This window comes from Acipenser ruthenus, chromosome 49, assembly GCF_902713425.1.
Source record: "Acipenser ruthenus chromosome 49, fAciRut3.2 maternal haplotype, whole genome shotgun sequence".
NCBI lineage: Eukaryota > Metazoa > Chordata > Actinopteri > Acipenseriformes > Acipenseridae > Acipenser > Acipenser ruthenus.
The window spans coordinates 4,121,178-4,254,127 of record NC_081237.1 but is presented as its reverse complement, the minus strand read 5'-3'; the positions used below and the strand labels follow the sequence as shown (position 1 = coordinate 4,254,127).

The following is a 132,950-nucleotide window of genomic DNA, read 5'->3' as shown; positions in this document are numbered from 1 at the left end:
TCAGTTTTTAATGTTGTGTTGTTTGAGATCGCTGTGTTCCAGCTTCTGTCTGCCAGAACAAAAATACATCTTGGAAAAGGCCGAGCAGTTAGTGCTAGGTACCGTATCAAATGCCAGAGCGAGATAAGGCAGACGCTTCCACCTAGACAATGCTAAACTCCAGACAATGAGTCTATTGTTTTCAAAGGGAAATCGAGGGGCAAACACTGTGCGCCTACCAGGAGTGTTGGCACTAGAGGGAATTATTATTATTTATTTTTTAGCAGACGCTCTTATCCAGGGCAACTTACAATTGTTACAAGACTTCACATTATTTTTACATACAATTACATTATTTTTTTACACATTATTTTTACATACAGTTATCCATGTATACAGCTGGGTTTTTTACTGGAGCAATCTAGGTAAAGTACCTTGCTCAAGGGTACAGCAGCAGTGTCCCCTACCAGGGATTGAACCTACAACCCTCCGGTCAAGAGTCCAGAGCCCTAACCACTACTCCACACTGAAGAAAACTAAACATTACTGTGTCTCCGAGCTAGCTCCTGCTGCTGCCCATCCTGGATTCATTTCACAGGGGGTCTGTCACCATTGTAATGTCTATGTTCACAGATGTGCCTCTGAATCAGGCGCAGAACGCAGAGCACCACCTAAACTACTGTGCTTGGATGTTACCGAGTGACCACTCCATGGTGTACTGCTGGTTTAACTGGTTTCATAAACAGATCAGACAGATCCGCTGTGTCCCTGATGTTCATTTCTGAACGCAGCCATCGCGATCAGATTTTGTGACGGCGTTTAAACTTCCCGAGGTGTCTTTGGAACCCCCCGGCGCCTGGCGGTTCTCATCTCTGAACCACGGCGGATTACAGCAGGTTTGAAGCGGCTCTCGAGGAGGACCGTGCGTCCTGGATCCGCCAACCAGCTGCTCACAGTCCAGGCTCCTCAGCCCTGGCTAACTTCGGAGCGCTATCCTGCGATGCAGCGACTCTCGTTAGTCTCAGTCTCAAGCTAGTCTTTGTTGAGAACCGAAAGCCGGCTCCCGCCTCACAGCAGGGATAGCTGCAGTGTTGAGAGATTTCACTTCACAGTTATGTTCATTTCACACACATCTCCGTGTGGCTTGCTTCTGATGTACCTATGCATTAGCCTTGGGTAAGGGCGTCTTAGGCTTCCGCAACGTCCCGCCCTTCTGTGCCATGCTTCCCTGTGCTGTTCTGGACTGCAGGCACCGTACTGCCCAACCCAGATGTGTAACAGCTTTAAATAGAGCAGGGCTGGTGCTGCTCGCATGAATTCAGGATCGGATGCAGACTGTCTGGTGTATTTCACCACCTGTTGCTTTAATCCATTCTGGACACACAGCGTGAAAATGAACTGGCGTAGATTGGTAAGGAGGTCCTCCGTAGCACGGAGGGGTGCGCGCTTCATGGACAAGATGCACCAACGGCTTTGGAGTTTATCTTTAGAAGTACCAAAATAAACTACAATTCAAATTGATAGTCTTATATATGCTTCGTGTTTGCCGATGTCCTGGTTGCAAAGGATCATGGGAGTCACGGCATCACAAAAGGCTTTGGAACACAGTTCCAACGGCTGTGTCTCCTAAGAATCATATGATTTGATGAGCTTCCATGACTGCTTGTGTGTGTGTGTATGACGGCTCACAAATTAAGCCACCTACTCATTAATCGAGCAAACAACCCCTCTCCAACCGCTAGACAGTATTATTCTCCTGCTTGTGATCAATCCATTGATTAACCCCTGTTAGAGGTGCGAGACTAGCCTCAACCCCTGAGCAGGAGGAAGGGCGCGCATTTTCACACCTCCCCCGTCACTCCAATTCAAGGTGTGCAGCTTACCACTCGTAACCCGATACTGTCCAGCTACGCATCTACACAATACAGACAACCTTCTATTAAACCTTCATATTAAGAATGTCAGGAAATATACAAAGTGCGGTTTTACCAAAACTCGTCAAAAACTTTTTTGGTATGTTTTTAAATGACATATATATGTATTATCTAAAATTATTTAAATCATTTTAAAATAGAAATACAAAAAATGCGTTTACAAGCCTATACAGCACTTGGAATTATTGCATTAGTTAATTGATTATGATTATGATGATGATGATGATGATAATTATTATGATGAGGATGAGGATGAGGATTATTATTATTTATTTCTTAGCAGACGCCCTTATCCAGGGCGACTTACAATCGCAAGCAAATACAAATACATTCAAGTGTTACAATATAAGTCATACAATAACAACAAGAAATACAATAATTCTCAAGTGTGACAAACCACAATTCAATAATACAGCAGATAATAGTGAAAGTTACATCAGGATATGATTAAATAGTGATAGTTACATCAGGATATGATTAAGTACAAAATACTACAGATTAAACACTTGGCAGATTACAATATTCTGAGGTACAGGATTAAATGCAGTAAAATAGGGGGCAGATAAGAGCAAAATAAAGCATATTTAAATGAAGGGTGATAGTGTCCCAGGATACAACAGAGGTTGTACAGGTGCTGTTTGAAGAGGTGAGTCTTAAGGAGGCGCCAGAATGTGGTCAGGGACTGGGCAGTCCTGACATCTGTAGGAAGGTCGTTCCACCACTGCGGAGCAAGGGTGGAGAAGGAGCGGGCTCGGGAGGCAGGGGAGCGTAGCGGAGGTAGAGCCAGTCTTCTAGTGCAGGCGGAGCGGAGAGGTCGAGTGGGGGTGTAGGGAGAGATGAGGGTCTGGAGGTAGCTGGGTGCAGTCTGATCAAGGCATCTGTAGGCTAGAACAAGAGTCTTGAACTGGATGCGAGCGGTGATCGGGAGCCAGTGGAGCGATGATGAAGATGATGATGATGGTGTATTCTGGGCTGTGCGTTGCTGAATTGCTATTTGAGGATATCTGTGTTCTTTGCTTCGATACAGTGTTGCTCACAGATGCAGACCCGTGCACTAAATGATACAGAGCTGACAACATAAAGCCTCAAAGTGCAGTCAACATACATTCTACCGATCTGCTGCCTTTAAAATACTTTAACCATTTAAAAGCTGTCACCGTCACCACTCCTTTAAAAACAAAAATGATAGCAACCACAGTGCATTGCAGAGATAACACCCACAAGCACACATCAAATTATATATCACAGCTCTCGAAATAGGTCTACTGTATGCGTTTGCCGTTCTTTCCTAAATTTTAAATACATTCTAAACATAACCGTAATGCGGTTATGATTCTTCGTGCAATGATTTTAAAATGTGTGTGCGTGTTTCTTTTTCCATTTATGGCTAAACGTCTAAATGAGCCCTGCAATGCCCGAGCATTTTTCTAAATGAGAACAGCTACTTTATTTATGTAGCTGCATTCCGCATGTGACAAATTCAGACCTGCGAGGCTGGTTTTAAAAAAAAAAAAAAACGTCTTCAATTCTAAATACAGTCTCGACCTGACATCTGCACGTACGTGTGGTATTTCAAAGCAAACAGACCACAAACACAAATACATCTTCGTATGAAAGATGCTCCGAGTCCTAGTACTATAAATATTTCTTCCTATGTTAATGCATGTACTTCTATATGGTGAATCTACATAACAACAGGCTGCTGGAAAATCCTAATATGAAATTAATTGATACACAATTGTATGTCGACCTTAAAATTCGCAGCTTTTTTAATAAGACACACGCAAATATACTATTATAATTGATCTGCAGATTCGAAATTATATTTGCAGAATCAACAGCGAAAACCAGAAGCACTCCCAGGTTAAATAGAATAAAAACGCATGCAGCGTATTTTCCATTAAATGCATCCCTGCTTTCAAACAGCATGTGTTTTTAATGGAACAGGAAAAGGGTCTGGGTTTTAAATTTCCTTCAAATATATGTAGGTCATCAGGAAGCGACGTCTGGAGCCGTCTTCGTTCACTGATATATAGCAGCCAAGAAATTCTGTGAGCAGGACTTGTCGTTGTTTTTAAAAAGAAAAACATGTTTTTTTGAAACCCGTCCAGGGTTTAGGCAAGCGAAGCTGGCGTGACGTCAGGCGCAGGCAGGAGAGAGTGAGAAAGGGGAGGGATGACCGGAGCTACTCCTTGTAACCTTTTTCTCCTTTCCCCAAAAATGTTACGAAACAAATGACATTGCGACTGAAATAGCTTGGAGACAAAATGCGCAAAGGACCGAGACAGGCTCGGATCGCAAACTAAAAGGCACCTGGGTTATTTTCTGAGATTTCCAGTTTGTTTTTGGTGTTGTTGTCGTTCCATAGTAGTACTGAAACAATCCAATTAAACAGGTAGCTCACCTCGAATCCGGAAGAACTCGCCTTGCAGGTTGTTGATAGCACAGCTTTCTCTAACTTCTCTAAGCAGTCTGCTGCATTCAGTTGTTTTTGTTTTTTACGCTTGTTTATAGTCCGAGGAGGGGGAAAGGGGATCAGAACCGTAGACGGATTAAGAGAAAACATGATGGAAAAAAGAAAGATCTTTGTTTTGGTGGACTTTGCGTGTGTCCTAGCGGGTAAGTGATCTGACAAATGTTTCTGTTAATTAGTGAACTCTGGTCCCCGAGCGCTGCAGTAGCGTTGTAAAGGGAACCAGAAAGCTTGAGATGTTGTGAGTGTTAAAATAAATAAATAAATAACATCTTTTTTTTTTTACATATATTTTACTGTACTGAATTTTTTACTATGCAGAGGCGAGTCTGTGCTGGAAACGTTGCATAATAATAATAATAGTAATAATAATAATAATAATAATAATAATCATAATCATAATCATCTCTGTCAATGTAGTATTTTCTATTAAGTTGTATAATTGCATCTTATTTATTTATTTTTATTTTGAACAATAAATGCACTTTTTTTTTTAAATAATCCTCATTTTTTTCTATTAGGCATTTTTCTCGTATTGTAAGCTGTCTGTGTAATCACATATATTAAATGTTCAAACGTGCGTAGTACACAGTATTCTCCTAGTTATTTTCTATAGAGCTAATTTATACCCATTTTTGCAGATGGAAGTGAAATTGAAATCCTGACTAAGTGGATTGCTTGGAGACCGCTGAGCTGGAGTTTAGCATTTCGTTTTTCTCCAGTACAGTAGTGTCCTTCCTCGAGTGTCTGGTTTCTGCAGGGGTGCTGTACGGATTACAGTAGTTAAGCAGCCCCGTGTTTGCATGGTGAAACGCTGCCTTTAGTAAAATATAGCCTTTAATTGTTTCTCATGGATTGCAGCCTGACTGGTTATGCTGTTATTGTACGATATGCGACCGAAAAGCGAGCTGAGCTCGACAGTGTATGTAGATGTTATTTGTAATAAACGCATCGGTGTTAAGCATTTCTGTGTGTTTTCATAGTTAGCCCAGGTGCGTTTGACAACCCAAATGTGGTGTGGTTTTTATAGAACAGCTCTTTCTTTCTTTTTTTCTTTCTTTCTTTCGGTACAGTGTCCCATATGGCTTTTATTATTCATTTATTTATTTTTCTTACACGTTTCAAGACTATTTAAAACATTAGCTTTGTAACTATTTCGTTTTTTATCTTGTAAAATATTCTCGGTATACAAAAGCAGGCAGGGCAGCAGTGTGGAGTAGTGGTTAGGGCTCTGGACTCTTGACCGGAGGGTCGTGGGTTCAATCCCAGGTGGGGGACACTGCTGCTGCACCCTTAAGCAAGGTACTTTACCTAGATTGCTCCAGTAAAAACCCAACTGTATAAATGGGTAATTGTATGTAAAAATAATGTGATATCTTGTAACAATTGTAAATCGCCCTGGATAAGGGCGTCTATGAAGAAATAAATAATAATGATGATGATGGTCCTGACTGGCTGCTTGCATGATGCATAAGAAGATAAAATGGTCCATAGTTGGTATGTAGTCATACCAGCTATAAAACACCCGAGCCTTATCCTTCATTCAGTGTTGTGGTCTTGGCCTTGTATCACGATACACGCGATAGGATATAGCGTGTAAAGAAAGTATCGCGATTCACGAGGAGTCCTTCCGCCCCTGCTGTTAAATCCTGAAGTGGTTTAAGTGCACGGTTTTTCAAATATGTCAAGAGACACTAAGCCTGTTGTCGTGTTTCTGTTAATCATTAAGAGAAAAACAGTCTGCCAACGCTTTTTACGCATTGTTTTTCTAAATCTTATTAGCCATGTAAAAAAAAAAAAAGGCCTCTGATAACCCAGACTGCCTTTCCCCTTTCAAATCTCTTTTCACATCTCCACGAGTTCTGTTCTTGCTGTACTCGGCTGACGGTTTTTTTGTTGTTTTTTGTTCTGTCTCTTTCCAGGATAAAGGTGTGTGTTTGAAACGCGGACCCTGAAAAGGTTGCAGTGTGCTCGCACTTTCCTGACGTGATGTGTGCTTATTGTTTTTTTCTTTCTTTGCCAGCAGCAGCAAATTCCTTTTACTATAAGCACTTCATTTGAATATTGTTTAGTGGACTAAAATCCCTGTCGCAACATGCTGCGGGCAGTTTTCTTAAAAAAACAAAACAAAACTACATATTGTTTCTGCAGGTTTAGAATGAATTATTCAAGCCACTTTGTGTGTAGAACAGAAATAAGCATGGGCTTGTTACCTATACACACTGTGGCTAATCAAGCACATAGTAAAACCTGGAATGGGTGAAGCTGCTGTGCAATAGGAGTCTTATTTCCACACCTGTATTATATTAAAGGTATTATTTCATTAGCTTAGAAGACATTTTTGTCATTAAAATGCTGTGCTGTGGCTGGCTTACTTGTTGACCTCCATTGTAATGCAGGGATGGAAATAAGACTCCTATTGCATAGCAGGTTCACCCATTCCACGTTTTAATAGGAGCTTGATTAGTCCCAGTTTATAAGTAACAAGCTCAGGTGTGTCTGATTAAACTCATAGTAAAACCAGGAACGGATCAAACTGCTATGTAATGAGAGTCTTATTTCCATCCCTGGGGTATCAGGATCCATTAGGGGACAGTGCTGTGTGTGCTCTGTCATGGAACGTGCCAGTGGGATGGTATAATGGGGTGAGTGGGAGCCTTGTGGTCTATAGGGCCACCTAATAAGATAGCTTTAAAGTACACAGCGATCCCTGTATTTTAAAAGCCATTATGTTTAAAAGTGCAGTAGAGTTAGGGTCTTGCTCAATCATGCAGCCTGTGTTTTAAGCTAAGAAGGGCAGTAATTACACAACGCTGGCTCTGGCACTAATGTGGGTTGGGTTTATGATAGGTACCATGTGCCGAGGGAGGCTAGGTTGTTTGTGGTCACTTTGTAGTTTTCCGATAGCCCTTCATTTATTACTCAGCAGCAGCACAAATCTACCTGAACCGTGTAAAGAGCTCACGGCACTGACACTACACAGACAGAAGGAACCGTTAGCTATCAGTATCAAAGCGTTGGATAGCGATGTTCCTCATGTTAATAAAAGTCGACCGTCGATGGACTGAATGTCTCAATCTCAACGTGCGTTTCTTACCTTCTCCAGTTCATTGTCGTGCTGCATGTGCTGCGGTTGTAGGGCTTGGAGATCCACTTCCTCGTGATATTTAAAACCTTGTTTTGTTTTGTTATGTCGTGCCACTGTGAAGGAAAATAACAGGCAGATGTTCTGAGTTTTCAGCAAAATTTGTATATTTACATTAACATACATGTGGAAACAGGCATTTGAACAACTTTTTAGAGTACACTGCTAAAGACAGGGAGACATGCCGAGGATGGAAATAAGACTCCTATTGCACAGCAGTTTCACCCATTCCAGGTTTGTAGGTAACAAGCTCAGGTGTGTCTTATTAAGCTCCTAGTAAAACCAGGAATGGATGAAACTGCTATGCAATGGGAGTCTTCTTTCCATCCCTGGTTGCTTTTTGCAAATGCTGTCTGTCGCAGACAGGACATCTGGTCATGTTTATAACGGCATTACGGATGGACCGATTTTCTTTTGAATGTGGCTGCAGAGTCGATACTTGGTTAAATACTTGGTAAGCTGAAGTCTTTCCTCAGTACTGAGTCTCGCAGCGGTTCAGCTGTCTGCTAGGGACCCCTGTTGTGTCTGCAGAGCAAGACTCTTCAGCTGGCAGCCAAGTGGCCCGCCAACAGTCAGCGAAAATGATCAAAATTAACTAAAATAAATATGGAAAAGAAAAAACAAAAACAGCAACATCGTAAATCAATTTGTGATTAAGACGTGTTTTATTTCTGTATCCGGTAAAGCAGCGTGCGCATCACACAGCCCTGTTTTCTTTAAAGGTACATTTTTAATTTTAGAGGATTTTTTTAAGTTTTTTTTTTTCTGTCATGAAACATTTTGTTCCCTAATATTTATTCATAATGTGCAAGTCCTTCCTTTAGTAAGATGGTGGATGCCCGTTGGCAGCTGCGACGCTGATTTCTATAGAATTTCTCCAGACATTAGATTTACTTTGACTGCCACAGTATAAGATCACTTCCTGTGCAGCAAGTATTAGGACCCCCAGGCCCACAAAGTCTGTGCTGCATAGAATTCGAGTGAGAGGCACAGGTGGGGGCTTAATACTTGTTGCACAGGAAATAAATGTAGTTGAAAGAGCCGTGTTTAAGTGTTGGGCCAGTCAGTGAATATATATTCTGGAAAATGAAGAAAAAACTGCATTTACAGGTTTTTATTTCTCTTTACAGTGTAGCCATGGTGCGCCAATATGATATTACTGTAGGTTTAAGAATTATACAAGTACTGACAATGAATTGCATACATGACAATTGCAGATTCCTCTTAACTTAAAAACGAAAAGTGAACACATTACCTATGAAAATGCACATGCAGTAGATTCCTGTGAAATGCATATCCCGTGTGCCTAACACTTTTATACATTTAACCAGAATAAGGAACATACATTTTCAAAAGAAATGTGCTTCACAATTGTATGCAATTATCAGGCAAACAATTAAATATTACACTGTACCAATAATTGCATAAGCTGGTAACGACAGAAACATGTCTCTCTCTCTGCTCTAGCTAGTAACAAGAGAAAACGATGGTGAAAATCTTAGATTGGACCAATTCTTGTTTATTTTACCAACTGTACCGAAAGCAAAGCCAGTTTATGTATTGTGCAATGAATGTGTGTCAGTAGTACAATGTGAAAAGGCATTTTGAAACCAAACACAGAGCTTTTATGTATCCAGAGGGCTCTGCAGTTAGAGGCTCAGAGGTAGAGACGCTGTTCTCTTCCTCCAAGGTGCTTGTGCAGCTGGGCGATCTTGCACTCATCGATTGTTTTTTGAGATTCATTAGACAGTATACCATACAAAGGAGAGTAACAGTCGGGTTAGAAACAGCAAATTATTTGGGAAGTTAACCAAAACATAGAAACACGATTCCGACCCTTTCCATGGGACTGATCTGTTTTGTTTTTAACGTAGTTTTCATTGTTGTGTCAGAGATGGAACAGAAACAGACACAAGTTCATTTGTTTCAAGTGGCACTCTCACATGTTGAAAGTTTTTTGTGTCGCATCTTCACCTTACTTACAACCACACTGTGGCACAGTTCTCGCTCTCAGACTGTATATAATAGTGTATATCATAGTATAACTGTTATACTGTTACTATGTCACGTGCATTTTAAAATGTCATTCTCACAGGTCTTTGGCTACAGAAATAAATTGCAAAAGATTAAACAAAGGAAAAGGGAAATAAATCAACTGGAGACAGTCGAGATCAAGGGTTTTACAGACCTTTGTACTGCCTGGATCCGGGATGGGGAGAGACACTTATGTTGCTACGTTACCTGTTTGTCTTCCATGGGAGAGGCGGGGGCGGGAGGGGGAGGGGGAGGGGGAGGGGGCAATTGGAGAAACACGGCAGCATTTGTGAAGTTTTTTAGGGTGAAGGATTGTGAGCTTTGGGAATGGGATGAGAAACCCACACATGCCGCTCTCCCAGGGTGGTTCAAATCAGGTCGCCCGGTCGACGTGCAACCTTCAATTTGAATATGGCCGGTAGATTTGGCGACTAAGCATTTACAGTAAATACAACCGAACTTCAGTTCTGTAATAAAGGCTTTCTGCTTAACTGTCAGGATCTGCACCGCCCTGCTGATCTCGCAGAGCCAGTCCTTTCGTGGAACCAGCCCCCCCTTTCTTGTTTCCCTAGTAAACAACTTTAAAAGGAAGTAGGTTCCCCTCACCCCAAGAACAACAAGGAAAGAAAGGAGTGTTGAGGTGTCTGTGCTGCCTTACCGCACAGACAGGGGGGGGGGTTAGAATAACTGCACGGCTTTTAAAAGATTCTCCGTGTTGCCGGAGGACTGCAGTGCTACAGGCCGTTGGGTTTCCCCCGACTCGCTCGGCTGATCAGCTTAGACTGCACGGGAAATTTAAAAAAAAAAACTTTTTACTTCTTACTTACCCAAAATAAAATGTCAAAGAAACTGAAGCAACAGTCAAATCTGTTTGCATTTGGATTTGGAAAATCCACATCTGGCCAACTCCATGACAATGCGAATGTAACACGATGAGAGGGCGTTATCAGAGTGCCAGTATTCTAGCCAGCTTGTCCTTGACAGTAACTGCAAAATAAAGAAATGTGTTCACTTCCCTGGGATTTTTATATAGTTATCTTCCCTGGCATTTGATTCATATAGTTCTGTTTCCTGGAATTTTAATGTATCTAGTTCCCTGGCATTGTATGGAGTTAGTTCTCTGGCACATCAATTCTATATAGTTCCCCTCCCACAATATAAAGACAATTAAAAAAAACGCCCATTACATGAAAACAAAGCATGCAAATGCAATGAGTGTGCAGCATATACACGTCTCCTCATATTGAAAATGTGGGCCACCAGAAAAGTTCACTTGGCCACCAGGTTTTGAAAGCTAGAGACCAAATGGCCACCAGGAAGGGTGTAGTGCTGGGGGGTCAGGGGGGAGTGCCGCCCCCCCACTTCTCTTGGGCAGGGAGAGCACTGCTTCTGTGCTTCACATGTAGAATATTGAACCGTTTTGCTCCTGTTGTTAATATATGGAGATATCCATGTGTATAACCCATACAAATAAGCAAAGAATACAATAACCACAAGAAACCCTTAAGAGATAGAGAATGAAACAGTTTGAATATAGCGTGCCTGGTCTGGAAGAGAGTAAGAGAGGTGAAGGGAGCCTGTATCAATGCTGTGCTGAGGTCTCAGCGGTTTACAATTAGATGTAATAATTCAAACAGTTCTTATTTTTAGACCCATATATAAGAAATAATGTAGATAAAATAAGCTAAACATTTATTTAAAAGATAAAACTCAATCGCAACAAACAAATAAAGGGTACCTGTGGCCTTACACATCTTTTTTTGCAAACGGATGCACTTCTGTTTCAAAACTTCAGTCTCGTTCGCTCTTAAGTGGCTGCAATAGGACAGTGAGACGAGCTGATTCTGGACCAAACCATTCAATATACGAGGAGGGGGGAGGGGGGAGAGGGGGGAGAGGGGGGGGGGTTACGCATAGGATTAATAATAATAATGACTGCTTTTTAATCATGTGTGTATTAGTGTATGAAACTGGTTGAGAAAATGTGTACAGTATTTATTAATTAATTTATTTATTTATCTTTACTATAAATAGCTATTAGTCGCTATTAATAGTTATTAGTAGTTGCATTACAATAATACCTCAATACGTGATTGTCTGAATTTGTAATCAATTGGTACACTTGTTAGCCGTTTCCAAAACTTAAACTGTGGTTCTGTTGAGTGTATGAGGAAAGAGGGACTTCAGGCACGTGGTAGGGTTGAGAGAGCGGTGTGGGGAATAGATAATAGCGACCCCTCACTTATAAATATAGCACTACACCCTGCCCTCTCAGTAACCAAACTGCAGTGGGACCACTGGGGAATAAAGCTGGATAGCAGTATTATTTGTTTATTTAGCAGACGCCTTTATCCAAGGCGACTTACAGAGACTAGGGTGTGTGAACTATGCATCAGCTGCAGAGTCACTTACAACTACGTCTCACCCGAAAGACGGAGCACAAGGAGGTTAAGTGACTTGCTCAGGGTCACACAATGAGTCAGTAGCTGAGGTGGGATTTGAACCAGGGACCTCCTGGTTACAAGCCCGTTTCTTTAACCACTGGACCACACAGCCTCCTCCAGTACATATGGCCAGCTCTAATCTAAAATCAAAAAGCAAATGGTATGTGTGTGGGTGTGTCAAGTGAGGGTCATTGAACTGTGAATGAGGTGTGTGTTCAAGGTGGGGGAGGGAGTGGTAGAAGCAGTTTTAAGGTGGATTGTCTTGTTTCTCAGTGTTTGCTGTGGATCCTTCCTCCCCCCCCCCCTGCTCAGGAGCCCCCAAACAAACCAAACAAGCTGAGGTTGGTCATTGTTTCCCAGAAACTCCTGGGATTTCCTTGTTAACAAGATGTTTTTTATCAAGCTGTTCCAGCGGGCTGGATTCTCAAAGCATTTCTTTCTCTGTCGTTAGTGCAATGTTTGGAGAGGAAAAAACCCCAGTTCTAAAATGATGAAGAAACAACTCCAGACTATGCACAGCCCTTCAATGAAACGGCACGTTTCAGCTGTTGATTTCTAGTTCGGTAACTTCCAGGTGTTTTTTAAAAAAAAAATTAACAATAATAATCTGAAATGTGCTAATGACGATTTGGAGTAAAGATCTTGGAGAATCTAATCCAGTGAGTTTTCACTGCGGTCTGGCTCATCCCCGTGTTTCTCGCTCTGATCTTGCTCTGTAAAGTTCAGTATGATTCAGTTTCCGGAGTTGTGCTGCTGTGTTGGTACATGCCCCATGCTGTGTTGGTACGTGCTCCATGCTATGTTGGTACATGCTCCATGCTGTATTGCAACACCTGTGTGTTCTGGAGAATGCTGATTTAGGTCCTTGTGCGCTTGCTTCCTCTGAGTACTGCCTGTAAGCAGAGAGAAAGGCTCTTTCACTGGGATCTTGCATTGATTGTTTCATTTTTATTTTTTAATATTTATAATATTTCTATACATTGTAAACCACTGTAATTGAGCCGGCTGTGAAAATCAATCTAATTTATTAATAGATACCGAAGTATAATATGAAAATGTGACCTTTTAAATATTAAATCAAATCTACTTTTTTTTATTGGAAATGTGTTTGATAAACACAATTTTATAAGCGACGTTTTAATCTGTGTAACGGTTTGCCGCTTTAGCAGAAAGTGAAACTGGTTGATCTAAGTGGAATGTCAGTAGCTTCATATTACACTGAAATCAGGGATGGGACTCCTACTGTGTAGCAGTTTCACCCATTCCAGGTTTTACCACAAGCTTGATTAGCTGCAGTGTTTATGTAACAAGCTCAGGTGTGTCTTATAATGAAACCAGGAATGGATCAAACTGCTATGCAAAGGGAATCTTCTTGCCATACTTGGGTATTACATCTGGATAATGAGGATGATGAAGATGATGATACTTAAACCACATGTGACGGAGAACAGGGGTTCAGGGGGGTGTGTCGTGTGTGTACATGCGTGCATGCGTGCAGTGACCCACAGTGTCCCACAGTAAAAGCACAGCAAGGTGTAATAAAGCATAGGTAAGCATTGTAAAGACCAGTGAGGTATGGTAAAGCATGTTATTACAAATGGCAAACCACGTTGAACTTTGGTAAATGCGTAGTCTAACAATGGGAAAAGCATGGGAAAGCTGCAAAAATACAATGCAAAAATAAACTTTTATAAGAGAACTCACACTGCCATGTGGTTCTGAAAAGGTGGTCAAAGTGACAATTGTACGGACCTTTGATCTCATTCTTCCCATGTGGGGAATGGCCTTCACCAATAACGTTATCATTGTAAAGGATTTATGTGTGTAACTTGGTTCACTTAGAGCTGGACTGACCCAATTCACTAGAACTAGAACAAAACTTAATTTTACAAACTAAGTAGTTTTCTATTTTATCTTATGTTCCGTATTCCTTCAAGATTAGACATAAACAGGAAGATGTTTATTAAATGAGTCATAACCAGAGAAGGCAAGTTCCAACAACTGTCCCGGGTCCTCTTCTCACACTGAACAGAAATGAATCTTCCTCTATTGCACACTGAAAACCCAGCCCTTCCTGTAAAACAGAGGTTCTAACCATGTTGATTGTATTAGGGAGAGAGTGTGAAAGTGTTCACAGTGTGGATGGGTATCCCATTGCACAAGTGATCTACATTTTCCATTAGCTCCTACTGGCTGAGCTAATAAAGTCTATGAGCAATAATGCCCGAAGCTTCTTTACACCAAATTAGCATAATTATTTTCATAAAGGAGCAATGCACGCAATAAAGTTACCAAACCAGAAACCTCAAGGCTCTCGATTCAACTTTTAATAGGGTTTATTACAATTATAACCTCCCCCCCCTTTTTTTTAAGCGGGTGCTTGTAATGATTCGGAGTTCAAAGCTCAGCTGATCTCTGAGATATTCAGAACGGCTGCCCCCAAAAATGTGATGAAAACACCAATCCTCATAAAGGGAATGTAGGTCAGGGCTGCAGAGCTTGCATATTGGGAACAGCTTGCTTGAATTTAACTGAACTTTGCGTGCACACTCATGAACACTCATACTCTCCTAACAGCCTCCCTGCTCTGTGCTGGTGGAGAAGGAGAAAGAGAGGCTCTTCTACTCTCTCAACAGCCTCCCTCTGTGCTGGTGGAGAAAGAGAAAGGGAGGTTATTATACTCTCTGAACAGCCTCCCACTGCTCTGTGCTGGTGGAATAGAGAAAGAGAAAGGGAGGCTCTTCTACTCTCTCAACAGCCTCCCTCTGCTGGTGGAGAAAGAGAAAGGGAGGCTCTTCTACTCTCTCAACAGCCTCCCTCTGCTGATGGAGAAAGAGAAAGGGAGGCTCTTCTACTCTCTCAACAGCCTCCCTCTGCTGGTGGAGAAAGAGAAAGGGAGGCTCTTCTACTCTCTCAACAGCCTCCCTCTGCTGATGGAGAAAGAGAAAGAGAGGCTCTTCTACTCTCTCAACAGCCTCCCTCTGCTGATGGAGAAAGAGAGGCTCTTCTACTCTCTCAACAGCCTCCCTCTGCTGATGGAGAAAGAGAAAGAGAGGCTCTTCTACTCTCTCAACAGCCTCCCTCTGCTGGTGGAGAAAGAGAAAGAGAGGCTCTTCTACTCTCTCAACAGCCTCCCTCTGCTGATGGAGAAAGAGAAAGAGAGGCTCTTCTACTCTCTCAACAGCCTCCCTCTGCTGATGGAGAAAGAGAAAGAGAGGCTCTTCTACTCTCTCAACAGCCTCCCTCTGCTGGTGGAGAAAGAGAAAGGGAGGCTCTTCTACTCTCTCAACAGCCTCCCTCTGCTGATGGAGAAAGAGAAAGGGAGGCTCTTCTACTCTCTCAACAGCCTCCCTCTGCTGGTGGAGAAAGAGAAAGGGAGGCTCTTCTACTCTCTCAACAGCCTCCCTCTGCTGATGGAGAAAGAGAAAGAGAGGCTCTTCTACTCTCTCAACAGCCTCCCTCTGCTGATGGAGAAAGAGAGGCTCTTCTACTCTCTCAACAGCCTCCCTCTGCTGATGGAGAAAGAGAAAGAGAGGCTCTTCTACTCTCTCAACAGCCTCCCTCTGCTGGTGGAGAAAGAGAAAGAGAGGCTCTTCTACTCTCTCAACAGCCTCCCTCTGCTGATGGAGAAAGAGAGGCTCTTCTACTCTCTCAACAGCCTCCCTCTGCTGGTGGAGAAAGAGAAAGGGAGGCTCTTCTACTCTCTCAACAGCCTCCCTCTGCTGATGGAGAAAGAGAGGCTCTTCTACTCTCTCAACAGCCTCCCTCTGCTGATGGAGAAAGAGAGGCTCTTCTACTCTCTCAACAGCCTCCCTCTGCTGGTGGAGAAAGAGAAAGGGAGGCTGCTTTGCTTTCTCAACAGCTTTCATTTCTCTGGGGAGTGAGAAAGTTAGAAAAGTAAATTAAGGTAGGTCAGCCACATAGTTTTTAATTTGATTTCCATTCCTTAGAATTCAAAGCTTTACAAACACCACCCCCTCTTCCAAACACACACACACAAGTACTGCTAAAATAACCTCTTCAAGGAATTGAACTTTTTTTATTTTTTGGCAGACTCTGTTCTTTAACACACTGGGTATGGAAGTGGGATGCATTCCTGTATGCTGAGTAATATTCCCCGTTTCCCAATATATTCTATTCGCAGTTATACATGCTTAAAATATGGAGTGCGACTGGCTACAACACAGGGTCAAGCCAGAAAGAAAGAGCACTGTGAAGCTCCTAAGAGAAGCCAAGGCGAGTAGAAGTAATTAGCCCAGTAGTCCTCCAGTAATACAGCATGTTTTAACAGCTATCTTCCACCTTGATGGAATCTCTAATGCATGCAGAAGTGTGGCGCAGTATTAAGTTAGATGAAAACGTTTTCTAAATGTATTACTGAAGAGCAGATTTCAGATTTAAAAACATGATTTCTATGCCAACAACACTGCATAAGATTCCCCCCAAACACAGCACTTGTCTTTATCACAATTGTTTTTTTATTAGTCATTTTGTAAGTTCCGCTGTAAGCAGGATGGCGCCGTGATAGAAAAATAAAACAAATCTCTCTGGTAACGGCCAGGCTGAATCGAACCCGGGGTCAAGCAGCTTCCTGTTGGGAAGGGTCTGGACTCCCGAGCAGGGGCCCCCAGCAATCTGGATAGGATAGATTGGAGGGGCCACGCCGGGAGCCACCCTGTGTCCAGTTTCAAGTCCCTTCGGTCAGTCTTTGTTCTCGTGGAGATCCTGTTTCCTGAGCCAGCGCTGGCTGCCTCTGCCCCCAGACCAGGCCTGCTTTCCGGGCTGCTTTGTACTCGGCAGGGCTGGGCTGCCGACAGCTCTGACAGAAAGAAAAATAAATAAGACGACTGTGGGAGAGAATAATGCAGGGCTTCCGTGTGACTAGGCAATGCGTAAATATAGAAAAAAGAAAATCTCCCAGCCACTGCCCTGTCACGTGGCTGTCGGGAGTCTTGCTTCCTTGGGATCCACTCACTGGAACACAGGCTGATCCCCTCCTGGCTGGGTAAATCCCTCTTGAGGAAAAAGGCCAGCCCTGCAGGTGTCTGCTGCAGCTCTCCAGGCCAGTAGGGGTGCTCTTATCTGGTAGTCTCTGGCCCCAATACATTGCTCTCAGCATGATCATAAGCCAAGATAAGCAACTTGGCATTGCCAGGATGCGAACTTGGGCTCCCCCGACTGCATGACTCGCACGCTTGTGACTTTACCGGTGGATCCCTTTCTTTCTAAAAAAAATAAATTGATAGAAAATGATCAATGCTAGAAGGCTTGTAACCCCTTTTCTTCTCCCCTGCCACGGTGAATATCGGACGCAGTCACGTACAGCCCTAGATGAGATCATGTAATGGCACGCGTCTCAAACGCTCCAAAACAGCAAGACTCTTTTGGGAGCAACGGGGAAGCGCTTTCCAGCTGGAAGCACCTCAGCCAGCTTTCTAAACTGAGACTTCCATGCAGTGTTAATCACAGCGGGACCCCACTGACCAGCTCAAAGAGAAAGGCCTGGAAGTGGATTCACCCTGAGAGTCCAGATACTTCCAGCGCCAACTTTCCTGCCTTTGAGACCTGCCGCTGATTCTCCTGGGCTGAGCGTGATGTAGAGAGCAATCCTGGTGCCAAAAACACACGGCTCTTCACTGTATCTGAAAAAACTTAGTCGCTCTTGAAAAAGCCTCCCGATGAGGCTCCAATGTGAATCAGGCGGGCGGGGGGGGGGCGGGGTCGGTCGGAGGGCTGTGAGTGAATTCCAACCGTCAGGAAGGTAATGAATGGCAATTATAGGAAAAGTGATCCATAGCATCCACCTTTGCGTAACTTTAGAACTTTATCAGAAATATGCTTGTGACATGTCGGCCTTAGTGTTTATGCAGTAATGACTATACTACAGTGTAAGGTTATTTATGAAATATTCAGCACTTATTCAAAGTCACATCAGTTTTATACACAGTAATATTGCAGTCATTTATTTGAAATTTGGAGGGGGGTGGGGATTTGTGTTCTGGGTTGAGTGATGATTACCAGCATTGCTGAAATGTTTAAATGCATAAATCTTTAAACCTTAAAGTTAAATAGAAACGCCTGCCGATGCCCACCCATTCCCAGAGGACTGGTGCAGCTGATGGGAAGCTGCCTAGCCCGGAGTTTACAGCTACCCATTGTAATTGCAGATCAGGAGCTAAAAATGGAAAGGCTGTCTTCGGCTTTCTGTTTTTAGTGTAGCTTTTTCAGTCGCTTAAAGGCTACTGTATTTGTGTGACTGACTGGCTACTCCAGCAGCCATCCTTAGAAAAAAATTAAAATAATCTTAACAAAACGAGCGTGGTGTGAGTGGTTCTGCTGCTCGCTGCTGAGCTCGAAATACCAGCAGCGGACTGGGCACTGTTGGCGTGTGTTTTTTCTAGTTTGACAATTTACTGTAATTAGTTCTTCAAGGATTTTAATTTAATAGCGGTGCCAGGCGTCTGAGTAATAGGTAGCTCCAGTCCATTTATTTTTAAGATGTGTTATAATTTACTACGCTGACTGCAAAACAGAAACCCTGTGTTGGACTGTGTGTCGGTTTCTGTACCGGGACAGTATTCTCTTGAGGATTTTGTTAATCTGGAAAAAGTTTTGAATCCCTGAAAGCTGCTAAGCCCAGTAGAAATGCTCTTACAACTAAAGCCAGCTTTGTGTCATGTATACAAACTAGGCTGTCAACCTGTCCTGCTTCTCAGTACACACAAAGTCATTGTTAGCAGCCTTTACTCGCAGTGAGTGACTCTTATTGGCCGGATAACAGGATTGCCACACCCACTTATATTCAGTGGTTAAACTGGGATTTTAAAAGAGGTGAAACTGGGATTTTAAGAGGCGGAACTCCCTTCCGAACCGTTCCGCCCCAATTTAACCCCTGCTTATATTGTGGTCAGCATGTATTGGTTCTTCATTTGTGTCACAGGAAGTGATCAGGTTCCAGGAAGCAGAATCAACTTCTCCTGTGTTGTCTTTCTACGTTCTCCAAATTGAAGAAAAAAAAAAAAACAAAATAAAAAAAGTCAAGCAAAACACCCTAAAAGGGGACAGGTGCAAACGGACTCCATTCACGAAGCTTCGACTCGAGAGCTACTGAAATTATTTTTTTGAACCCTGTTTTTAGGAATACAATGTTTTGATATTTCTGAAACTGTTCTGGATCATTGATGGTTTCATAACTGTCTAACTTTCATTTCTTTATAAAACGTAAATATTCTTTAAACAAGTCGTGAGTGAAAAAGCTTTGATAACCATTAACTTTGCCCTCTTCTGGTGATTTACTGACTTGTAACATGTTTCCATGTGTTTGGTGGCTGCCTCTAATCAAGTTGACAAACAGAGCCTGATTCAAACTCTAACCCCAAACCATAATAATTCCACACTCCTTTCATCCATAGCTATAACACAGTGGGGACTTCAGAAACACTGAAAGAAACTTTGTAAATGCAACGACAAAAGTCTCTCGGTGTCTTCAGTCAAGACGAAACGTTTGGCGTTGAATTTACTAAACTCTGCAAACCAGAGAACAACGGCACTGTAAATATTGTTCATTTGTGACAGATTTTTAGCCCTGGCCGACATTTTAGAAGATACATGTAATATAAAGGGATGAAAAGCAAACCTTTTTCAGGGTGTCTCTTGGCCAGAGAGGTGCTCATTGCAGCACCGTGTTCAGCTGAGTTTTGCTGGAGGATTTCATATGCCTGGAAAGGGATGCATACAGCTATCCCCTTACTAAAGATTCCTATAGTAAAAGCATAGTAATCAGTAAACCAGACCTTGACCTCCAAGGTCAACAAAGTGTTTGAAGATCATATTTACTTGCTGTTCACCTATAAAAGTTTCCCCACAGTAAAAGTGTAACAGAGCACAGTGAAAGCATGGTCGGCATTGTAAAGCACAGAGAGACGTGGTAAAGCATATTAAAAACACAGCAAATTACTATAGCAAACTGTAGAGACAGCCAAGTTCTTGCAATGTAATGTGAGCATGCTGTATGATTTTTGGCTTGTCCATATTCCCGTAGTGAAGTTTCCGTGCCGCGCTGGTCCTGTCCCCTAAGCTCAGTCTCTGGTTCCTTGGTCTGAAACCCAGTTCTGACTCACACTTTCCTCTGCTAACTGGAAGCTGTAATTACTTAAAGCAGCAGAGTCACACACGCCAATCTAAAACATCATTCGATCCTTCTTCACCAAGCTGCTCGACTCCGAGGAAATGCACAGCCCCACACTAGGCTTAGTAGATGGTGTGATCGCATGCATTGAATTTTACATTCCACAATTTTTCTTTTGCTAGGCAGCGTGCATTCGTAACGGCAGAGTTAGGGTTTATTCATCACGCAGTTTAGTTTCCTTCATTGAAATGCAGACCCCTGTGTCCAGATAGTGTCTGTCCGCCTGCCTGTCGGTCACACACTACTGAAAACGAGAACTACCTTGAATCTTCTCCAGACTTTTATCATAGACGTCTAGAGCCTTGTTGCATTGCAGTTGAGTAGAATCAGATACAAGATATTTACCTGTCATGGATTTGAGGTTGTAAGGAACCCCACAGTATGGACCGGTTTGTTTTTTTAATGCAGCACTCCAGCCCCCCAGTGCTTTGAGGAGGTCATGGCAGATCTGCTCAGGCAGGTCCTGTGTTTGGTTTCGTGGTCGCTCGCTGCACACCAGGGCTCTGCTTCCAGATCTGGGGTTGGAATGAGTCCAGGACCTGCCCTGGAGGGATTCTATTAGGCTGGAATGTGTCGGCTGCTGTTTAATCATTTAAAGGGTGCTTAAGGATCTTTTTATTTTATTACACGTTCCCATGTGTTGCTACAACTGTTTACATAAGGTGTGTGTATTGTTTTAATTGTTTATTTATTTATTTTTTTTACATTTGACCACTTTTTTAAACCTTTAAATTGCATTCTCTGCCTCAAGATGGCTTTCCATGTACCCGCATGGACCTCTCAGAACTACATTTCCCATCATCCTCCTGCTTACATATGTAACTGAGATGGATTTACCAGTGAGCAGGAGGATGATGGGAAATGCCCCTGCCTGTCTGCCATTCAGTCCCGGGCCTCTCTCAAGCAGAGACTGACGCAAGTAGTGGTCTTGTATTTAATATATATTTACATGTGCAGTACATCGGTATATTAATAACAGGTCTTAATAGGTTCCAATGGGGGTGTGACTTATAATATTAAACATATGTCCAGCAATTTCATATACGAGGTTCCTCCACATGGGACATGTTTGTTTAGTCGAGTCTGAGGGCACGTAGGCTCTGTAAATTGATCCTAATTTGCTCAGCAGGAGCCCTGTAACAGCAGCAGCAGCGGTGGTGGTGTTGGTGGTGAAGGGGATTGAGTTGGGACGCCCTCTAGAGGCCAGGCTGTGTCAGTGCAGCGCAGTCCGGTATGTGTTGGTGGTTCTGTCTTCTCTTCACTGTTTTTGTGTCCAAACTGATCAAGATAAGAAGACGCTACTTGCAAAGCTGGAACTTAACTAAGCTGATTAATACCCAGCTTGATATTCATTCTAGAACGTTCCAGACTGCTCTGTTCCGGTTTACAGAGACCAGCTGGAAACACTGTGCTAGGTATGTCTTTCCATGTAACTAGTGTGTTCCCTGTTTTAAATAAATAAATGCAGCGTTATTATTTCTGTATTCTTAAACTCAAAAACTCAAACAGGTCATGTGAACGGGGCCCTATGTCTGTGTTCTACTAGAAGAGACATCGGTTCAACACACAGCCTTGTAGCTTCTGTTATACATGCTGGTTTGCACCTGCTTTAGCTGCTGTCACACCCAGGGCTTGGCTATCTCTGTCGAGGGTCAAAGTGCAGTCTGTCTTACAGTTGGGAATCCCTAGGGTTAAAGTCCTTTTCCTCCTGCAATAAATCTCTAAGTTCAATTTCCACACCCCTGGGAGTAGTCTGCATAACAGGAGCTGTTTAAAAAATGTGCAGAGAGGGGCCGAGCTACAATGGAAAACTAACTGATAAAAATATCTGAGCAGCATTATCCCCCCCACCCCTCCCCTTCGCCCTCACGTCTACTGAACCGGAGAAGCAGCCTTTTCATTAGCTGGGTTGATGCGGGTTACTGTATGAGTTTGACAGACCAGTGTTGACTGATTCATACAAAGCTGTAAGGTCCACATTCACAATGCTTCATGTCAAGGACTGTTTTTAAGAAATGTTTAGTTAAAAACCCATTTTGATTCATTCAATCCAGTGTGCAGTTCACAAAACCCCTGTCAGCTGTTTTTAAAGTGATCGAAGTTTATTGGCAGTTTTCGACGCACTGTTAAACCCAACAGGAAAAAAAAACATTCCTTAAAGCAGTCCTTAAGGGTTTTTATTTGGTTGGTCCTTTGACTTTTCCTTTGGGTGAGATTCTATTGCAGTAAACGGTGCTCAGTATATCAGGATTGCGGGACAGGGGTTGAAATAAGACTCCTATTACATAGCAGTTTCATCCCCTGGCTTTACCACGAGCTCGATTAGCCACAGTGTATATGAAACAATCAGGCGTGTCTTGTTAAACTCGCAGTAAAAACAGGAACGGATCAAACCGCTATGCAATGGGAGTCCACCCATTTCCACCCCTGTGGGACAGGGCATCTATAAGAAGTGGTGGGGTTTCCTGCAGTGTCTGGAAATGAAGGCAGGTACGTGGGGTCCTGGTGCTTGGGCAGTGAACAGTGCCAGGCAGGGCTCCCCAGACACACAGCAGACAGGGAGCGGGTGATCAGCAGCTCTGGTGCAGACTGATAGGAGGCACGACCGCGTAGATAGCGTCCGGGGCGAAGGCCACACCCTTTCACTGCTGCTGGGTCTCTTTTTAATTGAACTACGTTTCCAAAAGTTCCAAACCTTTCAAGTTGGAAAATGAGAAATAACACCCTAAGTGCTTCCCCATAGTAAAAGCAACGTGTAATAAAGCATGGTGAAGCACAGGTAAGCATGGTAAAGACTAGCGGTAAAGCAATTTAATAGACATGGCAAACCAGGGTACACTGTGCTAATTTCGATGAAACAGCGCATGATGTTTGTTAGGGTGCACTAACGCAGAGGAAGGCGGTAGTCCACCTGGTTTGGTATTGTTTGACCTCGTTTTGACTCCTGGGTGAATGGCACCATGCGGGTGGGCGTGCATGACTTCTTTTTTCCAAGTTGATATCCCTGATGGGGGTGTAGTATTACCTTGCTTTGTTGATTCTGAAATCAGCAGAAAAAAAGTAGGTGTTGGCTACAAAGCCCAACAAAGAAATTCATTGTCTCCTCCGGGCTACTGAAATGTGTACAGCTGGATAGGGCTGAGAAGTCAGTACTGTTGAATAGTAGAGGACAATAGTGGCCCACAAGGATCATCGCAGTGCTATTGTTGTTCTGTGCTTTAGTGCTGCCATCAGGTGTCTTACCCAGGCGGCTAATTCACCAGCCTCTGCGAGACAGACTCGGCTCCTGTGAAAACCTGTGAAGCTTCATACTGTGCAGAGCTAGGCAATGGGGGATCTTCCCCTTTCATCCCAGCCCAGCAGATAGCTCTACTGCACCCTCTGGTGGTTCAATAGAAACATGACAAGGATTAACAAAAGCTAAAAAAAAAAAAAAAAAATCGGAAATTGGCATTCCTTCAAAGAACACTCCAGTCCTTTTCTGAAGCCAGTTTTCCTCTCTAATCCTTTATTTCCAATACCTAGAGCCATCACGCAACATCTGTTTCTAATACTGTACCCAGGTCCTTTTATAAACACAGGAACTAAAATCTACATTGCACAACAAACCCTTGTAGCTTATAAAAAAAAACAGTGGAAAGTGCAATACAAGTCAACTGTTGCTGTTGTCTTTGTCGGCATTGTTACCCTCCTTAATGAAATAGTTTGTAGTGGAAGAAGCTCCTAATGTGTTCCTGCTTGACAACACCTCTGCTTCTCACTGCTGGGGTCGAAATCGCCAGCGTTTCTTAAGGAATAAACGCAGTGAAACCCTGTTTAGATAGACAGGCATCAGGGCGGACACCCCAACTCCCCAGGACGTGGTCCTCCGGAGCTGGCATGAGCCTCACACAGTTCTGCATGGTTGTTGTTCGCAGTCTCCCTGCCCTTCGTGATCATGACCCTGCTCCACAAGCCGTACCAGCGCGGGTTCTACTGCGACGACGAGAGCATCCGCTACCCCTACCGGGGGGAGACCATCTCCCACGGCATGATGGCAGGGGTCACCATCACCTGCAGCGTCCTCATCGTGAGTACAGGGGCTCCAGGGGGGTAGTGGTGAGCAGTGGGTGAACTCGCCTCTTTGGTGATCCAGGCTTGGCAGTGTCATGGGAGGCAGTAAAGCTGTACAGAGATGCTCTTAGCAGATCATGTCAGTTGTGGGTTATAGGTTAAGAGAGCCTGCCCAGCATTATATGCACTGCAGTCGCTTTTTATATAGTGAATTGGAACATGCCTCCGCTTGATTTAGCTACGATTTGCTTATCACTGGAGAGTAGGAGCGAGTAAACGCCTTATTCCTTAAAGGGTACATAAGGCCCTTTTTATTTTATTGTGTTACATGTTCCCATGTGTTGCTACAACTGTTTACGTAAGGTGTGTGTATTGTTTTATTTATTTATTTATTTAACATTTTGACCACTTTTTTAAATGCTTAAATTGCATTCCCTGCCTCAAGATGGCTTCCCATGTACCTGCATGGACCTCTCAGAACTACATTTCCCATCATCCTCCTGCTCACTGGTAAATCCATCTCAGTTACATATGTGAGCAGGAGGATGATGGGAAATGTAGTTCTGAGAGGTCCATGTGGGTACATGGGAAGCCATCTTTGAGGCAGGGAATGCAATTTAAAAGTTTTAAAAAGTGGTCAAAATGTAAAAATTAAAAATTAAAACAATACACACACCTTACGTAAACAGTTGTAGCAACACATGGGAACATGTAACATGTAACATAACATAAAATAAAAAGGTCCTTATGTGCCCTTTAAATGAGAAGCGGGTAACTCCATTTTTCCCCAAATGAGAAGTGAGTAAACTCTGCGTTTTACCCTCGGCTGCACTGCAGAGAGACACACTGCTTCCACATGTGGGCTTTACAGACCTTCCCCAACTATAAAACACTCAACAGTTTAAAAACGCTCAATTCAAACCTTTGTCATTGAATTTCTTCAGTTTCCTTTAGCACCTTTTTATAAAAAGATTATTATAGCCAAAGCAGAGCTTAGAGGGATGGTAAAGCCTATTAAAACATAATAAACAATGGTTAATACCTAGTCTAACCATGGGAAAAGAATTGCAAAATTGCTGTGCACATTTTTCAATGGAAACCACCCTGGCACCAGTTTATAGAGATCCATTTCCGTTCTAACAAGCAAGTCTATCTAAAAACTGCTGTGCTTTTCATTTTCTTTTTATAAAGGTCTTGCATTGATTTGTAAATGCTGTGCATAAAGAAACTGTTATTAAAAAGAATGCTTGATTGTGTGTTCAGATCCAGCCCCAGACTGCTGGCACCATGTGCTGGTATGAGTTAGAGCCTGATCACTTCATTCCAACATAATGTGAACTCACAGCAGAGTCTCGCTAAAACCCAACTATAATCTACACCAGCCCGCTAATGAAACGCAGGCTTCGCCTGTCATGTGATGAGCGCAAAACATGAACAGATTATTATTATTATTATTTATTTCTTAGCAGACGCCCTTATCCAGGGCGACTTACAATTGTTACAAGACATCACATTATACATTATTTCACATTATACAGATATCACATTATTTTACATACAATTCCCCATTTATACAGTTGGGTTTTTACTGGAGCAATCTAGGTAAAGTACCTTGCTCAAGGGTACAACAGCAGTGTCCCCCACTGGGGATTGAACCCACAACCCTCCGGTCACGAGTCCAGAGCCCTAACCACTACTCCACACTGCTGCCCATCAGATGCCTCTGTATGTTTCATTCAAAGGGGTTATTACTGTTTTATTATTATTATTATTATTATTATTATTATTATTATTATTATTATTATTATTATTATTATTAAACACAAGGATTCAAAACATTAAAACAACATCTACACATTTTTACAAACCCATTACGATCTGATCAAGTCGCTAATGAGAACAGGGTTAGGTCCTAACTGAGAGTCTACTGCCTAAAGCAGTGCACTGGACAGGGCTGAAGGATGTCAAGGAGGCCTCCTGAGAGCCTGCTGCCCAAAGCAGTGCACTGGACAGGGCTGAAGGATGTCAAGGAGGCCTCCTGAGAGCCTGCTGCCCAAAGCAGTGCACTGGACAGGGCTGAAGGATGTCAAGGAGTCCTCCTGAGAGCCTGCTGCCCAAAGCAGTGCACTGGACAGGGCTGAAGGATGTCAAGGAGTCCTCCTGAGAGCCTGCTTCCCAAAGCAGTGCACTGGACAGGGCTGAAGGATGTCAAGGAGTCCCCTTCTTGTGTTCCAGATCGCATCAGGAGAGGCGTACTTGGTTTACTCGAAGCACCTCCACTCCAACAGCGATTTCAACCAGTACCTGTCTGCGCTGTACAAGGTGGTGGGCACCTTCATCTTCGGGGCGGGGGTCAGCCAGTCCATCACCGACCTGGCCAAGTACACTGTCGGCCGACTGCGCCCCAACTTCCTGGCAGTGTGTGACCCCGACTGGAACAAGATCAACTGCTCCAGGGGGTACGTGATGCTGGAGTCCATCTGCAGGGGGAGCCCCCGCAACGTCACCGAGTCCAGGTGAGGGGGCAGGACGGGTTACAGTGGGGAGTCTTGTATCAAGCAGAGTCTGTACAGTCTGTCAGCTTGTCCTCTTCTGTGTTCCAGGTTGTCCTTCTACTCCGGTCACTCCTCCTTCGGGATGTACTGTATGCTGTTCCTGGCAGTGAGTGCTTCTCCCTACTTCTCCCTACTTCAGATCTCCAAGTTAAACTATAGCGAGCCAAGCAGACAAAAAGTTTCAACAAAATGTAGATTTTTTACATTCCTGGCATTTGATTGTTTTAAAAATGTTCTGAGTTCTGAGACCCAGGACACTAAATGTTTGTCTGTTTGATTTGAGCTCCTTACTCTGGATTGTGTTTTTTTAAGCTACAGATGCTTGGTTCTAGTTTTGTTAAAAAAAAAATTAAAAACAGGAGTTCAAGACTCTTTGAAAATGTGCTACGCAGTTGTACGTGCAAAAAAAACATGTATTTTGCACTTAGGCGTTCATGTACAGACAGAGCAGGGATCTGAGAGAGGCAGCGTGTGTCTGCTGTTTACCACACTGTAGCTGGAACAGCAGTTGTCAGTGCTAACCGCATCGTGGTTGACCTGTTTGCCTCCTCTCCTCCCCCAGCTCTATGTCCACGCTCGTTTAGTGGCGAAATGGGCTCGTCTGCTCCGTCCCACGATCCAGTTCTTCCTCATCTCCTTCGCTCTGTACGTGGCCTACACGCGGGTCTCGGATTACATGCACCACTGGAGCGACGTTCTGGTGGGGCTCCTGCAGGGGGCGCTCATAGCCACTCTCAATGTAAGTGCAGCACGTCTCCTTTTAAAAGTTTAATAAGAGCATTCTGTAAATGTAAGGGGATAGTAAACAGGGTTGGGTCAAATTCCTTTTTTCAATTCCAATTCCTTTTTAAAATCAATTCCCATTCCCTTTCTATCAGTTTTAACACTTCATTAAGCAAAATTGCAATTCGCAAGTCACAGTTTGTTGATTAAATTGGCTTCAAAACTAAAACAATTATTATGTCCCGTCCCCCACCCTGGTACATATATAATGTATTTGGAGTGATTAAACAGACCGGATTTATTTATACTCCTCAGTTTTTCTTTTGTTCATAAATGGCCCGAGAGGTCAAATAAATAATAATGAAATAAAATGCCGTTCTCCTTCCCTCGCAGGTGCGTTACGTGTCCGATTTCTTCAAACGGAGACTCCCCAGAGTGCAGCAGAGAACGCAGCAGGATGAACTGGAGTGTAAACCAAGCCTGCATGCGGCTGATTTGGAACGCAACAGCCATTACAGCCTTCCAGGGGCTATCTAATGAACGAATGAGCGAGCGAGCGAGTGAACCACCCCCAAAAAACCACTGGACTTTAAAAGAGAGACCGAGAGAATTCGGACTGTGTAAAATCAATGACAGCGCTTCACCTTTATATATATATATATATATATATATATACACACATTATACATTATACATTATATATATATATATGATGTATAGCAGACTCTTGATCCTTTTTATCAAGAGTTATTATTGTTTGTTCTTTGTCGTTGTTGTTGCCTGTGTGGTTGATATTTAGCTCCTACCTACGGATCTCGGGGGGGGGGGGGGGGGGGGGGACTAAGCACTGGTCATGTGATCCATGGGTGTGTGCTGGAATAAAAGAAAATAATTGTTGATTTTGTGTGAGTTAGTGGGCATGTGCTCTTCATTAAGGAAACTGCAGGTTTGACCAGGTTGGAGAACGGGATTCTGGGCAGCTGATTTAACTGCAGTAAGTGTTCCTGAGCTGTAGGGGGCGTATACGGCACTTTACACCCCAATCGCAGGATTAGAAACCCTCTCATGTCACCGATGTAGATCACCATAGTCTTTAAACATTTGGAAACTTTCATATATCTATGGAAGACAACTGTAGTGCAGCCCCTGAATCTGATTATCAAAGCCCTGGTCAGCGCCCCTTCAGCAGCTGTCACTCGCGCTCAGCCTGTCCATAATCCCTTTAAAATAGGGCTCTCTGGGACCAGGTGGAAAAAATTTCCATGCTGACTTTTTCGGAAATGTGTTTCAGGTGGACCGGACTGCTGCAGATTTTCCTCTAGTTTCCAGTGTTTTCTCCGTGTCTGTCCTGTGATGTAATTAATTTCCCTTGATGTACAGCACAGGAGCAGACTACAGAGCTAATGCAAACAGTCTAGCAATACACCAGAAGACAGCCAAGAAGGGAAAACACATTTAATAAAACACTTCATTAAAAAACTTTTGGCAGGTGTGCTACAGCTTGGAGCAACACAAGGAGCACTTTTATTTTGGGTAGCAGCAGGGCATCGTGGGTATGCTTTGTTTTAATGTGGGGCAATACCAGCAGCTTCTAAAATATCCTGTCCACTCCGTCTGCATACAGTGGGCAGCGTTATTGAGCCAGCTTAGTACTGAACACAACTGTGTTGAGAGATGTGTTATAAATATCGCTCCAGTCACGCTTCTAAAAGCTTCATTAGAAATATACTGTCTCAGTTTGCCATTCCTCTTTCATATACTGTGTATGTCACCAGCTTGGTTAGTTCACTGTAAATTGACTTAATTCCATGTTGACAGTAAATTGTAAAAGACCTATAATTTCCTGTATAAGGCCCTTCATTCATTTGCTGTTGTCCATGTTTCACATTTTTTTTGATGTGTGCAGCTATGGCCAAAAGTTTTGCATCACCTAGAATTTTAGGACTGACGTTATTTGAAAAAAACTAAATGAACATAATTTCAATCTTTTTATTTAACATTATATAATCAAATAAACTACAAAATGATATCGCAAAAGTCTGCCGGAAACCATAATAGTAGTACAGTATTTCTTGTTAGATTTTGATGATTCAATGTTGTCAGTTTTTTAAGTATATGAGGAAACTACAATGCGGGGTGTAATTCAATATGTTAACGTAACATTATTCAGCAGGTTTCATTGGACTTTATGAAGCAACATGAGTTAATTCCATAGGGGAATGCAAAACGTTTGGCCAGAGCTGTAGGTTAAATCTGAAAACAACGAGGGAGCATTGCAGTGTAGTGTACTGCACTGTGCCAGCATTGATTCTGCTTCAGTGTGCACTAGTAGTACTTGTACTTTACCATATAAACCAGAAGAACTACAGAATAAAAACAGGTCTGCTAGGAATCTGTGTGCAGTAACGTACAAAAGCACAGATTATCAATCTTGGGAGAAAATTTCTTACACCCAGCCTTACAATAAAAAATAAAAAGCTGATTTCTTTTTTTTTTGTATTTGTTTTATTGTTATTCGTTAACAAAATAAAAAGAACTATTTTATAATCACTTCAGCCGTGCCTAGAATCGCTTTCTACCCTGCTTGCTGCTGTGCTTCGTACGTTAAGCTTTTGCTTCAGCGTGCCTCGGTCTGTTTTTAATAAGGGACTTGTTTAAATGCTGTTCTGTGCAAGTCTATTTTGAGACACCTTGACTGTCTCCTGCCGCCTCCATACCGAACCCTGCCAGGGCGTTGAAAGCCTCCACACAAGCACAGAGCCGCCCGCCACCTCCCAGGGTGTTGATGTTTTGTCTCCAGCGCTCTGTGCCAAGGAGGAGGCTGGTTCCATGCAGCGGGGCTCTGTTTATACAGGACGTCCCGTTCATGTAAACGGTCGGGCCCCTGCGGTGGACTCGGGTAAGTGAAGCTCTTTCCTGGAACAGTGGTGGAGGTTGGGAGGCATGCAGTTACAGGAGGAGATTTAGAAAGCTGAAGCCAGCAAGGTCTGTCCTGCTTTTAAATCTGAGAAAAATCAACATGTTGGATTGCAATGGCAGCTTCTTGCTTGTTGAGAGGATTATTAGTCACCCAGGAACATGGATTTGAAAAACTCCATCTGTACCCTTTAATAATAATTTAATTACATAGGAACGGACCGCGTCTTTAGGGGTGTAAACAGCAGGTATAGAACTGAGGGTTTGTGTTTGTTCATAGCCAGCTTGACTGTTATTAAACAAGTACAAACCAAGACTTTAAAATCCACTTGAATATTTCAAGGGCTGTAGAAGTTGCTTCAGCTGCTTCCTGGTACAGAATCACTTCCTGTGATGTAGATCAATCAGGCCTTGTAACCTACCCTTATAAAAGTGTACCTTAGTAAAATCATAGCAAAGTGTAGTAAAGTATCAGAAGCATCATAAAGCACAGAGAGGTCTGGTAAAACATTGTAAGCTATGGTAAAAGCATTGGGGGCAAACTGCAAACGTACTGTGGTAAAGGAAACGACAGGATAAGAGTAGGTGAGAAACAGCTTGGTTTGATCGGCAGTGCTGTGCTTGAAAAGGAATGCAGAGGTATTATCTATAGGTGTAGTTTGGATTCGTTGTGATGAAGTCTGTGGGGTATTTTAATCTTGAGCTGGTGACAGATGAGAGGATCTTTATACAGTCGCAGAGAAGTATTAGCACCCTACTACACTTAATATAAGCAGTCAAGAAAACATGTTCCATGCAAGCATTTAGTGAACATTAGCCACTAATTAATACGACAAAGACCACAATGCACAATTTCTGGTAGTTTAACACAGGAGTCCCAAACTGTTTTATCTGAGGCTCACATTAGTCACTGTGGCCCACTATTAGCACTCCTTAAGAAAAATGACAAATAAAAAATATTTTTAAACCTGTAGCACTGTAAATAAACTTGATTTAAATTGTTCTTTTTTTTTATTTTGAATCTTATTTTTTTTCTTAATTTGCATTTATTGTTGCTTTAAGTAATTTCAAATATATTTTTCAAATTATAGCAAGTATAATTTGAAATGATCTATTAAAATAAATCTGCTCCAATTTAAAAGAAACTGTGTTGATCCATACAAACGTTACGAAGTGTGTGTGTGTGTGTGTGTGTGTGTGTGTGTGTGTGTGTGTGTGTGTGTGTGTGTGTGTGTGTGTGTGTGTGTGTGTGTGTGTGTGTGTGTGTGTGTGTGTGTGTGTGTGTGTGTGTGTGTGTGTTTTGTACCCCACAGTGCAGAAATCCGGAATCATAGGACAGCACAGGGAATCTGACTAGAAAGGTTGTTATGCAATTCCTGAAATTCCAAAGCTCCAGTCTGACATCCCACAGCTTTCCCAGGATTGGCAGCTGTAGTATTGTGCAATTACATTGGAATAAAACAGGGAGAACCGGAAAAATATATCTAAACAAAGCGTGGAATGTGCTCATTTCTGAGCCTTGTGTGTGTGTGTGTGTGTGTATATATATATATATATATATATATATATATATATATATATATATATATATATATATATTGAAAATGATATAGTAGACTGTATTGGGTGTAAAACATCAATCAGTTTGCACTAAAGCACTGCAGCACATCAACGCCTGCACTTTGGGTTGCATACAAAAAAAAATAAGGAGGCGTATGCTTGGATAATCACAATTCAATAAACTGTTATTTACATTTCTAACTTTTTTGGTAGGTATGTGGTAGGACACAGTTAGAAATCGAAACAGAATAGGTGAACTGGGAACGAAACTAAATGACCCCAGTTCCCCCAATTCCTGCTCTATGACAATTAGACAAAGTCTACAAACCCAGGACCACTATATTATCACCTGTAGACCTGAGTGGATGTGGCATTGCCCTGGTGTGAGGCGTGTTCTCCTGGTATACCCTGGTGTGAGGCGTGTTCTCCAGGTATACCCTGGCGTGGGGCGTGTTCTCCTGGTATACCTGGTGTGGGGGCGTGTTCTCCTGGTATACCCTGGTGTGGGGCGTGTTCTCCTGGTATACCCTGGCGTGGGGCGTGTTCTCCTGGTATACCCTGGTGTGGGGCATGTTCTCCTGGTATACCCTGGCGTGGGGCGGGTTCTCCTGGTATACTCCTTTAAAAGCAGCTGCGTGAAGGTATAACAATTGCAATATGCTGTGAAACCACTAGAGGGCGATCTTACACTGAGAAATGTAACTAGACAAATTAACTAAACAGAAGAAATCTCGTTTCATGAACAAGTTGTTTGCAGTTTGAGTTACTGTTCGTTATTTTAGCCTTCCAAACACACAATGATATTAAATAAAATGCTCAGAGGTCTGTTAACATCAGCTAAAGAGAATATCAATGCCACTCTCCGTTTCTTTTATGTTCTCTTTGGCATTTATTTATATTCTACAAAATATGCACACTTGCATTTTTTAAACTGTCCCATGTTTTTCTATCCCCCAGGTTTGTATTGTTCAGTATTCCTTATAGAGGTCTGAAATCACACGAGATAACCAGTTGTTAGGGCCTCATTATATAGGACGTATTTAGTTCTCCTCTGATAAAGTGTTCAGGACAGTGATCACTATAAAAAGGTATATAAACTATAAGGAGATAACCACTGTTCTATTGTGTTCTTGAGGGATTTTAGGTACAAACCATTTACAATCTTACAGGCAAAATCTTCCAAAAGGAGGATCTAACTCAAAAGATTTGAATAGCGCGTTTGCTTTGGCCCATGTTAAAAATGGCTATTGTAGCTGTATTTCCCGTCTCATGCGGTCAGTGTAACACGCCGGAACGTTATTTATAAGCTCCAATGCAGGTACAGCGTGCCGGACTGACATCATTGCAAATGTGTTTCAAGAGGAGAGGACGCTTGTTAGTTTGTAGCTAAAACTACTGATGTTAACAAAACCCAGGCAAACACAAACACGTACTGTTACAGAGCTTACACCTTTCGACCTTTAATACGCATCACATCTCATAATCCCAACCAACACACCGAAGACTGGAGTGCTGAAAGAGTGCGAGCACGTGGAATTAGATGCTAAGGAGGTAAATGGCACAAGTGGGTCTACATAGGATGTGATACAAACGGTAACATTAAAATCCTATCTTAACCTTAACCGTTTTCTACCAGTATCAGCTCTGGTAGGTGTGACCTCCATTTCACTCGTTCCAGTTGGGATAAAAGGGGCTCTACAATCTGATCAAAGGGCATTAGATCCCCTGACCAGACACAATGCAGCCACTTTCTCTATTTTCTGGGCAGATTCCTCCCGCTCGCCACTGCCGCACACTGAACTCGCGGTGAGGTGGAGTGGCAGGGCGTGCTGTGTGTATGAACTCACTGCAAGGTCGGCAGAAAAATTAAATAAAAACTGGCTGCAGGTTACATCAGACTGCCCCCAAACCCGCCTATTCCAGTCCAAACTAGTCTGCAAACTCGAGAGACGGACTGCAATTCTAGAAGGGCTGGTACAGTGGAGGATAAACATAGATGGTTCTTGTTAAAATTAATTAGCTGTCAAAACAGTTAAATAGAGCACTGTATTAAAGTGGAATTTAATTCTATTTCTATAGATCTATCGAGAGAGAGAGAGAGACAGACACTCAGAATTATAAAACAAAGAACAATCATTTGTCTGTTTTTTGGTTTTTTTTTTTTAAAACACAGGCTGAATGCTACCATACTAAAGGTTTTCAATCTTTGAGTAAAATGGGGATAATGTGGATAATAGGTTTAGACAGGATGTTGTTATAAACCTGAATGGACCAATCCAGAAGAGCTGGTGAAACTTTCTTCTGGTCATATCACTCCCACTCCCACAGAGAACAAATCAACACACAATGTGGTTCAAAGCATTTATTTAAATTCTTTAAAAAAAGAGAATACAAAATCCTGGCAAGAGTAAGAAATTACCCGAGTGACCTGCCAGTCGTCTCCCGGTACAGTAAAGTGCTTTTTTTTTTTCTTCTTTTATTATTATTTTTTTTTTTTTTACTTTTTAGGTAATTTTTTTGTTTTTAATGTCTGAACAGGAGCTTGTGGAGAACAGACTAAACCGTGTTGAACTTCACAAGTAATACTCGATTCAATCTGGCAGTCTAGGGACTGGAGTAGAAATCACAGCTATAACAAATTATAAAAATAAAGAGACATCTCTTTCTGCACAAAACAAGTTATTAAATCAATTTGATCAATTTCCTTTCAGAAAAATCATACCTGTATGGTTATGATATGGAAAATAATTCTTTTTTTCATACAGGGCTGTTTTTCGGCCAAACTTTGTAGAATACAAGTTGTTGCAACTCAAATTATAATCCTTATAATTCCTTATAGAGGAATGGGATGTTAGCACCTCACTAAACAGGAGGCATGTGGGTCTCCTCTGACAAAGCGTTCAGGACAGTGATCACTATAGAAGGGCAATTGCTATAGAGGTAGCCACTGTTCTATTGTGTGCTACCCTCAATTCAAACATCTTTCACTGTGCGGGTGTGTGCTGGGACACACTGATCAGGGAACACTGCGATTCCACACACAAATAAAATAATAAAAACCTAGACTGCCAAACCCAAACTGTGGCTTTGTTTCTGCACAATGTAGCTTACAATTACAATAAAAAACAAAACAAATGCATATACGATTCAAGTAAGTCTTAGTATAAGACAAAACACCCACAAGAGGTCTCCATAGCAAGAAAAATTACAAAAGGTTTACAATCAGCGTCCTATTTTAACTTCCTCAGCATGAGAATGGTCAAGGCGGTTTTGTGTGTGTTTGTTTCTTTTAGTACCATACTAATGCTGGGAGGGTTACATAAACATTCACTTATGACATAAGTAAGCAGATCTGGGCAAGTTTGTTTCATTGTTCTTGGTGGCAAGCAAGGACTACAAATCTGACAGCAGTCTCGTTATCGAAAAAGACCCAACTCATGAAAAGGTAGCAATGAACCATTAAAATAAAATGGGGGTTTTACAATTAAAATCAGAAGCCAGCCCCCCCCCCCCCCCATCTCTAGTTAAAACACTTCAATGTGGTCAGGGGTAGCGAGGATAAGTTTTGGTAACCCGCTAAACAAATTGATAGGCAATTTTAAATTTCCCAGGGAAAAGGGGTTTCTATACCTCACATTTGCTTTGCCCAAACCTTTCCATCTACAATAAAAGATTCTTATTCAAAATATTCAAATGTTAAAATATGTATTTCCTTGTTTTTCTCATTTACCCCCCCCCCTCCCCCCTAAAACAGCTTTCAAAGACAAAATAAAACATCAAAGAAATACACCCTGTACAATTATACCTGCTTTAAAATAAAAACAACTAAATAAAACAAAACTATAAAACAACGTGTGGCACGTTTCGAATATCTCACTTATGGAGTGATCCACATATAAAAACAAAAGAACTCATTCAAAAAAATAAAAAATAATATCTCCATTCATTTTCACCGACTACACTGTCTTGGAAGACTGATCTTTTTTGGAATGCTACGCACACACACGCACACACACTTTCAACACCCCACAGACTGTTCTTAAGCTTCAAATAGAAACTGTTGCCAGCATTCAGTATTTAACCCTCTCAACCAGATAAAGCCTTTATATGACTTAAAGAAACATCCAAGATTAGCACCGCTCAGGCCTAAACGAAACAGAATTCTTCACACCCTGATAGATGTATTTTTAATTTTACTATAGCGGTGCTATAAACTTGAATTAAGGCCTTAGGCCAATTTAAGGTGGCCTTAACAGGTGGCAGACTAAAGCAACCTGAACACCAGCTATCTTTGTAGTGGACACCCAAAACCCCCTTAAAATAATCACACGCCCGTTATCCCACAAGGTTGTTGTGGCACAGATCCTGAGAGGTGGAGGGGTTTGTTTTAAATGGGTGTTATAAAGAGACTGTCCAATGGTTTCTCAAAGAGAAAAACACATTTTAAAATCAGTCTTGCTTGAGGTTCTGCAGCTTATCATGACTGATTTAAAAAAGTATCACGTGACCAGAAAGGAATCTACCACTGGAATGCTGGTAGAACTCCAATTGCTTGATTGCTTTTTTTTTTTTGTGCCGCAACGCTTTTTAGATCCAGTAGGTGGAGCTGTTGGGCTGCAAATAGTGCCGCTGCTATGAATTACAGACAGATGCACACATTATACACCACGCTGCTGCAATGAGATTGCACATGACAGCGAGCTGCAGATAGAACTGTATCTTAAACGGACCAGAACACAGATTCCCATCATGAGTATATATTTTTTTGTGTGCTAATAAAAGAATGCATTGCCGTCAAACCTGAGCTGTTTTAAAATGTACCACTGGGACATTCGAAGCTGTTTGATTTGTAATTAGTTACTGCTTTCATACAGCAATTCTGTACAGAATATGCTGGGGAGGGATAAGTCAACCTAACAACTGAAAAATCTCTGCACTGTACAAAGCACCAAGGAACGGAAGCATGAAATGTTGATTTTAGAATTCGAAAAAAATCTGATCACAATAAAAATAATTGCAGTTTTACTGAAAAAAAGTGGGGAAAAAAAAAAAAATACTTATTTTGCTTAAGTAAAAAGGTTGGCCCGAACAGATTTTTCTTGTTTTTAAAAAGCATGCACAGTTCATCCTTTCTGCAGAGGATTTTCATTCTTCAGTCCAATCAGTAGGACGTTTCTTTAACACAACAGCCCGGGTTCCCTCGCTGCTCAGCGGCGGGCAGGTTCTGCAGCACATTCTTTCAGCACGGATTATAAACAGGGCATTTCCTTCAACAGAAAGCCTTCTATGGCAATCGCTGCCTAATCAGAAGTGTACACACACGGGGTATCCTGGCTTTTTTCTGTCGATTTTAAATAAAATGCTTCTCAACGTAATTCACAGTGAATCCAGTTGTAATACTTAAGCAGTGCAAGAGTAGTCCTTTGGTGTAAAAGTCCAAGAACCTTGCTAGAACATTCCCCTTTTGCCCAAGCCATTGCAAAAATCAGCCACGTTTGATTCAGCTGTACTTGTGTACTGAAAAACTGCTGGAAAAAAACCAGGAGGAAGGAGGAGAGGTTAGGGGCGGGTCTTGAGAGCAGCGGGTGTCACACGCAGTCCCCCACGATGACCAGCGGGGCCAACAGCTGGTGCAGTTCTGTGGCAGACACCGGCCCCCTTTTCAGCAGGCTGGCTCTCTGTCTCTTCTTGGCTAGCTTGGACTGGGAGGGAGGGGAGAGGCGCATGGAGCATGAGGTAGCTGTGATGAGGATAGGCTGCTCCTCCTCCTCCTGGTGCTGGGCGAGCTGGCGGTTCACAGCCATCGCCTCGGCCGTGAAAAACGTCAGGTCCTTGGCACTGCTGTTCCTGCAGAAACCATGCAGAGAAGGGAACATTATTGTAGGGGGCCAAACCCTTTCAGTGGGCCGTTTCTTGTAACTGATCAGTTATGTAATGCCTTGCTTCGCTTCAATGTATTCATGACTATATTAGGGTGTCATAAATGTGGAGCTCTGTTAAAGCAACAGGTTTTCACCCAATTCCTGAACGTTTCCCCTTTCAGGAGTTCTCTCAGTCAATAAATATCTTGATTGTACAGTTTTGTCTAGCTTTTATGAAGTTATAATTAGTGACAGCTTTGCTTACCTCTGAAGTAGTATTGGAGTTGGTAGAGTATTTGGAGCACACTAGAGAGAAATAAAACACAAATGATTAGACATGTACAAGATGATCTAGCGACATTATTCTACAAACACATGGATAAACCCAGGATCTGAAGCAGCACATGGACTTCTCCGTGTTATTCTTTGCAGTAAGAGGCAGCCACCTACCCCCTGTACCCAGGGATGTTGCAGCACTTGGGCGGCACTCAGCCTCTTCTTGGCGTCCCGAACCAGCAGCTTGGAGATGAGGTCTTTGGCACTGAATGAAATGTGAGCCCAGTCCTTCTCGGGGAACTCGTACTTCCCTTCCTGAATGCTCTCGAACAGCATGTTCTGCAGAGAGAGGAGTTCAGTTACAATCCAGCCATCTCACAAACCAGAGCCACCATCAGCAGCAAAGCATATTAAAATAGAGACACACGGATGATCCTTGTACAGAGATTTTAATGCTGCATCGTTGCAAACCTACCAATAGCAAGGCTTTTTACATGTAGTAATACTTTAGAAACTTAAATATCAATGACAAACATTTCAACCAAATACAGCTTTCAGTGGAGACACTAGATTACACTGGCATTTCTAAGTTTAGCAGTACCGCATGTTGTCTAGCGATGGATGAAATGTTTGACATGAATAAGTTTTGATGGGGTCTCACCTGGCAGTTGTGGCAGGGCTCCCCCCTGTCCCAGCCACAGTCTCCCCCGCAGTGACCCACGAAGGGGGGGTACCCGCTCAGCATGATGTAGAGGATCACGCCCAGACTCCACAGGTCACAGCGCTTGTCGTAGATGGTGGCCTCTTCATTGAACGCCTCCACCACTTCAGGAGCCATGTACTCCGCAGAGCCGCACTGCGGGAGACACGCACACACGATTCTCACATTTCAAAATAAACAGCGAAGGCATTGTTGCAAAGACAGCTCAGCCACAAGCACATGGTACCATGCCTTTGTTCTTCGGCACAGAAAGGTATTGCTGTGTAATTAAAAGGCCTCTGGCATGTTTCGTCCTTCACTGCGTTGCACAAACTTTCCTAGAACTCAGGGGGGGTTCAAAGTTCAATTATGCAAGCAGGCTGAAAGTCGGTCGAATGCCTGCCAGTGCCTCCACAGAGGATTGGCTACTCCGAAGACCGAAAATAAACCCAGCCCTCGTTATATAAAGATCACCCAACAGTGCCTTTCAGTAACTTGTAGAAAAGCACAGATTACTGGACCATCTAATGAGTCTTAAATCTTGTCAAGAGTTCAGTAGATCATGATGCAAGACTGAGGAGTTGGGTCAAAAGGTTACCGGCTACAATGCACAGAGGTTTGCTTTACCCTTTAAGGTACACAAGGAACAAGAAAAGTTAGTACACAGGAAAAACTCCATTCTACTATAGGTTCACAGTTGTTGGTTCAACGTAATAAATAAGAATATGTTTGGATCAAAGACCTGTACTGGCAGAGTTGGATTATCCTTGCACACAAGCCCTGCAAGTCAGACAACAGGGATCCGGACTCTATTGTTTCTTGTGACCAGCTGCATGTCAACCAGACCCCACAGCAGCTGCGATAATACTGTCAGACTCAGAGTTCACGGTGTCGAATTCTCTGGCTCCAGGATTATCGGAGACAATGCTCTCAGTGTGGAGTCTGCTACCTGCACCCTCTCTGGGAGTGCGGATTTACGAAGGCAGAACTCTCTTGATTAAACACTGAACTTCGGGTGTGATAAATCTACGGTCCGTCCTTTTTTAATTGCAAGAAAGAGAGGTGGTTGAATGGTTTTTGTTATCCGATTCTCTTGCAGGACATGCTTGTGTGAAGGTTATGGATGATTAAACAGCCTTTAAAATGATTTCTTGTGATTGTTAATCGTGACGATGCGCCATGTTTACTGTGCCTTTTGTTCAAAGTTAAGAATACAAAAATAGAAAACATCACAGGCCGTCCAGTTACAAATATAAAAAGGAAGTGTTCGAAAACATACTGTAGCAAATGCCTTAACAAAAGCTTACTGCCCACGCACAATTAAATACAAGACGTTTCCACTGTGTGTGTGTGTGTGTGTGTGTGAGAGAGAGAGAGAGAGAGAGAGAGAGGGAGAGAGAGAGAGAGGGTGCTTTCTCTATGTAAACACAGAAAGGCTCCTGTTGCAGTTTTCTTATCAGAAAGGTGATCAAGTTTCAGGTCTAGGTCTTGTGTTGCAAACAAAACTGCTGCTGGGTTTGAAAAATAAACCAGCTTTGTGATGCCTGAAACATGTTGAGAGGGCAGCGGAGGGGAGGGGAGGCTGACAAACACAACCCAAACCAAACTCATTTACACAGAGATATTCCTCAACTCAACGCTAAGGGAGATTTGCTGTATACTGTAGCTTCTTTTTACAGGGAATGAGTTGTCAAGCATTAGTCTGCACCAGTTCAAAATTGTACCTTTAAAAATCACATGTTTTAAAAGCTAAGAATTTTAGGAGGACCAAACTTAGTGCAAAGCCAGCTAGGTCCAATACTTTACTGCAACATTAAAAGCTCCTTGCATCATTCTGCCTGTAACATTCTCCTGCACCAGCCTGAAAAGAACTGGAAATTAGCTGATGCACTAGTTTTGCTGCTAAACTGAACCAGCCATGTGTGGGAGTTTCCAGATCACATGAGTCAGACCACACGACGGCATGTGACTGAACCGCATTACAGAGAATTTCAGTTTGCACACACCGTTAACCACTCCCACACCTGCTGCCCAATAAGATAGAGATTAGAATTCCCCTAGAGCTGCAAATTCAAAACCCCAGCTGCATTACCACTCACTCCGAGCCCAACACACAACAAGCTGCTCTCGGATAACTTTACTTCCTAGAAAACTTCAAAATCCCCTCAGGCAGACAGGCGCTATCGAAACTACTGTACACTAGAATTCAGCCTTAAATTGACAACCCTTTACACCCAAACCAAAGCACGGAGACTGGCAGCTTGAACCCACAGCCTCACATATTCAGCCCAGCGTGCCAACTGTGTATAAAAAAAAAAAGAAATGGTTTCCTGCTCAAGTATAAAAACATGCGTGGAACGTGCTGGTATTTCAAATCAGAACACTTATTTCATGAAGGTACCCCTGCCCCCAACCCCCATTCTACTATTGCAATGACAAGGGTCACCCATTCAGTGCCAGCGTCTCATATTTCTGTTGGCGTTGTAGCTAACCCTGCAGTAACAGGAGAGACGACACATCTGGAAAAGGACAACTAACGAAACTGCAATCCACCAGCACACAGAATCTCTACAACGACTTTCCCAGACATGCCCCACACTCTCCAGCAGTATAAACCTACACACAGCAAGTCAATTGACACCACAAAATCAGCACACAAAGGGTTAACTCTACAGCCTTGCTGGGGAACAAAAATAAGAAAAACAGTTTAGATAAGGAGCGCCCGCCCCAACCCACTGGCTGACACACAACAGATCAACTAGCCCAGCCTTTAACTTCACTCCTATACCTCCTCCCTTCACAGCCAATGAGAGCCCAGTTGCTAGGTGGGGGCGGGCAGATTCTTATTATTGTGCCTGACTACAGAGCAATGTCGCAAACAGAAACAAAAGGGTGCAGATAAAACAGGATTATTGTACAGTGAAGTTTAGGGGTGTGTTATGCAACCAAGAAGCAGCAAACTTAAACTCTTAGATAGTGCAGGAATAGATCTGCGGACCCCTTTTCTAAATAGCGCTGAGTGCAAACACAAGGCAGTAGGGAGGATTGTGAGAGCTCAAGAAAAGCTTTGGCACAGGGGAATACTTATATATATTAAAAAAAAAACCTGACCTTTCCAATTAAAGTGGCTGTAATGGAAATTTAAATATGAATCGAGCCAGAAATACTTCCTAATTCCGTGCACCAATGAAGCAATCTAATTTCTAAAATAAATGCTGTTTAGCCCAATCCTTTTATGGGACAATTTATTTGAATAAGCGATTCATATATTTGCCAGCACAGCCTACAGGAGTACTTCCATTCTGCGCACAGGCACCGCTTCTTGGAAGTCCGTTCCTGGGAATGGAACACTATCCTGGTATATGAGGAAGCGTGGCGACGTTCCCAAAGGGAGGGCGGTGTTGTGATCCGATTACCACTGCCCCCCACCCCCCAAAACCACTCTGGAAAAAAACAACCTGAGCCGATTCATTCACTCCGTACTACAGTTTACAGAAATAGTCGAGAGTCACCAGGAATACGGAGCCAGGATTGAGTTTCTGCCCTTGTCTGTGCCAGCCTGTACCTGCTGCTGCAGTCAGTCACTGAGACAGCGGAGCACTGTGTGGGGCTCTTTGCATCTGCACAGCTCTTAAGGTTAAGATTCACTGCACTTGTAAAAGTTGCACCCGTGTACAAAACTAGCTACAGATGCACATTTTTACAAAAAATGATTTGCAAAATCTCTGAACTTCATCCAGTTTATTATTTGACCTTTCAGGCTTGGAAACTTACCCATGAATCATAAGATACAGAGATACCACTGTTTATAAAAGGGGAATGCCTGGCTATTCAGGTAGCAAGCATACCATCATCGACAGAGGGACTGCATGTGAAGAACTGTTTAGTCAACATTAATGAACCTTGTATTGGAAGATCTCTATATACAAACATTATCAGTAAACAAAACCAGCTATAGTTCAAATTCACCCAGACTTGACAACACAGCCAGGTCTAATTCTTCAGAACCCACGAGAGATCTTCCTTTACCCCTCTTTAAAGATGCATGGAGCCCCTTGCTTACCGGTGTGAGCAGCTCAGGGGTGGAGATGGGGGAGCGATCGCTGTTCAGCTTGATTCCACTGCCAAGGTCAAAATCACAGATTTTAACAGGGGAGATCTGAAAAGAAGCACACATTCATTTCTTAAAAACTGCAAGCTTTTTAGAATTTCACCCAACAAACAGAGAGAAAACCACAGGACAAGAAACCCAGGAGCAATAAAGTCTTACCGAATCCCCACCCAGCCAGTTCCGTCATGAAATAAGCAATTTAAAATCATGTGTGACCAACCTCGAGATCCTACTGCAATGTCACACTTGTGTTTCACTTGTCACGTCTTATACAGTTCCGCACTGTTCTGTGTATATTGAATCGCAAAACAAAATTATCCTGCAAATTTAAAAATACTCACCCTGTCCTTATGTTCACACAGTATGTTTTCTGGCTTTAAGTCTCTGTGGGCCATTCCTGTGAAATATATATGCAAATATTTTAAATGCATACTGATTATATATATTTAAAATCAGCACTATGGGAGTAGTTCAAATATATTTAAAGCTGCTGTATTACTCAGCTCTGAAAAGGGATCACTGTCCCTTAACCCTTGAAGCAGTGCACTCTGCTCAGATGACAGCCCTGACCCAGCTTTATAAATAGATGGGGGAGGTACAGCAGCAAAGAGCTTGAGATGCTTCTAGGCTGACTCAAAGAACACGTGAATCTAAGAATGCAGTAGGGTAGAGAGGCAGGCTTAACTGCAGGCAAATCATGCGACAAAGAACACCCCAAACGGGATACTTAAAACAAGCACTAAAGTCTTTAAAATGAGTTTTTATACCAGTACATTTTGACCTAGAATGCGAAGGTGGATACAGTACACTTAAATCAGGAATGTCTGCAAATCCTTATGGGAGACCAAAGATGGGCACTGACACCCATTATTTAATGGGCAGTACCATTCTGCTATACAATTCAGGGCCCTGTGGTTTAACTGTAGGAAACGGATGGAATCTACAAACCTTTGTTGTGAAGGAAGTAGAGGGCGCTAGCGATTTCCTGCACCACTACGCTCGCTTCCTTCTCGTTGAAGTGTCGTCTCCGGTGGATATGACTCAAGATGGAACCTAGCGAAGCAGGAACACAGACAGAAAGCAATCAGCTAAGACCGTCTCAAGCCAGTACAAGCACCCAGCTACAAATCCCATAGCTCTCCATACTGGTTGATTGCTTCAAAGCCACATGCATGCTTGTCACATGGCATTTCTAACAGGCTCCTGCTTGGAGACCGCTGACAGCTGCAATAACAGGCTGTTACACAGAAATACCCGTCCTGGTATAACTGCTGCAGCATCAAAACAATGAAAGAATGGGATTACAGCCAGTGCTGCTTGCTTAAAAAGTTGTAAATGAGAAACTTGCCTCCTCTCAGCTTCTCAAACACCAGGTAGAACTTGTCTTCCTCCTCAAAGAACTCTACCAGTTCCAGGATGTTTCTGGAAGAAGAAGAAAACGCATCAGTGACTGAGAAAGTGCCACCACCGCTCCCGTTACACAGGGGGGTGTGGTGGGGTGCATGTCCCATCCCGGTCCTGGAGAGTCATTCCACTCCAGCTTTAACAGGTCAAACGACATCATTAACTACTTCAGGGTCTGGATGGAGGTTCAATTTGCTCCAGCCCTGCTCGAAATTGTGAACCAAGACATCTGCTTTTGGTTAATGCCGACTGCAGCCCAGATACGCCTGTGTAACAAATCTGCAGGGATCTGGCTATTTCAAGCGATGGCCTGAGGCTCTGTATTGCAGCGAGTACTCACCCCATAGATAATCTGCCTATCACCAATATTCTTTCGTGTGTATGTGTGTTTGTAAGGGACAGAGTGCTAAATCAAACTGTTCCAAAAAAAATCTGCCCAAACCGAAGCAGCGTGAATGCACCCTTCTATTGGTAGTCCTATTCCTGATCGGCACAGCCCCAGTGGAAGTGCTAAAGCCCCGGGTGGTTCATACCTGTGACCCTGGCACTGATAGAGCATCTCCACCTCCCTGAACACGCGGCCACGGCTGTGACCTGGTCTCTTCTCAATGATCTGAAACAGACAGGAGGGGGGCGCTGGTGAGACAAGTGATACTACTTCAAAAAAAAAAAAAAAAAAACAACAACATTCGGACAAAACTTTAGTCAAACTCCTGTAGAGGAAACAGAGGCAAGACAAACCGATTTACAGCATCATTGCACATAGCTTCAAAACTCTTGCACAGAAAGGGTAAACCAATGACAAACTAAGCTGAGAATAGTTTAAACCAATGTGTTCTTCAGCAAACTTCCAGCACTTACTAGTTTAAAGACACCTGGGATTTAAACTGATGATAGTTTAACACCAGCTGTACAGTTTTACTGTAGAATCTCAAAGTTTGTACAAAGAAGGTACCTGCAAATCAATGGGTTAACGCAGAAGCATCTCCGTTTCAAATGTAATGGAACGGGATCAATCCAGGAGGTAAATCACACACTATCTTTGAAGTTAATGCTCTTGTCAACACCTGGTTCATTTGAGACCATCCCCCCAGCACGTACACAGCGACGGTTTGGAACGAAGGCATGCAGCCTTGCATGCCTATCTCCACATTCCTTTCCCACCCCATTATGAAAACAAGACCATTCCCAAAGAGAATAAAAACGCAAGGTTAAAGTCTTAACTACACCCTCTAATCTGGTGTATTTTAGGGGACCAGTTTAAACACATGCAGGCTAATGCAGTCTACATATTTGCTTAGCCATGCATTTTTAAGCCCCCGTCCGCTATTGTAAAGTGCCCATTCCACTCCCACCCCCCTCCAACTGGATTCGACTGGTATTGTAACAAGGTGCACAAGCTCACAATGCCGGTCTCTGAGTAGCACAGACAGACACTGGCTCTATTTATGCACTCTAAGCCTGCAGCAATGCTCTGCAGATCCCCCTGACTCAGCAAGATGTGCTGCTGGATAACGTGCAGCCAGGGTTATCCAGCACCGCTTCACTCCCAGCATTACATCTTCATGCTTCACTGGGAATAATCTTGGGGTGGTCATATAACATGTAATCCTGTACCAGACCAGTAATCAAATTGTGCAAATAAAACAGCCGGTTTGTAGATTATTAAACTGACCAAATGCTGTGGATTGCCATTTTATACTTCCAAAACCTTAGAGGCTATAAAGCTATGCATTGAATTGCCTACCGACAAAGCTATTCTTTACATGGAGCTCAATTACTTCTGGACGGAAGCTCAATTCAATGAACAAAAGCAGGACCCCCTAAGCTAAACATCGTGATATCAATGGTCTACTGTGTGCAGGGCCTTCACAGCACAGTCTCTCAGCAAGAGTTGCTAGTCAGGACTGTCCATCACTACCAAGCTGTTAGGAGAGTGAAAGAATAAAAGGGGTTGACTCCATCTAAAAAGTCTGTAAATCAAAGATTGTAAACAGAAACTCAATCAATATTCAGCCCTGCACTGAAGGCGATCCGTATGGCCTGTTGCTCTCACAGCTAGCCGTTTGTTCCAGATTACGACCCCAACCCACACCCCTGGGGAGAAAGACGACGGTTTAAAAGGAGCATCTGGTCCCCCTCCCTCACAAGCCATTCAGCAAGTCTCCAGATCTACAACAAACCCAAGCCACTGCAAAGTGGGGGAGGGAAGGCTGTGCACCAGACTACCAGTTGATCAACCAGCAAGAAATGCAATTAAACCCGTCTGAGGTTTTGTAAAGAGAGGACGTGTAAAAGCAGGGTTTGCATACAGCCTAAAGCAAAAAAAAAAATCCTTATTACAAAATACAATTTTCCACGCACAACTAAAGTCAATAACATAATTCAATAAAATCCTTACAATTACATTTGAGTTTTCAATTTCATATCTTTAAAGATGCAAATTAGAGCTGACTTGCATGTAGGAGATGCTGCCAAGTTATTAACTTTATACTTTATGTATATCAACACATGTTAATGTTTGCACCAGGCAACAATATACGGGCCTTCCACAGAGATTCTTACTGGAGATGCATTTTATATTTTCTTTAAATTGCTTATAAAATCTGTTTATGGTTGCTGAAGAACCACCTCCTTTTAATAAACCACCACAGATGTCTGCAATATGCTACGTGAAAAACATGCCGCGCATTTCCTTTGTGAGACAGGACAAGGTCTTACTGCAGTGACATAAATTACTGGAGCGCCATTCAGTAACACAACCACAATCCTGCCTGTTTACAACACACGTTTCTAGCAGTACTGGGTTGCACCCTTTCTGTTATTTGGCTGCAAAAACGTAAGCACGAATCTGTTGCACAACCAGAATTCCTAGAGGACATTTAAATAAATGAAGCACAGAATTAACAGCTGCCCTCGCTGTAAACTTAGTTATGAAAAGCAAGTCTGTCCCCACCCCTCCTCTTTCTGTCTTGTTTTGGCACAGATGCCACTGCATCGTGTTCTCGCTGGGGTTACGCAGGGGGGTGGGGCCGACAGACCTCTGCCTCCTGCTTCTGATTGGCCGGCCAGCAGCACAGCAACAAAAATAAAGGAAGCTTCTATGCTGAGTTAGCAGAGCACTGCCTTTAGCAAGAGGACGGAAACACAGTCCCCTAACTCACCCCATTCTGAGAGCTGTTTACTTCAATGTTTAAAGCTATAGCACTTTATCATACCACTGACTGCACAAAACACTAGAACGCATATAAAAGTTTATAGACCATGTAAACAAAGTGGTAATTAATTTGTCACTAAATTGTCAGATACCTCCAGCCCCACCTGTTGTTTACCCCTCATCCACACACGCATTTCACATGGACTGTGAAAAGTCACTTCTGACTCCTTCTCATATCCAATCACTGCACACAAGCACCAGGGAACGGGACTGTGCAGAACATTCACTGTGACTAAAACACAAGCGCATGGCCATATTCTACCACGCAGTGAACCCAGATCTCCTACTCCTATTGATCATACCTATAGATCATTTCAGATCAGTGCTGGGACACGCATTCATAGAAACCCTGCTTGATGCATTCAGTAGAAAGTTACCACAACTTCAACCTTCCAGAATTCAAAAGGTAAAACTATGAGAAGTCAAACAAATTCTAAACTGGCAATAGGTATCCCAGAGGAATGACAGAACCCCAGTAAAGCAGTAATACCTTGACTGCGTACTCCTTGTTGGTAATCACATTGATGCAGGTCTGCACTCTAGCACACGCCCCTTCACCCAGAACCTCTTCCTGCAGGATATAGACATCTGCCGAAATACAAGGAGAGCCATTAGCACCACACTTCAGCAACCTGTAGCAGCGGCTCACAGTCCTTTACACAGCGACCCCTGCTGGTGGAAGCTTCTCAAGCAAGAGACATGTGGAAAAGGGGCTACCGCCTCAGGACACATACAAAGACCGTTCTGTTAATTCAACCAAAATGGGAAATTAAGCTCCACATCAGGGCTTGAAACTCGCACTAGCTCAGCACACACTACTGGGTTTCAGAACAATCCAGTCCCTGGTAAATCTGTTCTGAACTGATCACTCTTATCACAGCACGAAGTGACCCGTGTGTCTTTGCGAACAGGAGTTCATGCAGCTCCAAGGAAGGAACAATTCAACATCCGACTCCTGGCGCCTGACCACTTAAACACAGAGGATCGTTCAGAATCGCATCACTGGGTGCAGATCTAGTGCGATTTTCAAGACATGCAACATATTAACAGATCTTCCACTACTCTCTATAAACTTGCAGTTGTGCCAAATTTGTGCAATCCTTTCAAACACATGAGATTTGTGGGCTTGTCACTACTGTGCATCGAAATACGAGGCTGTGCTGTCCAGTGGTTAAAGAAACGGGCCTCTAACCAGGAGGTCCCCGGTTCAAATCCCGACTCGCTCACTGTGCGACTCTCTGAGCAAGTCACTTCACCTCCTTGTGCTCCGTCTTTCAGGTGAGACGTTGTTGTTAGTGACTCTGCAGCTGATGCACAGTTCACACACTCTAGTCTAAGTCGCCTTGCTAAATAAACCAATTCTAAACGGCTTGATCCAGGCAAATCAACACATGACTGCGGCTCCACGGCTCCTACCTTCGAATCTGCCAGAGAAGCTGTCGGTGGCACGGCACCTCTTTTTCTTCTTGTTCCTTTTCTTGGCGTCTGGGATGTCGATAGGCTGGCTGGCAGGCAGGTCTGCCATTGGGAAGGAAGTATGAAATTACCAGTAAATACTTTGAACAAATGAATCTACGGCTGGCAAACACACAGTGCATGACACCACAACCACCTCAGACAAGCTTTAAAAATCAGTTTAGTCAACGTGTTGCAACCCGCGTTTCCCTCATGGCAAGCGCCTTCTCAATGGAGCTGCATCAGGCATGCAACAAGTCAGCTCTATCTTGTGAACACGTGGTGAGTCTAAATACACCCTTCACACTACTATGGACCCTAATGTATAACTAGTTAACAGTGGAAGTGGAATCCTACCTCGTCTGGTGGGGCAGTCGAAATTAAAAGCCGATTCCAGGTGACGGGATCCTGTTTTACTGCAGTCTGTTTGAAATGGATTCTGTCCCTGGAATTAAAAGGCAGAATTAGGTGAAGCTCCATGCAAAAAAGACATGACTTGTCTGTCTTACACCGCGAAGTACCATCGAGTTTGCTCCATTGGGTTCTATGGAATAAAAAATGCCCACGTTCCGGAAGTAAAGCTATGCATGTCGATGTCATAGTCAGCGTCCTTTATTCCTGGTATATTCGCTCATTTTAATTCCATAAAAAGCTTAGAAGCATAAGCTGGCCGGTCTCCACCAGCTCACGATAGTACTTAACATAGCCCCGTTAAATAAAATTGGGACGGAGCCTGTTTGAGGAGACTGACGTAACGCTACGCTCACTGTCGCCCACCCATATCTATTTCTACCAGCCTGCTTTCAAATCTACCCCCTTTCTAATTTCAGACACTGTTGCCAGCAGGGACACGTCATGGTCGCTATATATCCAGCTCAATGACTTGCTAGATAAAGTGAATCATAACATATTTGTCCCGCTGTCGCCACAGCCCCTCCTCCCCTCTCAAAAGGGGAACTATATCTATCTACATAACAAATGCCCGAGCACCAGTAAAGCGAGTTTATCCAGATATGTTTGCTAACAGGAAGCAGACAGCTCGCATACAGTTAATATGGACCAACTGTATATCCCACGTAATTTCATTGCTCGCCCACAATAACTCTCGATACCTTGTCTGAACTCCTCCACACCACTGTGGGTTCAAAGCAAGCACCAAAGACAAGCAGTCTTTAAAACATCAAACCCTTATCAGTGGCTGCAGAGTACAAGACACAGCGGTATGGAGCAGCGAAGTGGCTACCTCGCTTACAACAGTGCAGTCGCGGGCAGAGAGTAACTTATTACGGTTTATACAGCTCTGCAAAACATCACCACGGCACTGGATACAAGCACGCAAGCGGGTGATATGTATCAACTGTAAAAACAGACCAACCTTGAAGGAGCGGTGGAATCCGGAGATTTCTGTGATCTTGTTTTGCACCATTTTGTCGATCAACACAACCCTGCGCTTCCTCTCAAACTCAAAAAGATCCGTTGCCCAGAGAAGAAGCAGAAAAGCTCCCGGTGAATTCTGGCGAGGAGATCTTTGAGGTGTCGGAAAAGGGAGTCCTGTCAAAAACAAAACACCGTTTTAAATCTGCACACATTAAATTAAATCGCTGCTGTTGCTGCACTGTGGTGGAATGCAACCCACACACTTTGTTACAGCTCGGCACAGGATGTTTGAATGCAAAACAGCTTGCCCGAGCATGCACGCACAGAATTAAGTGGTCCAGTTTCAGATTTATTACCGATTGGTACTGATATAAAATCATGGCTGCGGAAACGCGTACTGTAGTGCTTTTTGAACACAATAACACAACCGTCAGAATTTACACAGCTTTCCTGCATGCATAAAGCAGTGTTTCAATAACAAAAACGCAACTTCCTGCGCCACTGCGCAGTATTCCTCGTCTTTGCCGATTGTATGTACAGTATTTAAATGCATGGTGTAACAGTCACCATATTTGTAAAATCACTCTTTAGCAGTGATGCCATTGCAATGTTCCCATTCCAACTATTTTCTGCCATTTAAAAAAAAATATTCAGACATTCCCAATCCTGTGTTGTTGTGTTTATATTTTCCACATGCGACACTTTCAGTAAATCCACCAACGAAACCTCATTTAAATCGACCTTTTTTTTTGTTGCGCATTGTCTTTCAAACAGAAATCCTCCAGATCATTTTAAGTTAAAACCACGCAATGTTATCTTAATCAATACACCGTCTCTCACCCAGTTAACGCGCGCACAGCTCCAGCCTGCAGAACCGTCGGCAGCCCACTGCTACAAATACGCAGACGGCGAGGGAACAAAACAAAGTTCTCAGTGGCGTGTGGAAGCTGTTTTGGTTTGCTGCATAGTCTTTATATAACCTCCCCTCTGGTGCCCGCCCCCTAACCATGCTGTAAACACACCCCTCACCAGCAGAACATTGCTGACGACTGCATCAGCTTGCTACGTGCTGCAAACTGAGGGGAACCGTGCCAGCAGTTTGACTGCGGAGCTACAATCTGTACAGGCCGGTCTGCTCCGGTTAGCCACCCCCCCACTGAGCCCTAACATTCTTCAATTGTTTTCCATACAGAGAGAGGGAGAGAGAGAGAGTTTTTTTTATTTATGTACAAACACGTTTTACATGATTCAATTTATTCCAAGACGTTTCAGATAAAGGTCCCTCAGCTGTGTTAAGCGTACTGCACTGTGTTTACGTTTTAGCTACACACATGAAGAAGGGATTTTTTTTTTTGTCAGAAACGTCCTGAAATATATATTGTTTTAATCATATAAACCTCTTGCGTACATAATAAAGCAGTTATTACTGTATCGTGGTATTCTATGTTCAAGTTTTGTTTAATTACAAAGTAAAGTTGTAACAACAGAGTAGAGGAGTTTATTGTTAAAACACATAACCTGTTTAGGTGTTGTTAATATTTGAATCTCCATTAGGGCATAATGCTATATAAAACATTTATAACCACCTGTTTGTGGTTATTAATTCTTCAGCTCTGTCTCGTGACGGTTTAGCCACCCTCCCGGGTATTTATTATCGTGACCTCTGACTAGCTCTACTGTACTACAATACAGCGCCTTAACACAATAATATCACTATAACACAGCTTACTTTAAAGGATTCGGTGTTAATGTCATGTAAATCAAACGTCTGAAATCAGCACATTTCAACTCCGTGTCTGACAGTGAACGGGGACTAAATACTGTAAAATTACTTTCTGGGAAGCGTATCTCATTGTAAGGCTGCACAGCGAAGGCACGGGTGTTATTTTATTTTATTTCTGAGCCTCTCATGCAATGCGTTTGTTTAAAGTCACCTGGTCCCGAAGGTGTGCTGCGAATCACGCGGTGTGGATGTAATACCGATGACATCATCCCAGGCCGGGCGTGGTGGGAATTTTTTGAGAGGTGATTAGTTTATATTTCTGCTACAAGGAAGAAGTTTTAGACTGTGGGTGCGTTCGCAATTGTTTCCGAAATTTACACCATCGTGAAAAATATTGCATCAACCTGACCACCGTTTTGTAAAGGTTAGGTATTCACTTAAGCATTCTGTGTATTAATTCATATTGGATTACTGTTAGTAAACAATAGGACACATTGGCTGACATTCCAGAACCCTAAATAATCCACCTTATCGTTCACAGAACTTTACATTAGAATGGGTTCATGAATAATGTAATCAATTAAATATATTTTTACAACTCTACCTGACGTCTTTAGGTATTTATAAAAGCCTATACAACGCAAATAAGGGACATCCTATTAGATGTGTCCTATAGCACAGTTTATCTTCCCAAAAATAAAAACACATCTATACAGTATAGGCCTATGTTGTTTAATTTGCTGTAATAATAATACTAAATTGAATGAACAATATCTGGGCTCAGACCTGTTAGCCTTTTAAGTTTGATTGTAAACCAATGCCACAGTAATACTACAGGCGACCGAAGGATTGCGCTGGTAGCAGAGGTGGCTTATATATTTCCTATTTTATAATAATAATAATAATAATAATAATAATAATAATAATAATAATAATAATAATAATAATAATAATAAAGACATCACTTTTTATTTGGCTCCAGACCAGTGCATGCATGTTACTCTCTGATTGTCTTGCTAAGCTATGACAGATGTTGAGATCTGCTGGTGTTACCTTGCTTCTAGTTGGCCAGTAGCAGCATTAAAATCATATGAGTGATGTAGCATAACAGGTTCAGTATGGTTGAGTCCCTCCAGCTATAACTGCCATAACGAAATGTCAACCTGCCAGGTCACATATGACTACAGGAATGAATATCCATAAAACTGAGAACAAAGTGGTCAGCTGGGTCTGCTATGGATACAATAGATTGCACACAAGCCCATAGTAAACACATCCACGAATACTGTGTGATGCATGCATGGTTTAGCATGTTCATGCATTCTCTTTAAATCCACATTTAATGACATGCACAATTATGCATTTGCTTACCACCATACAGTAGGAATTATTAGGGCACTATTATTATTTTATAAACATTGTGGATCAGGGATAAACATTCAAATAATAATAATAATAATAATAATAATAATAATAATAATAATAATAATAATAATAATAATACATTCAATCTGAAATGCATTAGATGTGCCACTGTTGTTCTGGCACACCGTTTTGACCAGACTCCCAGGGCACGCAAAAAATACAGGGAGCACATGATTCCGGTGTTGCCCCTGTGATCACTGTGTGTAAACTCAAGTCCAGTTCCGTGTCTTGGCAGAGAGGTGGGAACAGTATGTTTTAATTTAACTCGCTGATGTGCAGCAGTAACTTTTACAAGCTCTGCAGCTGTGCATCTGAGATTCTGGCAGCTGTAAGCATGTTCTTCAAAGTGCTTTTCCTTCTCGATGCATAAGCACAACGAACAAATACAACACACAACTACAAAGCCATCCATTGAGGGCTGTCCTGGAAAAACGCGATAACCTACAACTTCACTTTCAACACTGAAGTGGCTGTGGCTTCACACCATGATTATAATAAGCAAACTGAAGTGAATATTTGTTTTTATTTTCACTCCAAATTACTAAAAAATAACAGTAGTGATACAGATAACCGACTTCTGTTTTTTTTAATGTAATGTTAACTTAAGATAATTGCACACAGTTATTATTTTGTTTGTGATTAGGTACATTTTAAAATCCGCTACAACGATCATCAAAATACTGAGCAACTGAAACTGATCTGAGGAGTGGCAGAAAATATCTCACATATGCAAAGATCTTCTATATCCTCAGCCAAGATATCTGGGTGTCAGTAGTTTTATTTCAGTATTTTACTAAACTCGGTACTGTGGTCAATTCTAATTGATTAATTGCACATCAAAGTGACAACACTACCTTACCAGATGCTGTTTTATGTGCTGCCATTCAATGCTAAACAACACCTTCCACTAGTATGTTAAATAACACAGCAGGCCTATGAGACACACATATACCCGTCCCATGGAATTGGACTATTAAACAGCCATTAAACAGAGCAGTCGATCCGCTGCCCATGTATATAAACATATATACATCAATACAGTCTTTAATGTACTGAACAACGTGTGCCTTCACTTTCCTCGCAAACAACTTCCATGGGCGTGCCTGTAATGTTTTCTGAACGTCTTGTGACTATGCGCTTCCCTTATATACATCTGCCAATGCACACATATTCAAGCAAACACTATGCAGTGTTTTGGCTCTGTGCCCTGCCTCACATGATGCAATTTCAAGGTCTGAAGAGAAAGAAAACAAGGCGTTCGAAGAAGGAAACCGCAAAAGAACGCGTGTAAACGAATACTGTATTCAGAGGCGAATGAACCCCCAACACGTTCAGATGCATTACAACGATTTAATGAATAACAATAGTATTGGTTTTGCAGAACAGTGCGTACCATAGATACTAAACAATTCTGTATCTTTAAAAAATAACACTATTACCTGTGTGTTTCATATCCCATAATCCCACAAATGAACCCCTTCCCTCAATACTAGAACTCCGGCATACTCTTCTAAGCACATACTTTTACGATAAGTGTAACTGCTCCCAGTCGAAATCGCTCTCAAATGTAATTATTTACTGTATGCCTTATTTTCTCTTATTTGATTTTGCTCTTACTTACCACTGACTTTATTGTATTTTATAACTACTGTATAAAATACAACTCTTAATGTGATATTTTGTACTGTGATATTTTATACTGTGATGTTAAGAAAATTAGAGTAAGTTATCATAACAATATAGTTAGAGAAATTAAAATGACAGGTAAGATGCCAGTTAAAAATGCTCAAAAAATGACAAAGTAGCCTGTCCTCAAATGAAGACAATGGCATCTTCAGTGGCGTTTTTGAAATGCGGTCTATGCCAGGATCTCCGGGGCTAAGAGCAATGTGTTAAAGTTTATTTTCTGTCAAAAACAATATCTGGTATTGCTATTAGACTATTGGCAGGTCCTGTTGCGGGGCCGATTATTTCGAATTCAAAGCTAGATAACATTTATTATCTTGCATACATCGTACCATTTTTAGAGTTACACATGCAGAGTAACCTTCGTTATGTAAGCTACACGTACGTACGTACAAAACGTGCTTGCCAACTATTATGTAATTTCTGATAAACTGAACACAGCGCAGCGTATTCGTTATTCTTTATGTTAAAAAATATAATTTGTATGTAAGATACAAGCATGAAAAATAGACACTGTAGCCCAAGTGACATATACAGTATGAAACGCTTAAAAAGAAATCTATATCTTGGAAAGAGATAACCGTGTCTTATCAATTCCATGCTTGTCTGCTATATTCTTATATCATTTAATTATGTACAATTGTCATTTAGAAATGAGAAGTTTTATTAAGCATGACTATGTAGTTTTCTGCCCCACAAAATGTCTTTAGAAAATGTTTTTTTTTTTAACAAGCACGTTTCTTGATGACGCCCCTTTTAAAATGTTTCGCACAAGTGCACGTTTGTTCCTTTGCTTTTCTAAAAGGATGAAAAACAAACTTTAAGTACCTGTAAATGATTCTGTACGTCACTCCTGCAATGAAGGTGTTTCTGGCACGAACATTAAAGATGTTTTTCTAGGTTTAATAAAACCGAAGCAGGTGTTGAGCCGGTCCTGAAGAGAACTGCGCCAGTCAAAGCAGAACAAAAACATCTGTACATTGTACAGCATGTTTATTGTGCAATTAGACTGGAGATTGCTGTTATTTTTATTTTTTGTAAAACTGAAACAATTCAATTATGAAACTGAAACAGATGCCCTATTCATCCACCCGTCTGTCCATACATACAGACAGGCAGACAGACAGACAGACAGGCATACATACATACAGACAGACAGACAGACAGACAGACAGACAGACAGGCAGCCATACATACACACAGACAGACAGACAGACAGGCAGCCATACATACACACAGACAGACAGACACACATACAGACAGACATACAGACATACACACAGACAGACAGACAGACAGGCATACATACACACAGACAGACCGACAGACAGGCATACATACAAACAGACAGACAGACAGACACACAGACAGACAGTCATACACACAGACAGACAGACAGACAGGCATACATACAGACATACACACAGACAGACCGACAGCCACCGGCTTCTCAGAGATTCTAGAAGCTTCCAGGAACCTCTGTATGATTCCAAAACATATCTTGAAAGCTCCCTGGGCATGCCATGGTCAACTCCAGCGATAGGTCACAGCAGCAGGCTGATATAACTCTGATTGGGACTGGCGTCTGTTCATTCATAGATCAGATCTTTATGATGTCTTTACATAGTGAACGTATTATAAATATTATAAAAAGCGTGGGAATATGAAGGTTTACTTTAAGTACATGTATTTAATTGTCTTGAATTGTGTACATGTTATTGTTATATGGGTACTATCCAGTTAACGTTGTCACTCAATTGGACTGTGTGTCCAGTCCTGGACTTGTTTTGTCACGTAGGGCTATTCTGTACTGCGGGTAACTTTAGACTTGAATCATAATAGGATTTCTCATGATCCCTGGTTAAATACAAAAAATAGACAAGAAACTCAAACGGACACAATGTACCACTACTGTACAAGGGTCTCTGTATACGAGGGAATGAAATGTACTGTTCAAACGCCTAACTTCAGTGCCCGACCGCACGTCTCCCTCGCCTCGGAGCTAGATCTGTGATACAGCGGAACCACGTGGTCTGCAAACTACATGCAATAGCTGGCAACAGAAACGAGGCGGCTGTACACGGAGCGAATGCAATTAAACAGCAGCATTGCGCCAGCATCCGGCTGCATGATAAACTAGTACTTACTGGCAACTACAAACCGAGGCTAGGCCTTACTCACAGCCAGTGCCGGGGAGGGACCGTGTGTCACAGTTTCTGGTTAGCTGGTCACGTTGCACCGATAAAGCATTTAAGATGATGACAACATTCTGCACTGACTGCAATCAAACCAAAACGCATCATGGGGTAATTAAAACACAGCGCAGCAAAAATGAAATCGGTGTATATCAATAAACGCAGGAAAAACACTGGAAATGGTTATCAATTCACCAATTCTTGCTATATTACTGTACTATGATTTCCACGCGTGGAATTTAAAATTGCAAATAGCTTATACTATTGCATACTAAGGGCTAGAGAGAGGGGGGTATGCAGAACTTATTTGTAGACAAAAAGGTTTTGTTTTTCAAATACAGCTTCCATAACAGTCTTGCATACTGAAATACAGTATATTGTCCGGTTGCTACTGAATTGAATGGATCATTTCATACAGTTACCCAGCCGGGTTACAGTAATGATGCTGATGAGCGCGGTGTATTAAAGCGAAATAATCTCCTCCAGTCACCACTTTGTTAAGACATCTCACAGCGAGATCTGAAGGGCCGCTGCGATACGTCACAAACCAGCACTCCTTTCATCTCCCGGCGTTGATTGTCCCTGATTTTCGGCGTGGTCATTCGAGCTCTGTTTCAAAAGGAAATTGCCCTAATTGGCGACAGTGCGTTGAACTGTTGTGTTGAATTTCTTTTTTTATTACATTTATAGACCATGACGAGTTTTTTTAACGATCAAGCTAGTTCTATACTTTTCTACACATACACAAATAAATAAATACATAAATAAACGAGTCTATAGTCTGCATGGGGTTTGTCGTTACTTGAGCAAATTCTCCTGCGGGTAACAACAATATCAATTAAAACAATACTGTTGCCAGGAGTTTGATATCCGGGTTGAAAAACGAGGAATAGTTATACTTATTAGCCTAAATTGTAAATAAATGACATGTTCGGTGTGTTATAGCCCGAGCATCGTCTACTACCTATATTAAGAATACAAAATATATCAAACATGCGTCATGCATGGTCCCATTTTACTAAATTTGATCGACAGCGCCCCCAGCTGGTGCGGCTGTGCTGCAACATGTAGAAACTGAAAAGTCCCATATATATATATATATATATATATATATAATTTACAACTGCAACTAACATTTACTGACCTTATTCAAGGAACATGTCATTAATCATATAAATCACACCAGGCTCTGACACAATACAGCACACACTGCAACCGAGGCACAACTAGCAGGTACAGTGGCACCATCTAGTGGAGAAAGTGAAACATAACAGCCAAGCCGCAGTAACACGATTCTGCTCAGGCTGAAGATTCCGGGAACAGGAGGGAATTTCCATTGGCCAATTAAAGTCTCAACCACACGCATAACTCACAGGAGGGCTGTAGATCACAGCTATGGAATATGAGAATAGAGATCGCTTTGACTTTTTTTTTTTCCAGTGGGACTTTTCTTTTGTTTTTTCCAGTGGGAGAAGCACACCGATGACTGATTAAATATAAGTGATTTACTTATTGTGAAGTGTTGCTTCTGTAATTCCTCTAAGTAAAATATCCAGCTTCTCATGTGAACGGCATAATGCGGAAATCTGAGTTTGAAAGAAAAATAACCCTAACCAGACAAGTTTATTGACTTTTAAAATATTTGTAACCATAAGCAGCGAGAAGAGCTTTAACACCAGAGAGAAATAAGTCAAGAGAAAACCTAATTTCATAAAATAACGTGGCTTTATTGTATATCTCATTATATATATAAACCTAAAAGCATCAAATTAAATACACATGTAATCTGTAACACATCCAAACCCTGCCCCCAGCTTGCCTGTTAATTAAATTAATACAGATGTCTTTAACACTACAGAGCTGAAGCAGGCACTAGACTTGGAAGATTCTGTACCAGTAAACACAATAGTCAGAGGCGACAAAGAAAAGGCAGGAATCTGTGTTGTGCTGGTCCACTCTAATGCCTTTAAAACCCCACAGTCCCTCAGCAGCTGGTGGGACAGGCATCCCAGCTATAACATAGCAGTTCTGGCTCATTAAAACACATGGGGAGTGTTAAAGGCGAAACAAGTCAAGTATTTTAATAATACCAAGTCTCCCATCGTTTAATTTAAAACCTCAACATGATGCCATTAATTATCCATCAAGTACAAAGACAAAAGACAACTCCTTGAAATTATTAAATAAATTAAAAATGCAAACAAAATATCCATTGATATCTAAAGACTGGAACTGATGCCTCGAGGTTGGAGTTAAAAGATGAGACAAATTCAACTCCGGATTGACTAGACAGAAATCGCCCTCAGTGATGGGTTGCACAATTGGTGTGTGAATCAGTCTAAAAGCTACAGAACCCCGATTGGTAATAGAGAGTGTTTACTCAACCTCCCTTCTGGTTTAATCCGCAGTGCCACATGTTTTTAATAAACTAATGATGCATCCTTTTCAAATCTGGGTTTTTCTTCTATACAATGACTGGTTTCCACAAACCTGGCAGTGTACTTGCTACTAGACATGTAAATCTGTGTTACGAAAAATCCACTTTCAAAAGATCAGGGCTTTTTCTTTGGAAACAAGTGATCTGACAGCTAAAGCTACAGTATCTCACCGTGGACTTGCTTTGTTGAGCCGACAAAAAGCACAGTTGATTTTAATCTTAAATGGAATTTAATTGCTACTGAGGGCCATGAGAAGTAATCAAAGGACACTGGTAAATCATCCTTTTATACACATAATAACAACCTAGCCAACCCTAAATAGTATTGTATGCATTTAATAAGTGTAACCCATTTCACACTGCAGCATGCATTGTGCCCCCCTCTTCCTAATCTGAAGGGCATCCTGTTACTGTTTAACAAGTGAATATTATCTGGCTATTAAGGGACAAATATAGCCAACTACGGGAGAACAAACAGAGTTCACCACTAAAGTACTACATTTCAAAAAAATGGAGCAAACAGCAAGCTAGGGAAGCAGCCTCTTTGTCTTCTGAAGCGTCCCTGGAATATTCCACGACCTCCTATCCTACTGAGGAGGGATGATTTAGTCCAGTTATCTTTCTAGCTAAGATGGCTCATTAATGAAACGTTAATCCAATTAAAATAAATACTGCTTCACAGTAACTTCGATCATTGCCTTCCAAAACACAAGCTAGCAGCGTCATCGAGTCAGGCTTTCTTGTACTGTTGCCCATAGACTGGGGTGTAGCTGGGAGATCACAATTCGACAGTATGAAGCTGAATTGGCAATTATAAAACTGTTTATTACGAACGTCGTTCAAAGTCTGCATATTCTTTCAAAGTGGTTTCACTTTTAATCTGAATAGCACTTAGCGCTTAGATAGCCTCCGAGACTTAATGCAAACCAATCTGGTCCCAGCGGTCAGGATATGATGTGGCTACTTCAGGATTCATTGGTCAAACTTGCATTGATTAAATAAGTATGTGATTGATTTGCAGCTACCTCTTTACTGAATTTCACTTCCACGTTATTAAACAGATGACATGAAATAGGTTTGCTTGTATCCACCGCTGTCATTCTGTGCTCACATTCTGTCTAGAGAATATATCTTGCATCTATTGACTGCTTATTACCATTAAACCGAACAGCAATCAATATTGCATATCAATTATATACTTAAGATGCAGTCACACACAGTTTAGTTTTCATCCCAACATTTGTTACACTATAAAACAGATTTCTAAAATTTACATTAACAAAAACAACAGTAACAAAGTTTCAACTAAGTTAAAAAAAAGCTTTAAAAACAGCTAATACTCATAAAACATCAGTTACACCAAAAATATGATACTTTTAGCAGATTATATATTTTTATACATATATCTTTTTTGCTCAAAAAGAGCCACATATAAAAATAAACTCTCTTTCTGTCTCCACAGTGGTCTCCGAGATGGAATGTTGCCCCAAAGCTTGTCTCTCTACAGTCTGAAGGGAGATGATCCATTTTCAATGACAGATCCGGGCTGTCATTTCTTTCTGTTGGATACGAGGAGGAAAACGACAGGGTTAAATAAAGCTGCATGTTTACATAAAAATCACTGAGATTCAGGGGTTTGCTTATTAGAAATAACTATGTTTCCCTTAGGCAGTCAAAACAGCCGCTTCGCATTCTTACCAGTAAACTGTGTTGTGGCAAGTATGGTCTTGTGAACAGAAAACAAACGACAAGTTTGGCAACATGCTTTTAACTAGGTGGTTTAAAACAGATGAATATCTCATATTAAAACTTGTAATCGCATCAACCATCTTTATGCTTGCAATTCTGCGCAGGTAAATGATACACCTTCAATCCAGAAATTTCCCTGGCTTGTATAATACTATACACCAGGGCTCTCCAATCCTGGTCCTGGAGGGCCGGTGTCCCTCCTGGTTTTTATTTTCTAACTGTACACTAAGTTAATGAATTGGACCTATTAAGTAATTTAGGGTACAGTTGGAACAAAAACCAGGAGGGACCGACCCTCCAGGAGCAGCATGTGGTCTGCTGGCCTCAAGCCCCTACCTGGAGACCGCACTGCCCTCCTGTCCTCCTGCAAAGCAGAACTCACCAGCGGCTCCAGCTCCTTGTGGTCTATGAGGTTGAACTCCTTGACGAAGTAATAGAAGTGCTTGTAGCATGTGTTGACGTGCGCCTCGGCCCCCATCTGCAGGACCCGGTCAAAGTGGTGGATGTAGACATGCACGAAGACCCGGAAGAGACGGGACAGGATCTTCTTCGCCACCTGCATGAAGTTCTTTGGGAAGGGGGTACCTAGGGGAGCAAGGGATCAAATACACAATTACAACACGCACTGCACGGCGGTCGCTATACATATTTGGTTGAGCCGTGACAAAGCTACAGGAAACACAGGGATGGCATCACTGGGCATGCCAAGACACTGTCATGTGTTCAAGGTCAAAACTCACTGAAGCCACCAGTGGCACAGAGTTCTTACATGTACAGCTGCGGTTAAAAGTTTTGCATCACCCTATAGAATTAACTCATTTTACTCATAAAGTCGAGTGAACTGGAAAACGAAACAGACACTAACAAACCAAGGAGCTTATAGAGTGAAATGGAGTAACGCGCGGTCAAGTTCAGCTTAATAAAGTAAGATGAGAAACTATCTGAGAATGCATTCAGTTAATGCACTATCCTTGCACTACTAATGTCGTTGTAGATATAACTTGCTGTAATCCTTACTTGTTGCATCCTAGTTCATATAGAACTTGTTGTATTATTTGCACTTACCGTAAACTACACTGCATTTAAACATTAACCTTGTATTGTAATACTGTACTGACCTGTAACACCTGCAAGTCATCTTGAATAAAGGTGAGTGCCAAATAAATAACAACAACAGTGTATACCTGAATGACTGAGACACAGCTTCAGAACAGCTGTCAATCCAAACTAGGACAGATTGAAAAGAAGGGAGGAGAAAGAACAGGAAACCACGGCAGAAAGATGTCCGCGTCTTAAAGAGAAGGGAGTGAAATCGTGCCGAGGAAGTCCTTTCACATTGTTCAAAAGCAACAGGAAGGGGCCAGCACTGAGGTAGGCGAGCAGCTACAGAACTGTGTGACGTCTTTGTTGTGTTACTATAGCGACGGCCACAGCCACAAAACTGAGGAGCGGCCCTTTTAGATCTCTAGTATGCGGAAACAGCTGAGGAACTGCAATAAAAACACACCACAATAAAAAGCCTTCGTGTTATCAGAATTAACATCACATGTTACTGGAACGAGAAGCTAAAAGAATAATCTCTTCTGAACCTATTAATGCCACACGCCATCATATAACAAGACAGTTTAAAAGGAAGTAGCATCATTAACCCTGGGCAAAGAGATATTACTCTGTGCTTGCCAAGTAAATTAGCGTAGTATAACATGGTAGAATAAGAAAGTAGAGAACAGTAGTTAAATAGCAACTATGATATGCACCTTAAGTCCTGTACGTAAGCAAATGGTCAACTAGTATGTCTATCATAAATTTCCATGATGTAACAAAAAATAAGTGGTTCTCCAGAGGGGTTATTTGGCCAGACTCATTGGTAGAATAACTACAGTACTCCATGAAGGTTCATGGTGCATCTGCTAGATTCCCTGCAGGTGATAATAATAGCAATTCATTCTTCTGGTGACAGACGTGCAGAAAGACGTGCCACGCTCCTCGCCTGGTGCAGAAAGACGGGCCAATGCAAAAACAATATCGAGTGTGAAACTAAATGAACTGCCTTAAATGAGATTCTTCTGCGGCCCTAAAATGTGTGTTGGAATTAAGAACAGATCTTAAACTCAGTATTGGAATTCTCTCAGCTGGCCTGTCGTTGAAAAGCCTGGCCTACACCCGTGTCTGTTTTAGAAAGCGCTCCGTACCGACGTTGGTGGGGAAGATGACCTCGTTATTGATCTGCATCTCAATCCAGTCCATCAGCAGGCTCATGTACTTGGGCGCGGGGAGGGCGGTGGGCTTCTTGTACTTGTGCTCGTCCTGCCAGCGGTACTCGTACTTGGGGCCGCCGGACATGACCGGGCACGACTCGTCGGTGCAGGACTCGCTGATGGTGCCGTAGATCAGGTTGACGCGGTTGAAGAAGTCCACGGCGTGAACCGCCACCCAGTCGCTGAGCCCCTCCCCGTGAGGCAGCAGCACAGCCTGCTTCAGATCCAGCCCGGCGTTCAGAGACGCCTGGGCCTTCTTATGCAGGTCGAAGCGCTGGGTGCCCTGCTCGAACTTGCGCTTGGGCCGGAATGTTTTGTCCTTGTTGAACACTTGCTTGAGTGCCATCGACATCTCTGGGTGGGGAGTGGGGGGTGCTTCTTAAGACTTGTATGCCAAAGTCAAGTCTTTGATACGTAGCAGCCGTTTCTTCTAATGCTCATGGAACCTGTTCAAAATAAATATGTATTAATAAGTTGGCAGGGTCTGACACTTGCACTAGCCCTGCACCCACACCTGGACTTCAATTGAGTATAGTATTCAAATGATCAGGAGCCAGGCGTTCAATGTAAAATAAACAGTTTCTCCCTTCCAGCTCCTATTAGTAGTTTATTCATGCTGTGATCAGTTCAAAGCACATTTACCAGGGGTACAATTGTTTATACTCCTGGCAACTGATCATTTCAATCCCTTAAAAAGTTCTGAAACTCTGGTATGGGTGCAGGGCGAGTGAGAGTTTCAAGCACAGCATTCTGTTATATGTTAGGCTGAATATTTATTTAACTTTTCTCACAAAAAAAAAAAGACAACTGATATCCCCCACCTGTATTTGAAGGACTGACAGCTAGGTACGAGTCACATGCAACACTTACATGGATGCAATGCACAAATGAAATAAGCATGGCTAGATTTAGAGTGGAGTTCACACTAAAACAAAAGGATGGAAATAAGACTCCTATTGCATAGTAGTTTCAGCCATTCCAGGTTTTAATACCAGCTTGATTAGCCAGAGTGTATAGGTAGCAAGCTCAGGTGTGTCTTACTAAACTCATAGTAAAACCAGGAATGGATCAAACTGCTATGCAATGGGAGTCTTATTTCCAGTCCTGAAAACGCTTCCATCAGTTGGATGGGTTTTCAGTGCAGAGCAATGTTTCGATGTGTAGTTTGCATGAAGAGCCAGCTGGTAATCTGCCTTTCAGAAGCTCAGTGCCAGTCTCTCAGATGTACAAGTGCTTGATTAATGAAGCATTAACATGCAGGACGTGAGCTTGTCACAACACATCCAGGGCAGCTGGATTAAGGTTTTTACTCCGATGCATAACATGCAGTCTTTTCTCAAAACAAAATTCAACTTGGATTAAATCTTGGGACTAGCTAACGTCACCTCAGGTAAGGCAGGCCAAGATTAGTGACTTGATATTGCATTGGCTGATTTTACAAAGATTCAATGAGGGCAACTCATCAGAACTAGTACTTTTATCCAATACAAGTGTGCAAGTTATTTTAGCTGTGAGTGACATCTGTGTTAGCAACTTATAAACAGCTACTTTAGACTACTTTTTACAGGCATTTTAAACTAATCTGATAAATAAAACACCCACACACACTTTGTTTATAGACACTCTTCTATAGCCAGTTCTTTACACTGTGAAACCTGACACCTTCAGTTGTCTGCACCAAAATATCAACACCCCTAAAGATAAGGATTTTTTCACTCATAGTCCTTGTCATCTGTTGAAAGGGCAGATCTTGGTTAGAACAAACCGTGGATAACCTTTCCTAAGGTAACATTAGGTTTTCTAAACTAGCAAACAGTCCAAAAGTTTCTTGTGATATGGTACTGGGTACTAGCTGAATTGTGTACTGCTGAATCATTTAAAAATTACAAGACTACTTTTCATTAAAATAATAATAATAATAATAATAATTGTACAGCACAGCGATGGAAATAAGACTCCTATTGCATAGCAGTTTCACCGAGAGCATGATTCGCCACGCTGCACTGGTATCAAGCTTAGGTGTGTTCTATTAAACTCACAGTAAAACCTGGAATGGATCACATTGCTATGCAACAGGAGTCTTATTTCCATCCCAGCAGCTGTACACTGTGGACACATACATCAAACGACCCTCCAACAAAAAAGACTAAAACATGCAAGCCTGGTTATACATTTGAAGTGACAGCTTAGCATATGTTTTTGTACCACTTATATTTAGTGTACCGCAACTGAAAGAGAAAGTTAGCCCGGGTTATTCCCCGTGGACTGCAGGAACAGCTTATTTTTAGGGTATAGGAAAGAAATCGGTCAGAGCTATCGAGGGCGAGTCCCCCCAGTGCTGCATAATAAAACAAAAGGACAAAACATATCCCGCGACGGTTTTCACAACGGGATACACTAGGCTGATCAAATCGTAAGCGCCTTAGCTACTTCAACTAAACACGTACAACGTCTTTAAAAAAAGCATTTCACATTGCTTTCCTCAGTGATGATTATAAGACAGTCGCAACAGCATGCTAATCTTGTCGACCCGCGGCGGCGCCAATTCTGGACACAAACGGCGCAACATACATTATATAATGCGGGTAACAGGCAGTGGTTGTTTGAATTCACTTCGTTTGTGAGATATCGGTGTTTGAACAGCACACAGCAGTATTGCGAAACGTGACAGCCATTTCCCCCCGTCACGCCTGCACTAGCGTTTTATTTTTTTTTAATTTTTTTTTTAATAACTTTCCACACTTACCTCCTTGATTACTGGATGGCGTATAACACAGCAGTAAGTTATCGCCGGTCTTCAGGACTCCAATAATAACTCGGTGTTGACTAGCAACTCTTCAGCAAACCTTCAAATAAAAGCGAATCCAAAATTACAAAAATCAACAAGTAATTTAAGAGACTTTCAAAATACGCGTCGGGGTTTAGACTTGAAGGCCCCTCCTCGCTCGAGCAGGACACACTTCCTCTCAAGAAAGCGTCACCCAATACCGTATAATCACGCATACAGGCGCATCACGTTGGGCGACACGCTTATATTAATTATATAAGCGAACTAAGCATCGGTTTATAAGCGGGACTTCAAATAAATAAACAAAAATAGTTATATTCGTAGCTTTACATATGAAACCAAAGCAGCGGCAGCATTTTTGTTTCACAAAAAACCGCAAGTATACTCGTATACGCTTATTTATACGATTATACGGTAAACATCTGAGACTAAAGAGAGACGGGTCACATTTCTGGGGCGGTAATTGCGGTAAATAATTGGCAAGGACTGGAGTTTAACCCCCTTGAGCAGCCCATAATACCCCACTGGCAGTTTACACCATGCCCAGGGCTAAGGTAAGGGCTAAGGTGAACTCAGGGGTACGCCTATTGACTTTTTCTTTAAATGTTATGTCTTGAAATACGACATAGGTCAGTACAGTATATAAAACCTGCTACCCGAGTGATATTTAGGATAAAAGACAGTAAAATAAACACATGAAATTGACCATTTTAAAGTAATTAATGCAGCGCGTACAGAGTTCAACTATGAAGTCACAACAGAATACAAAAATAAGTTAATTTAATGCCGGGGTAAAACACGTTCGAAGTCGAATATCGTTGGTAGTAATTGGGGCGATTGTGTTAGGTTGTAATTCATATTCTTACAAACTTCTGAATATCATAACACGACACCGCCTGTTGCATTTGCTTCGTCTAATTTCCTATACGCTGAGTTTCTGATGAAGATCCGCTATATCTTTGTATATAAAAAGTAAACACGCAGACTATTAGCTCATAGACTTCACGTTAGAAAATAAACTTACCTGCTGTAACGTGATGCGCGGCGAGACTGTAACGTAACGTGTGTTTAAATCCCTTTTATTTATTAATCCAACTTTTCTCAAAGATAGGAAATCCCCACTTCCGGTGTGACTCACGAAGTCCCAACGATGGGACTGAAAAAGCTAATTCTGCTGCCTTAAAAAGACAGGGTGTTATTATTCTAATTTCTATTCATATCACACAATTAAAAAAGAAACGACCGATTAAGACGCTCAGCATTACAATCACGCTTCTTTCCCATATATTTATGCCAACTTTTAAAAACGGGATGTTTAGGGGACGTACACGTGGTCCTTTAGGCCAGCTGGGGTTCCTCACCCTGACCCGTTGGAGGCAAACAGAGACAATCCTGCAGCAGTAGAAAGTTATACAATGGCGCCATCAAGCGAGCCAAGGCAGCAAAACAGAGATTAAAACCGAAGAGCTGCATTTTTGAACTCATAGGGTCTTTAACGAGAAGGGGGGTTACCTTTTAAAACTCCCATTTCTTTGTTTAAAAATTTACCGCAAGGGAGTCTACATCCTCTCCCACTCACAGAAAAAAAAACCCTCACCAAGAACCTCACAATAGATATTTGGCTTTAGTGTCATTTTCAGATCCTTGGCACTTCAAAGAGAATGAGGAACTGGCTCCTTTAAGGTTAATGTTACGGGGAATTCCAGAAAGGCCCCAGAGTTCAGGAGAGATTATAGAACTGCCTTTTCCAAGAAACAGGCGTTCATGCCTCCTCAGCTGTTTACAAAACAAAAACTGCTTTCAAGTTCATAAATCCCTTTCACCTGCTGCTGACTTACTCGGATTGTGACAGCCGTGACCAGAGAGCAGACTCTAATGAATCTTAATGCACGCCTGTGCTTTCAATGCCTCTTGTATTATTCAGGTTGTGTGAATAGCGTTAGCGGGAGTCTGATTTCTCTCCAAACTTCTTAAAACTCGGCCATTTCAGTTGTGTACCCAAACAAGTGAAGTTCTGAAACTCAGAAACAGTGCAGGACAATTGGTGTGAGTTTCTAACCATGGGTCTGTATCCCATTCAAAAGTGCATTTACCTCCTTGGATACTGAAGCTTAGCAAAGCTGGACCTGCTTGGATGGGGGATCTCTAAGTAACATGAGGGTGTGCAGTGTGCAGTAATAGTGTGGACACAGAAGCATCCATTTTCCCTTCACTCTTTGCCATCGCTCTACCTAGACCTCAGCATAGTGTTACCGTTGTTGTGCTATGGAAGCCCCCTGGTCGCAGCAACAGTAGATTTCAATAGAATGAAAGTGTTTTGTGGCTTGCAGGTTATTATGATAAAGTTGGGATTTGGTGTTGGGGCACAGGCTCTACTAAGGTATGCTGCAGGAAACACAAATCATAAATCAGAGTTTGAGTTTACTTAACCTTCACCGAAGTCCTGCTTTTTAGAAACACCTGGTTAGCTTTCGATTGTAAGTCGCCCTGGATAAAGGAGCATCTTAAAGCATCTTAATGCAAAAGAGCCGGGCTCGTCAGCATTGGTGGTTTTAGAGATCTTAACCTCATCTCACTGACGGGACACAGTCCGTATCACACAACACTGCCTGTAACACTTATCTTTACTGTTGGTAATCATTTAAAGACCTGTAGACTCAGGTGATACTGGTTGGCTGTAAAAAGTCTAATCGACAAATAGCAGATTACTGATCTGAACAAGGTAGTTCTGAAAACCAGGACTGGGTTCAGGGAATGTGGAGACATGTTATTGGGTAGACTGGAATGGGAAGATTACATACATTTCAACAATCAGCATATGGTCTTTATTGATAGTAGACAGGAACCAAAAACTCAAAACACACAAACAGTTAAGAATCAAACAAGGCCATTCTGACCATCAACAGGTCAATGCAATCTTTTCAAAAGGGTTCAAACTTGCACTGGACAGGTGGGAAACATAAACTGTTTTGCAAGATACAGAGTTCAATGAGATAAATGCACAAGCTGGCAACACTATAACACTCCCATATAAACAAGCTGTTCTTTTACCTTACACAAATCATGATTCATACCCCAAACTCCTACTTCCTTTGCATGGCAAATAGTTCATGTCATTGACATGAATCTGCTGTACAAGTCTGATGATATGCTGCTGTTTCATTTTCAAAAGAAAATGCTTGCTAAGACAGAAGCCTATAGAATCCCTTATTTTCAACGAACTAAATGTAGCGCGTTTGCAGTTCTCGGTTTTTCATTATCTCTGTCTTGCATTCATTCTTCAAAGTGAAACCGGTGCCCCAGAGTGAGAAACGCTGCTCTAAGTTGGCGCAGCCTCACTGCTTTCTGCCTCCGTTGTAGTTTTTTGGGATATGGAGTAATGATAGCTTCGCATGCGGGCTTCCACATCCACAAATCCAGGGCGATCCTCGTACCTGAAAGATCAGATCAATAAATAAATAAAGGCATGGTCGACAATGGAACGGGCCAGAGAGCTCAGCGATGGTACAGCTTCCCCTCTCAAGCTCTGTGAGCAAGTGCACCTCAGTGTTGGGTTACCATATGACTGCATGTACACTACAACAGTTTGGGACAGTTTGGGCTTTTCAACACACACCCCAATGTATTCTGGGAAGTGTAGTCCTGCTGTGAAAGGGACCCCTGAGACAGGTAAAATGTACCAGAATGCATTGCATTGGGAGTTTGGAAAGCCTGAACTGTCCTGGTGTTCATGGAGTCATATTGTAACCCAGCCTCAATGCTGAACTCAACTAATTCTGTGGCAGGTTTGCAACGAGGGACTGAGTCAAACTCAGCTCCCTTTTAAACCCACTTAAACCTCTGTCTCTAGATTGCTTGGTATCCCTGAACACAGATAATTGTCCCATTTTCGAATGAAGCAGGACATCTCACAAACTCAGTGGCACTCCGAATGTTATCCAACGACTGGGAGGGATATTTGTTCTTAGTTTTACTTCCAAAAATGGTCCTTTCTGCTAAAACTTACTTTGTGGAATGTAAACAACCTGGGGTGGTTATTCCTGTGTTTACCAGCAGATGTCACTGCTGTGCTTTATTTCCACTACCTTTTATCATAGTGTCGAGATCACAAGATAGATTAGCTCAGGATCTCAATGTTTAAATGTCAAGATGCTGAGATAAATTATGATAACTCGAAATAAGATTATTATTATTATTATTATTATTATTATTATTATTATTATTATTATTATTATTATTCATACAGTGTCACTTTGACACAGCGGCTGCAGCTCTTACTTGAAGATCCAGCAGTCAGTCATGACGGCGAACATTTCCTCCGGGCACACGGACGGGCGCTCCATTCGATTGCCAGCCTCGATGAACTGCATCACCTCCGGCCCTTTCATTTTCTACAGCGACACACACATAATCAACGAGAAGCCCCTTTGAGTGCCTCCTCCACTGTTTTGTTTGTGTTTCTCAGGCATTTTGTAAAGATGAATCATTAAAAAAAAAAAAAAAATATATATATATATATATATATATATATATATATATATATATATATATATATATATATATATATATAAAAATATTCTAAAAATCCATATTAAAATAACATAACAATTAATGTAAAAATATAAATAGAATATACAAAATATCCAATGAAAACAAATATAATAATATAACAAATCTAAAATAATATAAATATAAACATGTATATAAAAATAGAATATAAATATAATATTGTGGGACAGTTGACTATAGCTAATCCTAACTGATGGCAGCTGCAGCAACAAAGCTCAATATATTTCTAGAACATACTGTTTTCTTAAAAGACGTGCATATTTATATGTAAAATATTACGATCAGTACCCGAACAAGTCACAAACATGGGTCTACTGTAGTGTATACTGCAGGCACCAATCGTGTGATAATGGCACTAATAGTGTGATAATGGCACCATGTCCTTAAATAACCCTTATAAAAGACTGGCACAGTAAATTGGTCATTTTGCAACGCTGCAACACGCTATCCATACACTCATTTCAGCCTGCTTTCACAGTGCTGTGTTTCCTATGACAATGGCTGCAGGATAGATTCAGTGCAGTGCTGTAGGAGTCGTGTGACTGAGTGCTGTACCCTGTAGGGTTTCTGCCCGTAGGTAAAGGCTTCCCACATGGTGACCCCAAAGCTCCACACGTCACTCTTGCTTGAGAACTTGTGGAAGTTGATGCATTCCGGAGCGTACCACTTCAGAGGCCACTTTCCAGCGGAACGAGCCTGGGGACAACAATAGGGAAGAAATGCAGTCAGCCCCTGGTTACTGAGGCAGGCAAAGTGCCCTGGCTAGGCTCACTTCAGACCATCTTCATCGTAACATTTCATTTCAACCCTCTTTGTGTTGTCTGTAATCCTATTGCTGTTGTCTCCTCTTAAACCATTATCAACCAGGCTTGCAAACTAATGCTTCCGAAGATTCCCAAAAGCTTATTTTCAGAAGTGGTTTTAAAAATGACCACTAGGGGGTGTGCAATTGTGGGAGTTAGTACAGTAGTTTTCAACCCTGATCCTGGGGACCCCCTGGTTTTCATTCCAACTGAGCTCTCAATTAGTTAACTAGACCCTTCATTGAACAGATCATTTGCTTAATTAGACCTTTTCAATTGCTTTCAGCTCTTAAACAGTTGCAGAGTTCAAGTTACTTATAAAATGTTACAGCTAACTTGAAATCTGCATCTGTTTAAGAGCTGAAAACAATCTCTATATAAAATCACAGAGGGGACACAAATGACACAATGGGCCTTCACCTTGTAGTAATTGTCATTGGCTCCCAGGGCCTTTGACAGGCCGAAGTCGCTGATCTTGGCGTAATGCTGGTTTACCAGAAGCACGTTCCTGGCAGCCAGGTCCCGGTGTACAAAGTTCTTCTGCTCCAGGTAGAGCATTCCCATGGACACCTGGTGCATCAGCTCCACCACATTCTCCACGGAGATCTGATCCCTGGCGGGGGGGGGGTGGTTGTTAATGAAAATGACTACAGTATACTGGCACAGTATACCGTCACAAACACTATAGCATATTGTCACAAACATTACAGTATACTGTCACAAAAATTACTGTACACTGTCATTCAAATACCATAGTTGAAATTGTGTTCAATTGTAGACTTTGTGATCCAAAAAAAGCCTCTTAATATAAAACCCATATATCCCGGCTCTGTAGCCTCCACTCACTTCTTGGTGGAGAGGAACTTGTTGAGAGGACCCCCTGATGCCATCTCCATGACCAGCATGAGGTTCTCCGCCTCGCACACCCCGATCATGCGCACGATGTAGGGGTTGTCCAGCTTGTGCATGATCTCCGCCTCCTTCATCATCTCTTCCTTCGCTCCCTTCTCATTCTCACTCTTCAGAACCTTGATCGCCACGTCGATCTGCTTCCTGCAGCACCGGAACAATACCCAGTCAGACAGACTCCGGGACTGTGTTACAGAACTATTGAAACCAACGCTACTCATGGGACCTTCGTACAGGGTCCTTAATCAAGGATCTGGTTCTAATCGGGTCTTTATCTATTTATTTTAACTCCTAGGTTCAATTCAAAGAAGGACTGGAAGGGACTGAAAGAGCCAGTTTACTCTATACTTTTTATGTTTCAAAACTTTGTATTTTTGAAACATTTTTGAATTACCATTCTCATGGCTTGTTTCACAGACCCTGATCAGCATTAGTCTTGGTCTACTTTACCTTAAATAACATTAGCTAGTCCAAGATGAGTGACAACAGGGGTCTGTGAAACCAGCCTCTGGTTCGTTACACCCAAACCTTTCAAAGTCTATTTTAATTAATAGAATACGTTTGATATTCATGGTCTGCACTGGGAAGCCATGTTCTCTTAATTGTATGTTAATAAGTGGCTCTGCACTGTCACCAGCAGGATTAATACAGAGCGGTGGAATTAGAGAGCTGATGGCGTGGGTCTGACCTCCTCATCTTGTAGACGCCCTTCTTGACGCAGCCGAAGTTGCCCGAGCCGAGCTCCACCTCGTCGATCATCAGCTGCTCCCTCTTCAGGAAGAGCTTCTTGTCCTTGAGCTCCTCGGGGTCGCTGTAGGGGCTCTCGTACACGCTGGTGTCCATGGGCAGGAGCGGGCGCTGACCGCTCGGCACCTCCGGAGCTGCAGGGGCACAGAAAAGGCACGAGGGGGGGGGGGGTGGGTGGGTGGGTGCGCACAAAACATTTCAGAGTAAGTAGCTGCAAATGTGAAAGTTTATTGTATTCAAATCACGTGACAATGTGACCTTTCAACCCTGACAGCCCGATCTTCGCTCTCTGTTTATATATACTAAAAGAAAAATACTTTTTAGTCGAAAGGTTTGTCGTTGAGCTTCTCAAGTTTCTTTTAGTATTTAATTATAGGTATAGTTATGGACAATAACCTCTAAGTACATCAGGTACACCAGAGTGTAACTGTACAACATGACCCCCTGCAACACTGACATTTGTTACCCAGAGCAAATGTGCTAATTCTTACATCCCAATGTGTTCACTTTTATATAGAAGTGATATTTCTTACACAAGTGTGGTACGGCTAGTAATTGTGGGTCAGCTGTGAGTCCACGGAGTCACATGACTCTAGAGGTACCACTGTAGTTCTAGAATATCAAATGCAATAAACTAACAAAATAAAAGACTCACCTTTTGGTGGTGGGGTGTATCCATTATGACCTGCAGGTCTCTGTAAAGAAAAACAACCAGAGCTGTTTGAGAAAACAAGTGCTTTACAAGGGAATGCACTAGTTGGTATTGAGTCAAGAGAACCTGGTTGCTCATGTTAATAAGTAGTAAGAAATGTGATAGTAAAGCCTATAGTTATTACAGCTTTAGGCCCTTGTGTAAATATGACACAAGGCCACCAGGAGGCGGTCTTTTAAGCATTAGGTGTGGAAAGCAGGCAACAGCTGGGGAAGCAGAGAAATGAAACTCACTTTATATGTGGGTACGTTTGGAGTTGGGATGACTGAAAGTAAAAAAAAAACAGAAATCAATTCATTTGTCCTTAAACTCCATTTAATTTTACATTAATTTATATGACAGTTCTCATATGGAAACAGGTGAAACAAATGGCTGTTTGCATACCAGTTGCGTGGTTGGGGTTCGTGCATGGCTCCATGAGCGTGTGAATCAATCCGTCTGGTTTGATCTTGAGATATTCCACGAGCTGCAAACACGTTGGAGAGAAATACAGATTATTGTTTAATTCAAGCATCTTTTTTTTTTTGTTCAATTTATCCTCAAATTAACGGCCCCACTTAAGTCCCACTTCAGTTAACCGAGAATAAATCCGGACCCCTGGATATTTAAAAACATCCACATTCTCAATCTGAAAACCTGCAAGAAACAGGAAAGAATCTAACAAACAGATGAGTTGAGTATCTTATCACGAGAAGTTCGAGTGAATGCCCTGCCAGATTGGGACAAGCTGAATGCATTGTTGGACTGTTTTCAGCAGTTTCAATCAGACTGGTTGACAAAGCCTCGGGTTCAGATTGGAGCAAGCTGCCCACATACTGGAGCAGCTGTGGGCTGTTGTGTGTTACTCTACCTGCCACACGGTATCGAATTTGGTTCCTTCAGGCATGGAGTACTTCCCTGACTTGTCCAGGATGATCTGGTAATGGTAGACTGATTTTCCGTACATCATCGAGAGAGCGAATGTCCCTGCTTCTTTCCGATCTCTTATTCTAAGGAAAGAACAATGACCTCGAAGCATTAGCCAATGCAGAGGAAGCCCTTTGGAATTGTGGCAATGGATGAGAATGGATGCCAATGTAGACTAAGAGACTAATCAAAATGATGGGTGCTGTTCACACACAGCTTTCACAGGGATATCAAACCACCACATACAGGGCAAACATTTCAGCCAGGAGGCACTAGCCATGACATCTGTCTACTCGACTTATAGTTTAGCCAATAAAACCCCATGCAGAGGGAATAAAAGGACCTGCTTACAGGAACTTGCCGTCTGGCTGCATTCCGGAGTAGAGTCTCCGCTCACCCTCCTCTCTGGTGATGGAGCCGTGGTACCAGGGCATCTTCTCGTGGGCTGTGGTGGCAATCAGCTTCTCCAGCTGGGGGGCCTGGCTGATGATGGCCTGCTCCACTGCGTCCCCCTGAAACAACAGAGCCGCGTCGTCACTGCCTTGTGGAAGAACGAAACGGCATCCCATCTCAAGAGGAGATAAGCAGGGATGGGCACACCCTCCTGGAAACAGCAGTGCTCCCCTTTATGCTACAGAACGTTTGCAGTAAATATTCATTTACAGGGTTTTTTCAGGGTATTTCCAATCCATTCATTGGTAGAATAGAAAGGGAATATATTATAAATGGTATCATGACGGTATGACCCAATCCAGATTGGCCATCGATTGCAGCATCATGGTCCCATATCAGAATCAGCATTAGACAACATTCATTGGGTAGCCATGGCTCTGTCAAATTCATAGAAGGTTATGATATGAGGTTGCATAATGCACTGGTGAGAGAGCAATACAAAAAGGTCAGTGTGGAGAGAATCCAGTGAAGAGCAACTGGACTAAAAACAATTTGAGAAACCCTAGCCAATACCTGAAGCGCAGCAGAGAAACCAGGACCAGAGGACACAGTTGGAAATTAGGACAGAGAATCGATTCATTAGCCACGTTTATGGCACCGCATCATTGAGTTCTCAAGCTGGCTTTACAATGTTTTTAGATCAACCAGCATCCAGGAACCAGAAGACCACTGATGTGCTGGATGGTCTCCTCTTGTTCTTAATTTTTCTTCATTATATTTAAATGGGAACTGCCTGTACGGGTTCAGCTAAATGTAGCGTTGCTGAAGGATGCCCCCCTCCACCGGTTCCGAAACGAGAGACCCTTACCTCCAGATTCCAGGTCTGCCGCACGTATTCGCGCAGCATGTTGTCACGCAGGCTGTCGAAGACGCCGGCCCTGGGCAGGGTGCCGCTCTGGCGCAGGCAGGGCTTGCGGAGGGTGCACACCAGGCCATCGGGGTCCTTGGAGTAGAACTCGCAGAGCTCCTCGGGGCCGCAGTGGGCCTTGCCTCCGGCGATGGCGAAGGTGCCGTTCAGCTGCCTCTCGATGGGGTAGTGGTGGATGCGCACGTCGTACACGACCGTCAGCACGTACCCGCCCAGACTGCGCAGGCACTGCCGCAGCAGGAACAGCCCGTCCGCCATGCCCGCCAGCTTTAGCTGCTCCTCCGCCTCCTGCCGGCTGATGCTGCCGTAGAAGAAGGGCAGGTCCGCGGCCGGGTCCGGCATCGCAGCTCTCCTGTGAGACTCCTGTGTGTGGCACTGAACAGTGACTGCTGCTTCCAAACCTGCAACAGAAACAGCAGATAAAAAACCCAGTGAGCTTCCCACGGCTTCAGAACACACTGAAAATGAAACTATTACTATTACTATTACTCACAACAAACCTTAAGCTGTCTCAGAGTCCTACAGAAATGAAGATTAGAAATGTAGGCTGGGATGGAAACAAGACTCCTATTGCAAAACAGTTTCACACATTCCAGGTTTTACTACGAGATTGAGATGAGTCACAGTGCACAGGTGTGTCTTATTAAACTCATAGTAAAATCAGGAATGGATCAAACTGCTCTGCAACAGGAGTCTTATTTCCATCCCTGGTATGAATGCGCTGATGTCAAAATGTTCACTTGCTTTGTCAGGTGTCAGGGCCCTTTGGGAACAGCAGTTTGGAAACACTGCCCTATAGGATTGCTTGCTACTCCTTTTGTAAAAATGTTAAACATTCACGCTCTTCTCCACATAAGCACCTTTTTACAGCGGTTATGTTTGATACCTTAATATAGGCATCAAAAGAAACATTCCTACATTTTGTTGAAAATTCCCTCAAGTTCTGCAGCTCAGATGTATATCTCTTTCGCTTTCTGAGCTAATTTAAAATATGACTCATTTGTTTGCCCTGTTGTGTCTCCAGTGTTTTGAAGAGAAACATCTGAGCCATGTACCAGACTCAAGGTCTCCTTGTGGAAGTGCACACAGGTTCCTTTGAGAAGGAGCGAGCACACGCTGTTGTCAGTGCTGACGCAGTGCTGTGTCGAGCAGGTTTGAGTGCAGTTATACACCCCCAGCCCGGCGTCTACAGGAAACCACAACAGGAAGCTCTGAACATGAGGTCCTCCTGCCAGCGCTTCACACAGGTGCGCTGCTAGAACGTTCGCTGGCAATTCTAAACCGCATCAGCCAATCAGAGTCCATGGTACGTTAAACTTCCAAATGAGGGCTGCAAATCTCTTCCAATGGAATAGCTGTGTTCTTATGATATTCCATTGGGAAGAATGACGATGAAATATTTTGTAATTGACATAGGCTATTACCAGTACTTTACTCCTAGAGTATTCTATCCTCTGCATTTGCAGTCGCTGATTCAGTACAGTGGCATAGCTGGGATCATTGATCAGGGGTTCTGAAAATTACCAATTTAGGACATACTAATAAACTGTGCTAAAAGTCATTATCATTCTAACTGCAACACTTGCAGTCATTTTAGCACTGTATTTAAAGACACTTAAAAACTGGACCGTCCAACCGATGACCTTTGACCTCTGCACAAGAAGGATATCATCACTGTAATTAAAATGCAAAGGCCATTGCGGAAGAACATTTTGAGTTGATCCTTTTTTATGGTGTTTTATGAAGTTCAGATTGTTTTAGTCTTGGAGGTAAACTAGTCATAAAAAAAGAAAGTGTTAACCGACACTGCAAAGTACTTTCACGCCTCTATACGATAATAATGCATTTTATTGCTGATGTTAAATTGTTAGTAGCTCACCACACCAGTGACTCAGTGCACGCTGCAACGCCTCATACCCTCAGTGGCATCCGGCAATGCAATACTTGTTTTTATCGAATCACACCAGCACTGTAGCTGGAAACATTTCAACCTTCAACTTGATTCAGTGGGCGTCCTCCAATCGCACGAACAAGCCAGCTTCCTTTTTCACCCAGGAACTCGAGAGCAGATGTCACTGGGCGTCTGGCCAGCAGGGTTCGCTGTAGAGCGATGAGGAGAAACAGTCCAGGATGGTTTTACCTCCCTAACCTACGGGACCACCAGAGCCAATGCAAGGCTCCCTTCAGAGTACCCAGCGAAGACAAGCCTACTCCACACAGCCAGGACGTGAACCTGCGCTGTATGACTCACCCTGAGCACCGTGCGGCTGCACTTCTGCCAGTCGGGGACCCCTTCTCCACTCCTTCAACCAAAACTTAAACCTACTCTTAACATTCTCGCTAATACTACATGTACATATTATGCTTCTAGCGGCTTTTAAAAAATACAAAATAACAAAAACAATGATAAAATAAAATGCCAAAAACCATCATTCATTTTGTTATTTAGAAATGCTGAAAGAAACTTATTAAATAATGACCAGAAGTTTTTTTTCAATGTGTTCAGGTCTGTTCTTTTCAAAAAAACTTCTGGTTTACCAAATGTCTTGGTGAAAACATATAGCATACGCAACGGTTATAAGATCCTTCACTTTCCATGAATGCCTGTATGGCGTTGATGGTCTACTCTGTATAAATACGTAGATAATTAGTGCACATAAATATACGCATCTTCCAAAAAACAACCAAAAAATAATTCAGTTTCATCAAGAGATATAAGAAACATTTGCTGTTCTGGGGGAAAGGGTGATGGGGTTGATAAAGAGTGGAAAAAAAACCTCTTAATACCAAACCCAAATGCCACGTCACCTCTGATTGCTTTGTGGTTGCTGGAAGGATGCTAGCAAGCAGAATCTGATTTTCCATAACTGTAAAGAGGTAGAAGGTTGGGGCAAACCAGCTGTCTGGGCAAGTAGGATCCACCTGAAAGCAGCAGTGCGATACTCTGTACGATTCACAGCTCTGATGCTATTGCAAGCCTACGCAATCAGAAGTTACTTTCGGAGCACGGCCATCGCTGCCTTCTCCGTTTTACTTTTTTATTTTGAATTATTTGTTTCTGGAAAATAAACGTTCACTGTATTTCGGAAATTCTACCTTCAGTTTCGTGAACTGAGGTCGTAACAGGATAAAATAGGTCAAAGAATTAGCCTGCAATCGCTTACGTCTTTAAGAACTGCATTTCAAAAACAGACATCACCAACTTTCATTGCATGGAAAGTCTTTTAAAATTCCACAGTGCTAAAAAAAAAACCCTACACACAAGTTACCTCTAATGATACTAACATTCTGTAAACTACCAGACCCTCTGAAAACCTGGATTCGACATGATGTCTGGAGGTCTGGGATCTTATCAAAGCTATTGCTTGAGTTACATTGTGCAAACACATGGCAAACTGCACAGTTACTGTGGATCAGGGGACATGTAACAGCTGAAGGCTATTGTGTGTCCCGTGTCTGAATCTAGGTTGTGATTTTACTGCTCTTTGTGCTTTTTTTAGCTTCTTAGTTCACCTGTGGCTTTTCAGAAGCCACAAGTGCTGGCGAGAGATGTTTCATGGTGCCCACACTGGAATCTGAACAGCCCCCGCACAGCCGCACGCAAACGGGCTGACCAGAGACGCAGCAGCTATCTCCACACCACAGAGCGTTTAACAAGAAACGCTGAAAAGGAAATCTTTCATCAAAAAGATCTTGTCAAAGCCACTGATATCCATCCTTTGGGGGCCGCTACAGAAAAGCTGCAGAAAGATCACTTTGAAAACCAATCACTGAACCCCAGTGTGGATCCATTACCAGGCCGCAGCATTGCCAGCAATGGATTTGGACACATATTGCATAATGGTGCAGCTATGGTAGCACACTGAGTGCTGTAGATATGGTGCCATGGTACTCCAATGGATTACCAGGATATTTAATCACACCAATTCTGATAGCAGTGTCTTCATATAACTGTAGCTTCATGTGAACCCTTAATACAGAACCAATGCCATCAGGCATCATGATTCACATTCTTATGATTATGAAAACGCTATGATTGCCTGTTTTGGGGGATTTTGACAGGATGTTATATTCAATTGATCTATACAGATCTAAATATCCTAAATATCGTCACTGTTTACACAATTATTAAAGGGGCAGTGGATGGAAAATCAAACATCCAACAGTACACTCGTCTGTACAAACACGTTCAATTATGGCAGTATTTACTGTAGATCCTACTTGTTTGGCTTTCTTAAAGATATTTTATATATAAATGGATGACCAGCAAATAAACAGTGCTTTAGCAGTCGATACTAAAAAGTATTCATTGATATGTTTTTGTTACATTTGAATTATGCTTATAGTACCAAAAAAAAAACAACACAAACAGATCACTATCTTGTTTCAACAAAGCGAACACATTTCTAGCGAACTTGCAAAATTTGGATTCTAGCAAACAAACAGCTCTACTAATGACGTCACGCGCTTAAAAAAATGGTCATCGCATAATTTTCCATCAATTTTTATTCACTCGCTAGACTATCGTATAAACTCTTGCTGGACTGAATTGATCAATAAGGAATATATATATATATATATATATATATATATATATATATATATATATATATATATATATATATATAGAAGTGGCCATATCTGCCAGAAATATCTGGAGACTGGAATGCAGAAAATATAAGCGCAGCCATATTCAGTTGTTTGGAAAATTAACAAAATAATGATAAAGTACAGAAAATGGTGTGGTTTAAATGAGACAGTGCGTCGATAATGATGCTATCACAGCATTATGAGGTATGTTTATTTTATATTATAATTAAATGTACGTAATAATAACGGACAAAATATATGATCATGTCCTTGTGATATGTGTTATTTAAGTTCAATTACCGCAATTATATCTGGCCAAAAGTTTTGCGTCACCCTACAGAATTAACCAGTGTTGCTTCATAAAGTCCAATATAACTTGTTGAATATAATGTTACGTTAACATATTGAATTACATACTGCTTTGTAGTTTTTTCTATAGGCTACTTAACGAAAAACGGACATGGAATACGACTGCTGTTATGGGTTCAAGTAGACTTTTGCGATATATATATATATATATATATATATATATATATATATATATATATATATATATATATATATATATATATATATATATATATACACATATTAAAATATACATAATTATGTGCCATTAACGTGCCATTAACGTCTAATTAAGTCCCCAGTGCTGTGTTGCGTTGACCACGTAAATACCACAATGTGACTGAAAAAAACTATGCACTAGCTGATAAAATTCACACAAAGTATTTCCATTGCATTAGTGCGCTTCAGTTATCGTGCAGGACACGTTTTTATCCGTCCCAATAGAACATACTTATTTTTTTATTTTTATTTTGTTCGCTCGCATGAATTAACCGATTTTGGCCTGTTTCCATCACGGCTGTCGAGCTAATTTTTTTTTTTTTTTTCGCATGAGTTTTAGCTTAGAAAAAAGTTTGATGGAAACGTACCACCGTATGACTGAACACACTACGCGCTAGCTCATAAAATCCGCTCGTAAAGTATTTCCATTGCATTTGTGAGCATCGTTTATCCTAAAGGATACATTTTTTTATCCACCGCTAAAACCTTTTTGTTTCTGTGTTTGTTCGCTCGCATGAATTAACCGAATTTGGCCTGTTTCCATCAACATGTGGCCATTTTAAACAGTGTTAGCATGAAAGAAATTGCACACAGTTCATCACAGTTTTTGTTATTTGGTACATTTTAAAAACTGCTATAAGGCTAGTGTCGCATTAATTTAAAATGTTACAATGGAGTAAGATGTGGAGACAGATTAGTCACCATTGAGAACCGATCACCGTTGAGTATCTGTGAAAACGCCAGTACATCTTCTGTGTATGTACGTCACCCCCTGCATGAACTTCACTGTGCACCAAATTATACTTTATAAGGCAAACAAGTCGTTAAAATCCCCCCCCCCCCCCCCCCCCCCAGTCCCGTCCCGTCCCGTCCCGTCCCGTCCCGTCCCGTTTCGGACCCGCTCCCCTGCAATAGCTCATCACTTTGAACATCCTACCTAGTATGCATCAAGTTACATGCCATTGACGTTATGAATTGGAAATTGGACGTTTAGAGTTTCTCGATGGAGGAAGTGAAACTGGGGGTTGAAAAATCGTGTGGAAACAAACACCCAAAAGAAGTTTCTAGAATTGAATCAAAACTATAAGCATGCATTAAAAATAAGCCTCCAGCTTCAGCCTGGTTTTCAAAATCAGCAATGGTGACTTACACCGCAGGTAACTGCTAAGAATAATTTCACCGCTACGTGTAACTCAGTTATCAACAGTTACGTTAATGACCTTTGTATTGGATATTAATGCTGTTATATTTTGGATTGCATCAGCTGCTTGAAATGTAAAGTAGCACTTTAAAACGAGTTCAATATTTTAAAGTCCCATTAGCTACCAGTACAATAATGACCTGTCTGATGGGCTGAAACAGCCAGATTATATCATTAATTCCAGCACAAAAAGGTTGGCAGGGAGACCTTCCCCTCATCCTTATATAGAACAACAGCTGGGCTGCAGTAAATTACAAGGTTATTATAATTGCATGAGATGCAAGCATAACCTCACATGATTCACTTCAGCCCCTTGTGTTATTGTTTGTAATGTATATGGATTCCTCAAGGATTACATGGAAGGCTGTTTTCTTTGTTGTGTTTTTGCTTTCTTGGCCTCTGATGAACAATTCTCTGCAGGCTGGCTTCTGGCGTGAGAATTTTAAAAATAATAACAAAGTCAGCAGTTTAAAATACAGAGAATTGAAAAAAAAAAATGGTTGGGAAAGTTAGAAATTGCTGATGTGTTGCCACGTCGCTTAATTATGACTTTTTTTTTCATACGGACTGAGACGCAATTATAGTACTCATCCATATATTATATATTTAATAAAATTAAATGCCAGATGTGACCCTATTTATAATATTTAAACAGTTGGTGGTGCTCAATTGAACAGCCACTTCTAGACCCGTTCATGCAGTAAATACACATGTAATTAAATAGTAACTACTCCACACAGCAACATGTGTAATGAGATTCCTTTTATGATCTAATCAGCGGCCAGCCCCCAAAAAATGTATTTCTCTAAGTCTAGAGATATGAATAGGGTGGTAAATAAGAAACACCAGCAGGATTCAAATAGAGTTAAAGGCGGCGCTATTTAGATCCGCTACTGCTGAGATCATTCATGTTGACCCCTGCTCTAGAGTCTTACTACAGACAAAATGGCTTATTTCTTTGTGCATCTATGACCGTGTTCTCAAGGCCTCCATTTTACATTGCAGCCTTATTATAGTGTCGCTGCCTATTTGTTAATGACAGCACACCCACCTATCACTTCTAACTGTGAAGTATGAACAGCCAATCAGAAGTTCCAAGGCGGGCTTCAAAGTGTAATGGATCACTGTGCTGTGGATCACAGTATAGCTGCTGGCCCACGCAGAACTAATTTATAAACAAAGCCTGCCTTTAACTTCAGAAGGAAGTTGCGTTTTGACCAGTTCTATGTTTAATTTTACACTACTGCATTTCATTATTTACAAAATATATTCCTGATACTCTGGAAATGTAAAGTTAGCAAGCTTCGAAAAACAAATTCTGGTCTTTTTTAAATGGTACAGGGTGGCCAAAGTTCCAGTTAAAATGCCCTCTTGAGTTGGTTCTGTGTTTGAGCAAAGTAAGCTACTGCAGTGCCATGCGCTGATGAATGCTTGTTTTGTGTGATTAACATGCCCCCGTGGTTTCAAAAACCCAGTTCCAGGGTGTGGGCAGTGTGTTAGCAGTACACCCACACAAACAAATGCTATTAAATCAAAACAAAGTGGTTCAGGGCACTTTTTAAACTAAATTACTTTCTCATCTTGGGGCAAGACATATACAGAGCAGGACAACAAAATATAAAAAAACAAGGTCTATACAGAACCTTTCCCTGTGTGTGTTTTATTTGCAGTCCACCATCTCTCTGGTCTGTGACCAGGCACTGGTCTCTCAGCGCTAAGCAGTGTTGAAGCAATATTTGCCTTATAGCACGCACTTCACTTCAATAAAAGAGATTCTGCTTTACACAGAGCCGTGGGGGTTTGTGCCAGACTTCCAAATTGAAATCCAAGGAGGAAATGGCTTTAACATACACATTCTCGGACAAGCTGGTATTTCTATACACCTCAAAAGAGACTGAAATATTTATAAATGTAGATCCCACATGTGTTAAAAGATGAAACACCCTTACTTTAGCTTGGCTGTGTTCTGTGTCGTCCTTTTTGCCGCGGTATCATTTCATCATCCCCATTTCATCAGGGGATCTATTCAGCTGAGCAAATCCGTGTGGGATCTGACCTGTAAACCGCTGTAGGATCCCTCCCTGAGGAAATGTACTGAAGACACTCACATGCACGGTGTTGGATGTTGGATTTTCATAACCGTGATGCTCAGATTTCAAATGCCTCAGTGGCTGGTGTTCAGATCGGCTGCTGTTTAGACCAACTGAGCTGAAGACATTTCTTAACTGTTCCCACAATAGCTGCTCGTTTCAATCAGAGCATTAGCGTTGCTGCAGGACTGAGCGTGATCTTATTAGACGCTCGTAAAACAAATCCTCTTTCTCCTAGTGGATCCTACTGAGTACAGATTAAGAAGTCACTGATTTACGGCATGAATAAAAATATCAAAACGATGGGATCTATGCGTGGTCTATTAAAGGTAATATCAACTGGTAACGATATTCCCTGTAATAGACTATGCTGATTCCGTATACATGACTGCATCCAACACAGTTCTGATAAAGCTGGTTCCCATCTATAATAGTGCTGCAGGATTTTGCAGGTTACACCCAGCCCCACTGTACTCTCTGTGAATGTCATTTTTTGTGTTTAGTTTATAAGGCGTACGCTGGAAATGCTCCAAGTTACCTTACGTCTGTTAGAGACACATAACTGTATCTATGCCCTACAATCCCCAAATTGAGATCTAGTACGGGCCAAAGTGTTTTTATACGTCAGGCATCTCATCTTTGGAATTCATTGCCTTGAAAACGGCCTCTTCGCAATACATTTTGAAATCACTCCTAAATATTTTAAATCTGACCAGGGTTGCAAATCCTATGACCAGAGTCATGCAAATAGGAATTGTTCTATTTTTCCATGTTCTTATTTTGTATTTCTGTTTTTACGGCTGTTTAAATTGCTTTTGTCCTGGTTGAATGCTTTGTCTCTTTTTTTGCCGTGGATGTTATAATGTTATTTCTTGCCAGGACCCCCTTGATAACGAGATGTATATCTCAAGGGTTCTGTCCTGCTTAAATAAACACATTTATGTTTAAAAATATAACACAGGCAACATGGAATGCAGAAAAAGTAAAGTAATGTGCTTATAAAAAAGCAAAACAAAAAGAAAAAGCTTTATACTTACCCTAGGATTAAATGTGTAATTAGCCGCTTTTTAAAAAATACCAAGCAGTAAAACAAAAAACAAACTGTGACAAAGATAACCAATGTTTTTTTTTTGGTTTGTTTATAATGTAGCGTTACCATTAAATAATTCCACACGGTTCTCATAGTTATGGCTGTCTGGTACTTTTTTAAGGATAGCGACTCCATAATTCAAACTGAATCCCAGGATTAGACCCGTGACTGAACACTATGACTTTCGGCTTTCTTTTCTGGCTCTGATGGAAGTGTCCACATGTAACCCCGTTATATTTCAGAGGAAAACGTCTTGCCACATTTTATTCCATGTTGCTGACCTCTAGGTTAGTGTGTCTGAGTGAGTGGATCTATAACTACACCGCTGGTTTATACAGTGCAAGAGCGCAATGTCTTTTCCGTGCCTCGTCTTGCACGATCAGAAAGCTCTTAACAGGTGAACAATGATGATAAAAAGTGTTACGTTAAATACACATGCTGCACCTTTTCCAAAATAAAGTCTGGTAACTCACATTGGGTGTCTCCTTCGGAGTCTGCATAGTACACTCAGTTTAAATTTACTTTATGACTCTTTCTCCCTGGCAAATGTTTGTGCCACCGACTACCAGAAAGCGTGCCCAGGCTGCGTTTAATATTTCTGTTTGTTCTTGCTATGTAAAGAGTGGAGATCCTGTACAATGCACGTGTAACCATGCAGTTAAACTGAAAATATTGTTCGGATTAATGAAAACCAACCTCAATTGATTTGTACTGGAATCTGTTCCATTGTTAAAATGCCTTGTCTAGTCTTTGTTTTATGTTTATTCATACTTCATCAGAAATCAGCAGTAACTAGTTGAATTAAACATGCACAGACAACTGTAAATGTTTTGCACACTCATCACAGAATTATGATGATGTTTCTACGGCTGCAATCTGCGTGCGTTTCATCACGATTCAGATGATAGGTCAGTTTGGACCAGCGGGGTTCGGATTAACACGACTCTGCTGTATTTATGCACAGCCGGACAAAACCAATAAGAAGCCATGAGTCTGCAAAACAACTGGATTTAACCAAGCAAAACAGAAAATCAATTTTATAGTTAAAAACCTCTCTTAGATCCAGCGTAGTGGGCATTCCTGAAAGTGACCGCTGTGAGAGTTCAGACGAGGGCACTTTATGAAAGATAAAGGATACAGGAGCAATGTGTTCGGAATTCTCCAGCATGGACTTGTCAGGGTATCTGTAAGGGTCGTGTTTAGGACTGGGTATCTACATCCACAAATTTCTTTGAATACGTTTGGAAAATTGAATTAAATTACATTTTGAATAAGGTGATATTGAAAGGTATGATTATAAAGTAAAATAAATCTAACATGTTTTTTCAAATATCTGTATTGTATCTTAATAGTATTGTTCGCAAACATCATGAGGACTATTTGAATTTTGATCATTTTGAATGACTGAATCATTAATTAACTAATTGAGGTCATGTGTTAATGCATTTAATGGCAAGGGCGGTGTCTATTCACTACAGCTTGATGAAGGCTGTCTGGCCGAAACGTCGCTCTGTTTTTAACAATGGAAATTTGTTGAATGGAAATTTGATCTATGATCTGTTATTAAGGTGTTGCACCTCTGCTTGAACGATATTGGGATATTTGGGATCCTGACAGTAGCACCCAAAAATGGAAATACTGGTAATTATATAAAATAGTCAGTGTGTGATATAAGCTACATGTTTTGGACTTAACATTTTTAATGCACACATAACATGATATAAACCTCGGGGAATGTTTCAGCCATTCAGGTTCTGAGTACGTTGTGGAACTGTAGGGTCTTTAAAATGCAACGTACATTTCAAGTCGCCTAAGAGATCCAGATTAAAATATAACCCTGAAACTAATTTAAAAATTGTCTTCAAAGACACAAACACCGAAGCCCGCTGCATATATCATTACCTGCTAGATATCTGACCTTGTCTTTCGTCAGCTGCATCGGATTTTAATCTCGCAGGGGCATTTAAATAGCGTGGTACATCGTCAGAATGTGGTATGTGTATCACAACTTGACCCGTGTAATGTCAGAAAGTGGTACGCTGTCAAGACTCAAGTACTGCATATGATAAATATTCACATTCTATTTTCTTAATGGTGGAACAATATGATATATTGCATTAAAAACGATTGGAGGCTGTGTGGTCCAGTGGTTAAAGAAAAGGGCTTGTAACCAGGAGGTCCCCAGTTCCTTGTGCTCCGTCTTTCGGGTGAGACGTAATTGTAAGTGACTCTGCAGCTGATGCATTGTTCACACACCCTAGTCTCTGTAAGTCGCCTTGGATAAAGGCGTCTGCTAAATAAACAAATAATAATAATAACAAAATATGATTCAATTAAAAAAGGGACTGAAAACAACATAACGTACCGGATTTGAATGGCCGTTGCCCTGCTTTCTTAGCGGAAGCTGTTTAGGCGTGTGCGAGCCAGCGCAGTGAGCTGCGGACCACGTTTTAACACGTACCTGAAAACTGATTGCTGTAAATTATTTGTTATGACTTGAATTTAAGAATTTGGGTATTTTAGAGATCTGGCTACTTTGTTTGATTGTGACGACAAAACCATCCCATACAAGTTAATCCGTACTATATAAGCATGCAATGGATTTTACATCATCTAGTGTTGTAGAAAATGATTTACGCATTTTAGTAATTAAATAGAAAATGCACTTTTTTGTGTGTCTCTCTTCCTTTTATCCTGCTTAATGACCCTGAACTCCAGCATACCCTGACATGATGTGTGAATGTGTCCTGTAAGCTAATGCTGTTACCTCTTACTCACACCGTGACAACAATTACTAAGTAGCTGCAAAGTAAAGTAAATCGTTTCTAACGCTAACATTTCGTTAGCAAATGATAACTGCAGCTTCAGCTCCAAAGAGTCACATATGTTGCAGGAAATTGTGTGAAGCCACAGGAGAGCATGTGTGCATCATGCACATGATGTTAGGGGCTCAGAAAAGCAACGGCATGGGGTCTGAAAACCCATTTTATTAGAGAATCTGGTGCTTGAGTCCTATATTCCTTATGCAATAATAATAATAATAATAATAATAAGGCATGACAATGGACTATGGACTTAAACATACATAGGCCCTTAATCTAGTTACAATGCAAGGGAAACTGGTCTTTATTGTGACTCTACAGTATGTCCTCCCACTGGCTTATCATCATGAGAACTCAATGTGGTTATCATAATACTTTATCAACGCTGCACAAAACACCCGATAAAGAAATTAGAAGATGACATTAGAGCTTCTAAAGGCTCTGTTAAAAATAGATGCTGCGAAGTCGATGGGGACCTTGTAGTTCTGTTACGCAACTTCAAGAATTTGTATCTGTGGCAAGGCGAGCGCCATTTTAGGGCTCTTTCTCAATTCATTAAAAGAGCAATTAATAAATGACTTAAACAAAGAGTAGCATTGACTGTTGTTGCTTAGCTGTGCTGACATGCTCAGAACTGAGGAAAAGCAGATTGTACAAATGAAACGTGCAGAAATTAAAAACGCCTCTATTACTGGAATGACTAGCAACGCGATGGGCCTTCCTGTTTGATACAGTATAATACGGCACTCCACCAGCACCTATTAAAACAATTCCATATCGAAAGCTACTCTTTAAAATAATGACCTCACATTTCTACGTATTCCAACTGCAGTAGCTGCCATTCCACTTTAAATTCATTCTGATAATTGTATTACACAACGACAAAAATCAGCAAACACTACCCGTCCAGCCTCTCGGTGTTATCACTTTGCATCGGCCCTGTGTGATGCGTGTCTCGGATTCTTCTTTAGATAGTATTGTGTAGAAGACTTGTTTATTTTATCTTTTGTATTGAAAAATCAAGATAATGCTTCAAACACAGTTTTATCGTCTTGGCAGGGCTCTGTTTTCAGTTTTAACAATGAACACAGACACATTTCCTGAGCTTTTGTGTCTGTTTGTGTTAGGTTTATTTTTGCATGTTTAACCTTTGACAGAGCTGCTAAGTATATCCAAACAAATAATGTTTTTATTACAATAGTAGTATTAGTAAAAAAAATAATACTATTATTATATTATTACTAGATATAATACAAGATTATCCTTTTTTTTTAATCTTCAAAAAAGCAAAACAAAAGAAATGAAGCCCTCCCTTAAAACCCAGCCATTCCACAGGGAACCTTACAACAGAATATTCATTATTATTATGAGACAAAATGAACAAGTATACACAGAAATACATGCACTTATGTGTATATCTATGTACACACAATACACACACACACACACACACACACACACACACACACACACACACACATATATATATATATACATGTATTTATACACAAATATGTGTGCAGAAATATAATAACCACAAACATACGCATGTAAAGATGTACTAGCAACAAGAGCAGGCCTGCTATACTGAATGGAAGAGATACGGCATTATAACTCCTGAGCCATGAAACCCATTTTGTTTTTACAAGATTATCTTTAAGCATCTTTTTGCTGTAGAGAGTGAAAAAATAAATACATACATAAATGATTATGTATTTTAAAAAAATTACAACAGACACCTGCTATCTGTTATGGTCTGTATAATAACACGATTCCTTCGTCAAAAATACTAGGCTTTCTTGTTTAAGTCCCATTAATAACAATGTAATAACACAGTAAACACTGCAATGTTTTACAAAGTAATTACAACTGAGTTTGTATGCATTCAACAATGCATTGGACACTAATTTGTATTGAGCTCTTAAAGCATAGCAGAATCACAAATGTAGAATTCCTGCATACATGTTATGAATAAGATTTGAATGCACTATTAGAATGCATTTGTATGAATTCTATATGATTTTGAAAAATGTAACAAGTGTTTTTAAATGTATTTATATTGTTACTAATGGAATTTAAATTACTGCATTACAAATTATTTGTCTAAACAAAAATCATACGAACGCTTGAAAATATTATTATGTACATGTCTTATAATTAAAAGTATTGTTCACAGCTGTAAAATGTGTTTATGATCAGGTAAAGAATAATACAGCAGTTTTGAAGTATTGACATTAATTTAATGTGTGGCAAAACCATGTCCAGGAATGTTTTAAATGCTATTTTGTCAGCATCTTCACTTTACTGTATTCTTAAAAACAAATATGTTAATTAATATGTATTGTTTAAAAATTAAAAAGTGCTTTACTTGTGATTTAGAAACCATAAATATAAATTAAAATGTTTTTAAGAAAATAATATAGCGAAGACTCTAAGCATTTTCACAAGTATAATTCTGTGCTTGACAGTGGTGACTTTTTAACTGAGGCCCTTTCAGAGTTTTTAAGTGGTTTAGTTATTTTTATGTGTTTTGTAACATTCGAAATGTTTTCATGCAGGGTAATTTCAAGGGAAAGTCAAGATTTATTTTTTTCAGCAAGCTTTCCCCATAATTTAAACACGCTTCTCCTGTGAATGTAAACCAGCAATATAACTGGGAAACTCATCTAAGAATTCTCGAAAATCTGCCTTTGAAAACTTAAAAAAAGTATTTTCAATTAAACACGTTATACACTTTGTGTCTCTGAGAGGAACATCATTTGGGCCTGAATTGGAAGCAAGTGCAAAAAAAAAAAAAAAACTGTAAAAAAATGACAAAATCCACAAGAAACGACTATGTTGTAGGAAGGAGAAGGAAAAAGACTGTTTCGATTTTCTTGTGTGTTTTATAACATTAACATTATTTTATTCCTTTCATGGAAATTGTGGGCGAGCTCGCGTTTTAAAAAATAAAAACAGGATACAATTTAAAGTACCGGTGCATTAACGGTGTAATTACAATGTGTTTAATAAATGCACTTAGCACATGCGATGCTGTGATTGTGAGGGTGGAAATACATACAGTAACAATATACATGGAACTAAGTTTTTTTTTCTGGATGATATAATTTTATTGTAACAAAAACTGTAACAAAAGTGAATCTACAATGCATGTATTTTGAACTGTATCAAAAATGTGTCAGTGAGTACCTAGTTACAATATGTTCACACACACACACACACACACACACATATATATATATATATATATATATATATATATATATATATATATATATATATATATACACACACACACACACACACATATACAGAATTATGTCTTATATGTTGATTATTTGAAATTAACCCTAATTATGTCAAACAAAATGTAGGCTAACTGCAAACTTGCATTTAGTTTTGAAGCTGCTATTTTTAAACAGCACCTGCAATGCAGGACCCGGTCTTGTGGGCTGCATTGATGGAAACATTTTTTGATCACAAGATACATTTTTTAAAAATTGGATTAGACAGAGTTGCTTCCACCCCGTAGCTCACAAAACGAATACATGTTTTCTTTAACTTAATAATGTCTCGTTAGCCAATTCCCTTAAAAAAAAAACTGCGGTAAACTTTTGTAAAACCATAAAAAGTGCAGTAAAGCATAGAAAAATCAATATGGTAATACTGTGGTAACTGGACCTGTTTTCAACAGTTTTGAATAAATCCATTCTAATATCCAATAACCATTCTAGGCTGCTGTTTGGTTATTTTCTAGAAGTCTAGAAAGGTTTAATGCATGATTGAATTCAATATAAATGAATAAAAACTGAAAATACGCCTGAGTTTGAATAGGGTAAGGTAAATGCAAAACGACTGCACAGATGTACCAGTGTAGACCTATAGAAATAAATAATACCTTTTGATGAGTATGATGAAATAGCTTACAATAAGAGGATAATGCACATTAATCCGACTCACTCACTTACCTTTATTTAGCACAGCTGGCTAAAACATTTGCCCTGACCTCTTCTTTAGTTTTTTCCCCTTGTTGGATTCTCGTATCGTCCCGAGAGAGGCTAGCAGGAGAATCCCAAAAAGTTATTTTCATGTATCAACGACAAGAGCAGCGAGGCGTCAGAGTGCGCAGGCAGGCATCAGTAACAGCTCGCAAAGTGATGTGGGCTGACTGACAGATTCTGCAGTTTCTCAGAAACCGTGACCTACTTCCTCACTCTTCTCAAACTGCCACAGATGAGATAAACTAAAAAACGTTACCATCTCCTTTGCTCACATAGCAGTGGGTTCCAGAAGCCCATCTTGCTGATTGATAGTTTGAGCACAAGTTAGATAAATCAGGACACAATATTACTGGAATAGACACATCATATAAATATGAATTCATCCCGTAATCAGTAATATTATCAATGTTTCCTATTGGATGAATATAGGATTTCTAAAGAGTAAGCGTTTTTAACAGCCCCCCTTTTCCATTCGGAGGTCCCGGTTTTTCGTACCTCAGAGGTGGCAGCCCTAGAGACACCTCCGAGATGACTATCAATCAGCAAGATGGGATGAATTATTCCCCAATAAGGATTTGCAGTTGTCTCCAGCATTCCAGAATCTCTTACACACCTAGACTGGTAAGAGTGATATTATGTTCCTGCAGCTCAGGCAGACCTCATGTATTCTATAGCTGTGTTTCTATTTTAAACTGTGAACATTGATCAAATCGCCAACTCCAGGTCCATTGCTGAGAGCTGGCTACTGTACTGAATAGCTGATTAACTCAACAATGGACATGCAACATCCTGTCTAGTATGGCCAACTGTATAGGCTCAGCTCACCGCTACCATCCCCACGCTGACTCGGGAGCAGCAAAGATGAACACACGCTGTCCTCCAAAACGTGGGCCATCAGCCGACCGCTTCTTTTCACTCTGCAGGCCCGCCATGCAGCCAACCCAGTGCTACAGCGTCGGAGGACAACGCAGCTCTGGGCAGCTTACTGGCAAGCCTGCAGGCGCCCGGCTAGACTCGGCCAATTGTGCGCCGCCCCCTGGGAGTTCCTGTCCACGGTCGGCAGTGGAATAGCCTGGACTCGAACCGGCGACTTCCAGGCTATAGGGCGCATCCTGCACTCTACGCGGAGCGCCTTTACCGGATGCGCCACTTGGGAGCCCCAATCTTTTTTTAGGTGAGTTTGCATGCTGGTTCTAACCATTCTGGACCCATATCTGTCTCTATACACGTCTGCTCTCGTGGTCCACTTTCACAGTGGACCCCTTTGTGGACAGCAGGAAGCTGTAACACGCAGACCCCCTGGTCAGTGGGATGTGCAGCACCGTCTTTGTAGCGATTCCACCGGTCACTGGGTTGAGGTCCAGGTTACAGAGGACAGTCCCTGACACAGCATGTTTGTACCCGAAGTCTCCTTTGAAATACAGTCTCCTTTGTTGCAATACCCTAGTGCACTGACATTCTCTCAAATCTGAAATACTGGGCAAGCTTCTTAAGTTTGCTATAATTTACTCCCAGGTCTTTGTTTTTTGAAGAGGGTGCATGCATGAATGATCATTTTGGGTCTTCAATTAGCCCTACTTACAAACACCCTCATGCTGTACCTGGTCCAACATGTTCACTATATCTGTATGCTGTACTTGCATATAGCCCTGCCTTATAATTAAGCCAGTTGTTACAGTTGACTGTTTATATAATTGCGAGAGGTCTTTGGTGTACCTCTGCTATCCACACAGGTCTGTATTCAGTGCTATATTTTGCCTGTCCTTAATTGCTCTGAGTGGGTGTATAATTACACGCTTTCCTCCAACAGATAAAAGACCCACGCTGCGGGCTAAACCAAAAATGAGACAAACTGGTGCCACGTTGAATTTACTCCACAGACAAACAGACTATTTTGTATCTACTGATAAGCTTGTATTACGATGCCTTCCCCAGAGTTCAGGAGCTGCTCTGCAGTACTAGTTGCCTGCCACAGATATACTGTATGTAACATGCTGGATCAGCCACAGGAAATCAAACACATTCTCAACACTAGGAATCTCATCGATTTCGTACCTCCGCTATAAGCTGAGAGACTGCAGCTTGTGAAAGGCTTTTTCTAACAGCTGCCACTGTAGATGTGGGACTGCAGGAAATAGACTGACGTGCTTTTCTTCTGTCTCTGTGCAGAGGGCGCTCTAAACCAAGCAAAAGGAAGATGTTCCCATGACAGCAAAGGCTCAATAGCCCCAGTATTCTACAGGATTTAAAAGGACAGGCGTCATATCTTTCAGGGTTTTTGACACTGTGGACCACGGGACCCTCTGGGAGCACCTGCAGTCCCGTGTCGGACTGTCTAAATCCAGGTTTTAAGTTGTTGCGTAATGGTCCGGAACAGCGTTCAGAATTCTGTTTCTGGTCATGTGATTGAAAGTAAAATTCTGTTCCTGGTCTTCTGATAGAAACTAAAAAGCACCAATCACAGAGCACCCACTGCTATACAGTTACAGCAACTGTTTAATGCTAGATGCAGTATATTTAGTAAAATGACGTGCCATAGTTTATTCAGTTGTAATTTTGATGGTTATAGGTGCTTATGTCCTCTGTTGTATCACGCTGCTACTCTCATCCAGAACTCAAGGTGTCCAGGTTAGAACACACACCGAATTAACTCACGAGCACCCCCACCCCCGTCAACAGCCTTACACGGGCCACGACCGCTCCACCTCTTCACAACTGTTCTGCCTCAAATGCCTGGAATCAGTTATTTCTTTTTGGCACCTGAGTAGTATAGCTGGGTTGAGACCTGTGCTGTTCCAGGCTGATGCTGAGACAGATTCATGCTGTTGTAACCTCTAGGGCTGATTATTGTAATTCCTTGCTGGTCTCTCTGATGCCTCATTGAACAGGTTGCAGCTCATATAAAATGCCTCTGCAAGAACACTGACACACACTAAATGTATTTGCCACATTTCCCCAGTTTTAAGGTCACTACGTTGGCTTCTCGTGAAGCAGTGCATTCAAACACTGCTTCTCACTTACAAGGCTATCCCTGATTCTGGCCCTGCCAGTCTGCGTGAGTTACTTATTCCCTGTAAGCTCATACTTTGAGATCAAATGAACGAGAACTCTAATAAAAATGGTTCAAGGGCTTGAGGTTCCTTCACTTTGGAATTCCGGAATACTGAGCCTGTCAATATTTCAAATCTAAGCTCAGAACACCTCTCTTTGATTTGGTATTACACCAGCGAGCAGCATGGAGCTCCTTTGGCTTGCTGTTTATTACATTTTTCTGGTAAAGCGCCTTTGGATGCTTGCACATGAAGGACACTATATACATGACATTGGTATTGTATGGTATGCTAGCTTCTTATATAGCGCCTTTCATAGTGGACCACCATCACAAAGTGCTTTACAGAGGTAGGCTGTGAGCTGTGCATTATATGCAGAGTTACTTACAATAGGACATTGATTTAACATCTCATCCACAGGATGGAGCACAAGGAGGTTAAGTGACTTGCTCAGGGTCACACAGTGAGTCAGTCACTGGCAGAGGTGGGATTTGAACTGGTGACCTTCTGGTGACACTCCCTGGACTTTAACCACTGGACCACACTGCCTCCTTGATGGTATGGTATTATATACAGTATATCTCATACCATACAGTGGGGTGCACAGAAGGCCAAACTATGTACATTGTAGTAAACAGACACTTAAGAACTGTATTTTAGTGCAAAAACTGGAGACACAAAACGTCTTATAAAATATGAAATGTAATAAAACACATAATTCAACATAAATATAAATATACATACTATTGCATACACATGTTATTTTGGACAGTATTTTTGACAGGGGTATTGTTAAAATCCAAACTTTTCTTAAAGTACAGTTGGTAGTTATATCGACGTTCTATATATTCCTGCAAATTGCCAGTCGCTAGCATTTAAAATAGCGTCTGAGATACCCAGTTTATTCTTCTCCAAAGATGTCATCGCTTTGGGTCTGGCCGCGTCTGTTATTATTTTTTCCCCTCATCTTGGCAGGGTTCCCAGTGGCGAGGGAAAGAACTTGGAAGCCGATCTCTGCACGCTGGGCTCCGGTGTATTTACTGCTCACTTCCTGAACTCGCTCTCAGAAGTTTGAAAAATCCAGGCAGGCAAGCTGCGGGAAAGTGTCCTTTTTCAGCCTGAGCACAGACAGACACTGCGCTGCAAAAAGCAGGGAGCGTTTAAGGGGAAAAAACAGAAGCTGACTGGACGATCGTCGTTGTACTGTGTAGCTGCTGCCGCTCCAGAAAAAACACAGAAGAAAAGGTGCGGATACATTTTTAATATAGATTGTTTCAAACTTTTTTTTAAACGCTGTGAAAAATAACGACTTAACCCGAACACAAGCCGCTGACATTTCTGTTAGCTTGGTAAAGTTTGAATTATTGCACGCTAATTGCACTGGTATTGCGACGTCAAATCGTGCCAGGGTACTTAAAAAGTACAGCACAAGGAACTTTTTAATATATATATATATATATATATATATATATATATATATATATATATATATATATATATATATATATATAAGCATATAACGTTTTTGCAATGCAATATAATTGGCTTGCATTTGCAACCGACACGTATTGTTAAACTGTGACTTGGTAATGCAATTGCGGAGCTTTACAGTATCAATTTGAAATGCCTAAATTACATCTCATTGCAAACTCTTGAAATGGTAAATATAAACAACACCAAAAGCTCAGTAATTATGTCCGGTTTATAACAAGGTGTGTTGTTGATGTGGACATTTTTTTAAGCAATATATGTGATTTAATTAAAAATAGAACAAAAAAAAAATATCAGACTGGTGTGCACTGTAAAATCAAATATGAAGTAAAGCCCTACAGTGCCATACATTTCTTTTTTCAGCATTTTTTTTTAAAGGTATTTAATGCACAGAGCAACGTTTGACTTATACAATAGTGCTATTCATGAGAGGTGCCGGGTTGATTTGAGTTGTTAAAAACGCGCGCACACACAAGTTGAATTTAATTAGCAGCGTATAATTATATGTATGCATTCAGGCAGAGATCTGCTAAGGATTCTGTGGCACGCGGCCAGGAAGTCTGGGTCACATGGCACTTGTCCATAACTTTTCATAACTTTAGTTTGTTAGGGAGTGGACCAGCATGGGAACCGTTATTTAACCGCTGAAATACTGGAAACCCGGCCCTTATTTTATAACAATGTGCAGATTCCAGTAGCAGCCAGTTAGTCAGACTGGTTTATAATGGTCTTGTTAACTTGAACATTGTTTAAATTAGTCAACCCTACTCAACTTTGAATTAGTGTAACTTCATTTTAAAATATGGTATGATTTTTATTGTGGGGATCTGGGGATTCATTATGCACAGGGTTTGGTCAACAAAAAATGACACCTGCCACATGTAGCACATACTTCGGAGTGGCCTGTCCCTTACATGCCTGATTAATTTGTTATGCAAATGGAATCCCTGGGAAATTGTGTGCAATATATAACAACTCAATGATCGCGGGCTGATAGTAGATGCTTGGTTGGCACGTGCTTCCATTTTAAAGACTGCATAAATTGCTGATGGTTCACAGCCTTCAAATACCCTGACGGTATTAGAGGAATGACCGTGTATTTCTGCAGGGCCATTTAAAGACATTGCGTCGAGTCAGTGCCCTCCTGAAATTGTGTTAGGGTGGGTGTTTCTAGATCTTTGTCCAATGTCTGTAATTCTTTTTTTTAACCTTATGATAATGTGCAGTGGCTGTGACCGCTATCTTGAGAGCCCTGAGAAGTAATCCTGAAGTTGAAATCGAACACTGTACTTAGGGCTGGGCTGGAACAAAGAAACTGGACTTGAACCAGCAACCATTTTATTACTACCCATAAAACATGAAAAGTACTACAGTACACTATTGTTGGGCCAAAATTCCTATTGTAGAATTTTTGACACAATATTAACTCATATGGGTAACACGACTGAAGAATTTTGCTTCGGCGATATTCCCTTATCAACCTCTTAGCCTCTGTTGGGATCAATCCCAGATTCAACACTCATTTACTTTAGTGTCCTAGAGGGGCAGCTGCAGGTGATTTACTTAATGATTTGGTTGTGCCAGACTGTTGACCGCTTGACGATCTGCCCTACCTGTTGCAGATGCCTAGCACCATGCAGGCTGCTCTCAGAAGCTAAGCAGCGTTGTGCCCTGGCAGTACTTGAATGGGTGCCCACCATGGAAAACCAGGTACTGTAGTGTTGTCGGTGGTCAGTAGGGGGCACTCTTCAATCAGCTGCAGCCAATCTATGACATGCTGGTCATGGCACCAATATGACAGGGCAGAGGCTGGGCGCGAACTGGCGACCCCACACACCGCAAGAGAGCGTCTACCTCGTCTCAGCTCAGGGACGGGACACAATCTGTGACTGCAGTGTATCACGCAACACTGCCCGTTACACCTGCCGGTAGGGGTGGCAATGTTTTTTAGGAGATGTTGTCTTTCTTATGAAATACTAAATGCAACACGCAGACCAGCGACATCAGATCACTGCACGCATGTATATAAGAGCTCCAGTCTCTTCCTGGGGCAAGCGTATACTACCATGCTACAGTTTACTGTTTGCAGGCCCGCGTTAGTGCAGCACCATCCTGATTAAAGTCATGAAGCTGGATTGGCCTGCCCAGTTGCTTGCTGTAGCCCAAGGTATAGGGAACTGATCGAATCCCATTCTTAACTAATATAGATTACTCAAACTATATAGCATAATAAAATCACGGTAAAGCATAGGTAAGCATTGTAAAGCACAGAGAGGTATGGTAAAACATGACAAACCATGATGAACTATGGCAAAGTATGTGGAAAATTACTGTGGTAAACAATTGTAAGGGCAGTCTTAGTTTTGCTTTAAGAAGTCTGTGCTTATATGAGTTGTAACAACTCATTTCCAAGAGAGTCCCAGAGGCCTCCGATTGAACAATCGGAGCTTTTAGAATCCAAACCCTAAGCACAGCGCCTCTCTTTGACACCGCTTCCAAAGAGCCTCTGGCTGCACTGGCCCTCAGTGCTCTGTTATAAAAGCAGCTGCAGACTGTAGCTGCCTAGCGCTCACTCAACACCAGTTGCTATTTTCTGACCCATGGCTTGGCTTCTTCAGTCCTGTTCGGTGCAATCCAGAATGACCTGCCGGTGGTGGAAGACTGAAACGAGTTCAATACTGCTGCACTGGGATACACTCAAATACTGCTTTCAGTAACGAGGAACCAGAGACTATAAAACATTTCAAGAGCAAGTGGCTTGCACATCAAATGTCTTTACGGGCGTTTTTTTATTATGTATAAAATGTACAACTTAAAAGAAAAGTAAAGAATCCTTGCAAATTTCCCAATTTTCCTGAAAAATACTGGGTAATAGCGTGCCCATCTCTTTCTAGTTGCTGTGAATGCCAACAGCTGTCCGAGTGAATGTGTAATAGTGGTGAAGTTAGCCTGTGTCAGCACTACAGTGCGTAGAACCGACAGCCCCATATCACACTAAAAACAATTCCTTATTTACAATGGATTTCTTGGTATAAATCAGTATGTTTTTGGGCCAAATTCGGTGTGAAAATCGTCAAAAAAAACCCCCAACAACCTGTTGCTGAAATGGGCCTTGATCAGGTTATTTATATGCTTATTGATGTACATTAATTAGCCCAGTAATTGTCTATCTGAGATTCCTTGTGTCCTCACGACCAGTAGTTGCCTGGTTGCAATGCTGTGTTCTGATCCTAGTGAATTGCACACTGGCACTGCTACGATACCATGGTGTATCGATGGATCCGAATACGAAAATACTTTTGGCACAGTAGCTAGGGTGAAAATTGTGAAAAATGAATCATGCTTATGCCAAGTGCTAAGAACAGTTAGAGCAAGTAGGAGTGGAATTGTTGGCAGGGTCACCTAACATCTATATACGCATTAAAAACTAAATTAGCCAAATGTGCACTTTAATGAAAACCATTTCAATAAACTCTGAAAAACCACACAATAATAGAAGATAATACAGAAAAGAGCTTATGAAAATAAAAGGAAGTCAGGCCCAGCAGGAAATGGTATGAGAGAGCCTGGGGTACAGCTAGGGTGCAGAGGGGCCGCTGTACATTTTGACAGCTAAAAAAAATGATTCTTTCTAAATGAAAACACTAAGAAAAGCCCAGTGTTGGCTGGTTGATAGAACATGTTTAAACATTTGAATGTGGATCATTCTTTCTTTACAGCTTATTTTTTCCCCTGTGGGCAAATCCTTCAGACTCAAAGGACCTGATTTTCCACTGTGGGCAAATTGCCCATGTAATACTTTTACTGTGGATGGCTTTACTATAACTGTTTTATGATGGTGGTATTTAGATCAGGCGCTATTTAGATCAACTGAACCCCAGTGTGTTACAGATAACAATCAGAAACCCTTATCTGTAGGGCTCAGGGGCAGTAAGCACATAAGAACATAAGAAAGAGAGACGAGAGGAGGCCATTAGGCCCATCTTGCTCATTTGGTTGTTAGTAGCTTATTGATCCCAGAATCTCATCAAGCAGCTTCTTGAAGGATCCCAGGGTGTCAGCTTCAACAACATTACTGGGGAGTTGGTTCCAGATTCCCACAATTTTCTGTGTAAATAAAGTGCCTCCTATTTTCTGTTCTGAATGCTCCTTTATCTAATCTCCATTTGTGGCCCCTGGTCCTTGTTTCTTTTTTCAGGTCAAAAAAGTCCCTTGGGTCGACATTGTCAATACCTTTTAGAATTTTGAATGCTTGAATCAGAACACCGCGTAGTCTTCTTTGTTCAAGACTGAATAGATTAATTTCTTTTAGCCTGTCTGCATACAACATGCCTTTTAAACTCGGGATAATTCTGGTTGCTCTTCTTTGTACTCTTTCTAGAGCCTTACTAATGCATTGTAAAGTTTTAACATTACTTCCCTTGATTTAAATTTAACACTTTTCACTATATATCTGAGCATTTTGTTGGCCTTTTTTATAGCTTCCCTTTCTATGTCAACATACACTCCTAGGTCTTTTTCATAGATTCCTTCTTCAATTTCAGTATCTCCCATATGGTACCTATAATTCACATTTTTATTGCCTGCGTGCAGTCCCTTACACTTTTCTCTATTAAATGTCATTTGCCATGTGTCTGCCCAGTTCTGAATGCTGTCTAGATCATTTTGAATGACTTTTGCTGCTGCAACAGTGTTTGCCACTCCTTCTATTTTTGTGTCGTCTGCAAATTTAAAAAGTTTGCTTACTATACCAGAATCTAAGTAATTAATGTAGATTAGGAATATATGATGACCTAATACTGATCCCTGTGGTACTCCACTGGTTAACTTGCTCCATTTTGAGGTTTCTCCTCAAATCAGTACTTTCTGTTTTCTACATGTTAACCACTCCCTATTCGAGTAGGGTGACCGTGGACAGCCAGTACAGTACTGAATACATGACATGACGAAACACGTTTGCAAAGTCGTTATGGGTGGACATGGGACCAGTGCAGACAGTGTACCGTGTTGCATACGGAGAGCACCAGGCCAACCCGAGCACCTATTTTCAGCTGTAATTCAACATCTGCCTGCTGTCTCTTTACATGGCTTCAAATTCCCACTAGCCCTGCACCCACTCAGAACTACCTTCAGTTAAGTGTGATATTTAAATGATCAGGAGCCAGGATTATGACGTTAAATAAGTGATTCCTCCCTTAAAACTGCATGAGCAACTCCTATTAATAAACCTACAAACTCCGGGATGACTTATTCAGCTGTGATAAGTGAGATCAGTTATTATTATTATTATTATTTATTTATTAGTAACTTACAATTATTATAAGATATCACATTATTTTTTTACACATTATTTTTACATACGATTACCCATTTATACAGTTGGGCTTTTTTTTACTGGAGCAATCTAGGTAAAGTACTTTGCTCAAGGGTACAGCAGCAGTGTTCCCCACCTGGGATTGAACCCACGACCCTCCGGTCAAGAGTCCAGAGCCCTAACCACTACTCCACACTGCTGCCAGTTCAGAGCAGATTTACCAGGGCATCTGGTCATTTCAATAATATACCTAAACAGGACATGTTCTGGGTGCGGGGATACTGTGAGTTTCAAAACATGTGCCTGTTATGCCCAAATGAAAAATCTTGCAACAGGGATATGCAGCCCTTGTTGAATACATTATAGAATACATCTCAGGGATACCATTCATTTACATGCAATAAAGCATGTGTTTATAATGTCTGTACAAAGAGAGTGTGTCAGTTTGGTATATAAAATTGCGTATAGAGTCAGGGAAGTTGCCACGGTGTAGTGTTGACTGTTAATTCCGAAATGGGAATAACAGCTGAGCCTGCAATCTGGGAAAGGGAGCAGTGTCCTCCCGAGCCCTGGAGCTCAGTCCCCTTTCCGGAGGAGGAGAGACGTTCCCTTCCTCCGGAGCCAAATCATTTCCCATCTGCTTCCGATTACCTTTGCCTGGAGTTGGTCGGCAGCCAGGCAGCTGGCCGATGTGGCTGTTCTTCGCTTTCCTCAAACCTCACATTGCAAAAAATAATATCAACTTGATAAAGGAAGAAAAAAAAGTTATTAACATTAACATTACTACACAAGTGACTAAATACAAATTACTTCACAAAAGAAAAATGGATAGAGTTGCCTTTTTAGTTTGTACCCTGAAGTCATGCAGATCCACCAGAGTACATTAATTGTCCATTTGACCATTTACACACAATTCTGGCTGCATTATTGTGTTGAGAGTAGCCATTGCCATCAGGGTACAAGTGCAGCATTGTTGGATGGACTGCAACCAGGCTTAAGTAAACTGTGGCATTCATTTGGCTTCCTAAAATTATCAAGGGACCCAGGGTATACCAGGAGAACGTGCCCCACACCAGGGCGATGCCACATCCAGTTGGGTAGACAGGCAGCGTATATGTACAGTAGCATGGCTCTAGGATTACCGGGACAGTTTTTAAAACTCGTATCACAATGCATTCTGGTACTTGTAGTCTTGCATCTCTTAAAGAAAAGACCTGGCCTGCCCTGTTGGACTTGTAGACATATGGTCAACCCACAATGCATTTTACCTTTAGTAAACACTTGAATCAGCAAAATCCCATTTTATAGACACATAGTACATGAAACACATATTGGTGGGCATTAACAGTAGCCTGTTTCTCTTCTGCAGGAGGGAGAACGCTATGAGGCCCATTGGATTTTGATTATCACGTGCAGAAGACGTTGCCTCACCAGCCCTGCATTACGGTGTGTGCGTGCGTGCGTGCGTGCGTGTGTGTGGGTGTGTGTGTGTGTGCGTGTGTGTGTGCAGACAGCACGATTGCAGCGAAGGAAGGGCCTGCCCGCCGCGATGGAACAGAAGAGAACGCCATCGTCTCTGTGAGCAGAGGTCAGGGGTGGAAGACATGTTGGGACAGAGAGCCTCGGCCTGGGACAGCACTGATGCTAGCATTAGTAACCATGGAAACGGTTTGGAGGACTGTAGCGTGCTTTGTGATCGTCGCCATGGTTGCCACGGAAGTCACAGGAAGTCAGACTACTGAAAGGTTTAAGTCACAAGGTGGGTAGCGACATAAATGCAATTTTTTTAGTTTTTTTTAAATAATGCCTGTCGCTTGTAGCTTTGTTGAAAACTTTAATAAAGTGTAAAAATTCTAAATTACTCTCCAGGTTTGCCACAGTAGGGTTTAACAAACTGCCATGAGTAATTCTTATACAGGCTGCTATTTGCCTGAGTTGGTTATAATTGTTAAAACTGGAAAAGATGTAGACTTTCCTTTATTGGAAATGTAGGTACGGTATTTTCCTCCAAATGACATAATGCTGAGATATTGTCATGTTGATTGCATTAAGTCATCTTGTTATGATTACTGTTATAAAATCTTTTTAAGAACTCTCTTTTTCTGTGACTGAGCTAAGACGAATTATGTTACACAACACTGTGATTGTACCTAACCCTTAATGATGCAATTTAGTCTTTCGGATGAGACGTAAAACCAAGGTCCTATTGTAAGTGCAGTAGCAGTTTTGATGCATAGTTCACCCCCTAATCTCTGTAAATCGCTTTGGATAAAAGCGTCTGCTAAATTCATAATGAATAGAAACCGCATTAGACAGGGGGTGTTAACAATTAAACCACCCCAGTAAGCTGTTTCCATTGATACTGTGAAAGCAGTCTGTAAAAGTCTCATCTTATAGCTGATGGTTACATCTGCAGTCTACAATGCAGTGTGCAACTGAACGTTACACAAAGGTAAAATATTGTTCATCACAGTTTTGTCCAATTCCAAATCAAACCATATGGATCGCATTGGAGCGCTTATTAGTCAACTTCAGAGCGAGTTAGAGAGACCATATTCTGCCAGCCCACTAACTGAGACTGACAGAGTCTCAATTCAAATCTGTTTGCACTCCTCTGCTACCAATGGAAGCAGCCAGGACCGGTTTCAATTTGTGATCCAGTCTTAGTAAAAGATGGAAACCTGGCGTCAGGCAGCAAGGCAAGACGGATTAAGACAGATTCTGACAGCCCTCCAAAGCCGACCTCTGAAACAGATTCTGTCCAGCTGCAAACATCTGGGATTTATAAGGGGAAAAGGCTATTTTCATTGGGGAAAGTATATACACGGGGCGCTATGCCATTTGAGAGGCCTGCTTAGGGTTCCTTCTTTTAAAGCCTAGAACAAACTGAACCAAAGTCTGACCTAGCATTGTTTATTTTCACGAGGTGAGCTTTTTATTTTTACAGAATGGGAGGAATGGATTTAATGAGGTCTCCAGTAAAATAAAGATAGCAGTGTTCCTTCAGTGGGGGAGACGAGGACTCAAATCTGAACTTCTTAAAGGTTTTTTGGGTTCATGTTTCCATTGAAAAGTCTCAATTGAAGAATGAGACCATCTGAAAGAACACATTGCACGTCACCATGATGCACCTTGTAATTCTGCTGTGGAATAAAGACATTCACCCATAACGTCAACACTAAGTGCCATATTTTTAAAGCATTTACTTTTTGAAAGGTAAAAATCACACTGGCATACATTACACAAATTATGTAAATGTGATATATTAGACCTATATAAGCTGTGTGACATTTCTGAATAATTGCACACAACTAATCTGCTAAGAAATAAATAATAAAAAGGATCTCTGTGACTTCAAAATAATAGGGAGTTCCCTTTTATGGCTATAGTATAGTTAATTAAGGAGTGAATGCTTTGAAAATATGCCACTAAACCAAGTGTGCCCTGATAACCCTGACATTAGCCAAAAGACTACTTCACAGGGGTCAAAAATAGCTTTTTTGCAGCCATCAACCCTCAGTATAACATACAAGACGTTTGTATGCCAAACGTCTGTCAGGCTATAACAGTGGCAGCAGTGTGGAGTAGTGGTTAGGGCTCTGGACTCTTGACCGGAGGGTCGTGGGTTCAATCCCAATGGAGGACACTGCTGCAAGGTACCTTACCTAGATTGCTCCAGTAAAAACCCAACTGTATAAATGGGTAATTATATGTAAAAATAATGTGATATCTTGTAACAATTGTATAACTGGATAAGGGTGTCTGCTAAGAAATAAATAATAATAATAATAATAATACAAAACGCAACTTTGTACAAGTTTAATGATACACTTGCAAACACACATGAAGTGATATTTGTTTGGATATTCCAATCCCAGCAGCACTAAAGACAGTTTCCGAGGCAGTGGTGCTACTCAGCTGGCTCCCTTGTAATTCTAGCCCCGGATTAACTCCACCCCAGGTGGGAGGCTCTGGCACTGGCCAAGTGGAAAAAAAAACACTGGTAACCAAGAAGGGGCTTGGCAGGGGCGAGGAACATGGAGCTTCAGGTGCAGGCTGTGAGAACTGCCTAATTAAATGCAAGCCCACTGGGGGTAATCCTATTAGTGCCATGTGTCTGGCTTTGGAATAAAAGAAGAGCTGGCAGCGGCGGCACAAACCTGATTAGCAAGCAGTTTGCTCTTCTAGTTAGATGGAGGGGTGGTTGTAGGATCGGCCACTTTGCACTGCTGTTGTGGAATAACCATTCACTGCAGAGCAAAGGCAGGTAGGCGAGGCACCAGATGACGGCTGATGTCTAATATTAACAGCGGCAGAGGCAGCATTTTTATTTACAGGGACACACAACCCTTCTTGAACAGAGCCTTCAAAGAGGTTTGATTGAATAGTACCACAGAACTGGGAAATAGCAATGGTCATAAAGAAAAAAAAAACAGCTGGAAATAGACTTGATCCATAACTTCAAGACACTCAAGCAAAAATATAATGTAAATAATGGCTTTCTATCAAAAAATTTCAAATTTAAAGGAACTTATAAACATGGACTGCTGTATACCATGGTAAAAGCATAGCAGTGTAGATAGGGAACAATCATATAGTAATGCCTGGATACCAAGGGAATACTTACACACTGCCAGTGTTAGGAAACATGAGCCAAAGGCGATTATTTCATTTATGCAACTCTTTCAATATTAAAGTTTCTACTTCTTTCTGTCTGTGTGGAGTTACAAAGGATAGACCTTCTTGTCCTGCGTAGTACTGAGGCGGCCGGTATCGACCTATGATATGGTAAAATATATATATATATATATATATATATATATATATATATATATATTAGTGAAGCACAGTACATGCATAATTAAATGAATACCAAACCATGACCATGGTAAACTTTCTTTTATTAGGGATGTGCAGAGCAGATGTGTTGTTTTTTTCCTAGGGAAATAGCAGTTTCTATAAATATACAGTCATGGAATATTTAACACTCCCTGTTAACGAGATTGCTCAGACAGCACAGTCGGATCCCATTAGACAGCCCCACAGGTCATAAAGGATTGCTACAAAGTTGAAAGGAAAGGGCTCTCGGTTGTAGACCTGATGGGGCTTTTTTAACATCCCCTCTAAGTGGTACCAACTGTTTTGCAATTGATTGACTGTGACTCCACTCTTTACTTTAGCATGCATTACATACCATAATTCAGCGCCGCTTGGACCCAGGGAGAACAGTAAACCCCTGGTGTATTACCGAGGCCTTGGAAACTTTTAAGGCATTTAATGTCTTTTCTGTCTCATTAATTTAGTGCTCGACAATGAAAATCACAGTCATTGCATTAGGGCAGCGTTTCTCATAACTGGGAGTCCCGACCCAAAAGTGGGTTGCAAGGCTATTGTAGGGGGGTTGCATGATCACAAAAAATACTGACATAACCTTAGGATTAGGGCTTCTGAGTTTCGGTTTTAACAGATAAAAACCGATAAAACACCTGATACAAAAATGGAAACATTAGAAATGGTAACTCAATACACATGGACTTCACCTCTTTCCCATTAAAAAAACCCCAAAAACCTAAAACAGAACCACCTTTCCCAGTGCAGCTGAGTAATGTCCCTCCTTCTTGACCACCTCAAGGTGAACTTAAATAATTCCCTCTAAGAAAGGCAGAGAAACAATATTACTGCAATTTCTCTTTCATTCAATCATAGGATAATTAACTACACTACTGGTGTTGTTTTCTCTGGGGGGAAAAATAAGTGTAGAACAGAAGTGCAAGAACACTAAAAGAAATCCAATATTATTAGGCTTCTCTTAGTGTCTAAACTCAGCTTGAGTGTTTGATGCTGTAGTTATGGATGAAGTGATGCTAAGTGCCTGCTGATGCTAAGTGCCTGCTCTCTCCTCAGCTGAGTTCCTCTCCAGCCTGGATCACTATGAGATCGCTATCCCGGTGCGGGTGGGCCCACGGGGGGAGGTCCTGAGCGGATTGGGGCGGCGGCGGGCGCGCCGCGGTCTGGAGGCCGAGCCGATGGAGAGGCAGCTGTTCTACAGCGTTGCAGCACCCCGCACAAACTTCCTGCTGAACCTCACGCTGCACTCCGGCCTGCTCTCGGACCGATTCCGCGTGGAGTACTGGAAGAGGGGCCGGCTGGCCTGGAGCCACCGCTACTCCCCCCACTGCCACTACGTGGGACACATCCTCCAGCAGCGCTCCAGCAGCAAGGTGGCCCTCAGCAACTGCAACGGGCTGGTAAGAGCAGGCACACACTGCCATTTACATTGCTCTGCTTGCGGATGTAGCGCTATTGGCTGGTAAAAAAAAAGTAGATAGCTTCAGATACCGTTTTGAATTGATTCTTTACATGTTTGAAATCATTCTGCGTGCTTATGGGTTGCTCCAATACCAAGTTGGAGAAAGATGATGATAACTCAATACAGAAGTGAACTTGGTTGTGGAGCTTTGCAGGTTTAAGTAAAAATCTATGTAAGAATATTAGCATGACAGGGGTCATAACCTAGATTGTATTTTTAATCGAATAAAACAGCCTCTGGTACTACTCAAGCAAAGCTGCAGTCACTGACAGGCAAGAGCACCTGGAGGCAATAAAACTGAAATATTATGAAAGGATATGAGAGACGGGTTCATCTGTTTACCCAAACTACTCTTTTGATTAACCTGCTCACCCTTTTTAGTGACTAATAATCACCATCTAGGAGCCAGATGTTTCTTTGAATACTGTGTTGGCTGTTTCTATTTTTCTTTCCATGTTTTTTTCACTACATTAGTAAAACTATTCATAGTGTATTACCTACACCTAGAGTAACTGGTACAGGGCATTTAAAAATAATTCTCTAGTATAGTAATTCTGTTTTCTTTCAAAACAGCTGTACAAAATCTCACAGTAGTTGTGGGAGTATCCAAAACATAAAAGATACAAAAAGGCATTTTTAGTGTGGCATAGATTACGATCAGTATTGAAATCAGTAAACTGAACAGGGTCATGCCCAACTGGTTTGTACTAGCGAGTCTACTGTATACAGTATGCTTTTGGATTATATCAGAGGAATCTTTCAACAAGGAAAAGCCCCCAGGTTCAGGAAAGCTCACTGCATCCCCATCTTCCAGCAGGGGGTGATAGTGGCAGGGGAGGAGGAGTACTTTATCGAACCCTTGACCTCAACAGAAAACATCACCAGCTTCCAGGAGAGAGAAGGACGCCCCCATGTGGTCTACAAGCGATCGTCTCTGCGACACCAGCACATGGACCCGTCCTGTGGAGTTATAGGTACTGTACTGTGCTCAATGTGATGGGTATGTGAAAAATCTTGGAACGGTCTTAGCAGAGATTTAGTAAAAGTTTTGTTTGCACCCCATTTCTTCTGCAAGTAGAAAAACCATCAAACGTCTAAGTAACAATCTAAGCAGTGGCTTTAAACTCTTTATTCCAAAAGAAATTATGTTGCAAACTTTTTACGTTGGCGTTATTAAGATAGGCCTCTGTTCAGATCATTAAAATAGACCTCTCAATGAAATCTGGTTTGTAGTCCTCATGGTACAGGTATCTGTGTAGACCTCATGGTGCAGGTATCTGGTTTGTAGACCTCATGGTACAGGTATCTGGTTTGAAGACCTCATGGTGCAGGTATCTGGTTTATAGACCTCATAGTGCAGGTATCTGGTTTGTAGACCTCATGGTACATGTATCTGGTTTATAGACCTCATAGTGCAGGAATCTGGTTTGTAGACCTCATGCTACAAGTATCTGGTTTGTAGACCTCATGGTGCAGGTATCTGGTTTGTAGACCTCATGCTACAGGTATCTGGTTTGTAGACCTCATGCTACAGGTATCTGGTTTGTAGACCTCATGGTGCAGGTATCTGGTTTGTAGACCTCATGGTACAGGTATCTGGTTTGTAGACCTCATGGTGCAGGTATCTGGTTTGTAGACCTCATGGTACAGGTATCTGGTTTGTAGACCTCATGGTGCAGGTATCTGGTTTGTAGACCTCATGGTACAGGTATCTGGTTTGTAGACCTCATGGTACAGGTATCTGTGTAGACCTCATGGTACAGGTATCTGTGTAGACCTCATGGTACAGGTATCTGGTTTGTAGACCTCATGGTACAGGTATCTGTGTAGACCTCATGGTGCAGGTATCTGGTTTGTAGACCTCATGGTGCAGGTATCTGGTTTGTAGACCTCATGGTACAGGTATCTGTGTAGACCTCATGGTACAGGTATCTGTGTAGACCTCATGGTACAGGTATCTGGTTTGTAGACCTCATGGTACAGGTATCTGGTTTATAGATCTCATGGTGCAGGTATCTGGTTTGTAGACCTCATGGTGCAGGTATCTGGTTTGTAGACCTCATGGTTACAGGTATCTGTGTAGACCTCATGGTACAGGTATCTGGTTTGTAGACCTCATGGTAAAGGTATCTGGTTTGTAGACCTCATGGTACAGGTATCTGGTTTGTAGACCTTATGGTACAGGTATCTGGTTTGTAGACATCATGGTAAAGGTATCGGGTTTCAGGAGAAGCTTCCTGTTTTCAGATGAGAAGCCGGGCAAAGGGCGACCCTGGTGGCTGCGGAACCTAAAAACCTCACCCCTGAGCCCCTTGACCAATCAGATGCCACGGGGCCAGCTGCCGCTCAAGCGCTCGGTCAGCACAGAGCGCTACGTGGAGACCCTGGTGGTGGCAGACAAGATGATGGTGGGCTACCACGGACGCAGAGACATCGAGCAGTACATCCTCGCAGTCATGAATATTGTAAGTTGTATATCATATCTGAGCTCTTAACAATGGTCTGCTTCCTGGCCACACTTTCTCTTGATAGTAATAATTGTTTTTAATACAATTATTCTAAAACCAGAATACAGAACCTCAAGATCCGTCTTTGTTTAGTTAATGACACATACTGTCTTAGATTCTCTTCGCGTTCAGACACCTGGTCTTGCTTCAGCTGGAAGTAAATGAAGCCAGTTAGCAGCAGTTAACCCCAAGTTTTCAGCACTCGCCTGCTCTGTAGTGATCTGACTTCTAATTTATACGAATAATCGAAGGATGAAAACATTCAACGCATTTACAGCCTGCAGAACAAACAGACAAGGGTTCTTTTTTAAGACTGGTCTTTTCTTGTTTCCTGGAGGTCAGGTTGCCAAACTGTTCCAGGATTCGAGCCTGGGGAATGCAGTGAACATCGTGGTGACCAGACTCATCCTGCTGACAGAGGACCAGGTGAGACTGGAGCCAAACTCTCAAAATGTGCTATTCCCTTGCTTAGGTACATTACTGACAAGTATTATACATGATATCGTTTGAATGCCAGTTCTCTTTTCCCTCACTCTCAGCCCACGTTAGAAATCAACCACCATGCAGGCAAATCCCTGGACAGCTTCTGCAAGTGGCAGAAATCCATTCTGAACCGCAATGGCAACGGCAACGCCATTCCTGATAATGGGATTGCGCACCACGACACTGCAGTGCTCATCACCAGGTAAGGGCTGGTATACACTGTGCTAGGAAATAAGCAGCATTTTCTTGCACATTTTTAATGGCATTCCTGTATTTCCAGGTATGACATTTGCATCTACAAGAACAAGCCCTGTGGAACTCTAGGTAGGAGACAGGCTTCAAGAAATGGTTGCCTAACATACATTTAATTAATACACTGTTAATATCCAGTCTAGTATTCATTTCAGTAATATGCCTTCTAAAAGTTTAAACGGGTAATTTGGCCGTTTCCCATGCTATGCATATACCATGCATTAACATATTTCTGTATGTTTTAACATGCTTCTCTGTTATTTATCATGCGTGCCATACTAACTGCACTTTGCTATACCTTCACCACTTTTTCAGTTACTCTTCAAAGCTACAAGACCTGAGAAGTGTTTGGGTTTATATCACGTAGGGCTGTCACAACACTAACATGCAAGCTAACGTGTCGTCGTTGCGTGTTTGTGTGTGTGTCTGCAGGCCTGGCCCCAGTAGGGGGGATGTGTGAGCCGGAGCGGAGCTGCAGCATTAACGAGGACATCGGGCTGGCCACTGCTTTCACCATCGCACACGAGATCGGACACACGTGAGTGCACGCTCACACTCCAGGGGAGTTCAGGGGAAGCTCTTCAGTTCTAGTTCCTGCCATTGAAAAACATTAAGTTAGGGTTAGATCAGCCAATGTTCATAGAAGGAAGAGGCAGCGCCATCTAGTGATCTGCCACTTTGGATCAAGTGCTGGCGCTTACTGATATTACATGTATCTATGGCAGGTAGCTACAACCAAACAGCAACTCCTGAACACATGAAATGCACCTTAACCCTTATAAAAAAATAAAGACTGTATTTAAGCAATGGCAAAAAGAACCACTCTGAATCATTGCAAACATCCTAGACAGTAAAACGTAATTGTAGGCTTCTTTCTCTTTCCCTTGTTCATGCTAAGAATGATCAGGGGTTGTTTTCTAACCTTGCTCCCTTTTTAAACGGGTCCGTTCCCACAGCGTGTGTCCCCTGCTCCATGCGCGTCTTGCTCTGTCAGCAGTGGAGGAATGGAGCTTCACGGTTTTCTCTTTTTCGGGTGCAGTGCCCACTCTCTCCGTCTGGCACCTGTTGGACTGTTTCACACAGCCCTCTCCTGGCTTTTCCCTAAATTCTCAATTAAAGTCGCTCTTCAGCGGGATGTCACTGAGGAGCTCCAGCTGCGCTGACCGAGGAGCTGGCGCCCCAGTGCAGTGAACCCATCTCGGCGCTCCCACAGGCTGCAGGCACTGCTTTCAGTTTCGTTTTAAGGTGGGCAGAAATTACAGCCCACTTCAGATGTCTTTTCTTATCCAGCAGTTGAAAAGTATAGTAAGCCTGATACATAATGATCTAAGCAGACTTATCCGAAACACAGCATCCCTTTAATCTTTCTGTATTTGAACAGGTGGCAAACGTATTGGTGCCAATCCATATAATAGGAAGCCCAGGTGATCTGTCATTTGTGAGTGTGCTGGTACAATCCTCTGGTAGGATGGGCTCGGTCTAGACACAAGTCTACTACAAGGAGTCTAGCTGTGTCCGATCACTGGGGATCACAATTGCTTTTCCAATTTTTCCATCACTTCTTCATGTTTTGTTTGCTCAATGATTTGAGTTGTGCTTGTCTCCAGACATTGAGGCAATAAGAAGAAACCAGAATAGCAGGGGGTTGGAAGGGCAGTTATCAATGAAACTGACAACAGATACTTTTCTTACATGTTCCTTACTAGCGGTAAGGAGTTGAAAGGTCACATTGCCACATGATTTAAATGCAGTAAGGAAGGCTGTTCAGCTGTAGAGAAAGATTTAGAGAAAAATTATAAAAGCTCAATACTGGAACAACAGAACCCAATACAATAGTAAGGGGAATTAAAAAAAAAAAAAAAAGATATTACAATTACTTTTGAAGCTACTCTAATGTTCATCTGTCATCATTTTTTCAATGATTTATCCTAAACAATCCCACTTAAAGTGACTATAAATACTGTACAAACAAGGTAAATGGGGTATGAATATGAATGGCAGCGATGCTAACCGGCCGCTTCACCCCACCTGTGTATGTCCTGTATCTCCTCAACTGTCTTCACTATGCTTTCCATGGAGATTCCTTAATAAATACATTCTGCCACTGAAATGCATTGCAGGTTTGGGATGAACCACGACAGCGTGGGCAATGCCTGCGGCTCGCGGGGCCAGGAGACTGCCAAGCTGATGGCTGCTCACATCACTATGAAGACCAACCCCTTTGTGTGGTCTACCTGCAGTCGCGACTACATCACCAACTTCCTGGAGTAAGAGCCAGTCACACCCACACTCGCCTGCTCCCGAGACTGTAACCAAAGACCCTACCACTCAGCACAACACAGTGTAGCAAGCATGTCCTAGGAGATTGCTGTAAACAGAGTAAAGGGTGGAATGTCACGCTAGCTAGTCAGCAAATTGCCACTAGCAGCAACTAGCCAGTTCACATTATTGTGTTGAATAAGAAAATACATTATGGGAATGGCAAATTTGATCAAGGGTGTCGGCATTCAGATTTATCATTGATCATTGAAACAGCCCCCCAGTGTTGTTAACGGAGTCCCTTTTTCCTTGTCAGCTCGGGAATGGGGATCTGCCTGAACAACGCGCCCCCCAGGCAGGAGTTCGTCTACCCGACCTCGGCTCCCGGCCAGGCCTACGACGCGGACGAGCAGTGCCGCTTCCAGTACGGGGTGAAGTCTCGCCAGTGTAAATACGGGGTACTCGCCTTTCTCTTCGCTTCTGCACCTGCTTCCAGCCAGCCTAGCCTTACTGCTGCTGACCAGTCCTGCGTCTCCTATCTCAGCCCATACACATTTTAATAGTCATTGCAAGATGAATACAAATGTTCTATTCGGGTAATAAGCCAAGTTGGCAGAAAGTTGTCACATGGATTCTGTGGTGAGTCAGCTTGCCCATGGAAACCCATCCGGTTTGACTGAGGGTGTGTGTACTTTTCCTCTGGCAGGAAGTGTGCAGTGAGCTGTGGTGCATCAGCAAGAGCAACCGCTGCATCACCAGCAGCATCCCTGCCGCGGAAGGAACCATCTGCCAGACTAACACCATAGACAAGGGGGTGAGTATCAGGGTAAACCAACACCATCCACAGATAGGGGAGACAGCGGTTATAGGAGGATGGAAATCTAACCACCAGGCCTTTCGCCTGATAGGGTGTATAAACCCCAAGATTGCAAGTGTTGACCCCATATGGTGGCAGTAGTCGGATTGTAAACGGACCCTGAACAGAAGGAAACTATTTCTGGCTAGAAATACCAGTTCTTTTGACATCATGGGGCTGTTTAAAAGTCAATCCAGTGATTGCCCAGTTTTAAACCTACACCTAGTACAATAAATTGCCTAATTTTGTGTCCTGATGTCTTTCTTTGCAGTGGTGCTACAAGAGGGAGTGTGTCCCCTTCGGAACCCGCCCAGAGGGCATCAACGGGGGGTGGGGCCTTTGGTCGCCATGGGGAGAGTGCAGCCGCACATGTGGGGGCGGAGTCTCATCTTCAGTCCGTCACTGCGACAGCCCCAGGTAGCTAGATTTCTAGTTCCAGTCATAGTACTGCCTGCCAGGTTAAATCCCCTCCACACTGGTCATTTTGATCAAATAAGTCTGCAATTGTGTTATCTTTTTTAAAGAATGTTGTATTTTTATTTTTAAAATAATTCAAATCTGATTGGAAGGAAGAGTAGCTGGTTTTGATTTTGTTCTCAGGCCAACCATAGGTGGAAAGTACTGTCTGGGAGAAAGGAAGCGCTTCAGATCCTGTAATATTGACGTGAGTAGGACGGCTGTCCTCAGGAGCACTAGTTATGAACAGTAGTGTGTTGAACTGCACCAGAACATTTCAGTATTACAAATATACTGTGGTGAACAGTCACCAATAGAAATCATGTCAAAGCTGTAAACTACAGCTGTAAACTATCCACAGGAATGCCCAGCTGGCTCTCAGGATTTTCGGGGACTGCAGTGTGCCGACTTTGACAGTGTGCCGTTCCGAGGAAAGTATTACACCTGGAAACCCTACAGAGGAGGTGAGCACAGACAAGCCAAGATTCTAACCTTTGACATGGTTACCAATACAAAGACATGTTTTTTAAACATTTACCAAGAAAACACAACAGCCTTTAAATAGGTTATATACTTACATCTCAATAGAATAACAACTTTAAGATCCTGCTACAACACTGTGGTGTATACTTCAATGGCCCTTTGGTCATAGTTATACTGTACAAACTAGTACCTTAAAGTACTGTTCTGTGTATTGTAATCCCTAATTGTTAGTAATCCTTGCATTTAAGAGATGTATTTTATGTTGTAGGTATTGTCGTTCCCATTAGTTACCAATACATACCTTCAAGGGCAGTGCTTTGTGTTCAGTGTACAGTAATGGTCATTTGTTAAGCCTTACCTTTTAAGAGCAGTACTTTCTGTGTCCACTCCCCAATAACACAGATATGTGTGTTGTAGAAATTGTTTTGTTTTTTTCATCACACTTTTCATGGCCTCAGTCAAAGCTAATCTGCAGCTGAAAATAAGCAATGGGACTGCAGGGCGGATTTTCACGGGGGTTTCTGAATCTGCCAAGCTCCTATATTCTGGCCTGCACATGGTTTACTGAAAAGCCCTTCTCTGAAATTGGCGTTTGGAGAACTGGAGCATTCCTTAGCCTTGATGAGCACGGAGCAGGAAGAGAAGGATAAATCCTGTTGACGACATGACTGCCTTTAATCTGGGAGTCTAATAACATAATGGCTTACTGAGGGGCCCTTCTTCTCCCAGCAACAAGTGCTCCTTTCATCAACTCAGCTGATTTTACAATGGAAATCCCTCACAGCTGTTAAAATATGCAGAGTGCCACGGTCTGCACTGCGTTAGGTCCGGCCTGCACATCCCAGCAGCACAGCTCTCCCTCCACCCAGACACTGGGGCTGTCGAAGCAAAGGCAGCCAAGGACAGTTCATTAATAAAATAAAACAAATGTATTTGTTTCTTTAAGAAAGGAAAATTGCCGTACTTCTGCCAATAAACCATGAACTTGGCAGAACCTTCCATCTCCTCAGGAGGCCTTTGCACTATCAAAGAATTCTGGGAGTTGCAGTTTATTTTTGGATTAAAACGATTGCAGCAACTTTTTAAATACAAACTACACATCCCATAGTTCTTCCATGTGCAGAAAAGTTATTGCGCATCCATATGAAGTATGAGAGCTCTCTCTTTCTATCTGCTGTATTAGCAGTGCACACTGCAGGCTTGCTCTCTCGCTCAGATTGCAGGATTACCAAGCTCCAGCTTTGCAGAGGATTGCTGAGCGTTGCTCTTTTCATTGCACCTTTGTGTTTTGATCTGTTGACCCTCTGCGGCACTTTTGCTTAAACTTATTAAAAACAAAGAAGGTCTCAGTGGGGGGGGGGGGGGGGGGGGGGTGTATAATCACTTTCAGCTGCCTGCCGAAGACCTCAATCCAAACTCCCTCACCTCTCCTCTGCTCTCTCCAGACCCCTCAGCTCTCACTTGGCACTCACACACATGTGCAGCAGCTGAGAGAGTGCTTTCCGACAGCGCTGCCCTTCCCCTATAGAGAACATTCGATTACAGAAAAAGCTTCATCACAAATCAGTGCAATGTTTTTGCTACTTCTTAAGAGTGGGGTTCCGAAAAAATACAGCGTTACACGTTCCCACATGTCGCTATAACTGTTTAAATAACCTACCTGCTTTTTTTCTTTGCATTGTTAACATCCTGACAACTTTTTACGCTTCTAAATTTAAAGTGTGTTTCAAATCTCTTTTCAAAATGTCCACTCTAGTGCACTGGGGTTTGAGATCTAAATCACTGCAGGAAGAGTGATTTAAAAACTAAAAACATAAGTGCTCTGGCTTTTCTGTTCCGTACTACATCATGGCTCTTTATTGCTGTGTTACCTGTTTAACAATGTGGGCAATAATCCTTACACTATCCGTGCTCTAGAGCAGACATTTTGAAAAGAGCTTTGAAGCTCAGAAGTTAAAAGTGTAAAAAAGTTGTCAGGATGTTAACAATGAAAAGAAAAATGGCAGGTACGTTATTTAAATAGTTGAAGCAACACATGGGGGCGTGTAATGCTATATTTTTTCGGAACCCTGCTACTTGCTCATTAAATCTACATTTTTCTAACATTTCATTTTTCCTCACTATCCTCGGATGTTGGTGCAGCAGTGGCCTGCATGTTCTTTTCAGGATCCTCCACACAGATAACATCCACCTTGATGGGGTCCTGCCACTCAATAGATTAAAAAAAAACTTTTCTTAATAATGCTTTGTGTAAAATGATACATTATTCATCACGGTACAGCATTCACACTGCACACCCAGCACATCACACAACCATTCACACAGCCCAGCCAGAACTTCACACAGCCCAACCAGAATATGACAGCCATTCACACTGCCCAACCAGTGGCTTGGTGGTCCAGTGGTTAAAGAAAGGGGCTTGTTACCAGGAGGTTGCCGGTTCAGTCCTAGCCTCTGCAATGTGTGTGACCCTGAGCAAGTCACTGAACCTCCTTGTGCTCTGTCCTTCGGATGTAACGTAAGACCGAGGTTGTGCTGTAAGTGACCCTGCAGCAGCAGTTGTGATGCATTGTTCACCCCCATGTCTCTGTAAGTCACTTTGGATAAAAGCGTCTGCTAAATAATAAAAATAATAATCATCGAAAGCAATTCCCTGTAAACAAACTGGGCTGGCAGCGCGTCTTCAGGCGGAGCATCTGGCTCTCTCATAAACTGTTTACAAAAAGTAACAAACACAAAACCCCCCAAACGAAAACAAAACACAAACCAAACATTTCTCATGTGTTGGGCCTCAACCCTGCCACGTAAGGGTTATAAGAAAATGTACGAACGTGAGGAGGCCATTTAGCCCTCAGTCCTCGTCTGGTTCCTAGCAGATGGTTAATCTCAAAACTTTGTCGAGTCAATCTTAAAGGATCCTAATGATTCAACATGACCTACTCCATTGCCTCTCCACTCTGTGCTGTGGTCTGTGTTGTGCTTGTCCGCACCTTTTAAGACTTTACTCTTTAAGAGTTTGTGACACACTGCGGCTGTGTACTACATTATTGTAAACTCTTGTATTGTCTCTAATGGGGATGAGTAAGAAAACAAGAAGTGGGTTTTACATGGCACGGCGCCCCAGCTCTCACCCCTCATCTGTTTCACTCGCTATAAAGTTTACCAGCTCTTGCCTGCAATGAAACGGCTATTGATTTTTCAAACCACTTGCAGCTTGATTTCCTGGCTCTGCAGTGCAATCCTGCCCTCACCAGTCCCTAGCTTGGATCTGATGGATTTATCAGACTGTGGCCAAAGCAGGTGTTTCTCCATATCTGGCTCAACACAGTTGTGGATTCAGAAGCTTTTTTTAGATAATGCCTTTTTCAGAATTAAGAAAAACCTGCCTGCTCCGACTGAACGCGATCTGGCAGTGTCCATGTAAAAGCCATCAGCTCAGGGCTCCAACCCAACTCCAGCTACAGTACATTAAATTAAAACACAGCCAGGATTTATTTATTTTTTTATTTATTTATTTTTTGACGGATTACTTAACCCCCTTTAAATCCCCTACATCTGGAAATTAAAAATTGAACAGCATGTATTTTCTGAAGGTATTGCGCAGTGTTGCAGGTTAATGGTTACACTCTGCTGTTTATGATACAGGGGTGCTTTAAGCTTAAGGAACAGAACATTATTCACATTGAATCTAAACACATCAAAAATTCATTAGTTATGGATAACTCTAAAATGTAAGTTTCTCATTAAGTTATTAAATAAACATTAGGAAAACAGGCTAAAAGTAATAGCACACAAATAAATAGTGGTTTAATGGACACTAGGTCATTCATTAATCTGTACAAAGCAACTTGTAGAAGGCTGATGCAGACAAAACATTTTATTTGTGTTGCTTGGTTCTGCGGACAACTATGTCAAAAATAGTTGACAATTTAAATGAAGATTTAGACTGTATCTGCGCTTTTTACGACAGCCCTGTTGAAAAACCCAATTTGGGGCATGATGTGAGCAGTGACCGCATTGAAACGCTGCACAGCAGGCTGACAAGCGCCGCGCTTCTGTATCTGCAGGGGGGGTGAAGTCCTGCTCTCTCAACTGCCTGGCCGAAGGATTCAACTTCTACACTGAGCGCGCTCCGGCCGTGGTGGACGGCACGCCCTGCCGCGATGACTCACAGGACATCTGCGTCAACGGGGAATGCAAGGTACAGCAGGACTCAGATTTTCGAGGAATCAAAGTATAACTTAGCCACAGCCCACAGTCACTGGAGGGCACCTGATCTGCACCTGTTTCACTGGGGAATATGAGGAATGGCACGTTGTGATTAAACAGGGAATGTGAGGTATGGCCCACGTTCCTGCTGCACAGGGCAAATGAGAACCAGATCCAGGACACTTCTCACAGATGCATCAGCAGTTTAACATTCACACACGCCTTTCTCGAGCTATTGCATGAACTCCCATTCTATTATCTTCATGATCAAGCAATTTAAACGCCCCCACAAGGTGAAAGTAGTGGGGGGCTTTTGTTTTAGTTTTTTGTTTGATGCTTGTCCATACTTTTAAATGCCCTTAAGACATAAAAGAAACTTGGTAATAAAATGAGGAAAGTTTTTTTATAATATCATGTATATATTTATAGCATAATGCTTAATATAGGAATGTGGTAGGGGCTCCTGAGTGGCGCATCCTGTAAAGGCGCACCACGTGGAGTGCAGGATGTGACCTATAGCCAGGAGATCGCAGGTTTGAATCCAGGCTATGTCACTGCCGACCGTGACCGGGGGTTTCTAGGGGGCAGCGCACAATTGGCTGAGCGCCGCCTGGGTAGGGAAGGCTTTGGTCGGCAGGGCAATCCACGGTTTACCGTGCACCAGCGACCCCTGTGGCTGACAGGGCGCCTGCGGGTCTGCAGTAGAGCCATTCAGATCTGTGTTGTCTTCCAGCACTATAGGTCTGGTGGCTTCGCTGTGGATCCGCAGTGCAAAAAATGGATTGGCAGGAACACGTTTCGGAGGACGCGTGTTTCAGCCTCCGTTTCCCGAGTTGCCGGGGGGTTACAGCGGTGAACCAGGATAAAAATAATAATTGAGCATTCCAAATTGGGGAGAAAACCGGGGTAAAAACCATTGGCGATGACTAAATTTCTAAAAAAATAAATAAATAAATAAATATAGGAATGTGATAAATGTATATTGTTTGCACACATGCTATAAGTATCTATTTACATGTGTTTCATAAAATTCTTTCAAAAGTACATTATAAAACATGACCAAAACCGTTATGAACCATAAAAATAAATAGGATATGTTAATTTCAAAGACATAAACCCCAGTGATAAAGGTTATAAGGTTAGTTAGTTACAGTCTTGTATTATTATACCTCTCATCAAAGAGAGTAAAGACTAATTGTTCACACCAATGTGTGTGTGTGTGTGTCCATACAGCACGTGGGGTGCGACCGCATCTTGGGCTCGGACACGCGGGAAGACCGCTGCAGGGTGTGCGGGGGCGACGGCGGGACCTGTGAGGTCATCGAGGGGGTCTTCAACGACTCGCTGCCTGAAGGAGGTCAGACTGGAAGCTTGAAACTGGTTGTAATGATCTAAACGATGATGAACCTAAACATAAGCTTATTAACCTCACTGAAGTGGAAAGAGGTCCGTGACATAGCAGGGGTTTGAGTTTGAAAAGAGCTGGTTGAATCTCAACCGTTTTTATTATTAAAATAGTTCCCAATCACTTTGAATAAATGGCAGTGGTCTTCAAAGTATTTCAAAAATTCTGATTCCAAAATGCTAAATAAAATGACAATGAAATACTGATTGAGCAACATCTCAAAGGCAGAGTTTAAAAGCACAGAGTAGTAGATTGTAATGACTTCCTCTACTACCACTACATCAGTATTGCTGTATTCCAGATTATGTCGGCTGCCGTTGCTGGCACAAGAATATGTTCTAGTCGGAATGAAATTGCCCACGGGCACAGCTTTTAGGACCACTGATGTAGAGGAGAATAAGGCAGGGAGTTTTGCAGGATAGATTTATATCAGCAATAGTAACCTGGTCACCGGATGTTTTTTATCTTGAAGAATTTTTCTGCCCCAACAAGCAGGCTGTCTGCTCAAAGGTACTCACTTTAGACCGTGTGCCCGGGCTAAGTCAGTCTGGAAGTGCCCATGCCAGAGCGGGTGACACAAACCTCACTGCACCAACTAGATGCGCAGGAATACAAACCGAAGGTTAAATAAAGTCGCTTTAACCACAGAGTTGTTTTGATAACAGGAGTGCGATTCATATTGTTGCCGCTTTGTAGTTTATCACACACACCATCTTACACAGCAAACCATAATGCTGTGAGCTTCGTAGCAGTGCTGTTATGTGGGGGCGTCCCCCAGACAACTTCCCTCACACAGGCAGGTCTGTACAGAAGTGTGTGGGAGAAAGAGATGACAACGACAGCCCGGAAGAACAGAAGAACTTGAGGAAGAGGCTGCGGGGCCCATCGAGGTTCCACTGCAGTGGCCCCATTCTTTTCTGAGTGCCAAATTCTTCGTTTTATTGTTTCCAGTGGTTTAGATTCAGCTCACGTTTACTGCTCTCTGCGGACAAAAAAACTACTTAAGTTCTTAAGTTGTACAATATTCTAATTAACCATGCTGAAAATATATTCTGGAAGAATGTTATTTGTATTTCTCAGAAGGCATAAAAGTCAAAGCCTGTGTTAAGAATAAGATGTACTGAATTAGTTTAATTTACATCCTATTATTACACAGTTCTCTTACTGTGTTCTAGAAGTTCATCCTTTGTCCAGTACGCAGAACACTGTAGCTGGATAAATACATTTTGATTGTTATAACAAATAAAGCATTACATGTTCTAATATGGCTATTAGAACCATATTAGAACGTGTAAGACACAACCTTGTTCCAAGGTTGACATTCGTGGCTATTTCCCCTTAAATTATAACATACAGCAGTACACTGCTACTATAGTCATTATAGCTCAAACAAAGGCGGTAAAACCCACTGTATGCCGTCATCCTGCACTCCCATTAAAACTCTGCTTAACCGCAGTCGTCTATTCGGAGAGCCTCACATGGCCTTTGGACTGAGTTCCCCAGCAGCTGGTAGCGGTTGACTGCACAGCCCTGCTGTGGTGAGGATATCAGACAGCCACGAGTCCAGCCCAGTCCCCAGAGCCAGACACGGAACGGACCATCCATTAATATCCAGCATGAGAGGGAAAATATTGCACCGGACTTCAAATTGTCTTTAAAAAAATGACACCATTCCTGCACGCAAGTGGAAGACTACTTAACATCCCTTCAGTCTGGAATATGTAAACGTGGTACACCATCTAAGACTTGCATTAAAACTAGAACTGTCACTCAATTTAAAAATTTGTATCTGTTAATTTATGGGCATTAGTTGATTCATCGGAAGATTAATCCGTGCACGATCGTATAGTGGTTGTCCTGCATAGCAATACTTAAAAAAAAAATATGCCCAATGGGAATTCGGTCTTTTTAAAACCATTTTTATTATTACTTTAGTAAACGTCCTATTCCCCTAATAAAGATTTAGGGACCTGATAACTCCCATGGGCCAGAGCATCACAGTTGTGTGTACTGTTTAACCACTCTGGGGTAGCCACTAAACAGCAAAATTATTAGCAATGCACAAACACGGAAACAAAAAACACTCGGAGGTTTATAACTAAATCAACAGTTTATTATGTTGGTCAAGATAAATGCGGCACGCTGGATTTTACCACAGCGCTTAACAGCTCTGGTTACAATGCACACGAGTAACTTTGCAGACGCACGTTTGGCAATCATTTAAATCAACGTAGATAAACATTCCAATTCCAAATATTTACGTACATCCGTAGCACACTATCAGCAATCCTTGTACAAAACACGACAACAATTATGATTTTTACACAACTTGAACCCCTTTTTATACAAGCTTAAAACCACAGCGTCCTTCCACTTCCGGGGAGAGAGCGCGCAGTTCAAATCAGCACTTCCCTAAACAGCAGCACGTGTTCCTCTATCTACCCAGAATGCACGATTAAATTGTAAATTGCCTTAGCATTGTTCATATTCTTGGGTGACACATCTTATTTAAGACCTGTGTCTTGCTGTATGCTCAAATCAACTGTGAATTGAAGGAGGGTGGCAACAGAAAATGAAAGCTTAAAAAAACACTTTAATAAGTCTATGGGGTATATTCAATTGATTTCAATGGTAGCAAATATAACTAAAAAGATCTCATAGTTTACCATGCTTTAGCATGTTTTTTGTTTTAAACATGGTTTACCATACTCCCTGGGCTTTGCAATGTTACCTATGTTTTATTACATGCACTTCCCATGGTAACCTTTCTCGGGCTCATAAACACACAAGCCTGGTGGCAGCAGTCCACAGTGGAGTTAAGCCGACAGCTAGCCTTGACCTCAGGTTACCCAGGGGATCACGGCAGCGGTTTTAGAGCACTTTGGCGCCCGTGACCCCACCAGCCACGCTTTCAAAGGAGTATATTTACAGCTCTGGATAGTTTACAGCCGCTATCTTTGTTTGCCAAGCCACACATGTTTGGTTATTAAATTACATAAACTCCAAGACTGGGCTTGGGTTAGCCGCAAAGAAATCTCTTTCCTTTCTCGAAGACTGAAGGATGGAATAAACATGAATTTGTAAACTGTAGACGGTGTTAGCAGTGCGATGTAACCCTTAACCCTTCAAAGTGCAGAGACCAAATTCATGAAGAATGATCAGTCCAGATAATACATTATGTACTTGAGAGTTGATCTTAGTCAGTCTGTACCCTGTGGGGAAAAGTCACAGCGGGATTTTTTTAGAGCATTTTACTGTGCTTTTTAGAGCATTTTAGAGTGCTGTAAAATGCTTTTAAAAATACAGCTGTGGTGTATCCTTACAAAAGTTTATCAAATTGACCCGTAGGCAACATATTTCTTTACGTGACATTGACAAGTGCAAGAAGCAAGTTATTGAGAACTATAGACTATTCAACACTAATTTACGCTGTAATTGACATTCAGTTATAAATACTTGGGAGTTGTTGGCAACTGTGGAGTAGTTTTCTGCTGAATCTTCAAAAGTAATCAAAATGGAAGATCAAAGGATGTGATCATAGATGTTTTTTTATTTTTTTAATTACCAAAACCAAGAGGTTAAATTTGAAAGACAAGGGGGGAGATAACGGTCTCCTGGATTCAAGGCTGCTGTTTCCAGTACACTAGATGCAGCCTCTAGTTTTAGTTCATGTATCACAATTGCTTTGGTCTTTCCTTGTTCTAAGGGCCTGGTTTTCAATAAAAAAAAGTTAGTGGAAAACTCTTTGACCTTCTTATATATCAGTAGCGGGCAGTGTGTGTGGTTTTGAAAGGGAAGGAGATTCCACGAAACGCAACAAACAATTAAAAATGATTGAACGTCTAGGCCTGAAAAAGCAGTTAAAATACAGCTCTCTGATGGGTTTCATCTTTCAGGTTATGAAGAGGTTGTTCAGATTCCAAAGGGATCCGTACACATCAGTATACAGGAACTTAACGTTTCCCTCAACTATCTGGGTGAGAATTTGTATATTTGTAATTATATAAACATGTTATATTCTGAACTGATATCCATACTCTTCACTCAATATACAGCCTTTGGCAGGCCTCCTTTGCTGTTGATATTATATACTGTATTTTCTCTGTGTATGATGTGTGCTCCTGGTGGTGTGTTCAGTGCTAAAAGACGAGGGGGATCAGTACTTCATCAATGGGAAGCTGACCATCGACACCCCCAGGCGTTTCGACATTGCTGGAACCATCTTCCACTATCGCAGGCCTGTGGATGAACCAGAGACCCTGGAGGCGCTAGGCCCCACCAACATTTCCATCGTCGTTATGGTAACACATTTGTGTACTCTTGTGAATATGTAGTCATACTAAAAAAAACTTTTGCATAGCTCTTTGTTGAGAAACCACAAGAAGTCCTAGAAAGTTTCTGCTAGTGCTACTGCTTGTTTTAAACTCTGTATTCCCGAGTGGTTGCAGCACTGGTACATTTCTTCAAATTTTTCTTTTCGTGCAGGTACTAGTCCGAGAAGAGAACCAGGGCATTCGTTACCGGTTCAACCCTCCGTTCTCCCGGGAAACTCTGACCGGCTCCGCCTGGCACTACACTGCCTGGTCCCGCTGCTCTGCCATCTGTGCTGGAGGTATGAGGCTCACCCACAACTTGTTGAAGCAGCGATAACATGCTTGAGAGGGACAACATTCAGAAAACAAAACTGCGAAGTCCTTCCAAGACAGTAGTGTAATCTCTGGTCGATTTTAATGACCCTGAAGATGGTAAAACAATTGGAATTGTGTTTTAAAAAGAATATTTTGCAATGAGACTGCAGCAGTAAATAGCGAAGTACATAGGCAGCAATATATAGGTGTTAGAAACAGGCCAGCTGCTGATATGCCTTTATTACATTCAGTAAGTCAGCCAGGTGAACGGTTCTCTGTTCGGGTAATACCAAGTCCACACCTGGTATCACATAAAATACATCTACCCACTACTCAAGATCTACAATAAATTTTCCTGCTTTTACATATGTAGTATCACAAGAAAACATAATCCTGGGTATTAAAAGAATGCATAACCAGGTAGGATAAAGAGACCTGGGAAGGTTTCAGTTCCTTTCGCAATGGGGGACTAAATGAGATCTGTGAATCTCTGTCTGCTTGCATTTTAAACACGCTCAAGATCTGAGGTTGATTAGCTGAGCCATGCGAGGCCTCTTTTAATACTGCGCGGCTGGTTTGCTTTAAATGTCATCAGATACTATCTCACCGGAAAGGGATGCAGATAAAACAGCATTTTCCATTACGCCAGTCTGTGTCTTTGTTTGTTTTAAATTGGTATTTTATCATTTCTTTGAAATATGTAAGGGGACGCCTATAAATTATTCACATTGTTGCCCCCATTTGCAGCATTTCTTGAGATGTTACAAAACAAATTATAAATTCCTGGATATCTCAGGAGTTACATTAGCCTGTACTTTACCTTGCTTTTATTTTTACCCTCTCCAATTCCAGGGATCCAGACCCAGCAGGTGTTTTGCAAGAAGCAGGGGGATCATTCTGTGGTGCTTAACCATTACTGTGAGCAGAAGAGCAAGCCAAAGGAGAAGAAGAGAGCCTGCAACTCTGAGCCCTGTCCACCGGCGTGAGTACTGCCCACAACACTGCCCACAGTCCTGACTGAAACAATGATCACAACTACGACCGCACACTGACCATAACAACTGTCCTTAACCCTGACCATAGCACTGACTGTACACTGGCCAGTGACCATAACATTGCTAATTCAGGCCTGGCTATCTATTGCTTGGCTGGGAATCCTCCAAAGAACACTTGGTGCTTTAGTGCATGGAATTGTAACCTTGAATGTGGTTCAGGGGGCAGGAGCTAGGGTTCCTCCCTCGTTCGGTCCCGGCAAAATATCTGCCAATCTCCCTAATTAAACACCAAGTCATGCCCTTAGTCTCCCTCTGGCTTTTTCGTTTCCTCCATCCTCCCTTCCTCCTCCACATTGCTGCTCCACCTCTGCAATGGTCTCCCTCTGGGGGCAAGTGAAGCTCACTTCCCAACCTTAGAGGCCCAGCCGCGCCAGGAGGGTTCTCCGTGAGCCAGAGGGGACCCCAGGCCAGATCTCCTTCATTTTCCCGTTCTCTGTCCAATCTAGGTTCCCCTTGGGGGAAGTAACGCTTGCTTCCCAGCCTTGGAGGACGATCATTTCGGTCTCACCTCTGCGAGGGCGGCTGTCTGCAAGCCAAGGGGAAACCCTGCCCTCTCTTCTGAGTCACAAAGCACCTCTCACCTATTTCAATTCCTGAGGTTCTTCCTCCATGCAGCCCCTTCTCTTGTGAATCTGTTTTTGGACTTTGTTAATATTAAATAGTAGTTTGTTAGAATTATTATTTATTTTTTAAATCATCATACTGTGTGGCTAATTCCTTTCATATTAGCACTGACAACTTTATCATTTCTATCGTGATGAAGATCTGTATCAAAGTAAAATAAAAAGCTCAGAGCCTTCTGCTCCTCCCTACCCCTAGCTGGACTCTGGGGAGCTGGTCTGAGTGCAGTCGGAGCTGTAACAGCGGGGTGCGGACGCGCGAAGTGCTCTGCAAGAGCAAGATCTCTCCCACGGAAGAGAAGACCCTCGATGATGGAGCCTGTCTCTCACCCAGACCCCCTCTCACTGAGCCCTGCAACAACCAGACTTGCCCTCCTGAGTGGGCGGCCCTCGATTGGTCCGAGGTAGGCAGCTTGTAACGTATTGCGTTCCCCGCATCTGTTACCAACAGTACACCCACACACCTGTCTTGACAGCTGGATTTGGAGAATTGCTTTCCTTAGATCAAACTGGTTATCCAATACTAGATCTTGGAACACTTGCCCTACAAAATGTTTAGTAAAGGTTGGCTTTTTCAAAGCACGTTTTTATTAATTAAACAAAGTTTGCAGTTTGTGAAACCACTGCAAACAGTTATTCATGTTATAATTACTATGTGTCTAATAACATTGGCAATGTAATAATTTGAAGCAGTTGTAACACAAGTAAGAAAGTTAAAACGGGTAGGTAAAGTTTAAAGTGAAGATACCATTCCTTAATTCCAGTAGCTAACAATGCTAAGAGGCTGACTGTGACGCTCTGCCAGGGTGCTGGACTGACAGTCTGTGGTGTTGCTTCCCTACAGTGTACCCCGAGCTGTGGGCCGGGATTTCGTCACCGGATTATCCTGTGTAAGAGTGGGGACCACAGCATCACCCTGCCAGCCACTCGCTGCCCCGATGAGGACAAGCCTTCCACCAGCATGAGGTGCAACCTGCAACGCTGCCCACCTCCGCACTGGGCCGTGGGGGAGTGGGGAGAGGTGCGCTGTGCTTTCATGCAATCAGGGTCTCACTAGACCCAAGTACTAAAGCACTTACAGCATACAGAATTTCATACAGGGTCCTGTACCAAACAATCTGATATCCAACCCCACAAGCCTGCATTCTGGCCTTTTGAATTCTGGGCTTTTTCTGTAATACTGTAATAGGTAAATAATAATTACAAATTACAGATAATCTTAATGGATGTCTTTTACATCTGGTACAAACTATCTGATACAAAGATCTTGACAATGGTTGTGTCGCATCAATGTCAGGGTCTACTGTATAATATAACATTACTATGACAGTGATCCAGAGCCTTGTCCCATCCAAGTTTTTAATGGTTTGATTGAGCCTAGGTGTTGGTACAAGGTCCTGGAATGAAATGGACTGAAAGAACCACAGATGCGTACCACTGCACTGTGGCAAACATATCAATCTATTTAACTGAACACTGGCTTTTGTATGTTATCTGCATAATCTTATCATGTATTTGAAACACATTAGGCACACAGTTGTATGTATACATATAGTACCATTACAATCAAAAGGAGAACAGGTAAATAGCCTCATACCTTACGATACATCCTGTTTTGTCTTTTCACTTTAAATGTAATTTAAAACTCGAAAGAATATATAGTAAAAAGATTCATAGAAGGACAGATCTGCATTTTGAAATCTTTTCTAATCAGTACTCTTCATGCTTTCTGTTCCTCTCCCCCCTCCCCCCTCCCCCCTCCCCAGTGCTCAGCCAAGTGTGGTCTGGGCCAACAGATGCGGTCAGTCCAGTGCTTGACCTACACCGGTCAGCCGTCCAGCGAGTGTCCTGAGGCTCTGCAGCCAGCAGGCATGCAGCAGTGTGAGAGCCAGTGTAACCCTGGCCCCACGGATAATCCCGAAGGTGAGACAGCACTGTCTCTACAGGTCTAGTTATTGGAGCACTTTGGCCTTTCAAAGCTTCTCTTCTGAGGAAAAAAGTATTCTGACATTCAAATATATATATTTTATTGTATCTAAACGACATAACTTACTTGAGCGTCTTATACTTTAAAACACCTCTGTGGCCTCAATAAAGCTCTCAGAATCATGTCTAACCTCCAATCACATCGAAGCATTAATAGTGTAACTATTAATCTGTCCTCATGCAACACTCTGCCCCTGGCGGATGTAAGAAATACCACATTTGTTATTTGTGTTTTCTCTCACATTCACTAGTGTTGCAGGGGGGGGCTGGTTAATGGTTACACTCTGGTGGACCAGATTTGAGTATAGACATGATTTTGAAAGATACGTTGAGGCTACTTTTTAAAGTCACAAAGATATGACGCCTGAAACAGAAAATTATATACAAAGTGAATCTAAACAACAACATTTTTATTGAAGTTTAATATAGAAACTTTTGAGAACAGTTCCATTGTTAACGAAATGTTCATACAAGTGTTACTGCAGATGTAATTGCGCAATAATACATCAGTTGCGATGACATTTCACCACCACACCGTATTGCCCTTGGTAATATACCCCAATACGACCTATAGTTCCACCTTTTAATTCCAGCCTTTCTGCTCGTGGGTGTTATCAATGAGGAGAGAGGTAAGGTCAGCTGGTTTCACCAGTACCAGGAGCGAATAGTTAAACAGATGTATGAACTAACTGGATCTCACTCTTTCCTCCTCTATTCTCCAGAATGCAAAGATGTGAACACGGTGGCCTACTGCCCTCTGGTGCTAAAGTTTCGCTTCTGCAGCCGCCCCTACTTCAGGCAGATGTGCTGCAAGACCTGTCAAGGACATTGACCTTCCAACCCCATTCCGGAGCACTGCAGAGCCCTCGACACAAGACCACTCGACTCAGGCATTCCGTGAGGGCAGCCAGCCAGCCACAGCCCCCTCGCTCGGCTGTCTCAGTGTGGCAGGGGGAGATTGAGAGGAAGGGGGGGGTCCTACCCTAATGAGAAGTGCACTTTACTGGTGTCTTCCTTCAATGCCTAGGGAGAACTTCGAGCACAGTTGCTTTTCATACCCGTTTTATTATGTGCAAAAATGAAAATCAATACTGAAGCATTGGTCTATATAAGTCAAAAAGTGTCTCCAAAGTGAATTATATTTAGCACCCACTTCTCTGACTTAAGTGGGAAGGGAAGAAGTGTGTTTTGAACTTGGATGCAATCCTTTTAAAGGGAATGTGCAATTCTCATTTTCTGCCCACTTGTATTGTGTTGTAAGTGCAGGCAGACGGATTGTAAAACTACAACGGATTCTGTAACCAGTTACACTGTACTAGGATGGCCGCAAATTCTTATGAACATTACACTGATGCTAATGATATTTCATTGGGATGCATTAATTAGGAAATTCACTACAGTAGAAACATAAGCTATTCAGATGTTTACATGAGATTTCATTTTATAGGATATGAAATAGTGGACAGTTTGTATAAAGTGTTACAGTACTGATCAGAACACATGCTGTGACCATGCTGACTGCCATACTCCCATGACTCTGTGACCTGATCCATTGGTGCCTACTTCTGTAAAGATCCATTATGCAGAATGCAGACTAATAAAACAATTCAGTGTTCATTATCGCAGATGTGAGGTGACGTATTCAGTTTGTTTAGCCACATTTTTACACGGAAAAAGGAACAACTATTATTATTTCTTCTTAATAAAAATCGTCAGAGGCTTAAACTACCCCTTCATTTATAACTACAAAACACACAATGGTGGTAAATTTAGAAATACTAAAAGAAACTTTGTAAAATTCAGTGACAAACGTTGTAGGTACTTTCCCAGTGCCTTCATTTTTTAAACGTCCATGCTGCTGCCACAGCTGTACTTTTGCATTTCAAATCTCCACAGCTCTGGGGTTTTTGCTCAAATCATCCAGTTCACTCTTCGTTTAAGTAGTCTCAGTGTGACACTGTGCCTCATCTGTGCTTTCATACCACAGCCTTATTAAAAAAAAGCAGGTGTGCTCAAAAAGCCTCCATAAGTATTTTCTTTTTTACTAGTCTAGTAACAATAGATATATATAGAGGTCTTTTTCCCCACCATGGCTCAATGACTTTAGTATTCTGCCCTCCACACAGTGACCCCTGCTGGTATGATCAGTGCTCCACAACAAACCCATGTTTTATCACATCCACATATCAGGTGAACATCCTGTTCATCTGATATGTGGTTTATACACTTGTAGCAACACGTGGTGGGCGTATAACGCTGTATTTTTTCGGAAATCTGCTACTTTCTCTTTAAGAAGTAGCAAAAACTTTGCACTGATTTGTGATGAAGCTTCTTCTGTAATCGAATGTTCTCTACAGGGGAAGGGCAGCGCTGTCAACAAGCACTCTCTCAGCTGCTGCACATGTGTGTCAGTGCCAAGTGAGAGCTGAGATCATTGAAATAAACCCCACCGAGAGGTTCCAGTAATACCTTACACATCAATATTACCAGGGTGACAGAATAAAACATGCCTGTAATAATTACAGCGCCCTGCCTTATTAAAACGAACAGTCTTGAAACAGAGGTGACATTTATTATACCAAACTGCAACAC

The 132,950-nt window shown here is 42.0% G+C and overlaps 5 protein-coding genes across 6 annotated transcripts; 2 read left to right on the top strand and 3 right to left on the bottom strand.

Moving 5' to 3' along the window:
* Positions 1-3,942: 3,942 nt before the first annotated feature.
* LOC117401508 (phospholipid phosphatase 2-like) lies at positions 3,943-28,201 on the top strand. The gene is made up of 6 exons (XM_034911696.2): positions 3,943-4,532; positions 24,115-24,266; positions 26,486-26,766; positions 26,854-26,911; positions 27,368-27,544; positions 27,922-28,201. The coding sequence occupies exons 1-6, from the start codon at positions 4,478-4,480 to the stop codon at positions 28,063-28,065; spliced, it is 867 nt and encodes a 288-aa protein (XP_034767587.1). The 5' UTR covers positions 3,943-4,477; the 3' UTR covers positions 28,066-28,201.
* A 6,150-nt stretch (positions 28,202-34,351) lies between these two features.
* On the bottom strand, positions 34,352-51,368 carry LOC117401391 (MAP kinase-interacting serine/threonine-protein kinase 2-like). The gene is made up of 14 exons (XM_034002045.3): positions 51,246-51,368; positions 50,404-50,579; positions 49,386-49,473; positions 48,990-49,091; positions 48,064-48,161; positions 44,890-44,969; positions 44,301-44,374; positions 43,901-44,005; positions 43,294-43,349; positions 42,905-43,000; positions 38,803-38,997; positions 38,316-38,480; positions 38,131-38,171; positions 34,352-37,851 (listed from the first exon to the last, which is right to left on the bottom strand). Exons 2-14 carry the CDS (start codon positions 50,452-50,454, stop codon positions 37,593-37,595), a joined length of 1,410 nt encoding a protein of 469 aa, XP_033857936.1. The 5' UTR covers positions 50,455-50,579; positions 51,246-51,368; the 3' UTR covers positions 34,352-37,592.
* Positions 51,369-59,140: 7,772 nt separating this feature from the next.
* On the bottom strand, positions 59,141-67,975 carry LOC131696457 (MOB kinase activator 3A). Of its 2 annotated transcripts, XM_059014930.1 has the most exons (5): positions 67,691-67,975; positions 66,625-66,724; positions 63,813-64,324; positions 62,003-62,205; positions 59,141-61,430 (listed from the first exon to the last, which is right to left on the bottom strand). In XM_059014930.1, exons 3-5 carry the CDS (start codon positions 64,228-64,230, stop codon positions 61,401-61,403), a joined length of 651 nt encoding a protein of 216 aa, XP_058870913.1. In that variant the 5' UTR covers positions 64,231-64,324; positions 66,625-66,724; positions 67,691-67,975; the 3' UTR covers positions 59,141-61,400. The 2 variants fall into 2 exon arrangements, with proteins under 2 accessions (XP_058870913.1, XP_058870912.1); XM_059014929.1 differs by lacking the exon at positions 67,691-67,975 and having other exon boundaries at positions 66,625-66,828.
* Positions 67,976-69,469: 1,494 nt separating this feature from the next.
* On the bottom strand, positions 69,470-93,147 carry LOC131721850 (tyrosine-protein kinase ZAP-70-like). The gene is made up of 13 exons (XM_059014928.1): positions 92,962-93,147; positions 76,574-77,034; positions 75,664-75,824; positions 75,257-75,395; positions 74,791-74,872; positions 74,640-74,671; positions 74,350-74,389; positions 73,636-73,828; positions 72,885-73,091; positions 72,459-72,651; positions 71,791-71,931; positions 70,945-71,057; positions 69,470-70,100 (listed from the first exon to the last, which is right to left on the bottom strand). The coding sequence occupies exons 2-13, from the start codon at positions 76,973-76,975 to the stop codon at positions 69,986-69,988; spliced, it is 1,818 nt and encodes a 605-aa protein (XP_058870911.1). The 5' UTR covers positions 76,976-77,034; positions 92,962-93,147; the 3' UTR covers positions 69,470-69,985.
* A 3,769-nt stretch (positions 93,148-96,916) lies between these two features.
* LOC117401327 (A disintegrin and metalloproteinase with thrombospondin motifs 10-like) lies at positions 96,917-132,335 on the top strand. Its single transcript, XM_034001921.3, has 25 exons — positions 96,917-97,289; positions 104,219-104,608; positions 108,754-109,097; positions 109,974-110,133; positions 111,407-111,624; positions 112,009-112,092; positions 112,206-112,351; positions 112,430-112,473; positions 112,834-112,939; positions 114,522-114,668; positions 114,977-115,118; positions 115,367-115,474; positions 115,788-115,933; positions 116,117-116,180; positions 116,334-116,436; positions 120,523-120,656; positions 121,898-122,021; positions 125,966-126,046; positions 126,207-126,370; positions 126,555-126,681; positions 127,550-127,679; positions 128,572-128,776; positions 129,217-129,393; positions 130,139-130,295; positions 131,081-132,335. Exons 2-25 carry the CDS (start codon positions 104,491-104,493, stop codon positions 131,188-131,190), a joined length of 3,339 nt encoding a protein of 1,112 aa, XP_033857812.3. The 5' UTR covers positions 96,917-97,289; positions 104,219-104,490; the 3' UTR covers positions 131,191-132,335.
* Positions 132,336-132,950: the final 615 nt, after the last annotated feature.

Excerpts from the sequence above, each read along its gene's own strand:
- LOC117401508 (XM_034911696.2), top strand. The coding sequence starts at position 4,478 with ATGATGGAAAAAAGAAAGATCTTTGTTTTGGTGGACTTTGCGTGTGTC. Across the intron at positions 26,767-26,853 it reads CGCAACGTCACCGAGTCCAG|GTTGTCCTTCTACTCCGGTC; the intron begins GTGAGGGGGCAG and ends TCTGTGTTCCAG. Across the intron at positions 27,545-27,921 it reads CGCTCATAGCCACTCTCAAT|GTGCGTTACGTGTCCGATTT; the intron begins GTAAGTGCAGCA and ends CTTCCCTCGCAG.
- LOC117401391 (XM_034002045.3), bottom strand. The coding sequence starts at position 50,454 with ATGGTGCAAAACAAGATCACAGAAATCTCCGGATTCCACCGCTCCTTC. Across the intron at positions 44,970-48,063 it reads ACAAGGAGTACGCAGTCAAG|ATCATTGAGAAGAGACCAGG; the intron begins GTATTACTGCTT and ends TGTCTGTTTCAG. Across the intron at positions 43,350-43,900 it reads CTACTTCCTTCACAACAAAG|GAATGGCCCACAGAGACTTA; the intron begins GTTTGTAGATTC and ends TATATTTCACAG.
- LOC131696457 (XM_059014930.1), bottom strand. The coding sequence starts at position 64,230 with ATGTCGATGGCACTCAAGCAAGTGTTCAACAAGGACAAAACATTCCGG. Across the intron at positions 62,206-63,812 it reads CATCTTCCCCACCAACGTCG|GTACCCCCTTCCCAAAGAAC; the intron begins GTACGGAGCGCT and ends TTGCTCCCCTAG. Across the intron at positions 61,431-62,002 it reads ACAAGGAGCTGGAGCCGCTG|AAAGAAATGACAGCCCGGAT; the intron begins GTGAGTTCTGCT and ends CGTATCCAACAG.
- LOC131721850 (XM_059014928.1), bottom strand. The coding sequence starts at position 76,975 with ATGCCGGACCCGGCCGCGGACCTGCCCTTCTTCTACGGCAGCATCAGC. Across the intron at positions 75,825-76,573 it reads GGCAGACCTGGAATCTGGAG|GGGGACGCAGTGGAGCAGGC; the intron begins GTAAGGGTCTCT and ends CTGTTGTTTCAG. Across the intron at positions 71,058-71,790 it reads ACGGGCAGAAACCCTACAGG|AAAATGAAAGGGCCGGAGGT; the intron begins GTACAGCACTCA and ends GTGTCGCTGTAG.
- LOC117401327 (XM_034001921.3), top strand. The coding sequence starts at position 104,491 with ATGCTAGCATTAGTAACCATGGAAACGGTTTGGAGGACTGTAGCGTGC. Across the intron at positions 112,940-114,521 it reads GCACACGAGATCGGACACAC|GTTTGGGATGAACCACGACA; the intron begins GTGAGTGCACGC and ends AATGCATTGCAG. Across the intron at positions 122,022-125,965 it reads CGACTCGCTGCCTGAAGGAG|GTTATGAAGAGGTTGTTCAG; the intron begins GTCAGACTGGAA and ends TTCATCTTTCAG.